The sequence below is a fragment of the Pelecanus crispus genome, chromosome 12 (genome assembly GCF_030463565.1).
Source record: "Pelecanus crispus isolate bPelCri1 chromosome 12, bPelCri1.pri, whole genome shotgun sequence".
NCBI lineage: Eukaryota > Metazoa > Chordata > Aves > Pelecaniformes > Pelecanidae > Pelecanus > Pelecanus crispus.
The window spans coordinates 26,522,798-26,663,288 of record NC_134654.1 but is presented as its reverse complement, the minus strand read 5'-3'; the positions used below and the strand labels follow the sequence as shown (position 1 = coordinate 26,663,288).

The 140,491-nt window shown below is 47.5% G+C and overlaps 3 protein-coding genes across 3 annotated transcripts; all 3 read left to right on the top strand.

Annotated features, from left to right (window-relative positions):
• Positions 1–27,619: 27,619 nt before the first annotated feature.
• On the top strand, positions 27,620–60,578 carry ABCA5 (ATP binding cassette subfamily A member 5). The gene is made up of 40 exons (XM_075720245.1): positions 27,620–27,659; positions 30,321–30,435; positions 31,757–31,878; positions 32,782–32,986; positions 34,120–34,278; positions 34,498–34,595; positions 35,218–35,447; positions 36,948–37,089; positions 37,824–38,012; positions 38,427–38,574; positions 39,372–39,540; positions 41,140–41,198; positions 41,754–41,864; positions 42,359–42,534; positions 42,979–43,098; positions 44,086–44,224; positions 44,403–44,493; positions 44,990–45,129; positions 46,620–46,739; positions 47,761–47,962; positions 48,199–48,368; positions 49,199–49,332; positions 50,261–50,398; positions 51,631–51,744; positions 52,108–52,278; positions 53,221–53,334; positions 53,590–53,727; positions 54,221–54,295; positions 54,850–54,941; positions 55,468–55,594; positions 55,690–55,807; positions 55,913–56,004; positions 56,162–56,337; positions 56,849–56,924; positions 57,009–57,103; positions 57,508–57,627; positions 57,829–57,978; positions 58,970–59,049; positions 59,307–59,362; positions 60,072–60,578. Exons 3-40 carry the CDS (start codon positions 31,774–31,776, stop codon positions 60,177–60,179), a joined length of 4,947 nt encoding a protein of 1,648 aa, XP_075576360.1. The 5' UTR covers positions 27,620–27,659; positions 30,321–30,435; positions 31,757–31,773; the 3' UTR covers positions 60,180–60,578.
• A 5,117-nt stretch (positions 60,579–65,695) lies between these two features.
• Positions 65,696–92,902, top strand: LOC104032202 (ATP-binding cassette sub-family A member 9). The gene is made up of 39 exons (XM_009484462.2): positions 65,696–65,810; positions 68,758–68,870; positions 69,400–69,610; positions 69,845–70,003; positions 70,960–71,060; positions 71,431–71,657; positions 72,485–72,623; positions 73,148–73,333; positions 73,913–74,045; positions 74,722–74,893; positions 75,655–75,713; positions 76,699–76,809; positions 77,409–77,584; positions 77,915–78,034; positions 78,376–78,514; positions 79,056–79,146; positions 79,742–79,881; positions 80,354–80,473; positions 81,040–81,199; positions 81,499–81,665; positions 82,102–82,229; positions 82,662–82,799; positions 83,331–83,444; positions 83,869–84,039; positions 84,202–84,315; positions 84,486–84,596; positions 85,663–85,731; positions 86,289–86,380; positions 87,371–87,491; positions 87,834–87,948; positions 88,211–88,302; positions 89,075–89,253; positions 89,753–89,828; positions 90,568–90,662; positions 91,748–91,867; positions 92,149–92,289; positions 92,460–92,539; positions 92,632–92,687; positions 92,813–92,902. The coding sequence occupies exons 1-39, from the start codon at positions 65,696–65,698 to the stop codon at positions 92,900–92,902; spliced, it is 4,941 nt and encodes a 1,646-aa protein (XP_009482737.2).
• A 2,400-nt stretch (positions 92,903–95,302) lies between these two features.
• LOC104032201 (ATP-binding cassette sub-family A member 10) lies at positions 95,303–119,134 on the top strand. Its single transcript, XM_009484461.2, has 39 exons — positions 95,303–95,335; positions 97,505–97,614; positions 98,012–98,222; positions 99,174–99,332; positions 99,570–99,670; positions 100,489–100,715; positions 101,048–101,186; positions 101,560–101,745; positions 102,672–102,819; positions 103,330–103,501; positions 104,171–104,229; positions 104,637–104,747; positions 104,840–105,015; positions 105,374–105,493; positions 105,857–105,995; positions 106,130–106,220; positions 106,509–106,648; positions 107,274–107,393; positions 107,568–107,763; positions 108,513–108,679; positions 109,413–109,540; positions 109,906–110,043; positions 110,591–110,704; positions 110,995–111,165; positions 111,529–111,639; positions 112,283–112,411; positions 113,254–113,322; positions 113,774–113,865; positions 114,280–114,400; positions 114,755–114,872; positions 115,332–115,423; positions 115,799–115,977; positions 116,573–116,648; positions 116,928–117,022; positions 117,467–117,586; positions 117,818–117,958; positions 118,218–118,297; positions 118,377–118,432; positions 119,036–119,134. The coding sequence occupies exons 2-39, from the start codon at positions 97,513–97,515 to the stop codon at positions 119,132–119,134; spliced, it is 4,893 nt and encodes a 1,630-aa protein (XP_009482736.2). The 5' UTR covers positions 95,303–95,335; positions 97,505–97,512.
• Positions 119,135–140,491: the final 21,357 nt, after the last annotated feature.

The following is a 140,491-nucleotide window of genomic DNA, read 5'->3' as shown; positions in this document are numbered from 1 at the left end:
AAAACAACAGTATCTAGAGCATTGCCTTTCTTCTTTAATAGGCTACTCTGTCAGCCCCGTGCTTGTTAAAGAGAGAAAAATCTGTGGGCATGCAGCGAAGGTCAATCTTGTGGTTTTTGAAAACATTTAATTAGTACGGTTAAGTACTGAGGTCTGCTTGGGAGTGAGCTTCTGCATTAACCATCAGCATCTTTCAGAGAAGCAAACCTGCAAGAGGGGACTGCGGGTTACGTCTACATCTCCACGTCCAAAACTTCACTGGTGGTCAAGCTTAGGATGAAAACTGTTGCAGCTTCCCTGTCCTGTTGCTAGCTCCAAAACCCGCGTGGGGTTTGGAAATCGGGCTCGGATCTCTGCACATCGCTAACAGCACAGAGTCGCAGCTGGACAGATCCTGGCCTTCCTGTGCAGGGGCTGGGGCGACCCGTTGCACCTTCAGGGACCCATCAGGGCTGCCAGAAGCCTTGTGCTGTGGCTTGTGCTTCTGCTGAGGCATTTTTGCTAAGTGCTGAGGCTCAGTGCTTAAACAAATCTACTTAAGACGGAGCTTTGCCCAAAGGGGTTTTGGCATTTTGATGATAGCATGTAAAGCCCCTGCCTTTTCCTTCATGATGCATCTAACTGGCAGAAGGGGGACAGCTGTTCTCAGCTCCTACGGATGTTTCGCTCCTTGAATAAAACTACAATAAATGTCCCGTATCTGTGCTTTAATCCCTGGGCAGCAGCAGGCATAAATGCCACGATCGCAGGCTGACAGTTCCTTTTTAAAAGGCCACAGCATCAGCTGTTTGAAAGAAGAAATCAATTCCAGTCCTTTCAAAGCCAAATTTGGGTTTTATTTCTTCATACTTTTGCAGCATCGGAGACCCTAATTGCAGGCAATGAAAGCAGCCCTAGGAAGAAAGGGCTGTGTTGAAATCAAAGCTGGAAAAGCGTGCCTCTAAATGGGTGCCGCTTGCCAGCGCCGGAGAAGCACCCCGGGAACAAGGAGCTGGTGCCAAGGGCAGCGCTAGGCGCTGCACAAACCCTCCGCGCAGAGCTGGTGCCAAAAGGACCTTCTCATCTCCTGTGCCCTGGTTTTTGAGTGAACGCTTCACCTCCGACGTGCAGGTACTTGTGCGAGCGTGCAAGTCTAGCGGGCTCGTACTGGGGCTCCCGTGTGTGCGAGATGCTGAGAGCTGGTGAGAGCAGACACAACGGAGCAAGTCCAGGGAAAGAAACCCACTGATCAATGCTGCGTTTCCCTTTAAAATTTTCTATCTCCTTTCATTTTCGACACTGGCTCTCTGGCAAGGTTTGTCTTTGCCAGGTGGGGACTTCCATTACTTGAGAGCTGTCAGAACAACAAAAGCGTTCTTTGAGGCATTTTCTATATCTGACCTTGAACTACTGCAGAAGCAATAAACGTTCTTAAGAGGAATGATAACATGGAGTGAAGCTGTGATTTTTATGTTGTAACTTGTTGCTTGAGTGTCAAATAAGCCCCGCTGAAAACACGTGAACGAGGAGCTTCAAGATCAGACCCCGCTGCAGGATGAAAATAAGCACAAAAGCATGTTGCCTGGGACTTCGACAGAAGAACAGCCAGATGATGCTCTCAGGCCATTTGGCACTGATAAGCACTGTTTCATCGAGTGCAATTACATATTTTTGTTTAGAAAAAGATTCTCCTTCAAAAGCAGCTACCAAGTCTATGCTGATTCAGCCTTCATTAAAGGCCTCTTACAGCAGACATGGCGAAGCGTTGACTCCTGTACTTGTTTTCTATTGCTGCCTTATCTTTGGCATCTCATCTGCAATTTCTGCTGGTTTGGGGTGGGTTCTCCCCACCCCCAATGGCTTTTACTGAGTGCAGTAAAAGTGGATGCTGCCTGGGCTTCAGTTCTTCTAATAATTTTTGATCTGCTTAGGTGCAGGCTAGGAAAATCTAGCCTCGATTATAAAATTGCAAGCTAAGTAGGCTAACAAAACAGCAACAGCAAGAAACTGGATCAGCTCTGCTCAGTGAAGTTTTCCTGCTCAAATGGGGGGGTGGAATGCTTTCTCTTTGCAATCTTTCTTACCAATATGAAACTCTATCTCGGCTGCAGAGGCTGCTCCCTCCCGCTGTTTGCACAAAGCTCCTTGGGCTTCACCGCGCTCAGCTTTTTGCGGCAGCCTAATAAACCATGGCCATTGCTCCTACAGCAACTGTGGGGGGAAAGCAGCCTGAGCAGCTCCTGCCCCAAACCGCTCTCCTGATGGCACTCGGATGCTGCTCTCACCATGCTCGTGCAAATCCAGACCTTTACTCGACTATGGGATGCAAATCCAGAGCGATGCTCAGCTGCAGCTTTGCTAGCACCAGCAGACCAAGACGCACAAGTGGCTCCTTGGAGCTTCCATAAAGGGTGTTCAGCATCTGTTTGCGACATCTCCAAAGTAAGGATGACTCAGAAGTTCTTTAGCACCCCAGAGACTTTCATGGTGGGATGAACCCTCTGAAACATCAACTGGGTGTTTGGAATGTCTAGCTTAAAAGGAAGGCTAGCTTTAATTTTGGCTTTGAGACAAAAGCAAGCCCTACAAGCAAGAGTCTCAGGCTTCCCTTCTCCAAATTGCTTTTTACTGAGCCAGGATTATTGAGCAGAAGACGCTTTTTCCATTCACACTTGTCAACATGCAGAAAATTGTGGATTTGGAAGACAAAAGCAAAGGAAAAAAAAAAAAAAACAAACCTCAACAAAACTTTTCGCACAGTGAGTAGATATGGAAATTGCACTGAATGGCCTTCACCACTCTGCCACCACAGAGCACAATATCTAACGTGGCACAGCTCCAGGGTCCTAGATCTGCTTTCCTGCTAACGTTGCTCTAGCTGATAATGCTAATCTCTTAAACTATTCCCAGACAGGCCCTAAGGAAGGGAGCTAAGTAACTCTACAGGTAATGAAACTTTTTCTTTAATTATAGCTCTGGCCATGTCTAAAATTAAAAGAACAGTCCTGCAATTTATCTGGCCACCGGAGACTGACTCAACATTTTATATAATGACGCTGCTGGTGACCACGCTGCCAGCTCATACAATGCGCCCATCGTCCCCCAAAACGTGAGTGACCTCAGTGAGGGACACCCGTGTGCTCTGGTTTTTACCCCGTTCCCTTTCTCGGAATTACTTGTGCCACCCGCTGCCATGGGGAAGCTGGGCGCTGCCCGCGGGTGCTTCAGCTCCCTGGGAGATGCAGGGCTTTGCCGTCGGAGCGGGAGGAGACCTGTGGGCAGGCCGAGCATTAGAAATGCAAGTTCATGGGGTGAAGGCAGGGAAGCCCATGGGAAAAGCTTGGGAATCGTGGCCATGCCCAGTGATCAGGGTAACGGGCACCGCGGTCCTCCCAAGCGCGTTCGCAGAGGAGGGCTGCAAGTGTGTTCCCGCTCCCGTGCTACCAAAGCTCCCATGCTCTTTTTCTTTTTCCTTCTTTTGCCAATTTTAAAAAGGGATCGGAGCTTGTTTCAGATGCGTTGTTTTTAAATCCTTTTCTGAGAGGCTACTACAGGTGTTACGGCTCTTTTCAGCAAGAGAAAATGGCCAAGTGACACCAAATGCATGTATTGTTTGGGGGGGGAAAAAAAGCAACTTTTTAGTCATCTTGTGTATTTGCAACTGCAGTACACAGAATTTGCAAATCTGCCATGTGACTTTGAAGGTAATTGTGTTCCATTAATGCCAATACTCTTGGAGGAATGAAGTGTCTCATCTCTCTAAATTACTCCTGTGGTTTTAATTGAGTATCATTTGCCTCACCTTAGCAGCTTCTGGATGTGTCATGGGAGGGAATTCACCCCAAAGGAAGCTCCATTTTTTCTTTTGGTGACTAAAGTAACAAAGGAGCAATGCTCACTGCGGTAGTGAGAAACCTAAACATTTTTCAGCTGTGAGGAGAAAACCGATCTTTGCTCCCTTTTCCCTGCAACTTATCACTTTTATTGCTATAATTACTTCTATAGTTTGAGCTTTCAAATGGTTGTGTCCTCCCGCCCCTGCCGAGCAGCCCGCTGAGCACCGGGGAGCTGCTGCCCTGACCGGCACCTTGCCGGCTGTCACGCCGTGTCGGGACATGGGGACAGGGCACCCTGCAAATGCACTCCGGTTTCTGCACCCCCGGCGTCGCTGCCCGGGGCGGAGGGGGCGAGCGCTCCTTCCCTGCGCAGCGCAGCAGCGTGGCAAGCGAATGCCTCCCGGCTGCGATGCAGAGGGAGCAAAACGCAGCAACCGGAGGGGCTCAGCTGCGTAGAGCAGCGATTTGGCTGCTGTCAGACATCATTTCTAGCCTAATGCTTTCTACCCCAGGTAGTTGGTTTTCTTTTTTTTTTCCCCATGCTGGTTAATTCCTCCAGCACTGCATTGCATGAAACTTTTAAACCTCTTTATAAATGTCTGACCCCTCTTAACCCAAAGCAAGTACACGGGCACCTCCGTCACAAAAGCGGCGCAGCGGAGCGGGCGGCGCATGCAACAGGGTGAACGAGTAATTCGACATGGTATCCTGAAAAAAATTAAAAATAAATCAGCAACTTGAACGGAAACTGGCCGTGTTTTGCTGCTAGACTAGGCTTTGCAAGGCTTGCACCTCGCTGACCCTGCCACGGCTTTGCTCGCCGGGCTCTCGCCAAGCCTGCCCTTGCCAAGTGCCTGTGTCATGGGAGTGTGTTCACGGCAAGAAGCTGAGGTGGTGCTGACGAGGCAAGCTGCACATTGCACAACCAACGGGAGCCTCACGCTGCTTACAGGTTAATTTTATACTAGCAAAAGCCTGCCACCTACCTAGGATTTAAAAAAAAAAAAAAAAGCTACAATTTAGGCTTTACATCTGTTCCACTGAGACTTCTAGGTGGGGGGAAAAAAAAAAAAAAAGAGCATTTTACATAAAATGTAGTGTTTTGAATAGGTGCAGGGCCTTTGGTCAAAGTCCATAGGGTACGCGTTCAGCCAGCATCACGTGGGACGTGGTTCTCGTAATCTCGGTATCCCTTTTCAGCTAGAGCACAAAAAATTGTATTTGCAACGACCAAGTCAAAGAATTAGAGCAACGGACAGCAATCTTGAGTTAAATGTAGCTCAATTCAATATCCTATTTATGAATTTGTGCTCTAATGGGAACTGTTTCCCCTTCCTTTTTCTTATTTGAATGGAGAAATTGCGTATTTGCAGGTTGCTTCTCTGATGTAGGCTTCGCGAGTGAATAATTCCCCCATGACAATGAATTTGGAAGACTCTTGAATGTATCTGCTGTCACCAGAGTTCAGATTTATAGCCTCAAACTGTGTTTAGCTTGTAATTAATATGGACTTCCGCATTTTTTTTTTCTCTTCCAGAATAATATCCTATTAGTCATGACAGCCAAATGTGCCACATTTAGGCACCGATTCAACTTCTTCTGAACTACCATCCAGTCCCACTTGTCCGGAGCGGACCCCTCTCTGAAGGTGAGGAGCGGACTGCAGGGACCTGTGCTTGGGGAAAAAAAAAATCTTATTTTCTACAGATTGCTCCGTCCGACTAAAAATACCGCTTCGCAACTTAAAAGCGGCAATGAAGGTAGACACGAGCACGGGGTGAAACGCAGGAGTTTGCAGCCGGTGGCTTTCCGACTTGATCTGTATTTTGTTGACCGCAAAGTCTTACGGAGTCCGTCAGGGCACAGCTAACGCGGCTGAACGCTTGCAAGCGCGATGCTGGAAGCATCTGCTGGTTTTTGCGGTGGAAAGGGCCGGAATGAAACCGTTGCTTCCAAACTCCAGGGACGGTTTTATCTTCTGCAGCCCGTGCTACGGTCGGGCAGAAAGCAGATCACCTCCGCTTCTTCGCGGGGCACGGGCAGCGTCCGAGGAGCGGTTCTGCCCCCTTAACTAGGTGAGATTCCTTGCTGGGAATAAGTCTTATTGGAGAATAACCCTCCCAATCTCTGTCCCCCTGACAGGCAGCATTAAAAAGAATTAATCTCTGGCAAATTCTCACACCACCTCTGGAAATGATTCAGAGCAGGGAGAGGGCTCCAGAGCCCCGCAGCCGGCTGAAGCTCTACGCAGTATTTTAGAAAGCTGACGAGGAACCTCCCGTGCAACACGTGAAAGCTGATCCTGAAATGCAGATTATGCCCTCCCTTAATTCATCCTGAAGAGCGATACCTCTGGTGCAAACCCCGGAGCCGAAACCCCTTCCTGAGCAAAACTCCAGCCTGAACAGCTGAACTTGGAAAAGTTATCTGTGTCAGGAATTCAAGCTTCGACACTCGTATTGCAGAGCGTGAGATGGACGGAAAATGGATTCAAGAATGATGCCATTCATTGAGATCGTGTTTTGTGGGTTGGCTACTTGCATTTTCCCATTCTCCCGGTACTGAGGCGGCCGGCCGAGGCCAGCGCTGGCGAGCGTGGGGGCCAGGCGCACCCCGGGAGGGTGGGCTGCAGGGCCACCACCACGGGCCCCTGCCCGTCACCGGCTCCGCGGGGTCAGGCTTTCCCACCCCAGGCTTTTGGGGGATCCCCGGGAAGCGGCTGCTCCCCTACCCAGCCCCTGCCCCTCCACGGGACCCTCCTGCGAGCGGCAGCGTGCCCTGGGTATCATTTGAGTCAATTTTGCATTATCAAACTTCCTTGGCTCTTTCTATTGGAAACTTTTACAATCCTCTGCTTGGCTGGAAAAGATGACTGCAGCAAACCCAAATTAGGAATAAATTATACAACAACTTTACATTTTTCTTACAAAGGAAAACTGTGTGGCAAGAGCTGTGAAAGCACCTCCTTCCTATGTCCTCCCGGCGAGGCTCGTAGTAGAAGGCCACCGACTTCACAGATGTCTTTTTTTTAAAACGACAACAACAAAAAAAAGCCCCGGTCCCAGTTTGGGAACTGCTCTCCCACCGGCCCATGCACTGCCTCTCACCCCCCCAGCTCCCCAATACGTGCGAGGGCTGCAAAATGCAAGCAGAGGCAAGCTGCAGTTATCAAATGCGAACATTTAAAAGCAGCTCCCAAAAAAGCTGCATCTGTGTGGCCAGGCGCTGACATATGTGCATCTATTTTCACAATGAATGGCCGGAGCAACTCCCCCTTAAAACATCTCAGCCTGGTCTTGCAGGGACTATTTATTGCATTCCCACAGCATTTTTTTTTTTTTTTTTTTTTTTTGCAATATTAAATTCTTCACCTCCTCCCACCCCCCCCACCTCTTGCAGGACACAAGGCAGAGCCACTCCGGAATAATCAGCGAGTTAAAAAGCAAAGCTCAAGCTTTCCCCACCGCGCTGGCAAAAAAAAAAAAAAGATTAAAAAAAAAAAAAAAATCACTGTTGTCCCCTACCCCAATAGACCCCTCCCGCTCCATCCGAAGCGCTGAGCCCCTGCTCCTAAATGCTAAATAAAGCAGCCCTTCTGCATGCTCTCAGCGATCCGGCGTTGCAAAGCACCCGGCTGCCTCGGACCAAAAGTTACCAAATATTAAGGGGGGGGGGGGGGGGGGGGAGAAATCGGTGGAAAATGATCTCAGTCCTGGCACAAGAACAATACTTTCCCATGGAAACATAGGTATATATTTAATTCCTGGTAACTCCACTCAAGTTTCACCTTTCATCTCCTCCACGGACTTCTTGCAAAGTTTTCATTCCGTTTGGCACTTGAAATTAGCTGCAATTCGCACGCCTCGTGCCCATTTTGCATGCATATATACAGCAGCGAACGCATCTGCTCTTCAACACCCTTTATCGGTCCTGACTGTGCAAAAGGCAAAAAGGGCTCAGTAATCCCCGCAGAAGAATTCAAATAACGTCAACGCACAGCTGAACTGCAAGCCCTGCCTTACAGGAACTGTGTGTGTGAGTGTGTGTGTGGCTGCAAAAAGGCACATACTAAACAGGAAATGCAACTGAGCGCCAGTGAAAGCCTCAAACTTCAAAATGCAATTGCATCCCGAAAAAATGCATGCATGCACTCAGAAATGCATGCACGGCTTTTTGCATATTTGCAACGAACAGAAGTAGGAGCCTTACCTCTCGACTGAGACATTTTCCCCTTTGCTTTGATGGGGGAGGGGAAGCACAAAAGACTTTGCCTTGCCTCTCTTCTGGAGCTAGTTTTGCAACAAAGATGCAAACTGCAAGCGCTCAATCTTCATGCAACTGGAGTTTTCCTGGCGCGCTGCAGCAGCTCTCCTTGCAGCGGGGGGAGGGGGGGGGCGCGTGCAATTGCACACTTTGCAGGGCGGCTTGCAGAGCGGGGGGGTTTCCTTCCCCCCCCCCCTGCTTGCAGTGCTGGGGAAGGCTCTGCTGCACCTACATGATGGGCCAGGGCTGGCAGCTGAGCGCTCCAAACTTGGAGCTGGGCGCGCAGTGCGCAGGCGCGCTGCCCACGGCCGCGCGCGCGGCCGCCTGGGGGCTGTAGTCCCGCCGCTTCCTGCAGGGGGCGGGCGCGGCGCGGCGCGAGCCCCGCCGGAGCCTGCGCGGGGGGGGGCGGGGAAAGGGGGGAGCCCGCGGAGTTTGCGCGGGGGAAGGGGGGGGAGGTGGGAGCCTGCGGAGGCTGCGCGGGGGAAGGGGGGGGAGATGGGAGCCTGCGGAGTTTGCGCGGGGGAAGGGGGGGGAGATGGGAGCCCGCGGAGTTTGCGCGGGGAAGGGGGGAGGCGGGAGCCCGCGGAGTTTGCGCGGGGAAAGGGGGGGGGGAAGTGGGAGCCCGCGGAGTTTGCGCGGGGAAGGGGGGAGGCGGGAGCCCGCGGAGTTTGCGCGGGGAAAGGGGGGGGGAAGTGGGAGCCCGCGGAGTTTGCGCGGGGAAGGGGGGAGGCGGGAGCCCGCGGAGTTTGCGCGGGGAAAAGGGGGAGGTGGGAGCCTGCGCGGGGAAAGGGGGAGCCTGCGGAGTTTGCGCGGGGAAAGGGGGGAGGTGGGAGCCCGCGGAGTTTGCGCGGGGGAAGGGGGGGGAGGTGGGAGCCCGCGGAGTTTGCGCGGGGGAAGGGGGGGGGGAGGTGGGAGCCCGCGGAGTTTGCGCGGGGGAAGGGGGGGGAGGCGGGAGCCCGCGGAGTTTGCGCGGGGGAAGGGGGGGAGGCGGGAGCCCGCGGAGGCTGCGCGGGGGAAGGGGGGGGAGGTGGGAGCCCGCGGAGTTTGCGCGGGGGAAGGGGGGGGGGAGGTGGGAGCCCGCGGAGTTTGCGCGGGGAAGGGGGGAGGCGGGAGCCCGCGGAGTTTGCGCGGGGAAAAGGGGGAGGTGGGAGCCTGCGCGGGGAAAGGGGGAGCCTGCGGAGTTTGCGCGGGGAAAGGGGGGAGGTGGGAGCCCGCGGAGTTTGCGCGGGGAAAAGGGGGGGGGGGGATGGGAGCCTGCGGAGTTTGCGCGGGGAAACGGGGGGGGAGATGGGAGCCCGCGGAGTTTGCGCGGGGAAAAGGGGGGGGGGAGATGGGAGCCTGCGGAGGCTGCGCGGGGAAACGGGGGGGAGAGGTGGGAGCCCGCGGAGTTTGCGCGGGGGAAACGGGGGGGAGATGGGAGCCTGCGGAGTTTGCGCGGGGAAAGGGGGGAGGTGGGAGCCCGCGGAGTTTGCGCGGGGAAGGGGGGAGGCGGGAGCCCGCGGAGTTTGCGCGGGGAAGGGGGGGAAGTGGGAGCCCGCGGAGGCTGCGCGGGGAAAGGAGGGAGATGGGAGCCTGCGGAGTTTGCGCGGGGAAAGGGGGGAGGTGGGAGCCTGCGCGGGGAAAGGGGGAGCCCGCGGAGTTTGCGCGGGGAGGGAGGGGAGGGGAGCCCCCGGAGGCTGTGCGGGGAGGGGGGCGCGGAGGCTGCGCGGGGGGCGTGGGAGCCCGCGGAGGCTGCGCAGGGGGGAGGGAGGGAGAGAGGGGAGGGGGGTCCGCGGAGTTTGCGCGGGGAGCGGGGGGGGAAGCCCGCGGAGGCTGCGCGGGGAAGGGGGAGGGAGAGAAGGGAGGGGACTGGAGTCCGCGGAGCTTGCGCGGGGGGGGGGGGGGGTGATGTCCGCGGAGTTTGCGCGCGGAGGGAGGAGAGGGAGCCCACCGAGACTGTGCGGGGGGGGTGGGAGGTGGGGGTCCGCGGAGCTTGCGCGGGGGGGGGGGGGGGGGGGGGATGATGTCCGCGGGGTTTGCGCGGGGCGGGGGGGGGGGGGGGTGCACAAGGGCGTGCAAACAGCGAGAGCGCCGGGGGTGCAGGTGTTCCCGGCGCTGCGCACGTGCGGTTTTGGGGTGCAGTGCGCGGCGGTGCCCCGGCTTGGCGGTGGCTCACCTTTTTATTTATTTTTCCTTTTTTTCCCCCAAAAAAACTGCGGTGGCTGCGAGGGAGCAGACCCCTGCCTGCGCTCCTTCCTGCACCCTGCACCCCTGCCTGCGCCCCTGCCTGCACCCTGCCTGCGCCCCTGCCTGCACCCTGCACCCCCCCTGCCTGCGCCCCCCTGCCTGCGCCCCTTCCTGCACCCCGCACCCCCTTCCTGCGCCTTGCATCCCTTCCTGCACCCCCCTGCCTGCACCCTTCCTGCACCCTTCCTGCACCCTGCCTGCACCCTTCCTGCACCCCTGCCTGCACCCCCCTTCCTGCGCCCCTTCCTGCACCCCCCACCTGCACCCCCTTCCTGCGCCCCGCACCCCTTTCCTGCGCCCCTTCCTGCACCCCGCCTGCACCCCCCCGCCTGCACCCCCCTGCCTGCGCCCCGTGCAGCTCCTGGGTGCGCCGGGCGCGGTGCGGGAGGGGGCTGCGGGGTGCAGGGGGCACCCGCCCAGCGCGGCCCCGGCCCCGGCGGGACCCCAGGGCTCCGTGGGCACCCGGGAAAGATTCGGGGTCCTGGGCCGCGGCCGGAGGCGAGCGTGGCGGGGCGGCCACGGCACCGCGGGAGCGTGGAAGCGTTGCCTGCGGGGGTCCTCATGGCGGGGAAGCAAAAACGAGCGAGATCCGGGTGGGAAAACACGGTGGGAAGAGGGAAAAAGCCGCGCTCTGTTTCATCTCCGTTGGGTTTAGATCTTAAGGATCCCTCGGAGAGGAACCGGTCGCGTTTGCGCTCGGTTGACGCCGCGGGTGTTACGCGTTCTGCGTCGCGCGGCGGTGCCACGGCTCTTCGACGCCTTATATTAACATTAACAATTTCTTCATCTTTTTTTTTTTTTCCCTTTTCCCCTCGCAGGCAGGGCAGAAGAAATGAGTTTATTCCAAGTCGGAAACCCACTATTTTCCGAGGTGGTCGGCTCGGCCCCCGCGGGCTCACGGCGGTTTCCCGTACGAAGAGCCGTGGGGACGCGCGCGGTGACGTCCCCCGCCACGGCGATGCTGCCCGGCTCGCAAACGCAGCCGGAACGCTGGAGCGCGGCAGATGGGTGCCCCCTTCCGCACCCAGGACCCCCGCTTTGGGAAAAACCTCGAAGGAAAAGAAGAAGCTAGGCCTTCCCAAAGCAGCGCTTTGCGTGAAATAAATGGTTCGGTATAGGAACGCTGGAAGAATTAAATAAAAAAAAAAAAAAAATTAAGCGCTGGGAAACGCGCGCTTTAAAAACGTTTACAGCTAAGTTAGCGCCACGGCTGTTTGTGTACACCCCGGTGAAATATCGATGCCGAAGGTATAAAATCCGCTGGAAAAGTTGCACGGAGAGCGCGTCCGGGATTGGAAGCGGCGCTGCCGCTTCTGGCGTCCTTTCTCCTTGGGCTGGAAAACGTCCGGTGCAGGCGGTTTGTGGTGGGCTGGGTAGCGCTAGGTTAATGGTTGGGCTGGGTCATCTTAAAGGGATTTTCCGACCCCGACGATGCGACGGGTTTTATACGGCGTCCTCGCGCCGCTCGTTGCCCCGCCGAGCTTGCGCCGGGCTGGCGTTGCTCCGGATTTTGCCGTTTGCAGCTGCCAGGGCCGGCATCCGAGGGAGGCTGTAAGCCGCCGTTCGGGATCTGGTTGTGTAGCTTTTCCATGTCCGGCGGGATCGTTTGGGGTGAGGGAAGTACGCTGCTCTACGTGGTCCTTCCTGCCAAGCGTGCAGCTAGGGCGAATCCGTACAGCCGAGCAATAAATCCCCAAAATGAAAGGGTTACGGTGGAAATGCTGACAAGCCCTTAACCAGCACGTTACAAGTGGCAGCGTTACAAGTCGGTAGCTTTAAGCTAAATTAGCGGCGCGGGCAGCCTTCGAGGATTGCCGTGGCGTGCCGGCCGCGGCCCGGAGGCCCCGTCTCGCTAAAGATGTGCAGCGAGGCTGTGGCTTTTAATTCGCTTTTAATCTTTCTAACAAACTTTTGCCGGTCTAATTTGCGCGCAGGTGCAAAATGAGGGATGCTCCTTTGGTTTTGCATGAAGTTTCAGGAGGACCGTCGGAGGGGCATCTGTCGGGTGAGGACAAGAGCCCGGTTGTTTTCAGGCATTTTTTTCCTTTAGGGGATGGAGTCCTTGTTCGCGGTTTCCCGGCGCGCTGGCCATGTCCCTTGCTGTGTCCCGGGTGCCATCGGGTGCTCCGGGACGTCCCTGTTGCGTGCAGGAGCTGGGACAGCCCAGTAAAAAAAAAAAAAAAGCGTTGCGCTGCTGGCACCCAGCAAGCAGCACAACGTCAATTTTTGTTGGTTTTTGATGTTTTCCCTATTCCCCCTCCCCAAAGGCGTGCAGGGATCTGGGAACCTGCTGCAGCGCTGCCTGCCTCGGAATTGGGGCACCCTGCTACAGCGCCCTGCTACCGCCGAGGGGAATTTTCTCCTGGCTTTCAGGAGTTTGGGCTGAGCCTGGGACCGGAGGCTCGTCCGTCCGTCGCGCTGCCCAGCGGTTCGTGCACGGAGGGCTGGCGGGTCGCGGCAGGCTGCGGTGCGGCCAGGGCGAGGGCTGCAGCTTTCGCCGGCGCCCGCGGGACGCCCTGCCCTGCCCGAGCCGAGCGCGGAGGTCGGTGGCTGAGCCGGTGCCCGCGCGAGCGGGCTTGCACGGGCAGTGCGTCGCGTCGCGGTGCCGCGCACGGGTCACCGGCAGCTTTGAGTGCGGCGGTACCCAAAGACTCGATTATCTCTATTGCTCACGATTGCTCCAGCACAGCGCCCAGCCTTTAAGCTCCGTGTTTAGTTTCCCCTTGGCAGATCTTTTTACTTTTAAAGTCAAAATTCTGCAGACGATGTGACCAGATCCCTCGGTAGGATTCACCCTCCTCCTGTCCGGTAACGGGCTCAAGTCCCCTCTCTGCTGTTCGAACCATCTTCTCCGGCCAGCGGCGCTTCCAAGCTGCAGAAAAGGCCATTTGTCTTCTGAGGACTTGCTAAATAATTTTTTAAACTTGTGTCCTGGTTTCAGCTGGGATGGAGTTAATTTTCTTCCCAGTAGCAGGCACAGCGCTGTGGTTTGGATTTAGGATGAGAAGAACGTTGATAACACGCTGATGGTTTAGTTGTTGCTCAGCACTGCTTATGCCAGGCAAGGACTTTGCAGCTTCCCATGTTCTGCCGGGTGCACAAGGAGCTGGGAGGGGGCACAGCCAGGAGAGTTGATCCCAACTGCCCCAAGGGCCATTCCATACCATACGGCGTCATGGGCAGTATAGAAACTGGGGGGGTTGGCTGGGGAGCAGCGATCGCTGCTCGGGAACTGGCTGGGCATCGGTCGGCGGGTGGTGAGCAATTGCATTGGGCATCACTTGCTTTGGATATTATTCTTGTTATTATATTGTTACTATTATCATTACTATTTTACTTTATTTCAATGATTAAACTGTTCTTCTCTCAGCCCAGGAGTGTTTCTCACTCTCACTCCTCCGATTCTCTCCCCCATCCCAGCGGGGCAGGGGCAGCGAGCGATGGCTGCGTGGTGCTGAGCTGCTGCTGGGGCTGAACCACGACAACTTGAGTTGCCGGTTTTGTTTACAGTAAACCGCTTTGATTTGCCGCGCCGCAATTAGTTCACGAGAGCAGATGCTGAAGCAGAACAGAAAAATCTCTGCGGGGCGATGCGCAGAGGAACCAGCGAGCCTGTGTCTCCCAACGCATGTAGGTAAATTCCCTAGGGACGTTACTTTAATCATCTTGTGGCAGTAAGCAGTGCCATGCCCTGCGCATCCCTGTGCAAGGACTTTTTAGGAACTAAATTATCAAGTTAGGAGCGGCCGTGAAATTCAGCAGTGTTGCAGAGTGCCTGGGGAGAGAGCAGCTCCGAGGGAAGGGGGAATCCGTAGGGCTGAACGAAGAGATCTCATTTCTACGTCTGGCCATAACTGTTTCTCCAGTTCTTCCTGTCTGTATAAAGTCATTTGAATTTGATACGTGTTATGGTTTGTTTATTCCTCCTTCGAGCTTGCTCCCTCATTGCTAAGAAACGAATTTGCTGCAGAGAAATTGGATAAACACGCTGCGGTTTCAGGGACACTATTGAAAAATCTCCCCTCCACATTTGTAAACAGGAGATTTGCGCCGAAACACGTATTTGTTTTAGACACGGCTTCATTTCCACCGTTGGCTTTGATCGGGGCGCTTGGAAGGCGAGCCGTGTCATGTGGCAGCTTTGTCCAGTAAAAATACAATTAGAGGCTTCGGTTTCAGTGTTTGCGTGAACGATCGCTTGTGGATAATCTAGAGGCCAAAAATTAATCCCGGCGCTCTGTCCGCAAACGATGGCGAGCTGGAGCGGTGCAGCTTCTCAGAATCGTCCTGCTTCGCTCTTGCATGAGCGTTGTCAGAGGGTTTTTTTATGTATTTCAATTTCTTACACCTCGGTGGGGAGGGATATGTTTTCCCCTGGTTCACATCCCTTCGCTAAGAACTGCTTAGAAAATTCAGATGCTGCTCTTGTGTGGTTTATAACAGTTATAAGCATAGATGGTGTGAAACAGAAGCGAAACTGGTGTCCAAAACACCTCTGGTAGATCCAAAACACCTTTGGTACACCACGTACATCCTTGAACACGAAGACCAGGTTCGTGGGCTCAAAATCACGGTTTTCCCGGCGTGTCGCGCGGTGTGAAGGTGCCGTAGCTATTGCTCTGAAGCTGTTGTGTGTTTTGGATGACAACCCTGTGCAGGGACGGACGGAAGTCATGGTGCCTGGCAAGTGGGATCTTCCAAAAGCAATACACTTGGCAAAGGAAAGCAAGCGGAGCAGAGGAGCTAGGTCAGCCAGCTTCCATGGAGCGGGAGATGGGACGGGCTCCAGCAGCACCTCTGCAGAAGGACCCAGTGGCTATTCCAGTTTCCTTTGGTTCCGCTTCACGTTTTTGTTGGATTATCAGCTTCCAGCCATCGCCTCCCTTCATGGGAATGGGAGCTGTGGAGAAGGAAGGATACGGCGGGGCAAGCGCAGGGAGGGTTTGGCTTGGTTTGTCCTGTGAGAGCGCGTAGCGATGGCTTTTAGAGACAACAAGCAAGACAATGATTTTTTTTTTTTAAGTGTGATCTTCTTGGACAGTATCCCATGAAATTTCCCATCATTTTTTAGCTGAGGTAGCAGTCAGCCCCCGTAGAGAAGCAGAGGTGATTGCACGGGGACAGGCGAATGCCAGCCATTTCCCCAATGCTCCCGGCGTGCGGTGGTCTCGCACCACCAAGCTGAAAATGAAAAATAGCGGGAATAAGCGCACTAAGGGCTCTGCCTGCTACGGGGCAGGCAGGCAAGGCGGGGCTCTTTGCTACAGAAGATGAAGAAACCTGTAGGAAGTTCTCCAAGACAAAAGGAAGCAGCTGGGAAAAGGGATGCTTCCAAGGGGATGCCTGGGGAAGGAGCTTGAAGAAAAGCCAAAGCAAACAGCGGGTGCAGGTGCTGAGCAGGAGAATACGGCTCGAGGAGAGAGCAGGTGAGGAGCGATGAGCCGTCCTGAGCATGAGCCGCTTACGGGAGCAGAGACCACTGCTCTTCACCGGCCTGAATGGTGCCGAGCGATATCCTGCATTCCGTTGTTCCCCGGTTTAAAGGGAATCGCCGCCTGCGAGCCTTTAAAGCCAAACACGGTCCCTGAGAGCTCAGCCACGTTTTACCTTTTGTCTGAATTTCCTCCGTCTCCTTCTCCTCAAGCGTTTTCTCTCGCAGCCGTTAGTTCGGAGCACGTTTTTCCACCTCACATCCCGAGTAGGTGGATGAAAAGCCCAGGGGGACGTTGCAGTTGGCAGAAGTTAAACAAACGGCGCTGCCCCGCTGCACGCGGGGTGGGATAACTGGCAAAGTCTCTCTTTTGCGGCTTTAGCCAGATAGCTGGGGAATTCAGAGAGGAGAAAATGACCCAAGAAGTACACGCAGCTCATAAAAGCGGCAGAGGCCAATAAAAAAAACCTTCTCACAACTTAGTAACCTGAGTAATAATAAGGTCTTAGAGCCAGCAGGGTAATGATGGGTTGAGCACGCTCTTTCCAGGAGGGGCGAGGGTGATGCTAGCGGCTGTTAACCTAAAGAAGAGGGACAGAGATGGAGGTGGAGAGCCTTGACATGCAAGAGCCAGATAGGATTTTTTAATTTTTTTTCAGCAAACAAGAGGCTAACGCACAGATGAACTAAAGCAGCCCCATACCTCTGGAAATCATTTACTTGGGGGCTAGGGGAAAAGGTGTTTTTATATGGCGTACGTTACATTGCATGTCCCTCCTTCTGAGACTTGCAGTCATGCTCTTGCTGATGTTTTTGTCCCTTGTAAAAAAGCCTGAAATTTTACCAAATGCAGTTTACGTGGTCACCTTTTTGCTGCGTTGCTGTACATGCCCATGCTCGAGACATGCCCTAGCTGGCATGGTGGAAGCAGAGCTAAGCGTTGTGGCTGCTTTTTCCTTGGCTGCTGGTGTGGGTTTTGATGCTACAAATATTGCTTGCTTTTTTGCTGTTTGGATTTCCTCCTATCTGTACTCCCTGCGTATATATATAATGTATATATAGGTTCTCTGTTTACTTTGATGAAGTAATGGACCCAAATGCACCCTCTGGGCACGGTGTGAGCACTTAGTTCAGTCTTCAGTCCCAGACCTTTTGTGCTTTGCTGGATTTGCGGCGCTGGTTCTGGGTCCTTCCCCCGCCGCCGTGTGCATCCCCAGCCTGACGCCGTGCCGCAGGCTCCGTGCTCGCAGCCCTGCGACCGCTCAGCCCTGCCGGGGGGGAGTTGGATGCTTAAATACCTTTTGGGGTCACATCCACCCCCTTCAGTCTCCGTGGCGGTCAAGTGTGCAGGTCGCTCGCCGGGCATCGTTTGAATGCCCAGCGGTGCAGGTTGGCTTCATCTTGAGGCCAGGAGCAGCAAAGCAAATCCAGGCTCTCCTAAATTCTGCCCACCCAGCAATATCTGAGCCTTTTCATAAGGCTGGCTAAAGCACCGCACCCCCCGCGCCGAGAGCATTTTAAATCATAGAGTCACGGAGGTTGGAAAAGGCCTTTAAGATCATCAAATGAGCCCGTCGAGGTTCCTTTAATATCAGGGTGACTTTCAGCTGCTTTCAAGGGCAGCCAGCCCCTCTTCGGGGAATGGTTCTCCCTCCGTCCCGGGCAGGCAGAGGTGGGGACAGGACGGCGACGAGCGGGAGCTGGAGCCAGCAGCCCCGCGGCAGCGCCCGGTGACAGCGGCAGGGTTGCTTTTAGAATCATCGAATCGTTTAGGTTGGAAAAGCCCTTTAAGATCATCCAGTCCAACCATTAACCTAACACTACCAAGTCTACTCTAAGCCAATCAAGGGTAGACTAGACTAAACCATGTCCCCAAGTGCCACATCTCCCCGTTTTTTGAACACTTCCAGGGATGGGGACTCCACCACCTCTCTGGGCAGCCTGTTCCAATTCTTGACCACCCTTTCCGTAAAGAAATTTTTCCTAATTTCCAACCTAAACCTCCCCTGGCGCAGCGTAAGCCCGGGTGTAGATGTAGGCACAACCTTCGGCCCGGTGGAGGACGGTCCCTGCGAGTCACCTGCCCCGCATCCCTCGCGCCCTGGCTTACATAGCCATTTAGGTTGGGTTGGTTCTTTTTTTTCCCCACCCTGTGGCACTGCTCTGTACTTTAGACTTTGTTTCTCACTGTTTTTCCCCGACTCCTTCATTCCACCGATTTGATTTTTTTTTTTTTTTTTTTCAGCCGAATGAGTTGCAGGCTCATTCAACAACACAATTAAGGGCTCAACCATAAACCTCTCGTCGCTCTGGATTCCCCCCTCCCCGGGATGCAGAGCCGTGTCTGCAGATGCTCCAGCGCGGGGGCTTTCTCCGGGAGCACGGCTGCAGCGGGGGTCCCGTGTCCCGTGGGGAGCTGAGCATCGGGGGGGTCCGAGGGCTTCCTGCGGGCTCCTCGCTGCCAGCCTAGAGCTGCTGTAAGCTCCCCGGGGTAGGGACGGTCTTTATCACCCGGTGCATACAACCACCACCACGCGAGTGTTTTTGCCAGGGTGGTTTATTAAACCTTTATTATATTTCTGTAGCTCCCTGGGTAATGCGATCTGGAGTTACCTACTGGAGCCGGTTTTCTTTGTGAATACATCTGAAGAGTTTGTCGGAAGCCTGCGGTAGTCTTTTGCGCTCCCATTTAACGTGCTACAAATTTGGATGGCTCGGGGTAAACATCGGCATCGGGGGGGCTTGGGCAGGCGCCGAAGGTGGAGGAGAGCCCCGTGTTGCTTTGCGGGGGGCTTCGCCTCTGCACAGCAGCTCTGTCGGCAAAGCCCTGCCTCGGGTGATTTTTTTGGGGTAGGGATGCAACGCTACGCAATGTCCCAGCCAGCCTGGGGTATGGTAGGGGACCACCTGGAAACTCCCAGTGTGGAGGGTGCAAGGCAAGGAGAAGCCCAAATATTCAGGGCTAGAAGCTGACGCCTTACGGGCAGCCAGGGAGAGGAAAGAGGAGGAGGAATCCACTGCAAAAATGTTCTCAAACATGGTTGAATGAGGTTGAGCAGCTCCAAAAGTGAGATTCTGAGAAAAGCAGTGCTAAATAAGGACAGGTAGCGGCTTCTGTCTGAAGGGATATTTTTATTGGGCCGGCAGCAGGAAGCATAATTTTCTTTAAATGACATGTATATCTAGAGTATGCTGTAACACAAAGCCAGCCAGCGCGGCGCTTTTTTAAAGAGGGAAATTATATTTCATAATCCGTACAGCAAAATACCCTGGGAAGGGAACACAGCTGGTGGTGGGCAAGTGTTTCACAGCCGCTGGATGCTGCCACACGTGACGGCAGCGCTGATGAAAAATTTGTTTTCTGCCATGTCCCCATCAGCGACGGGGCACATTTACCCTCTCCGTACCGTGCCGATTTAAAATAGGCGTTTTGGTTCTTTTTTTCTACAGACACGAGGTATCATTCATGGCCAGGATGAATATATGTTTGTACTGACGTGGCTGTAATTACAGTATTCTCCACGCATTGCGTACGTTGTGTATATTGTCCTTGTACCTCTGGCACTGCTGCTGTTAAGCGTCTGTTGATGCTTCAGTTAGAAAAGTTGGGGTTTTTTCGGAGGTTTCTAACTTCCCATAAAAGTCAATTCTGGGCTGAAACTCTCCGTGCCAACTCTTAGGCCAAGATTGAAATTTCTTTTATGAATATTTTATTTTGAGCCAGCTCGAATGTTGTTATAGAAAGTGGATAAGGGCGCAGAGTAAAATTTGTCTCACATGCGATGAGCAAACCTGACTTCGGAAGAACTTGCATTTTGCATAACTATTTCTAGAGGTGCAAAACGCTGCCGTTCTCAGCAGCGGTTTTAACCCCTTGTCTTTCTACGCAGGCATAAGTGGCTATTGGCGTTGGTCTGTGCTTGATAATCCTGCCTGCTCTTTGAGTATCAGGCAAGTTTTTGGTGGCAACGAGCTCGTGGCTTTGGCAGTGGCAGAGCAGCCTTCTCTGCTGGGTGCAGCTGCAGCCTTTGGGCAGTTAATGCTGAAGGAAGTTGGGTTTTTGCACGGTTTATTTTAGTCTCCTTCTAGCTCACAGAAGGAGACAGGCCTCTAAATTAGGTGTTCTGCATTACTGTCGATGGGCTTCCCTGGCAGAGGATCTGGGCTCTAGCGTTAGACGATGCAAATGCGTCGTCTATATACAGGTTTATTGATGCAAACGTATCATTTCCAGTAAATGTGGAGTGTATCTCCTCTTTAAAGCCTCTTCTCTCTTCTTATAAGCCATGGCCTCTGCTCCGGAGGGTGGAATAATTGCTTACAGACAAGACTACCTGATTTCTGAGAATGAGTTTAACCACTGGTGGCGACTTGTCTGATTAATTAAACCTAAAAAAAACCGCCCAGCCAACCTGGTGTTTTTTAAAAGCTTTATTTTGTTTTGATCTGGATGAAACCCCAGCAGGCGAGGCGAGCTGGGAAGCAGCAGCAGCGGTTCCTGCTTGCTTTGTGCTGCGCCGGGTACCCCTGATGCTCCTAATGATGGACCGTGGCTGCGCGCTGCTCGCAGCCGGACAAAACTCACCGGAATGAAAACAGGCACAAGAACGTTACTGTGGTTTCGTTCTCCCCGCCTGAGCTCTGCTGAAGTGCTGGACACCTGGAGACCCAAATAGAAGCGGGGCACAATGAGGAACTTGGGTTTTCGCCTGTAATTTGGTTCTGCCCTGCACAGTCTCCAAGAACGATCCCTCGAAGAAAGAAGAGTTCAAAAAACAGGTAGACGTGGCATTTGGGACATGGTTTAGTGGGCATGGGGGTGTTGGGTTGATGGTTGGACTGATGATCTTAGAGGTCCTTTCCAACCGTAATGATTCCTAGTTTTTACTTTGATTAAAAAATAATCCAGCCACCAAGCCAGGAAACATGAAATTGCTACTCTGCCCTTAACTGGTTTAGTGGTGGACTTGGTAGCGTTGGGTTAATGGTTGGACTGGATGATCTGAAAAGGCTTTTCCAACCTAAACAATTCGATGATTCTATTCTATGATTCTTCAACGCAGAGCCTCCGCAGCGAGAAGGCAGGCTGCTGGCACGAGGCAGAAAATCTGGTGCTTACGCTCGGCTTCAACAGGATCGTGGCCTCGGAGGATTTGCAGGCGCTGGTTTGGGTGCAGGAGGAGCCCTGTGTCGGGTGAGAACATCTGTGCCCTCTGACGGCGTGACCGGAACATCTATGATTTACAGTATAAAAGCTGTTTCTTTTTTTATTTCCGCTTTCTGGAAAGCGAAGGTACTCTTAGATGCAGAGTAGGGAGGAAGGAAGAGCGTGCCAAGGACACGCAGCGCAAGTAGCCCTTAGGTTGCGGTCGCTCGGTCTCCCGTGCGACAGCGACGTCTCCGAGGTCAGGAGAGCATCTGCAAGCAGAGAAAAGGCACAACCAGCGCGCGAGCCAGCTGTTTGCAGCAGAAAAATGGATCTAAACAGTAAAAAGAAATGGCCAGGAGCGGGACTCGAGGCAGTTAATAAGCAGATGGTAAATCCAAAGGAAAATGTAAAATATTTTGGTTTTATTTGTATTTGAATCTGAACAATTTATGTGGCTGGCCTCTGGTTCTCAAAGGGCTCTGCAAAGCTTTGATGAAAAGAGAAACAGTGAAAGAGCAGCTGCTTACCTGAAGCTTCTGCATCGTTGGACAAAACCATTTCAGCATTCCTGGGCTTTTTGCAAACTCCCTGCTGAGCAGCAAGAGCCGTCGGAGCGGGCGCACTTTCCAGCTGCAACATAAGAGCCGTAGGGGACAGAAGGGCCACCTCCACCAAACTGAAACTGGAGAATAATGCTCCAGCTCTGGCCGTTTCTTTGTTACCTCCATACTGAACTCGTTCTCCCCTCTCAACACAGCACAAGAAAGGATGGGCAGAACCTCTGATATTTGATTGCAAGAAATGGAGCCGGCTCTGATGTAGGCATCTGCCTCTTGCTCTGTTCCACGTCCAGCGTAGGAGCTTTTGCACGGTCCCTTCACCGGCAGGATGAGCAGGGATGCTACCAAAGAATTTGCAATTTTAATGTGCTTTTTTTTTTTTTTTTTTTTTTTTTACATTAAAGGCTGAGTCACCACCTACTTAAAGAAAGGAAATTCGGTTACTTCGTGTTTCCTTTCTGAAGCACGATAGATTAGTGCACAAACTGCCCTCTCCATAATATCCTGTGCACTGAATTCCTTAGGTGAGCGCCTGCGCACAACTTTCTTTTTGAAGGATGTCCTTACGGAAGCATTTCTTTGAAAAAGAAAGTGGAAGAAATGGCCGTCCACAGTCTGGCAGGGAAGAAGCGCCTTTCTGCACGTGCCGCTGTGGCTTCAGAGCTCCCGATGAGATGCAGGGAGTCCATCAGCCCAAAGGGATGAGAGCTGGGAAAAATTCCCACTGCTTCGGCATGAGCCGTCAGTCATCTGGGTACAAAAAAACAAACTGGAGGCTTGCTAGCATAAGCACCAGCAAAATACGGAGTTCAAATGTTCAAGATTTCTTTGAAGTTTCGAATTCTATATTCCAAACTCAAGCTCTGCTTAGCTGCCTACGCGGAGCAGAAAGAGCGTGCGAAGGAGAGCTGGGGAGCCGGGACAAGGCTGGCACCAGCGTTGCCTCCATACGCGTCGGGTGCCTGGAAACCCAAGAGACCGCTGGCGCGACGACACGACGCTGGGGCTGCCCTACGGCTGAGGGACATCTTGGGCCACCTGGAACCAAAGTCCCCAGCCCGCATCGCCGGCAGCCACTCCGGGCTGGTTGGACTGGGACCGTCACATCACCGCATTGATCTCCAAGTACCCCGTTTTCCCCCTGTTTTTAAGAGAGTTTCAACTCAGACTTAATGTTCCTGCGTGCTTTGTTATTTTACCTTTTGTCATCAAACTCAGGTAACTTAGTGTGAGCCACAACTTTCAACCACCGCGTGTTTATGCTGAACTCCGGAGCAGCTGGGAGAAACATCCCAAACTTCCAAATAAATGTGTGAACGTTGCAGTGTGTGTTGCCGGGTGCCCGGCTGGTTTGTTACTGGCGTTGATGCTGATGGAGAGAGCCCCGCAGCAGCCGTGGAAGCCTCACCATTGTCAGCAGAAAACAGTTTCCGTAAAGAAAATCGGATCGCCTGTACCTACCAAACCTTCGTTCAACCGTTCACGCAGCGTTGTTGCATGCGGTGCCGCTACCTCGGTGGAGTTGCTTAGATCTTTATTCCAGTTAAAGACATGAAATTGCTCTTTTGTCTTCCAAGTTCTTTGCTCAGAAGTGTTAAGTTGGAGAGGTTGCTGGTGCCCACTGCTTGTGATAAGCAGCGCCCATCCCCACCTCAGCCGCAGACTCCTTTTGGCCTTGAACAAATTGCAGCGCCCTTGGCTTTTCGTATCTATAAATGGAGATTACGTTTAAGGCACCTGAGCGTACGGGGCTGCTGTAAAAATTAATTAGGTAATGGTTTTAGTGTGCTTTGAAGATGAAAAGCGTTGCAGTGCGTTAGGTGATACTCTCCGGAGGTTCTCTCCCCGTTGGGCGGGTTGGTTTTGACTCCCGTGCTGGTGCTGCCGCGCGTGTGCTCGGTGGCTCTGCGGCCGGTACCACGGGCGTCTCACCCATCTGAGAGGAAAATGTGGTTTAGGTGATGTTCTCTCCCCATACGACACAGCGCAAAGGTTTGGAGCGCCCGCCTGCGGAACCGCTCCCATGCTCCGTGCAGACCGTTCGCGCCTCCGTGCTCCGAGCTGTGCTAGGGCGGGTGATTGCCGCAGCGCCCAAGCTCTGAGCTCTGCCCTGGAAGGACAGGGCTGGCGGTGAGCGGAGGCGTGCGCCTGTTGAGGAGAGGTGCTTGTGCTAAAATACCCGCCACTGCAAGGAGCCCAACACTTTGCAGGCAGAACGTGAATATGAGTAGTTGAAACTCTTGAAGTATAAACAAAGACCACAACAAACATCAAAGTGACCAGAAGAATTCAGCCCCAGGCGGGCTTTTATTCTATTTAATGCTCGATGGATGAGGATAAGATGTTTTGGTTTTTTTTTTTTTACTGAAGCTCAAGTTATGCCATTGTATTTACTCAGTATTTACTAGGCAAAACTAAAGGGCATTATTTAATTAGAGTACTTGTATCTAATGCTCTTTGTTAAGTTGGAAACTAATGAAGAAGAGAAAGTTTCCAGTTAAAGCAAGCCTTTCTGACGGCTTTTTCGTTTTTCCCTAAAGGAAGTGCTAGCATAAAGATCGTGTGGGATTTGATCATTTTCTGTACGTGAGGAATCCAAAGAAGCCTGGACCCCAATGCTGCTGGGCCGCGCTGCTCTCGGGGGACACTTGGTGGAAGCAGCTTCCTCCCCAAAACCTCCTCCCCAGGACCTCCCTCCTCCCCAAGACCTCCTCCCCAGGACCTCCCTCCTCCCCAAGACCTCCTCCCCAGGACCTCCCTCCTCCCCAGGACCTCCCTCCTCCCCAAGACCTCCTCCCCAAGACCTCCCTCCTCCCCAAGACCTTCTCCCCAGGACCTCCCTCCTCCCCAAGACCTCCTCCCCAAGACCTCCTCCCCAGGACCTCCCTCCTCCCCAGGACCTCCTCCCCAGGACCTCCCTCCTCCCCAAGACCTCCTCCCCAGGACCTCCCTCCTCCCCAAGACCTCCTCCCCAAGACCTCCTCCCCAGGACCTCCCTCCTCCCCAGGACCTCCTCCCCAGGACCTCCCTCCTCCCCAAGACCTCCTCCCCAGGACCTCCCTCCTCCCCAGGACCTCCTCCCCAGGACCTCCCTCCTCCCCAAGACCTCCTCCCCAGGACCTCCCTCCTCCCCAGGACCTCCTCCCCAGGACCTCCCTCCTCCCCAAGACCTCCTCCCCAGGACCTCCCTCCTCCCCAGGACCTCCCTCCTCCCCAGGACCTCCTCCCCAAGACCTTCTCCCCAAGACCTCCCTCCTCCCCAAGACCTTCTCACCAGGACCTCCCTCCTCCCCAAGACCTCCTCCCCAAGACCTCCCTCCTCCCCAGGACCTCCCTCCTCCCCAAGACCTCCTCCCCAGGACCTCCCTCCTCCCCAAGACCTGCTCCCCAAGACCTCCCTCCTCCCCAGGACCTCCTCCTCAAGACCTTCTCCCCAGGACCTCCCTCCTCCCCAAGACCTCCTCCCCAGGACCTCCCTCCTCCCCAGGACCTCCTCCCCAGGACCTCCCTCCTCCCCAAGACCTCCTCCCCAGGACCTCCCTCCTCCCCAGGACCTCCCTCCTCCCCAGGACCTCCTCCCCAAGACCTTCTCCCCAAGACCTCCCTCCTCCCCAAGACCTTCTCACCAGGACCTCCCTCCTCCCCAAGACCTCCTCCCCAAGACCTCCCTCCTCCCCAGGACCTCCCTCCTCCCCAGGACCTCCCTCCTCCCCAAGACCTCCTCCCCAGGACCTCCCTCCTCCCCAAGACCTGCTCCCCAAGACCTCCCTCCTCCCCAGGACCTCCTCCTCAAGACCTTCTCCCCAGGACCTCCCTCCTCCCCAAGACCTCCTCCCCAGGACCTCCCTCCTCCCCAGGACCTCCCTCCTCCCCAAGACCTCCTCCCCAAGACCTTCTCCCCAGGACCTCCCTCCTCCCCAAGACCTCCTCCCCAAGACCTTCTCCCCAAGACCTCCCTCCTCCCCAAGACCTCCCTCCTCCCCAAGACCTTCTCCCCAGGACCTCCCTCCTCCCCAGGACCTCCCTCCTCCCCAAGACCTCCTCTCCAAAACCTCTTCCCCAAAACCTCCCTCCTCCCCAAAACCTCCTCCCCAAAACCTCGCCGTGCCAGCCCTTGGGATTTTGCTGCTCTGGGGCTGCAGCGAGGGGTGCCGGTGCCTAACGAGGGCCCTGGGACCAGGGCAGGGGCTTGAGCCCTGGCTATTCCCAGTCATCGCTGCAGGTGAAGGTGTGAGTGCAACAGCTTCTGCGTGGCCGTGATACCTACTCGTGTACCCCGTGCTTTCCACTCGGTGCCGTGCTTTGAGCCCCCTTTTTTTCTTCCCAGATGAGGACGCAGCCTCCTGATCTCAGTTTCCCAAGTGAAAACGTTGAGTCCCTGCTCTCGTTACAGAGCTGCGCTTCAGCGCAGGCGTGCACGCTGCTCATGCGGCTCCTCAGGTGCGCAAAACCAGCTCGGGGAAGGCTTTTCAAACACCGCCCCGTCAAACTGCCGCGCTCCTCTGCAGGAAGCCGCGCGGTCGGTCCTCGGCGGAGCTCAAGGAGCCGCACGGTTTCTTCGGAGCGGCGCGGTTTCTTCCCGAGCGCGCTCGCAGCGTCTCTGCTGCAGGGCTCCCGATGCTCGGTGACGCCTCTGGATTTCATTTTCAGCTCAGCCTTTCCCGGCAACTTGCGGGAGGCATTGAGAAAAACGAGCACGTCGGATTGCGCTCGCGGGGCCGGGAACGGGATAATTAAGATCGCGGTGTTTCTGATCGCGTTCCACTTGTCAGCAAAAGGCCGGTCGTGGGCTAAGGCGAAGGGCTTGTCCGGAGGGTGCCGGGAGCGCTCGGTGGGAAGCATCGCTCCCCGTCGAGCTGCTGAGGTAGGGGAGCAGCCCCCGTAAACGACGGGAATGCAGCGTTTGCATTCCAGGCGGCGTTTTCGACGCTTTTAATTCTATTCCGAGGAAGGCAATAAAATCCCCGCGACCTTGCGGCCGCAGGTGGGAACCGGCAGCACGGGGTGTGCGGAGGCGGCTCCCACCCGACCATAAACCCCCGGGGTGTATTTGCAACCCCTCTTCTCCCTGGGAGGTGGGGGGGGGGGGTCCCCGGGATCTGGGGAGGTGGGTGGGGGTCTCCCTGCGATTGGGGGGGTCCCCGGGATTTGGGGAGGTGGGTGGGGGTGTCCCCGGGATTTGGGGGGGGGGTCCCCGGGATTTGGGGAGGTGGGTGGGGGTGTCCCCGGGATTTGGGGGGGGGTCCCCGGGATTTTGGGAGGTGGGTGGGGGTGTCCCCGGGATTTGGGGGGGGGGTGTCCTGGGATTTGGGGGGGGTCCTGGGATTGGGGGGGCAGGTGTCCCCGGGACTGGGGCGGGTCCCAGGATTTTGGGTGGGGGGTGTCCCCGGGATTTGGGTGGGGGCCCGGGATTGGGGGGGGTGTCCCCAGGACTACGGGGGGTGTCCCTGGGATTTGGGTGGGGGTGTCCCGGGATTGGGGGGGGTGGGTGGGTGGTGTCCCCGGGATTTGGGGGGGGTGTTCCGGGATTGGGGGGGGGGGTGTCCCCGGGATTTGGGGGGGGTGTTCCGGGATTGGGGGGGGGTGTCCCGGGATTGGGGGAGGTGGGTGGGGGGTGTCCCGGGATTGGGGGGGGTGTCCCCGGGATTTGGGGGGGGGGGGTGTCCCCGGGATTGGGGGGGGTGTCCCGGGATTGCGGGGGTGTCCCCGGGATTTGGGGAGGTGGGTGGGGGGTGTCCCGGGATTGAGGGGGTGTCCCCGGGATTTGGGGGGCGGTGCCCCGGGATTGCGGGGGTGTCCCCGGGATTTGGGGGGGGGGGGGGTCCCCGGTGCTGCGGCCCCGCCCGGGCCCGGCTGCTCTGGGGGGGCGGTGGGCAGCCCCGCTCCGCCCCGGGCCGGTGCTGGGGGCGGTGGGGCCCGGCCGCTCGCCCTGCGGGAAGCGGAGCGGGGCCGGGGCCGGTGGGGGCCGGGGCCGGTGGGGGCCGGGGCCGGTGGGGGCCGGGGCCGGTGGGGGCCGGGGCGGGGGCTCCCCCGGCCGCTCGCCGCTGCGGATGGAGGCGCAGGCCCGCCCCCCCCCGAGGTGTAGAACGGGAAGGGGAAGGGAAGGAGAGGAAGAGGAGGGGTTTGCTGTACCTGCGGGCGCGTCACGGCCCTGGAGCGGGCGCGGGGCGTTCTGTCGCGATGGCTGTTGGCGTGTCGTGGCTGGGCGCGAGACGGTGAGGAACCGGCGTTTGAAGGGGCTGGGGCGGGGGCAAGGAAAAAAATTTAAAAATTTAAAAAAGGGAGGGATGGAAACGCGAAGGGGTCCCGTGGGATCCTTCCCCCCCCCCCCCCCCCCGCCCCCTCCCCGCGCCGCGGTCAGCGCCCGGCGGGGTCCCCGCAGCGGGGGGTGCGGGAGGCGGCCCGGTACGGCACGGCTCGGCTCGGCCTGGCCCGGCACGGCTCGGCTGGGCTCGGCACGACTCGGCTCCGCTCGGCTCGGCTGGGCTCGGCCCGGCACGGCACAGCGCGGTGCGGTACGGCCCAGCTGGGCCCGGCTCGGCCCGGTACGGCCCGGCTCGGCTGGGCTCGGCCCTGCTCGGCCCGGTACGGCCCGGCCGGGCCCGGGGTCGTTCCCTGCCCTGCCGTTCCAGCCGCCCGAGCCGGGCCGGGCTCCGCAGGCCCTGGGCTCCGTGGCGCTCGCCCGGCTCGGCCCGGCCCGGCCCGGCCCGGCCCTGTGGGGTTCGGACGGGAGGGCGTTGCGGGCCGGCCTGCACAACGCCGGCATAAAGCATCCGGCTTAAATAATTCAGGAGCGGTGCAAAGCACCTCCGCGTTTCCTGAGGTATCGCCTAGGCTAGTGTCTTCTCGCAGCGAGATCAATAATCTTATTTTTTTATCTTTCTGCAGGTGTTGTTCACTGATAAATTGGGTTTTTTTCCCTCAAGCCGCAGCTTGAGGCTCCCTGGGGGAGCTGATGCTCCCCCTCCAATTTTTATGGTTTTTTTTTTTTTAAGCTTACAACCCAAGGGAAGCGTGAGCTGCCGCGCTAAACGGCAGGAGCTGAGCCCCGCAGCCATCGCCGGGGCGATGCTGGGAAGCGGGGGAAGCCGTCCCCGGTGCCCTCTGACGGGTGCCCCCCAAGAAGCGCTGGCGTCTCCCACGCGGAATTCAGGCGCAAAGCCGGCGATTGCACTGAGCTGGCTTTGATTGAGGTGCCCGCAGGTCGCGGTTCGGCCGCTTCTCCTTTCGCTACGAGAGCAGGAGGAAGTGGCTGAATTGCGGGGGAGTCTCGCAGGTTAAGAGTGTTTTCATTTTGTCCGGTCTTATTCAAATAAATGTCTCGGCGGCTTGGTTTTCTGTTCAGCCTACGCGTTCGTTTTCTTCATCTGGAGTTTCTAGGAGGGTTTGGGTTTTTTTGTTGTGGGTTTGTTTTTTTTTTTTTTCCCCGGATACAATTTTGCACCGTTCAAGTGCTACTTCATCCGGATTCTTAATTGCGTGCGATGTAGCTTCATCGGCTTACGTGGAGGTGGCAGGTGTAATATCAAGAAATTAATTAACGTTCTTAAAGCAACCCTTCCTCCAGCCCCGGCGATACAAACTGAAGCACGGCAGTGTTCCCGTGAAGATGTGGAAGTGTTGCTCTTTGCTTGGGTCTTTTTAATAACTGGATGGAAAATAATTAAAGGAACCGGAACCGGCGTTGGTGATGGAATGTGATTAAATCAGCTTTGCCAGCTGCCTGGATTTCGATGGAATAGTGGAGTGTGGCTGAGGGAAGGGGTTGCCGCTTCCGTGCGGCTGGGCGGCATTCGGCAGGGCCCTCGGTGCAGCTTCTCCTCTTGCAAGCGCTCTTGAAATCTGCTCCTGAAAGCAAACGCTGGAAGCCCAAGCGCTTAACAGGGCTCGCTGTGAGCAGAGGGGAGAAGCACGGTATTTTTTCTGACCTGTAAGCAATAGATCTTGCTGCTCTCTGCTGCATAATCTGCTGCTCCTGATTCTTTTTAAAACGCTCTGCTGCCATTTTGAAGCATTTCTTGCTTGAGAATACCCAGAGGAGTTGTGTGCATTTTTTTCCTGCAAGAATTAGTTATTAGCGTAGGTTGATGTTTAAGCATTTTGTGGTTTTGCTTCCTTGTAATGAAAGGGGAAAAAAAAAAAAAAAAGGTCGGTTTGTTTTTGGAGTAGATCCAGCGGGCTTTTATGGGAAGCACTGCGGGCTCTAGGGGGGATCCGCTCCCGAGGCGTCGCGCTGGGCGACGCGCAGCTTTGCCTGCCGCGGCTCCCCGTGCCGCGGGCGCCTGCCAGGGCTCGGGGACCCCGACGCCCGGCGAAGGAAGCCCCGGGCAATGGGTTCGGTTGCTTGTGGCCGCCTTTTTCCGCCTATCTTCCCTCTTGCGCTCGGAGCAACGCGGGCTGCGGTGGAGCTGCCCGCCTCTGAGCAGTTTGTGCAGTTGACGTTCTTCAAGCTCGGCTCGTGGCCGCCGTGCTGACATCCGAGCAACCTCGTGTGTTTCTTTAGTTAGATGATGTTTGTACTCCCAAAATAGATTTCCATATTAAAATACAGCTGGGGAAGGAAGCTCGAGCCATGTGTTGTCTAGCAGATACAGGAGAAACTAGGTCCCGCCGCAGAGCTGCTCTGAATGTGCAGTCTCCAAAAACATCAGTCCGCTTTTTGAGTAAGCGGTGGGAACCGTAATCCCTGGGATACAGATAAATTCTTAAATTCTGCACTGTGTTTTGGCCGACACGTTGAGAAACGACTCAGTTGTTGCCCTGCTGCGGGTGGGACTTGCGGCCGGAGCAGCCGGGGAGCTGGACGGGGCGGTGGCGTGCCGACCCGCGCCAGTTCTCGTGCTGGCTCTGCTCACGCTCGTATTTCAACTTCGCAGGTGAGGAAACGGAGAGAGATGTAGATTGACCGGTGACTCCGAACCTCAGGCAGCAAAGCGGTGGCAAAACTGGGGATAGAAAGCTGGTGGTTCCCCAGCCTGTCGTCCTCACCAGGTACGTCCTGATGGAACGGGATGCTGTCTCCTGGAAGAGCATTTTCAATTTCCTTTAGATTTTTTTTTTTTTTCCAAAAGATTATCTGTGCTGTGCAGCTGGCCTAATGAAAAGGTAAAAAATAATGCAAGGGAAAATAAGTAGCGTTGGGTCTGTTCCCGAACGAAAAGGAGCTAATCACAGTAAATTGAACAGTTTGCCTGGGGTGAGATGGCTCTGGTTTTCGGATGCGTGGGGCTGGCTGGCTGCCCTGAGCTCACGCGATGGACACTGGGATTGTGCTCCGAGGTAAATACTTCGGTTTGTAAGTTATATGTAGCAAAATGAAAATAAGGCCAGGTTAGCTCCAGTCTTAGGAGCTCGCATAGAGCTGGTCCTGGCTTTGGGGGGATGCTCAGACGGCGTCCCGAGCCCTCTCCCAGCCAGTTCCCCCAGCGCTCTCCTTCCGAATGGGTACGGCCAATTATTTCCGAATGGGCACTGCCGACCTCTGAATGGGCACTGCCGATTATTTCCGAATGAGTACTTGCCGTGGTTCAGCCCCAGCCCCAGCTCAGCCCCACGCAGCCATCGCTCGCTGCCCCTGCCCCGCTGGGATGGGGGAGAGAATCGGAGGAGTGAGAGTGAGAAACACTCCTGGGCTGAGAGAAGAACAGTTTAATCATTGAAATAAAGTAAAAGAATAATGATAATAATAACAATATAATAGTGATAATAATAATAATATCCAAAGCAAGTGATGCCCAATGCAATTGCTCACCACCCGCCGACCGATGCCCAGCCAGTTCCCAGCAGCGATCGCTGCTCCCCAGCCAACCCCCCCCCAGTTTCCATACTGCCCATGACGCCGTATGGGATGGAATGGCCCTTGGGGCAGTTTGGGTCAGCTGGCCTGGCTGTGCCCCCTCCCAGCTCCTTGTGCCCCTGGCAGAGCATGGGAAGCTGCAAAGTCCTTGCCTGGCATAAGCAGTGCTGAGCAACAACTAAACCATCAGCGTGTTATCAGCGTTCTTCTCATCCTAAATCCAAACCACAGCGCTGTGCCTGCTACTGGGAAGAAAATTAACTCTATCCCAGCCGAAACCAGGACAGTACTACCAATTTCTGCATGAGTACTACCAATTTCTTCACGTAACGGGCATCTAGCATATGTATTGAAAGGCATTTAAGATACATTTTCCATTTTCAATTTTTCGTATATGAAAATATAAAAATACGAGGTACTGAATGCTGCAGCTGCCTGGCTTTTGCTTTTTAAATTATTTTGTCATTTAATACAGATTTGGGTTTTATTTCTTTTGTTTTGTTCTTTTTTCTTCAGCAAACTAGGCTTGAAAAATGGCACCAGCTACTCCAAGAGAAGCAGGAGTATGGAGACAAACCAGAGCTCTCTTATTCAAGAACTGTCTTATTAAGTGTAGGACTAAAAAAAGCAGCGTTCAGGTAAGCGGGGTGCTTGCTTACTGCTGCCTTCGTGTCTGCAGCTGTTCTGCGTTTACGTGGCTGACGGAACGGGATGCTGTGTCCTGGAAGAGCATTTTCAATTTCCTTTAGAATTTTTTTTTTTTTTCCAAAAGATTATCTGTGCTCTGCAGCTGGCCTAATGAAAAGGTAAAAAATAATGCAAGGGAAAATAAGTAGTGTTGGGTCCATTACGTGGCAATGCTCACTTTTATTATAACGTTTCTGAAGCTTCAAGGTCTGCTCTCAATTTTGCGTCGAAATAGGCTTTTTCAGATTTCAGATTTTTCAGATTTCAGATTTTGTGATCTTTCGGTTGAAGATGTATCCTAACATGTAAGGCATGATCCAGAAAATACCCTTGAATTAATATTGCAATCTTAGCGCACTTTTTAAAAACGTTTGCACCCGTAACTGAGCAGCAGAGCGGGATTAGACCTCTCCAAAAGACTTTTGTCTTTTCTAACATCTTAGCCCTGTGCCGAGGTGATGTGTATGAGACTTGAAGGTGAATTTGGAGGTGAAGGAGAGAGCAAGGAGAGTTGAGATGCGTGGCTAGGCTGCTGTAACGGTTCATGGTTTGTGTTCTGCCGCTTTCCGAGTAGCGTCAGTCTGGTGCCATTTGAAGCACGTAGAATTATCCCTTTGTACCTTAAAATGCTTCTTAGGCTACCAATGCATGCGATTAAAACCCCGCTTCGGTGCCAGAGAAGGATTTGGCATTAAAACTACTGTTGCATTGAAAACATGCGGGGACCTTTACAGTCAAGTAATTAAACTCACAGTCCCTCCTTTTAGCTTCGTATAACCAAGGTAAACTTTTGGAAACTCTGGTTTCTACAGCTGCTCTTCGAAGTTTTTGTATTTCTTTCTTTCTCTGTCCAGGAGGTCCTTTTCCCACTCTTCTTCTTGTTTTGGCTAATTCTGATGAGCATGATGCACCCGCACAGGAAATACGGCGAGGTCGCCAACACCAACCTCGGCCCTCTGGATACCTCCATGCTGGTGAATTTTGTCATCGGATACACGCCGCCGACCCGAACGGCACGAGAAATCATGAAGAAAGTGGCTTTTGATAACTTCGAAGATGGTATGCAGAACCTAAGCATTTTATTTCCCTCAGCATATCTCATGCCGTGGCTTGTGTTTGAAGAGGGAGCTCATTGTTGCGGCTGCTGATAGGAAAAAAAGCATTTCTTCTCCATCGCAGATACAGAACAGCCTGTGAAGGCGGGTTTTTTTTTTTTTTTTTTGCTTGCTTGGCAAATGTTCTGGCACTGCCATCTCAAAGTGGTTGGCATTCTCCTGTTGCGGCCAACAAGTGGTATGTGGCTGCAGGAAAGCTTTTCGGAGGACCCAAATGCAAAGTACAGAAAGCCCCTGAAGAGCTCTAGGGCTAATTAGCACTTGTCCTGTGACACCCTGGGCCAAATTCAGGAGATGATACTGTCCTGCAGATATACTAGGTCACATTTTCTATGCTGTTCTTACTATCAAAATGACATTTCAATTTTTTTTTTTTTTTAAATGACGATTCCCATTAACACTGTGTCACCTTTTGAAAGCAATTTTTCTTTTTTTTTTTTTTTTTTAAAGTGCTTTGCCTGCACAGCTGCCACATCTAGTGGGAACTTACCTCTCCAAAACCACTCTGATGTATTTTTAGTTTGGTATCTTTGATTCTCTTCCTTGTGGTCCGCATGCTTCAAAGGTACCGTGGAGAAACAGCCCAGCTCGAGATCTGCGTTTTCCTTACGGGTGCCCTCAGCTGCTTGGAGCAAACGGTTCCGCTTCCCGCCTTCCCAGCCCATCTTCCTCCTGTCCTCTGCTGAAGTCAGTGGCAAAATACCACGTTTTCACATATTTAGCCCTCTGCACTGATTTAATCTGCCCTTCTTGAAAAGCGCTGGGGCTGGAGAATAAACTCTTGAGTAGCTGGCAGAGGATTGGGGCACAGAAACTCTTGGAGCAGCAAAAAATGGGGGGAAAAAAGTGAAGACTCAGGGGTAAATTTGAATTACCCACTCTGCTAGTGAGTGACACTCCTGCAGGTTTCTGTTCAGGAAATTAATTCCTTTAGTAGTACAAAAATACAACCCTATATGTATCCAAAGCCAAATAAATTGATGATTACCATGAGACTTCTTTAAAACAGCGTTGCACGGTTTTTCTGCCCGCTGTGCTGATACCTAAGTCAACATGATAATTTCTTCTGTCTCGCAGGCATCATCACAGAGGAGTATTTAAGCGAAGAGGAGCTGCAAGAGGCCAGTGCTTTTAAGCCCTCAAACTTCGTGGGTGTAGTGTTCACCGATGCCATGTCCTACCAGCTGAGGTTCCCCGATTCGGTCGCTATGTCTTCCATTTATACGGAATCGAGAGGTAAATCTGCAAGCTCTTCTATGTACTCTGTAAGGGGATAGACTGAAAAACCAGACCCTCTTTTTTCCTTTTTGGCCTGATGTTGCGTATATTGGGTTTTGGAAGCTTTTTTCTACCACTTCGGAGGGATGGCCTCAAGCTGCATCGTCTTTACGTTGGGGATAGGACGGCCGTAACTCCGGCTTTTTGCATTTTAAAATGCCCTGCTTTTTTCTGCAGCCAGCTGCTCCAACCTGCGGAAAGGATGTGAATCGGTAACGTACTGGAGCTCGGGATTTACGGCCCTGCAAGCCTGCATCGATGCTGCAATTATACAGGTAACTCCGAACGCGTAGCACAAGACCAAGGAGGCTGAAATCCGTGGGCTGCCTTGGCTCGGAGTGGTTTGGTGGTGTTGTCTTAATTACGTAAAATGCCATATCAAAAATTAGCTTGAATCCGACGAGCGGGCAGAATATTTCACGTGCGTTTTGCCGTATTCCGTACAGAAGCGTTCTTGCCCAGCTGAATAATGCAGACGTTTGTCTTCATTTCGTGTCCAAATGAGCCCGAACCGTACATCGCAGCCGCCATCAAAACGCGAAGGCTTGACAGCGCTCACCCCAAAATATTATTTAAGATGCTGCAGCAAAAGGGGCTGCAAAATTTCCCGTGCTATTTTATTGTCGGTATTTGTCAGCAGTGCCCTTTTCCCTATTTCTCTCCCGTCATGCTGCTCCCAGTGAGAGCGAGTCTCATCTTTTTCGGCGATAGGAACGGCGCAATTGTTCATTTTCTCTCCAGGTGTTCAGATGTTCCCCAGTTGCCGTGCTTTGGGACTGGGATTGGGGGCCAGCAGGGTTTGGGGGTCTGCGGATCCCTCGCTGGCAGGGGGCTGGCGGGATGGGGCTGTAACGCCCGCACCGACGCAGGAATAACTCCTCCTTCTCTTCCTTTCAGCTGAAGACTAATCAGTCGGTGTGGGAACAACTCGAATTGACGAGAGCCGTAGTCATGGGAGAGGATGCAGTGGTGGAAATAGATAATTTTCCTCGTGCGATCATTTTAATTTACCTAGTGATCGCTTTCTCACCGTTTGGGTATTATTTGGCAATTCACATCGTGGCAGAAAAGGAGAGGAAGTTGAAGGAATTCTTAAAAATATTGGGACTTCACGACACTGCCTTTTGGTACGTGGCTGTTTGGTATAACCCGTTCTTTGTAAAAGAAATACAAAATATATAAAGAAATGTAAAAAAAAAAAAGAAAAAACCCGCTTTCTAGGAAAACTTCTCTATCCCACCCTCCAGTTTTTTGATTGTTTTCGGTCTGATTAACTGAAAACAGCCTAAAAGAGAGGTACTCTGTAAAATCTAACATAGAGATACTTGCCGTATCATGAAAATAGGAATATTTTAATAAGTAAATGCCACAGTAATACTCCTGCATTTATGCATATAATGTTACGCCAGACTTAGAGGGGTTAAATGTGATGAAGTGTGAGATTTTTATGTGGTTTGTTTTTTATTGTTTTTAAATATTTTCAGCGCAGTACGTCCTTTTCTGGAGGCTCAACAGGTAACGTGTAGTCTCTCTCCAGAGTTTATCAGCAGCATTTCCGTGACACATAATTAAATGAATCTCACTCTGTAATTTTAATGTGACAGAGCAGTTTAAGCAACAGGTTTGAATTTGTTTCCTCACCACGATGGAAATTGTTCTATGCAATATAATGTTGGGTTTTTTTTTTTTTTCCCAAATGAGAGGATGTACTAATTTGAAATCATTGATCGTTGCAGAGATAAAAGCGGGTTTAGCTTTGCTCTTCGCCACAGCGGCCGACAGCATTTTAGCATCTTTCCCTGCTGCACCATAACAGCCAGCTGGGATTCTCTGGGTTATTTTTTGTTTTTCCTGGTTGCTTTCGTTTTATTTCTGCACCCAAGCTCTTCCCTGGCAGGCAGTTCCGTTTGTCTGCGGCACGTCCTTGGTGACAAATCTTATTTAGCTGAGTCCTTCACGCGCAGCGTTGGTCCGCCATCCCCACTTATCCCATCAGCACTGAGCATCTCTGGTCTGGAGAAAATTGTTTTTACTTATCCCAGTGTGAAATGGCAGCGATCTGCAAAGCCACGCTGGTAACGCAGCTTTGATCGGCCGCTGAATAGAACTCAGAAACTTGCTTCTGAGGAAGATGTGTCATTTTTTACTACTTGTACGCAAACCGCCCGTGTTGCCTGAGGCCAGAATTGCTCACGGACTTGCATCTCTGCTTTTAAAAAGAAAAGGATTTTATTACCCTGCCCAGCTACTGGAATGACTAGTGTATTAAATTTTAAATAGAATTTCTTGAATTATTAAAACCTGCTACTCAGTTACCCTCTTTTGGTTATGCTAGGGAATTAATTATGCAAGTTTAAAAAAAAAACAAAAATCATGAATCATCTAATTGTGTATCTTTTTCATGCCGTGGGTATTGATGTGTGTGCTCTAATGCCTCGAACAATTACAGGGATGTTTACAAGAGCTCTTTTTGTCTGGGGGCTCTTGTTTTGTTGCGAGCTTGTCCTTTGGTGCAGCTGTCTGGAATATTAAAGAATGGTAGTTTTAGCTATTTTTGTGTATGAATAATTCAGGCTGGGAATTCGTTGACTGGTTTCTGTTCTTTTTTTCCCCCTTTTTGCTCCTAGGCTTTCTTGGGTGCTGCTCTACATGAGCCTGATTTTTGTCATGTCCATTCTGATGGCGGTGATTGCGACGGCCTCTTCCCTCTTTCCTCAGAGCAGCGCCTTTGTGATATTTCTCCTTTTTTTCCTGTATGGACTCTCTTCAGTAAGTATTCCTGGTCTCGTTAAATTTGGCCATCCCATCCCTGTGGGTTTTTTTTTTTCCCTTCCCACCTGATCTTGTTCTCTCCACTGAAGCATTTGGAACAAATGTAGCTTCTGCAGGACCAGGCGGTGGTGGGTATCTTCCCTGGCCCCATCCCCTTCCCTGGGTCCGCTCTGGTGTGGGATGTTGGCTGGGTCTCGACCATCACTATGAGAAATATCTTTGCTTACTGAAATATCTGAGTTTGTAATCACGTGTCTTTGAACTGAAAACACCATCTGTACAGCACCGTTCAACGTCCAAAACCATGCCCTCTTCTAAACATTTGCTCTTACTATACAGTGTCATGTTAAAACCCTAATTAAAGGTCAGAGAATTAACTTATACAGCAAATTGCTTGTCCGAGTTCATAAGCAACCAGTGTGGAAATAGTTATTTGTTTACCGTCTGTCACTTATGGACGGTGTACTAACCAGGGTGTATATGCACGCCTGGCCATACAGCTCCTTATTTTTCTTTTGTAATTTTTTTTCTGTGCTCTTGTCACCGGACATCTTTGGGAAATCTGTCCCTCCCGATAGTCTGTTTGTAAGGGAAGTGTGGGATGTGGGTGATGGCTGTAGTGACTATTATCAGAGGCAGAATTGAAGCTATGGTCTTTCTACTTCAGTTCTTCTATACCTTGTATTATTATTTTTTTAATATAGTACCCTTTTTTTTTAATCTGTCCTTAGGTTTTCTTTGCACTTATGCTGACACCTCTATTTAAAAAGTCAAAGCACGTGGGTATAGTGGAGTTCCTGGCGACGCTGGCTTTTGGTTTTGTGGGCCTTAATATTGTCCTGCTGGAAGATTTCCCCAAGTCTTTCGTGTGGATCCTCAGCCCCTTATGTCAGTGCAGCTTCTTGATCGGTGTCGCGCAGGTAAAAAACCTTCTACTCCTCCGACTGCAGCCTCATCGTGCTCCTTTGTCTTGCATCGTTTTCAGATAGGTAGTGATGTAGATGTTCTTAAATTTTTTTTTTCCATAAAGTGATGATGGTGGGGAAAAATGCTTATTTTAATAGCTTCCCATGGCAATATAATAACAAGTAAAATACAGTGCACCATCAAGCGACTGTTAGGTTAATGGTTGGACTGGATGATCTTAAAGGGCTTTTCCAACCTAAACGATTCGATGATTCTGTGGTGTTGTGTTCGTTGCTGTGATCTCAGTCACTTTTTCATTATATTTTTTTTTTTTTCCTGTTGCTAAGTTTTGCACCGTGCTGTCACATCTTTCCAGGCTGGTGCAGTGCCGGCGTGTAACACCTCCATTGGTCTGTGTTTGTTGGCAGGTCATGCATCTAGAAGATTATGAAGATGGTGCAACGTTTTCAAATCTAAATCACGGTCCTTACCCACTCTTTATCTCTCTTATATTATTGGTGCTGGATAGCATATTTTATCTGCTGGTTGCTGTCTACCTGGATCAGGTTATCCCAGGTATGTTCATGAGAAAAACTGAACTGAACTGTGCTAGCGTCTCCGATTCCTGAAGTCCTGAGCCCCCCAGGTTGACGCGGGCGGTGCGGCTGGTGGCATTCCTGACTTCATTTCAACTGTGGAGAAAGGAGATGCTGCTCTTTACAGATATATTTTACGCTGTGACTCAGAATGCTTTCAGCTGAAATAATTTGTATTCTATTAAAGCTGGGAGATGTGAGGAGGGGTGTTAGCATGTTTAGAATTGATGGCCTTTAGGTACGCCAGCTAAACTTAGTTTCCCTCTTTCTAAAGGAAAGGCTTCCTTACTGGGTTAACTAGCGCCTCAGCCTTTGCAATTTGCTCTTACAGCATTGAACATTAAAGGCTACTCTGCCTGTTCCAGGCCTTTCCCTGTGACGGCTGTAGTTGAACACGAAACGTAGAATAAAGTTGTTAATCTTGCGACTGATGCCTGGTTAAGCCCTTCAGCTCCCTTTGCCTCTGATCTCTTTGGCTTTGTATTGCCTGTGTTCAAGTCACTGTTCTTTCAGCACTGGGGATTTCTCTTGCAGGGAAAGAGATTTGCACATATATTTAAATACTTAGCAAAACAGGAACCTGCTAGCAGCGTTGATGGGAACCGTGGCTTAAATGCAGATAATGTAAATTTGACAGTGGAGGTGTGGGCTGGCTCCTAGCAGGGTAAAAGCAGAACTTGTAGCAGGATAGCTCATGGCTTTTGTAGCTACAGCCCAAAAGCTGAGGAGTATCTGCAGTTACTGTTAAGAAATTGTCTTTTTCCCTTTACTATCCAGGGGAGTTTGGACTACGCCGCGCGCCATTTTTCTTTATGAAGCCCTCGTTTTGGTCAAAGCACAGAAAAAATTACAAGGAGTTGTATGAGAGCAGCGTCAATGGCAGTTTGAGTTTCAGTGAGATAGTTGAACCTGTGTCTTCCGAATTTCAGGGGAAAGAGGCCATCAGGTACGATTCCTGCCCTGTCCTACATGCGATTTAGCAAACCTGCGTCCCTGACGTTTAATGTGCCATTTGAAAATCGCTCTTGTTTCTCCAATCGTTGGATTCAAATAGCATATGGTATGCATTGCGGAGAGTCCTCCACACACACAGAGCATGGCTAGTTTCCACTTTCAAAGAAGCCCCATCATCAACGACATGGATGCTCTCCAAGGATAAATCACTGGGCTTAAAGAAAGGGCTTGTTTGTGGATTGTGTTCCTTCAGTTGGAGTCCTCTCAAAACCGGACGGTTTTCCATTCCCTCAGTTTCACTGAGGCCACGAGAGGCGTAAGCAGTTGCAGATGTTGAAACGCCTACTCTTCTGGGAGGGTTTGGTTTCTGGTAACACACATTTGAGGAGGAAAAGCTGGATTCTAGGTTTGCATGAAGGCTGTTGTGTCCTCTGTAGACCAGAGAACTTCGTGGTGGTTTTACCCAGCTGCCTTATGTAAGAGGGTAAAACAAAACTGCAAAATAGATGTGCATGCTCTCATCTTTCACGTTGCGTTTTGTGTTACCTGTTGCCTTGCACCAGGACTGTCATGTATTTTTAGTGTGTCCGAGATATTATTTTCAGTATCTTCCTTTTAGCCCTTGTTTCCATCATTTTCCACTGGCATCGCCAGATGCGAGTTGAGGAACCTTGTGTCTTCGCTCCTTCTGGTTGGCTCCGCTAGTCTCAAATAAATATTTGAGCCGAGTGACCAGAACAAGTCTTCTGTTTTCCATGCTATCCATGTCTCTTTGGGCATCTGCCGTAGGTTGGAGGGTCCAGTTTTAATCCTGATGTTCACATGAGAACATTGTGGCTGGTTTTGCATTATTCATCCGCCCTGGACTCTTTCCATAGCATCCCTTGACCAGCTCGCCATCATTTTCGCGCTCTCTTGTCATTTTTACATGTACAGGTTTTGTTTACTTTCGTACCCCGTTCTCCTCCCCACCGTTCACACCTGTAATCCACTCCCCATCCCCATTTTCAGGGCAGCTAGGCTTCCAAAACCCGCCCTTCATATGGCGCCTTCAGATAAACTAGTTGTTTTATTCATTTTGAAAAACAGTGGGGCTGGAAGGCAGGTTTTTAGCTTTCTCGGCGACAAAGATACCTGCTTTCTTTTGCCTAACTTTGATCAAGAGCTGTCACTTGTCACTTTGTCACATCTTTGGAGTCTAGAGTGCTAATACCTGTTTTCCATATCCTGTCTGTTGAGTCTTCTGTTGTATTGTGAAATTATTGGAGAGTAGCTGTGTCTTTTTGTAGCTTAGGAAACCTCCGGTGCATTGTTCTACTGTGTGAAAGCAACACAGATTTGAAATAATGCAGTCTGTCCTCATAGGAGATACCTTAGAAGGTGACGAGAAGAAGCTTTCTGATAGCAGGGTGGAGATGGACTAAGTTCTGTCACAAGATACCCTGTCCCTTGACTCACCTCGATGGGTCTTTAACGTGTCTAGTACCACTTCAGCATGGTTGTCGTGTTGGGACTGTTGCCGAGTGTCGGTCATTCAAAATGACATATAAAGATCCTAAAATAGTTTATAAAATGACGTGTCTTCTTTCAGAATCAGCTGTGTTCAGAAAACATTCAGGAAAAAGGGGGAAACTGTGGAGGCTCTCAGAAGTAAGAACATTTTAGCTTTTTAGCTGCTTATCAGATGCAGAGGAGCAATAGCTGAATTGTTGAGTGCTCTTTTGTGTTTCAGTTTGGGCTTTTTGGTTTCTTTTAGTGGGGTGGGACCTTGGAGCATGAATGCCAGATGTGCTTGTGTGTGTCTCCTCTCACCGCTTTGGCAGTAGTCTTGTTTAAAATGGTACCCCAAAATGGATGATGGAGCCCTTCCATCACTAAAGAAAGCCTGACATCGTCCTGTTACTCCTCCTCTGCCCGTGTCGTTAGCGATACCAACTTCCCTGCCCCATCTTCCTGATCTTTTCATCTCGTTTCCCCGTGTGGCTTTTAAACGTGGCCACCCCGCAGCCCGTGCGGGGACTGTCCCAGCCCCAGCGGTCCCCTGCCGTGCTGGCGTGTGGAGGTAAGGCGTCCCTTTGAACAGAGAGTAAATGCATACCCCATATGTCAGTATTTGAATTTACCTCTGCGGTAGGAGCCGGCGCCAGGTGCCGCGAGCGCATCGCTAACGTCTCCTCTTTCTCTTGCGCCTGCCTCGGGGACCAGATTTATCCTTCGACATCTACGAAGGTCAAATCACGGCTCTGCTCGGGCACAGCGGGACCGGGAAGACAACGCTGATGAACATCCTTTGCGGGCTGTGTCCACCGACGGACGGTGAGCTTCTCCGGTGTTAGGAGACTTTGAGTACCCTGCTTTTGAAAACCAAAGCTGTTAACCTTTATGGTTATTTCAGCACGCGCCAAATTTTTCTCTGGATAATGTCTGGAAGAGTCCACTTTAGATTCATGTTGGACTTGGTAATGTTAGGTTAATGTTAGGTTAATGGTTGGACTGGGTGATCTTAAAGGTCTTTTCCAACCTAAACGATTCTATGATTCGATGATCTTAAAGGTCTTTGCCAACCTAAATGATTCTATGATCTTAAAGGTCTTTTCCAACCTAAACAATTCTATGATTCGATGATCTTAAAGGTCTTTGCCAACCTAAACAATTCTATGATTCGATGATCTTAAAGGTCTTTGCCAACCTAAATGATTCTATGATTCTATTCCATGATTCTCTGTCCATGTTGTCCTGCTCTCTGGCTGTAAAAGACCTCCTGGCTGATTGCTCCTGGCTTTTTTTTTTTTTTTTTTTTTTTTGTTTAGGGTTTGTCTCTGTCTATGGGCACAAAGTTTCTGAAATCGATGAAATGCTTGAAGTGCGCCAAATAGCAGGTGTGTGCCCCCAGTCCGACATACACTTTGATATATTAACTGTGGAGGAGAATCTCTCCATATTTGCTGCAATTAAAGGAATCCCGCAGAATGATTTGATACAAGAGGTAAGTCAGCTGGGCACAACTACTGTCTTATATGTTCATTTTTAAGCTGTAGGGCAAAATAGCCTCATATTGTACAGATATTTCCTTAAGACGAGTTTGCAGGGGAATATGACTTGACAGTAGAACAGACAAGGAGGCAGAGGACAGACAGACGTTTTTACAAAAGGTGTTAAATTTTTCTAGGAAACTAAAATGCTCATGAAACATTTTAAATCCTAGCATTTGTGTTCAAGAATAGACACCTTTTAACTTCTTCAGGTTTGCTGGAGCTTCAGACCCTGCTGTGGGTGTACAGGTTTGTTAGCAGGGTGCGCAGTTCAGATACAGAATGCACTGTGAATTAGGAACAGTTTAGTTGAATGTTAATTGTTAATAATCTGGTTTAAAAAAAAAAAAAAGTATAGCTTTTTTTTAAACAAGAAGTGCGTTTCTTATGTTTTAAAGGTGCAGAAGGTGTTGTTGGATTTGGATATGCAGCCTATCAGAGACAACCAAGCTAAAAAATTAAGTGGTGGGCAGAAGAGGCGGCTGTCGGTGGGAGTTGCTGTTCTCGGGAACCCAAAGGTGAGTGCGATGGAGGCGTTCCCAGCTTGGTGCCACTAATAGGCCTAAGGGCTGATGTCTCTTGTCAAAACCGACTAATGCATGAAATAATATGTAAGACGCAGAAATTATTGCTGTGAGCAACTATCACTTCCCCCGCCGCCCCGCCACCATTTGCGGTTTAAACAATTCAAATCACTTCAATAGCTCAGCTGGTCTGCTTGAGGATGCCGATGGCTTAGGTAATGGCAGCAGCTCTGGATTTGATCTCTCTGTGAACTAAAGAGCGTGACAAGTTTTATGTCGTTCCCCAGCAGTGACACTGGCAGAGACTTTCCTCACAAAGCCGTCCAGGCGCTCGGAGCCGGGACGGAGCCAGAGAGCTCTTTTGTGTTACAGATCTATTATTTCGGGCCTGTAAGAATGGGGACTGCTTTTAGATCTGTACTTAAAAGGGATGTGTGTGACAGTTCACTGGGATTTTAAAAGCACGTGTGTATATTCAACCATCCCTTAAGAGAAGGAGCGAATCCACAGCTAAACGCAATTGTATTAGAAACAGAATAAAGCAGACTGTGGCGTTAACTTACGATATGATTTTTCCATTTGTCACAACAGGAGATGAATTTATTCAAAGCATAGTGAAGACAGAAATAATCCAGCCACCAAGCCAGGAAACATGAAATTACTACCCTGCTCTTAATTGGTTTAGTGGTGGACTTGGTAGTGTTAGGTTAATGGTTGGACTGGATGATCTTAAAGGTCTTTTCCAACCTAAACGATTTGATAATGGTTGGACTGGATGATCTTAAAGGTATTTTCCAACCTAAATGATTCTATGATTTTATGACAGCTGCCTTGCTTACTCTAGGATGTTTCCTGTATGTTTTAGAGGACTATCTAGCAGGCTGCAAACAAAAAGCCTTGTATCTGTTAGGGGGGATTTCCTGAGGTCAACACCTTGCACGTGGATATGACTTGGCAAACGCTTTTTGGTTTTGCACAAAGGTTTTACTGCTGGATGAGCCGACTGCGGGTATGGATCCGTGTTCGCGGCACATCGTCTGGAACCTCCTGAAAAACAGAAAAGCGAATCGTGTGACCGTTTTCAGTACCCACTTCATGGACGAGGCAGATATCCTCGCCGGTGAGTCCTGCCTCAGTCCCCCGGGTACCGCCACGGGTACCCAGTCCCTGAGTGACAGTCACGTTATAGAGCAAAAAGTGATGCTTCTCTAACTGTGGTATATGCCTTTATTTGAAATGTGTAGCTGGTTTTTGGAGTAAATTGACAGTCCTCTGATTTTTTTTTTTTTTGTTTCTAGATCGTAAAGCTGTGATTTCTCAAGGGATGTTGAAATGCCTTGGATCTTCCCTCTTTCTCAAAAGCAAATGGGGAATTGGCTACCGTTTGAGGTATTCTTTTTGTGTGATACCTGTTATGTGACATTGTGTATCTTTTTTATTGTTTTCTGTTGAAATCTGTAAGATAGCACCCCCTGCTCCCCAAAAAGATCCTTTTATCATCTTTATACTGTGTTCAAAAAACGGGCAGAGGTGGCACTTTGGGATGTGGCTTAGTGGGCACGGTGGTGTTGGGTTGACGGTTGGACTGATGATCTTAGAGATCCTTTCCAACCTTAATGATTCCTAGTTTTCACTTTCATTAAGAAATAATCCAGCCACCAAGCCAGGAAACATGGAATTATTACTCTCCCCTTAACTGGTTTAGTGGTGGACTTGGTAGCGTTAGGTTAATGGTTGGACTGGATGATCTGAAAGGGCTTTTCCAACCTCAACGATTCGATGATTCTATGAATGTTTGGTGCTCGGCTGGCTGCTAGTTCTGATGCAGGCGTAAGCAGAAGAGCAAGCTTTAAAAAACCCAGTTTCTTGTTGTGCATTTTTGTAGTATGCACATCGACGCGTATTGCAACACGGAAGCTACAACCTCGCTGATAAGACAGCACATACCTGCAGCCAGCCTGATCCAAGAGAACGACGAGCAGCTCGTGTACACCCTGCCGCTCAAGGACATGGACAAGTTCGCAGGTATTGATGTTTTTCTCGTGCTGCAGGGTTGAACGGCTGCGGAAGAGGAATCCAGCGAGCGTGGCTGTAGCCTGCAGTTCTTGTTAAATTGACGCTTCTGCATTTATGTGGTTTTATTCATTATTTGGCTGCTACTCAGTCAGCGAGGCCTTTCTCAGGCCAGCGAGGACCTCATCGCCTCCTCCAAGGGGGCTGTGGGATGGTACGAGCGATGTGGGTACCCGACGGCAAGCGCCGGGGAGATGCCTTTAGCAGAAGGGTGAAGAGATTCTTCTGACCAAGAGTCCCCTCGTCCTGCAGAAATATCATCTTACTGCAGAGCGTTTTAATGAGCAGGGCTGGCCTCCGGCGGGAAGCCAGAAAACCCCGAGTCCTACAATAACCTATCCCCCTTGCTGCGAGCCGCAAAGAGCAGCTGTGTCACTGCCTTAAAATTCACTGGTGAGAGGGAGCGTGGAACAGATGTCTTGGTTTCACTAGATGGCAGCAATTATCTGATCAGTCCTACACAGGGCTCCTTGTTCATCTCCCAGGAGAAAATGGAAGAAACAGCGTGTCCTTTGCGCTGTGTGGAAAGCTAAGGGAGAATCGATACTGATGTGAATGTGGCTCGTATTTCATAAATGCTTTTTTTCCCCCTTGCCTTTTACCAGTTAATAATTTATTAGCTTTACCTTCAGCAGCCACTGCACGTACTTTTGAAAAACAGGCATCCTCAATTCCCTTGAACTATTTTAAGGAGAAGCTGAGGTTAGGAATATGCCTCAGCCACCGGGGCAGAAGAAATCGCAGAGATCTGATGAGCCTCGCTGGGTATCTGACCGCTCTTCATTTTATGCATTTGCATTTCCCTTCAATGTGAGCTCGGCTCTGACGCTCCTCATTTTGTCAAGTCCCTCACTTCATAGGACTGCCAAGAGCCCAACAGCGTTTTTTATCCCAAAGTGCTAATAAGTGCTCTCACTCTGAACATCATTTTGGTCTTCAAGCTATGCATGCCGTCCAGAATCTCCTGCTCAGTTAAGCTGGCTTTACAGATCTGGCTATTTATATACATAAGACTACCGAGGAATGTTTTATTTGTGAAATCTCTTTGTGCCTGGGCAGGGATTTAGGTAGGATGAGCTGTCCTGCGGTCCCTGTGCGTGGTATTTCCAGGAGAGGGGCTCTCGCAGCAGCCAGGAGGCAGCTCTGAGCCCAGGAGCTTTAGGATGCTGAGGTGGTTTGCATACGGCTTTGGGAAAACACACCGCATTTCCCACACCTGACTGCAGAGGCTGGAGTTCTGTGCTAAAAGGAGCTTCTCCCAACCTCACTTCTCAAGCCATGACCTGCATCTTCATAATTAAGCAACCATATTTACACGTTACCTGCTTTCTACAGTACCATGCAGAGGGTTTCAGGGATGGCTCCGATGGGCTTGAAGATCTCTTGGGAAGACGGTGTAACCCTGTTTCAGAGCAACCAGTGTGTTTCACTTCTGTCTCTAGGCTTGTTTTCCGACCTCGACACTCATTCCCATTTGGGCGTTATCACCTACGGCGTTTCCATGACGACGCTGGAGGATGTCTATCTGAAGCTGGAAGTTGAGGCAGAGATCGACCAAGCAGGTGGGATGGACCGTGGCTGTTCTCCTGTTTTCCCTCATACTGGATTTAGTCTTAATTAGTGTAGAATTGTCCGTGCCACATCACTGCCAGGAGTTTTGCTATGGAGGTAAGAATAAAAAATCCTCTCGCAGAGTGCTGCGTCCAGCGGCATGGGGCTCCTTCGGTCTCACGGCATTCCAGGCTTTTGAAATATTTAACATGAAAAACATGCAAAAGCAGTGAGTTGGGTGGGGAGTGATTCTAGGAGGATCCAGGGGAAAAGCTTTTTACCAGCTGTCTCTGCAGTAATTAATTTTTCATCCAGTGTACTTACATCTAACTTCTTTGCTTTACAGTTGCACTTTTTATGGCTAGCTTTTTAAAATATGCTTTATTTTCCTAATGGAGCTTACTTTCAAGAAATTGTAAATGCACAGTATAAAATTTCTTTCCAGCCTTCTGCGTGAACAGTAATATTGGTAGCCTGCGCTTAAGGCTGAAATAGCTGAACTTGGCTTTCTTCCCCTCCTTTAAATTAACTTCCAATTCAAATGAAAAGTTGGGACTGCTTAATATTACTCCAGAATTAATCAGTTCTTCTTTTGATGTCAACTTGGAATGGTTTAAGCCGCCTTAATCTTTCTAGGGCTTTCTTTGTGATACAGACTAGAAAACTATCCTGCTCTGCAAAGCTTTTGCATGGGTGTAAGAGGGTTTAGCAGCTGAATATGCTGGTACTGAATAATACAGGTGCAAACCTAGTCTAATGGTATGAAACTGGGGCAAGTCACACGTTTTAAGTGGCAGAAATTTGTGTCATCTGCCTTAAGGGTCTTGCTGTGTGGGCGATTCAGGGCTTTGGGGTAGATTGGTGTCATTGAGCTTGAGGTTAAGTTGAGAGATGGGGATGAGATGAGATGGTTTCTCCAGCAGCAAGGGGAAGGAATTGATGGCCACCCAGCTTTCTCCAGCCCTACCATTTCAAACCGCGTAGCTTTGACGGAGCATCACATTTGTAGAGTTTTACTCTCTTCTTTTTCAGATTATAGCGTGTTCAATTCCCAGCAAGTGCAGGATGAAATGGATACAAAATCCTTTGATGATATGGAGCAGAGCCTCCTGATGCTCTTGGAGACGAAGGCATCGGGAGTGAGCACTACAGCCCTCTGGAAGAAGCAGGTTTCCACCATAGCAAAAGTTCACTTCCTTAGTCTCAAGCGGGAAAATAAATGCGTGAGAGTTATGTAAGTATTGGGGCTTTCTCACTTATATACAAAATTCTCAAAACCTGTTTGAATGATACCAGAGAAACGGCAGGATGCGATTAATTTTTTCCCATAGTTACATTTCAACAATAACAAGTATTACTGTTGAGTACGTGCTTTTTCGGGGCAAGGGAGGTGTTGTTTTAATAACATGCAAATAAACTGGGTTGGCTTGCGCTGAATTTTAATAAAACCGAAACTTTTATTTCTTTCAGGTTGTTGCTTTTTCTCATTTTTCTTGTAGTTCAGATTTTACTGTTTTTCATACACCACATCATCAAAAATTCTGTAGCTGCTATCAAACTTTCCCCAGATTTGTACTTGCTGAAGCCCGGAGAGGACTATCACAAGTACAGGAGTAGTCTCCTGCTGCAGAACTCCACAGGTAGGAGGGCAGAGATGCTCTGCGGGCATAGCTCCTGGCTCCACCTCTCTCTTTAAACGTGGCATCTCACGTGGTGGGGAAAGATGGTGTGTGCTACTTTGGGGGTTTGGAACAAACTTTTTCCTTGAAATGAACCCGAATGAAGAGTTTCCAAGTACGCAGAGATGGTAGAGAGTGAGTATCCTTTTGTGCCATAGGGTTTGGTTCAGAGATCTTCCTCCTCCTCCTGCGTCTGGTAGCCTTGTGCGCGCTATGTCGTAAGATGACCCGTGTGAAGGAACTGGCCAGAGAGACATTTAGATACAACGGCATTAAAATCCTGCTACAAAGCATTTTGGAAAATTCCATTTTGTTTCAGCTTAGGATGTTTTAAAAGTGCGTAGCAGCGATCCAGGCAATAGAAACGAGCATCTGTTTGAGCTATCAGGAATTTGTACTTAATACAACTTAATTTCTCTGGCTGCTGTATCAAAGTGCCGCTGGCGGCGTGCTCTCTTAGCTAATTCTCTTTTCAGCTGAAACTTTGAGCATCCTGATAACGCTCATTGGCGCCTCCGCTCCCTCACTGCTGCATTGGACTTGCACCAGTTAATTGGAGAATAGAACCAAAAAATTTTCTTGAATGCTTTGGAGGCTGTCAAGTGGGAAGCCAAAATAAAAACATTCATGTTGTTCAAAATAGCAGAGGTCTCTTTTTGGCGGTCGTGTGTAAGGAAACAGTGATCTTTCATCAGAGGGTTGTATCAGTGGGAAAATGCATCAGTAATTTTGTGTAAAAGACTCCCAAGATGGTGATGAGTAATCATGTTGTTTTCTCTGTCTTACACCAGAATCGGATATCGATGACATTGTCCGCTCTCTTGGGAGCATGAACATACTCTTGGAGATGTTCAATGACACTGATTACGTCTCGGTCGCACCTCACAGCGCGGCTTTAAACGTGTTTGACCTCGAATCCCGACAGGTAGGGTGGACAGACTGGCTCCGTTGTATCCCAAAGAGCAGACAAGCAGCTGGTTAGGGGCTGGTTTTGTTGCGTTCTTTCCTGAAAGGCACATCTTGAGTCATATAATCAAAGAATACTATATACTATTGCTTATACAAGGGCCTGCAAAGAGGACTTGTATTAACAGGATGGAAATATTATCAAAATAAACGTTCTTCCATAGTGATAATTATGGTAGGCTAATAAAACTTCCATCCCCCTTTCTTCCCCACAAGGATACAAAAAGCCAAGAGAAATATTGTAGTTCACAAGAGACCTGGCATAGGAATTTATTTTTTTACTGGCTGAATTATACAATTTGACAGAAGTATAATTCCGTGGTGCTCTCATGTGAAAAGAAAAATGAGTTTCTTGGATTGTAAGTATTCATTTCAGTATGGTCACTGAAGGAATGTCAGAAAGATTTGAACATTGGGGTCATATTTAATCTCCAACAAAGGAACTGCTTTGCAATATGCCAGCTCTGTCTCTCGTTCCCATTTTTATTCATTGCAAACTGTTAATATTAGTGTGACAGTGCGGCCCTTAGCTAATGTAAATTTTTGCCTGTCTGTTTTTTAAATGCATTAGCAAGAACATACGAGTGCAGGTCATTGTGTGTTTTCAGACTGTAATTGTCTGGAGCATCATTTGTCATAGCGTCACGGTTGCATAAAACGTTCTGGGATTTTATTCCAAATAATTTATTCTCTATGAGCATGACTCTTTTCCTGAATTAGGTTACGTGTTACGACCACCCTAAGCAGCCCAGAGCTCCCTGCAAAGCAGACTCTGTTAGGAAAAGATTTTTCCCAGTGTTCGGGTTTAATTAAGCCCATAGGAGAGCCCTCTCAGGATATTACCCTTCATGCAGAAGAATTAATAGAACAAACACTTTCCTTTCCAGAACTATGTTTTTACAGTCATATTCAACAGTACCATGGTGCACTCCCTGCCGGTTTTGATGAATATTGTCAGCAATCTACTTCTGCGCAATTTAAACGTGACGGAGAGCATTGAAATCTGGAGCAACCCCTTCGTTCAGGTGAGCAGCGCCCATGGCTGCCGCGGGGGCTGCGTGGCAAAACCCACCCTTAAGCGCACGGCGGGTGGCAAAGCGTCCCTGGGGTGAGAGGGGGAGTGCAAAAACGTGCCGTAAGTGGAGGGAGAAGTTGGTGGGGACTCTCTGCAGCACCAAGGGCTACGCTCTGCACAGCACCATCGGGAAGGATTGGGTCCCAACGCCCAGAGCCCATGGAGCGAGTCCTTGGTGCTGCGGACCTTTGCAGAATTGAGGAGGGCTCGAGACGTGCCGGGATTTTGTTCTGCGGCTTGTGGAAGCGGAGGAAAAAGGGGTTTGGAAAGAGGATGTCCTGTTGGGAGTTTGTTATGGTGTCGTGGTTCGGCCCCAGCAGCAGCTCAGCACCACGCAGCCATCGCTCGCTGCCCCTGCCCCGGTGGGATGGGGGAGAGAATTGGAGGAGTGAGAGTGAGAAACACTCCTGGGCTGAGAGAAGAACAGTTTAATCATTGAAATAAAGTAAAATAGTAATGATAATAGTAACAATATAATAATAACAATAATAATATCCAAAGCAAGTGATGCCCAATGCAATTGCTCACCACCCACTGACCGATGCCCAGCCAGTTCCCGAGCAGCGATCGCTGCTCCCCGGCCAACCCCCCCCAGTTTCTATACTGCCCATGACGCCGTATGGTATGGAATGGCCCTTGGGGCAGTTTGGGTCAGCTGGCCTGGCTGTGCCCCCTCCCAGCTTCTTGTGCCCCTGGCAGAGCATGGGAAGCTGCAAAGTCCTTGCCTGGCATAAGCAGTGCTGAGCAACAACTAAACCATCAGCGTGTTATCAACATTCTTCTCATCCTAAATCCAAACCACAGCGCTGTGCCTGCTACTAGGAAGAAAATTAACTCTATCCCAGCCGCAACCAGGACGTATGGGTTTGTTAGAGGTTGCTTGCGGTTCTCGGAGGCTGAATGCGGGGATGCGGGAGCTCTGCTGCCTCCTGTGCAGGGCTGGGCTGGCCTTTCGGAGAGGAGGGGACCCGCTGCAGGACATGAACGCCATAGGAGTTTATTAGACACTCTTATAAATACTCCAAAAACTTCTGTAGCTATTTTTCGTCACGCTGCGGCTGAGATAATAGACGGAGATACACAGAATGTATGCTTTAGCATTTACAGTGATGTTGCAATTGCAAATGCATTTTTTTTGGTCACGCACATTCTGGTATTGAAGAAATCTGATTTATATTTCAGAATCTTCCAGACACGATTTTCAGACTGGAGATCTATTTTGAAGCTGTGTTACTGGGAATCATTATTACTGGGATGCCACCCTATTTTGCCATGGACAATGCAGAAAACCATAAGGTAAACTCCCAGATGTGGATTCATAGACTGCACAAGAACTTAAAAACCTTGGGATTTGGGGAAAACCTTAAGAGGTGTTTTAAATAGCATCTTTTGCCATGAGAGGCGGTATGGACGTGACTGCTCTTTGCTGCCTGGGGTAAAGCAGGTTCGGGAAAAGCCCTTTTGCTTTCCGTGGAAATGCTTTTTACTTCTTTGGCAGCTAAAATCAGCAGTAACTGGGCAACACGGTGGTGCCACACCAGTGTAAAAGCAGTGTGTTAGAGGGAAAAACAAGATCCCTCTCTCACACCAAGGCAGATTAACGTAGTGTTAATTTTAAGTAACATTTAATTAACACTGCGTTTTCTTTTCCTGTTGCAGATTAAAGCGTACACGCAGCTGAAGATAGCGGGGCTTTATCCCTCCGCGTACTGGACCGGGCAAGCCGTTGTTGACCTCCCGCTGTTCTTCTCCATCCTTGTCCTGATGATAGGCAGCCTCTTTGCCTTTCACTACGGTGTTTATTTCTACGTTGGCAAGTTCCTCGCTGTGGTGAGTGCAGTGGGGACCGGCGCACACGTGGGGATGTGAGAGCATTGGTTACGTTATTCTCCACAAGTGTTTATTTTTATTAGATGGCTCAGCAGACTTTTTCCATTGGATATACGTGGAAAATGCCGAATTAAGGCTGCTGGTGTGGAGGCAGCAGTCAGGCTGCACCAAAGGCAAAGTAGTACTATTTTTCGTGGGTAAAAATACTCAAATTTTGGAGTTTCATTCAGAACTGGAGTAAAACGGAGCTTTAAAATGCCAGGATCTTCCAAGGAAATGCTTCTTCGCCCTGCTCGCTCGGTCTGCTTCGCGCTCTTTGCTGCCGATGGGGAATTGCTCCATTTGCATGGGTGTGCTGCTAATGACAAGGTTACAGTGACTTTGAGCGCAGACCAGCTCCACAATGAATTGCAGCATATGATTAAATAGAAGAGACTACAAGTCTTCACGTCTTTTATATTCAGAGTGGGCTTCCTTGAGATACTGGCTGTAATTGAGAAGAATCAGATTTTCCGAGCTGCTTTCCCAGAAGCTCCGAGTTAATCAGGCTTGGGATGTGACCGTTGCGCTGCTGGGCTATTTTTCTACCGGTGCATCTACCCTTGTTTTAATTTCTGCGAAAATGCTAAGGCTGAAGGGCTGAACATTCCTGATATGTGCCAAAATCCTCAGGTCAACATTTATGAGAGCCTGTGTTATAAAAAAAATGGGAAATAGTTTAAAGGAAACTGAGTGAGTGAGGTTCCTGCCTATCCATAGACTCTTGGATATGTGTCTTTAATAGTATATGCTCTATGTGCCAAGGTGGCAAAATATTCAAACTGAGTGACAAAGATGAATCCAGAGTTATGTAGCTCACTAATTCCAGTCGATACTTACACAAAAAATTCACCCCTGGGTTCTTGCTGTACATGTCCTGAGAAACCTTCCCTGTCTTTGCAGATTTTTTGCCTGATTGGTTATGTCCCGTCAGTCGTGCTCTTCACTTACGTGGTCTCCTTCACGTTTAAAAAAGTCCAAAATACGAAAGAATTTTGGTCATTTATATTTTCAGTGGTGAGTAACTTTACCTTCAGTTCAGTTAGCTGGGAGGATTGGTTATCTCCAAAGCCACAACAGGCTTCCCAGTTATTTTATTTAACTGTGTCCTTAATGCACAAGTAATTTGAAACATTTACCAGTGTCTCTGTATTACTGCCATATCCTAAATGATAAAAGCTTTAAAAAAAAGTGCCTCAAATTAGATAACTTATGCTTAGAGAGTCTGAACTGAATGAAAATGGACTTTTTTTTCCCTTTTCTTTTGTATAGACAGCCTTGCTCTGTACGGTTGTCACTGAAGTGGCCTTTTTTCTGGACTATTACCTGGTAACCACCATCCTGCATTACGTCTTCTCCATCTTCATTCCTATTTATCCCCTTATTGGCTGTCTGATTTGTTTTATAAAGGTAAGGGGCCACAGGAGACCCTCTCCAGAGCATTTGTAGCCAGCTGGGTTGGGTGGGTGTCTTTAATGATGAGACAGCAGCTGGCTGCCCACTGGTGCAGTGTCATCCAGAGCCATTTAACGCCTGCAGAATAGCAGCTGCTGGGGAAGAGTCACCTTTTTTTTCTGTAAGCAAAGTGTCGCAGTTTTAAAATGAGGAAAGAAACAAGTCTTCCATTAAATATCTAAAGGAAAACCATGCGTTTCTCAGGCTGCGGACTGGGCAAAGCCGGTGATGGGTGGTGGGTTAGTTGGATGTCAGTGGCTTTAAACCAGGAGCAGCTCCAGGGACTTTGATGGAAATTTATTGGTGTTGGACTCATGCAAGCAGGGACTCTGCAGAGGGCCTTGAGCAACGTAACTTAAATGGCTAATTTGAGATTAAAGCGCGATATAGAATATGCAGTCTCTGATAGGTGATTATTAACCTGAACGTATTTTTTTTGCATTGTCAGGTCTCATGGAAAGGCAAGCGAAAGGACGGAGGATACTACGACCCCTGGGACCGGCTCCTGGTAGCAGTTATAGCTGTAAGCGTGGTTATTTGATTATTTGCCGTATTTGCTGTAGAGAATTGCTAACTCCTGCTGGGAGGCCCCTTCTGTTCAGGCATCTTTGTTAATAAAAATTGGATCTAATGTTCAGCATCGCTGGAGCCTGCAGCTTTGCAACCTGTTGCAGCACGAACAGTATCAGTAAAAGCTGCTGCGCCCACCAGCTCAACATCTGCTGCTTCAGTAGTCTTACTAACGGTGCCGATAGTAATCCTGATTATTATGGGAGTCTGCGCTGATGGAACAAGAACTCCAGAGCAGGGAGAGTCCCTTCTCTCTCCAAAACCCAAATAATTGCCGCTAGATCTAAGCAGACTCTGGTTGTGCGTCCTCAGCGTCGACCCACTGAGCAGCATCTAAGGATACATTTCATCTTCTTGGAAACATCTGCACTTCTGCGGTGGTGAAGAGCTGGTGCTTCTTGTCACTCATCGCACTGGTGGGGTCACCTATAGGGTCACCTGTAGGGTCACCAGCCTTGGAGGGCTGGCAGTGCTCCGAGTAACCAGAACTGTATTTATCCGTTTTAGCCCTATTTGCAGTGTGTCATGTGGCTCTTGCTGCTGCGATATTTCGAGCTGAAGAATGGAGGGAGGACAGTTAGAGAGGATCCGTTTTTCAGGTATGTCTGTTGAATAGACTTTTAAAAAGTAATAGTCCAAAGAAGCCATTTTTAGAAGTGATGCTGGTAATTAAACTGGAGTATGCAGTGTGTAGCTATGGGGGATATTGCAGAAAATAAAATACCTGTGGTTATATCCCATCCCAAGTGTCTAAAGAATTTGTTCTCCTAACTTTAGTTGTCTGAAGTTCAGTCAATAAAGTGCAGAAGTAGGTTTTTCACTTCCTTTTAAGTTATGCCAGTGCAAAATCAGGAGTTTTGTAAGGAAGTCCCCTATATAAAAACAGGGGAACTTCCTTTCCCGTTGCATGGCGAGAGATGCCATACCCCAACAGAGAGCTCAGCATACAGATGACAAAGCTGCAGTCATTGACAGCTCTTTCTGCTCTTTTGGAGCTTCTCGGATGTGCTGCCTGAATGTGTTCCTCCTGGGTTTGGCAAACACAAATTGCTTTCCGCATCAAAGCGGCGAGCAAATCTCAACTGAATGCGGAGCAGCGGCATCATGTTGCTCTCTTCCCCTTAGAAAATGTTTTACAAAAGCCAAAACCTGGAAGTTCCCAGACGTCCCGCATGATGAGAACGAAGATGAAGACGTGAAGGCGGAGAGGCTGCGAGTCCAGGAAATCCTGAGTAGCCCCAAAAGCGAGGAGGTAATGCCGTGCGCCCATGGGCACTACCCAAAACCCAAATTCAGACGTTTCCCAGAGCTGCTGGGATCTGCAGCCACTTCTCTCTTCTCTACTAGATGCCAGCAATCCTGGTCAGCAGCTTGCACAAAGAGTTTGATGAAAGAAAGGAATTTCTTCTGGGGAGAAAAATAAAGAAGGTGGCAACAAAACATGTTTCTCTCTGTGTAAAAAAAGGTTGGAGTTCAGTTGCTTGCTGTTGAGCTGGTTTCTTTACAAAAACAACTGTTGAATCCCTTCGTCTGACCTCACGGGCAATGTTTTGTGTCGTCCTTTCTTTAGGAGAAATACTGGGTTTGTTAGGACCCAACGGAGCTGGGAAAAGCACGTTAATTAATATGCTCGTTGGAGAGATTGAGCCAACCAGCGGGCAGGTACATTACATGCTACAAACTAAATAGAAAATGAATCTATATTTAATTTTTTTTATTATTATTGCAAGCATTCCCAAGTGTTTTTTGCTAAAACTTTGCAGAAACAGTTCTGAAACTTGTATAGACCTTACTCAATAATATTATATTTTCCTTGCAGGTTCTGATGGGAGATTATTCTTTTGGTCCGAGCAGCAAAGAGGACTCGGTGAAATTTGTGGGGTACTGTCCTCAAACGAATCCGCTTTGGCCGGATATTACATTGCAGGAACACTTTGAAATTTATGGCGCTATCAAAGGAATGAGTCAGTCTGATGTTAAGGAAGTCATAAAACGGTAAGTAGTTTATTATAGAAATGTTTAAGGTTTAGCTATATTTTTTTCTTAGCCTTTTTTTTTTTTCGCTTTTCCTAATGCAGCCATTCTTTCATTTAAGTTTGATTGGATCTTTTCAGCAAATTCAGCAAGTGTGAATTTGTAGGTTAGGAGATACAGATTCAGCCACACAAAATTCAACTGGTATTTGTATTTTTTTTTGTTTGTTTCAAAGTTACAAAGTGCTAACGATGACCTTTGCAGAGGCTGCAAGGACGGGGAGTCCAGGGCTTGGAGCTGTTGCTAGGTTGTCACCCTGGGCTCCTCTAGGACACGGGGCGGGTGGTTTTATATGGAAGCGCCCAGCTCCAGTGCTGCGTATTGCTCTGCTTTTCTTATACTTTATATACAAGTATATGCAAGTATTTGTAACTGAGCTCTTCCAATGAGACTGTTTGCATAGTGTGTGATGAGGGGGAAGCCGAACCAGCACCCTCTCAGCTTTTGATATGTGGTCCTCCCGCTTCCGCAGCATCGCGAGTGCCCTGGATTTGAAAGACCACCTGCAGAAGACCACGAAGAAGCTGGGCGTCGGGCTGAAACGCAAGGTACGGGGGAGCTTTTTGAGCTGCCGCGTTGGGTGTCTCCAGCAGCCGTTGTGTCCTGACCCTTTCCCTTTGCCTTCCTCCCAGCTGTGCTTTGCCCTGAGTATGCTGGGCAACCCACGGGTCACGCTCTTGGATGAACCGTCGACCGGGATGGATCCAAAAGCCAAGCAGCACATGTGGTGAGTGCCGCCGGGCCTATGTTTGCCACAGGCTCGATTCTCTTCGGGGGTTTGTCCGATTTTATGTGTGCGTTACCCCTCTTAACGCTAGGGAGAGCCATAGACAACGCTGCCTTAGTGCCAGGTGCACTTCATCTGTCTCCTCTTCCAGAACATCTTGGAGATTAAAAGCTTGAAAGTCCAAAGAAATCTTTAAAATAATTTAAGGAGTATGAAGGTTGAGTCATCTTTGTGAAAAAAATGAGATGTTAATTGTTGCTGTGGGAGTAGTATTGGTCCATAAAATAAAGGGTTTGTGTTTGACCATCACAGTCCTCTTGTCCTACTAACCCAGGATTTACTGTTACGTGCCAAATGTTTTAAATGTTCTATTCAGAGATTTTTTTTTTTGTTATGTTTTGTAGGCGGGCAATTCGAGCAGCATTTAAGAATAAGGAGAGAGCAGCTATCCTGACCACTCACTACATGGAAGAGGCGGATGCTGTCTGTGACCGCGTGGCCATCCTGGTGTCCGGGCAGCTGAGGTACCACCGGAGCCTTCCCCTGCGGGCAGGATAGGACAGATGTCAACTAGAATATATTTCTTTGAAAATATAGATAGACGTTTTTTCTGCATCTTTAATTTGGAGCAGAATTAAACTGCTAAAAGGGTCTGTTAGAAGTCAGGCTGCTTTTTGAGTGTGGTGTAACATGTACAACTCTTATTTTCTCTCTGCAATTGGTAGATGTATAGGTACTGTCCAACACCTGAAGAGTAAGTTTGGCAGAGGATACTTCCTGGAAATGAAATTAAAAGAAACAGCAGATGTACAGCAGGTGGAGTATCTGCAGAGCCAGATTTTGCACATCTTCCCAAATGCGAGTCATCAGGAAAGGTAAACTTTTAACAAATACGCAGAAAACATTGCTATTAATACAAGCCCCTGATTTCTCAGCAGCTCCTTGACACCAAGTAAGGAATGCCACAATACAAAAATTCACAAAAAATACTTACGCGTGGCTTAAAAAAAAGAGGAAGCATTTTGCAGGCCAGCAAAAGCTGCCAGGGTGGTGGCTGTGAGCCCTGTGTGCAGATGTTCGGCACGGAGGAAGCAAAACTTGATTTCTGCGTAGCTGTTGGTTGGAGGCTTCCTCCTTGCTTGGGCTCCCCCCGCCAGGAAACGGGGGTAAAATCTGAGTCACTGAGTCACTGGCCCTTACCTAGAAATGCTTGAACGTTTTCTGGGGGTGGACCTCAAAGTTTGAGGGTGGGTTGGTTGGACTTTCCCCAACAGCTTTGAATTTCTGCCATATGAACTCAAGGGTCTGGCTTGGTGACCACTGATGAGACTCTCCAAAAAGGGCACTGGAGGCATCACGTAAGGAGCGTTCCTCAGTGCAGGAGGTTTGAAGGAGAGTTTATTTTTCAGAAGCAGATGGGTGGGGTAGAGCAGCTCCCTGTTCTGGAGCCTGGGTTGCAGGAACCGCTGGATGATGCAAAGTCCCGAGAGATCCTGTGACCTCCCTCCGAGTTCATTTGAAAGGCAAAACCTCATCACTTTGGGAGTCCCGGGCAGCAATTTTTCTTTCATGAGTTTATAGGCAGAATAGAAATGGTTGAATCTTAGCTGAAGAGCATATAAATCATAGAGCGGTCTCAGGTGGGTCTCAGCTGATGCAGCTGGACCTGGATCTCTGAGGCGGATTACAGACCAGCTGGTCTCCTGGAGCTGCATCGTTCCTGTTGTCGTGTATGATGATGGCTACTAGTCAAACTGCCTGGAGTAGCCTTCGGAAAATGAGTTTAAATCCATTCACTTGGCTATTAATATTTTTGCTTTGAGTAATTTTACCTGAAGCTCAATTTGCTTTGTTTCTTTGTTCCAGTTTTGCTTCTATTTTGGCGTATAAAATTCCTAAAGAAGATGTACAGTCGCTTTCACATTCTTTTTCCAAGCTGGAAGAAGGTAATTAAAGCACTTGCCACGCATCGCATACAGAAATCATTTTGTCTCCCATAACTGACAGATTTGCCATGCAGTGGCACTTCTGCATTTCTGTTCCAAACTTGTTTAATTTATTTTTTTCTGTTACTGTTGTTGTCCCCTACTCTGTTTCTTGTGAAATCAAGAGTAAGCACTTGTACCAGCTTAAAATGCTTTGAATCCAGCTGTGTCAGATAGTGAAGTATCCCTAAATATGCTCTCATTAATTCTTTCACCAGTAAAACACGCCTTTAACATCGAGGAGTACAGCTTTTCTCAGGCAACACTGGAACAGGTATGTTAAAGCAAATTATATTTCGTTGGAAATAAACCCTGCCAGGCAAAGGTGTTGCAGTGGTTTTTGACAGGGTTTTTGGAGGTGTGCGGGGTGGATTCCCTTTGCCCCTGCCGTACAGGAGTCGTGCATCCAGTCTGGACAAGTCGTAGCGGTGGAGGGGCAGGCAGGTTGTCCCCCATGCCCGGCTTTCAGGCAGCTGGGGCCGCTTTGCTGTTGCCTGTTTGGGCATTTTTGGGGAAGTCAGGTCCCCTTTCCCAAAGTGAATTGGGACTGTCAGTTCCCTTGCTCTCTTTATTCCCATGTTCTTTCTTTTTAAAATAAGACACACCGACTGCGGTGACTGGAGCAACGTAAATTTGTGACATGAGTGGAAGTGCCACTATGACTTAGTCAAAAGATGGGCATTGCTGTTCATTTCTGAAAGGAGGGCAAAGCTGAGGCTTATTATTGCTTATTCTGGATTAGTTATTGCTGACGATAAATGTTCTTCAGCATGTATTTGGTTCAACTTCCTTTTCATTGTGCTCTTGAAACGAGGCAGGGAGGGTAAGAGCAAGGAGAAAAAACCCAAAATACCAAAAACATCCTACTCGGAGATGAAGCAATACATTCCATATCTGTGAGATTTTTACCATGAATTCTGCTTGTGACCAAGAAAGTTCCTACAAGGAGCATGGCATGTTCACATCCTTTCTGTCTGTTCCAGGTTTTTGTGGAGCTTGCTAAAGAGCAGGAGGAGGAGGACAGCAGCTTTGGCACCCTGAACAGCACGCTGTGGTGGGAGAGGACGCAGGAAGACCGAGTCGTTTTCTGAGCTCCTTACGGTCCAGATCTGCTCGGCAGCTCGTGCGTTGTGCAAGCGATGATCCTCTGCGCGCAGGCTGGGGCCGTGTGCGTGGAAAACGTCGGAGCTGGGATGGACAAGGAAGATGGTATTTGGAAGCACCGAGCGCGTTCCACCATCCTGGCCTTAGGGATAACGCCGCGATAGCGGTGGAAGCGGTGAGCATCCCAACCTTCTTCCCCTCGCTGTTTCCTGGTTTGCGTTGAGTGAGAAGACACTGCCACGATGGTCGCTCATCTCCTGGTGTTGGTTGCTTGTGCAGGAGCACCCGCCTGACTTCCTTGGCCGCGCTGCGCCAGCAACAGAGCTGAGGTCGTGCTGTCCTTACTGGAAAGCATGCATTTGAGCAAACCCAGTTGCCACTGGAGCATCCTGCCCCGCGGGACCCGCTCGCTGGTTCTCAGGGTCTTGCCGTGCCCCGTGCCCTCGGTTGGGCATTGCTGCCTGCCCGACGAGGTGCTGTGCAGACACGTGTCCCTGCAGCGTCCTGCTCCCCCGCCGGCTGATCCGTCCCTGCTTACGCTTAGGACATGCACCTGCTTAGACGAGAGGGGAAAATCCACTCCGAAGTAATGACATTCACTGCAAGGAGGGTCCTGAGTTACACTGCGAGCTTAGCTTGGTATCCAACCAATGTGAAAATGTTCATTTACAGCTGTAATGCGGCGCTTGTTGACACTTATATTCCTTTCTACTGCAAGTTGGCAGACGTGGCTCACTCACGCTGCCAGTCTGGGTGGCACTGATGTTTGTAATGCATGCACTGTAGGGTTAAAGGGGGTGTACAGAAGTGGATGCTTTCTTTCCCCCGCTTGGTAAAAGTACAAAGACATAACTGCGTAGTTACGGGATTTGCAGAGATGTGAGTATTTCTCGTCTTCATTAAAAACAGTCTTAATTCTTTTGTTGGGTGTAACGACGTGTATCCTGCCAGCTGTTTTTAGAGGCAGTCCTTTTAAGATGTTTTTTCATTTTTCTTGACAGTGAATTCATAAGTACATGCAACAGCACGTCCTAATCCGTCTTTGTTGGGATAGCAGAAATGCAGTAGCATGCTCAGCACAGGAACGTTTGCTTTGTCCTGGCCTGGCAATTTTTCATTCACCTTCGTAAACCGAAAAAAATAAGATCCAAATTCACAACCTCATGAGTAGGAATGGTGCCTTTGGTTTGCATAGAAGCACTAAGAGGAGCGGAATATGTGATCCTTTATCCTAAGATATGACAGATGTACATTGAAAGTATTTTTTTGTTTTTTTCTACACAAAGCTAGCATCACTTTTTTAATTTTATAATGTGAAATTAAAAGATTGCTAACAGTTCATTGTGTTCTGCAGTGAACAAATATAGAGATACATTTATATCGAATCATTGGCTTCATAAGTCATATCGATTATATATCTTCACATTAAAGTTAGAAAATACCTTTGTTTTTCTTGCAAAAACTCAAAAAACTGTGGGTTAAGGTGGCGTTCTGTGTCCCAACTGTTTGTAATTATCAGGCAATAATGTACGTTATTGGTCTGATAATGGTTTATCATCACATTGAGCTAAAATCTGTTTTCATTACTTTCTTAGTCTACTATGGGGAGATGTTGAACTCTTTCATGTAGAACTTCTGCTTCCTCTTTTGTACCCGTAGATTGCATATAAACGTCCAGATTTTGGTTTGTAGTTAAAATTTGAGCCCAACTCTCCTGTGCTGGAAACGAAACACAGGTAAAGATTGCGGCACCAGCCTCTAAACGGCGGCTCCAGTAGCAACCTTTCTAGGGCTGAAGCTTCCCTGTAAGAAAAGAAAAATGACCAAAATTCAGCTCTTTCATTTTTGCAGCCTTTTATTTAGCCCCTGGGAACCCCCAGCCCGTGGCTCCCAGCTGCGTCCCTGCTGCTGGCCAGTATCTCGGAGCATTTTCCTGTGTTTGGAGCAAAGGTGGGACCCAGAATTTTGTCTCGCGATGCTTTCCCACGTCTGTACATACAAGCTAAGTGCGTCTTCTCCAAATCCCACATTTCTTACTTCCATCTCTTTTTGTAAATGGTTTTTCAGCTGAGTGTCGTCTGCACATCTGTCCAGCAACGTACAGCACGCTCTTTCCTCGTGAACTGAATGAAAGCACGGTTGTGACCTGTTAGCCTTGATGTCTTAATTTTATTCTTTAACTTATAGTCAGAGTTAATAGTCTGTAAAGTAGTTCGATACTGTCTGGAGGACATCACCCTATTTCAAAGTGTTTCTTATTTTCTAAATGTTTCGAATGGATCATAGGAAAGCCTTCATTAGCGTCCCAATTTGCTCCGTTTGGTACTGTTCTCGTTTACCCTGGAGTAACCCAGCTGATGGTGGCACTGTCTTTATGCAGCCACACGTACGAAGAATTTGGCTCGTGAAGTTAACTGCATGTTTGGGTGGGATTTTTTTTGGCGTGCTGACGCCACGTGTCAATGTGGCGTAAGATGCCCCCCCCAAACCATCGCTGTAATCAGAATATATTGTAACCAGCAGCCTTTCGGAGTGTCGTATGATGTCTACAGCTGCCAGAATAGGGAAAAACACGTGCAAAATTAAACCAGAAAATCCCCTGGAAACATGCGAGCTTTATTCCTGCAATTTGAAGTCCCTTTGTTCAGCTGTTACCAGTGCCATGCCAAATCCCAGCCATGCAATGCTCACACCCAGTTGGTGCTCTAGGGGATAAAATGGAGCCGGGGCAGCCGGAGTCGGGCTGACTGTGGGACTTGGGGCAAATCAATTCCGTTTGTGTCACCGTGCCCAGCTATAATGGTTCGAGTTACCTTGCAGGGTTGTTGTGAGAAATAGTTAGCTCGTATAGCCAAAATTTAGGAGATGCGTATACTTGGTGGTGTTATTATAAGGTTCTATTTTTCTATGGAGCAATTTAATGTGTCTGATTTTGTTTACATTACCAAGAAAAGCCCTTATTTAAAAATATCTCTGTATAGCGAGTCCGCTACGTAGCCAACATGCAGTACGCTGTTAGCGGAAACAGGTCGCGGGTGTAAAGGCGGCGCGTTTGTAACGCTCCTCCCGATGCGGCCATCGGGCACTTCGAACCGTCTGCAGTTTATTTTGTACACCTGCCTTTCTTTCACCACTTTACTAATACAGCAAAGTCGAGTTTTTTTTCCTTTTCCAGCAGAAAGTACTACCAAAATAAAGATGGATTGCATTGTTAGACGCTCGTGTGGCTCCTGCCTGTGTTTTGCTGTGCTAGAAAGGGCACGCAGGTGAGAGGGGGCTTGGGCAGAGCATGGGGGGCCCCGGCTTTTGGCACGGCTGGGGGTGTCACCCTGAAGTAATTACCTGTTTTTAACTGAATTCAGGGAATTGCAGTGTGGCAACACTTGGGATTTTGACCACCCGCAGTTGCATCAAGTTTTGCAGCCAGATTAATTCAGCCCAACTCGGGGCTAGAAGTGACCCCGCGGCAGCCGCGCGTTCCTGGCGCGCTGCGTCATGCATCTGCAGGGATGAATCATGTTCGTCCGCTTGAAAATTAATCCCACTGAAAAAAAAAAAAAAAAAAACCACCCTCATTTTTCTGGTTGGATCCGTGCCCAAGGCGAACTCACTGGGTGGCTGGATGGGTGCTTGCTCCGGCATGATGGGCGGCGAAACGCTGCTGGTGAGAGGTTTGGCTGAAGCTGGAGCACGAAACCATGGTCTGCGGGGATGAAGAACGCTGCCTGCTCCTCGGCTGCCGTGTGGGACCGCCAGCTCCGGGCATGACCCGCTGCCGAGGAGGAGGAGGAGGAGGAGGAGGAGGAGGAGGAGGAGGAGGAGGTGGTCCACCTCCAGCCCTGCGGGTCAGCTAAGGACATAGCAAAATGGAAGGGGTTTGTGCCTCAGTCTCCCCGGACCCTTCAGTGGGGAGGAAAATAACCCCAAAGAAATTTAATCTGAACTTGCTGAAGGTTCCCAGGTTTTCATACTAGTTCTTTAAAAGTGTATTAAGGACAACATGCCCTTTATTTTTTTTTTTAAAGCTGTAAAATTAATCCATTCCCTTGTAACGCTTCCTTCAAGAGACCTTCAGAAAGTCCCTAATTTAACGTGCTGAATTTCTCCTTGATAAGAGTGTCCTGGAGCTTTCAGTTCTCCTTTTTCCTGAAATGCATTGCTTCGAGTGTCCCCCGGGAGGATGCTGGCTCCGTGCTCGGCCCTTCTCCACCCCCTGGTAGATGTAAGGGCTGATCCGACGCTGAACCTGAGTCTCCTCCTCAGAAATCCCATGGAGCAACTGCTTGGGGATTTAATTAATGATATTTTGAGATGCTACGTGCTCTCTAGCTGCTTGTCAGTGAAGCCCTAATGGGTTGCCTTGGACTGGGGTCCCACTTCAGCGGCAGAGCCGGGAGCAGCACCCGGTACCTGGGATGGGAAACCCCAAGGAGTGCTCGGAGCAGGTGTCGGCTTTACGTTAAAATGCATTTTCTGCAGATAACGTGGAGGCGTGCCAGGGCTCCGCGCTGCGCCAGGTACTGCCAGCACACTATGCGCAGGGTATGTGCCAGAAACGTATTTTTTTTTAGTGAAGTGCATCTCAGCTGTGGTTTTTTTTGCGGTTACGAGTAGCCTTCCCCATTTCTCGCTTGTTGCCCAATGGGAAGTGATGCAGGCCAACGCTCTGCTCCTCTCCTAAAGGAGCTCATTCCTTGAAAATGAGTAAATTGGCAGCTGCAGAAGAGCTATGGCCTTTTGTTAAGCAACAACAGGACGGCTTTTGTGCTTTTAGTCAGCTCTCTAAATCAGATACAGAGTCCTCAAGCTGTTGAAATTCCAGGACAGTCAAATTCCTTTAACTACTTGAACTGTCGTGTGGCTGTGCACCCTTCCAACTCATTTGGATTTCCTGGCTTATCTGATTTCCTCACCTCCCTGTTTTGAATGCAGATCCATTGGAAACCTTTTTTTTTTAAAAAAAAAAAAAAAACTAACAAGTTCCATCCTGATTCCAGCTGTGTGACAGCTGCTGGAAAAGCAATTAAAAGGAGTGGAAACTAAAAAAAAAAAAACCCTATTAAAAGCAAAGGGGAAAAGAGAAACAAGAAATAAAAATCCCATTGGTCCTCGGACGCAGGATTCACCTCTGCAGAGGAAGGAGAGCTTGCTGACTCAGGCTGTGAGCAAGATGGGGAGAAGGCAGTGAAGTTTTCCCTCCAGCGAAGCTCGGGCAGGGCCGAGGTTGCTTTGCCACCGATCGGGAGCTTGCGTTCGCCCCGTCTCGGGGCACGCAGCTCTCCTGCTGCGCCTCTCCCCCGGACTCGTCAGCCTGGTAGAAACATGCTCTTAGATTGCACACGATGCACGTGTCCTATTAAATACTGCGAAATGTAGCGTTGGTATCTGCAAGCCCTAGGCCAGCTGGTTGTAGGCATTGCTCCCCGGCTGGGTTGTTGCTCCAGCAGCGCTGAGAGCGTTTGCACCGCTGGGACCGGACTCTGACGTCAGGCTGGAGAGGGGCATGGCCATCGGGCTGTGCTACAGCGTTGAACCCTCTCCAGGACTGCAAAGGGACGAAGAGCCCAGACATCTCCGAGCTGGAGGAGGCATATTTCTAATGGAAAACACATTATCAGGTAAGGAGTTTCATATTTCTCTTTTGTTAAGGGAAAAATTATACCTAGGGCGTTTTCATGCAGGGGTTCTGTTTGGTGATTAATTTTTTTTCTTATTATTTTAATACGGTGTTATGCTGAATGCATGAGAGCTGTACTTGCCAGCTCTGTTCTCTGACAAACATTAAGCTTTGCATCAAAATGTTTAAGAGGCAGAGCAAAAATATTCTGCTTTTCTGGATGCACATGGACTTTGATTCTTGCAGCTGATGGACTTTGGGTCTAGGAGAAGAGCCACAGGTTGAGCGCTGGGTGCTCCCAGCTAACGATTCCTCCCTTCACTCCCCCTCCGCCAGCCTTGCCATCGCCAATAGACGCTTCTAAAAATGTGGACCCCCAAATCTCACTTCTCTGTATGAATTAAAGCGTTGAACTCTGATACAAGGCAGGCTTAGAGCTGTTTTTCCTCAAGTTGAGAGTAGGGAAAAAAAACCTGTTTCAAAACCCGTGCGTTAGAGCGGGGTCAGTACAAACCTGTCTCGTGTTTATCAGGAGGTCAAGACAGGGCTGCGCAGGGGCCAGCGCGGTTTTTTGTGTTTGCGATAACTGGCACGCAGGAGGGCATGGAGCGAGCGCGGTCTCCTCTGCACTCCCCACGTGCGGGGATTAATCAGTGGCTCTCGGAAAGCCGGCGGCTCCTCCGGGAAGCACAAGGTGTATCGCACGTTGTGCGCTCTGCAGCCAGCATCGAGAGGTTCCTGCCGATACTCCCGAAGAGCAACTTGCTTTTCAGAGTTAGTCACGATACGCTTTTGTCCTGGTTTCGGCTGGGATGGAGTTAATTTTCTTCCTAGTAGCAGGCACAGTGCTGTGGTTTGGATTTAGGATGAGAAGAACGCTAATAACACGCTGATGGTTTAGTTGTCGCTCAGCACTGCTTATGCCAGGCAAGGACTTTTCAGCTTCCCATGCTCTGCCAGGGGCACAAGAAGCTGGGAGGGGGCACAGCCAGGATGATCCCAACTGCCCCAAGGGCCATTCCATACCATACGGCGTCATGGGCAGTATAGAAACTGGGGGGGTTGGCCGGGGAGCAGCGATCGCTGCTGGGAACTGGCTGGGCATCGGTCGGCGGGTGGTGAGCAATTGCATTGGGCATCACTTGCTTTGGATATTATTATTGTTATTATCATTATTATATTGTTATTATTATCATTACTATTTACTTTATTTCAATGATTAAACTGTTCTTATCTCAGCCCAGGAGTGTTTCAGGCAGCATCATTTGTTTAACTTTCTGGGTTCATGTTTCAGCTTCCAGGGGTACTTGCTTCTTGCTCCAAAGGCAAAAATAAGATTAAAACTGATAGAACATTAGTTGGAATTTTGAAAAAAGTTTTAGATTTGCTCCATCTTTTTTTTTTTTTTTAATGGTTTGTTACGACTGCAGAGATTCAGTGCCGTTTTTACAAGACCATCATGTTTTCCGTGTTATCCAAATACTCCAGCGTGAACCTTTGTTTACTGCCCCAACATCCCGGGCTGGGCTGCTGCTTTCAGTTCACGATGACTGAAATCCAGACCTAGGCAAAAAAAAAATAGCACTTCCTAGAAATCCCTTCCTAATTGCCTTTAACCTTCATTGGAGCCTGCGGTGGGGAAGCACGGGAGAAAGCTCCAGGCAGGGAAAGCAGAGCACCGAGCAGATAAGCCTGGTGCTAACAGTCAGAGGGTAAACGGGGATTCTGGATCCATCGCCCCTGGAGTATGCAAATATTTAATTCTTCCAAAAACAAACAATGAAGGGAACAGAGTAGTAGAACCGTTTATTAACTCCAGCTGCCCAATCCGCAAAATCAGGAAACGATGTCCAAGGGGAAAAGAGCACAATGTATTTGAGGTTGCTTTGATTTTTTGTTTCAGCCTTTTTAAAGGATTAAAATACAAAAACATGTTCTGAGGTTCCCTCCCCTGCTCTCCTTCTGGGAAGGAAGGTCGTGAAACCAGTCACTCTGAAATCGCTCTTGTTCGTGCGCCGGGTATTTGCTGCTTGGCCACGTGATCAAAATTGGAGCTGAAATAAATATAAAACCCCCCCATAAATACTCCCTGCTCAGTATTAAGGAGGCTATAAAGAAGCACAGTGGTGCTTTAATGCTACCCTGCTCTAGCTATACTAGAGTTATAATTCATTATTTTAGCATCGGGGTGAAAACACGACAAATTGGTATCTTACCAGCCTGCACCTATTTTAGGCTACTTCTAGCACCTATCCTCCTCCAGGGTGGCAGCCGCCTTCCCGCTGCCGGTGATGCGGGGAGAAGGCGTGTATGTAATGGGGATGTTTTAGGGTCTGGTTACAATACCTAGAGCAGATGAGCGGTGGTTTGCCAGCAAACTGCATGTCTACGGCGAGACATGAATTCACTGCAGGGAATGCAGGATCTGAGGCTCAGCTGTACGTGCGACGTAAACCAGAGCTACTGCGCTCGGGAGCTGGACTTGGCAATGCTGCTGCAGAGCATGTATGTTTGAAGTGTTTTGAATAGCTGCGTAAAAAAAGAAAATTTCAATTTATACCTTCTTCCCTCTATGTGGCATTTAATCCTCTCGCATCTTTAGTACAGGACAGACTGGCTTTTATGTCGTTAATTTTATGTAGATGAAGAATCAAACTATAGCCAGTTCAGTGCCTCTTTCTGCAAAGCCTCTTTGGGATGAAGAAGGATGAATCCATGCACGTGGAAGAGGCAGCTGAGTCCAACCCAGCCCTCTGTTCTCTTCCGTGATCTTGGACTATTTCCTTCGAACTTCTCCTTGGTTGTCCAAATTGTAAAATGGAGAAAAGCTCTTAACCTTTGGCATGTTACCGGCTTCCTCTGAAACGGCGTTTACCCGAGTAAATAACTCCCAGTGATCTGGGATGATATCTAAATGATAAATGATATTGTTTTCTTTCTCATCCTAGCTGGGAAAATGCAAGGGATATTCAAGAGAGCCTCAAGAGTATTTCAGCAAACCCGTGCTCTCTTATGGAAAAATATTCTTCTGGTGTGGAGGATGAAGACAGAAAGTTTTCAGGCAAGTATTGGTTCTTCCAGAGGGAAGTTAGGATTTCCACTACGAAGTATTTTTGCATTGCATTGTTTTTTTAATAGGTGATATATGAGAAGCCTCAGCTGGTAATGTGGTTCTCTGGAAAATGTCAGCAGTTGCATTTCTTCCGGTCACACTACAGTATCTCAGCATAATAAGGGCTTGTTGCAAAGCTGGTTTGTTGCTTGTGGTTGTTGATCCCATTTCTGCACTGTCCAGAAGAACACAATGTCCAATTCACAATTACTGGTGTAAAATCATCGGCAGACCTTGTTGGCTCTGGTACTAAGAAAATATGTTTTTCACTTGGGACATTCCTCATGTTTTCCAATTATTACACCTGTGACATAGCTCTTCCTCCTTTACAGAAAGAAGGCATTCACAGCCGGAGGTGCTGGACTGTGCAGCCAGATCAGTGCTGGATGAGAAAGGTCCTTGAAGACACTTTCCATACCACCCAACCTCCCAGTCACTGTCCTGCCACTCACCTTCACATTTCCTTCCTTTCACCTAGGAATGGATTACGTCGTTGGTTTTTCTCTTAATAATACAAACATCAACGAATATGATATTCCATCACCCATGGCAAGAAATCCCTTACAACTTCCTCGGACGATTAGATGATCCTGCCTTTAACGCTACGGGAGTCACCCTCGCGTACACACCTGTGACAAACACCACCAGGCGAATAATGAGCAAAGTGGCTTCGGATTCGGCAATGAGGGGTAATGCTGCTCTTAAATCCTTGTAGCTGCAGTGCCTGAACCCACCCCAATACGTGTGGGCACTTTGGTTTTCATTGTGGTGGGGGGAGAAAAGGACTTGGACAACACAAATTTTGAGGATACAAATTGTGGCCAGTGCACATTTTCATGTTGTTGTATGCTTAATCAAAGTTTGAGCTGTCATGGTTTTATTCTTTTTTTTCTTTCTTTCTTTTTTTCTTTTTTTAATGGCAGGTGTAATAATAGAAGAGGTGGAAAACGAGAAAAAACTGGAAAAAAGAGGAACTTTGGAGGAAGATGTTATTGGTGTTGTTTTTAAGGATGACTTCTCCTACCGTCTCAGATTTCAAAGCTACAGTGTGGTATCTCCAAGCGATGCCTTTGAACACATCGGTAACAAAATAAATCAAAGCAGAGAACTTAATTTTACATTAAAAAATGCTTAGATGGATCTCTGTGCTGCCATGCCACTAAGAAGGGGTCAAGGCTGTATATGCTAAATGCTTCAAGAAAGATATTAATTAGAATTTGAAGTTTTGTTCACTCAGAAGGAAACAAATGTCAAGGAAAAAATTTTTAAGAACACATACACATTATCCACAGTCCTTGTTGTCCCTCTCCCTTCTGTCTTACCGTGTGAAATCACACCCTGAAAATGAGCATCGTGTATGCACTAATGTACTTCTAACATATAGTGCATGGACTTATATTTAATATATTAAAACATAAGCCTACACACACATTTCTCCACATACCTTCTTCTTTAAACAAATACACCCCTATTTACTGACTAAAAGTAGTAATCTATCCAAAACAAAAAGTAAGATTATTATCAGACAAAAAATCAACTGAGTTCATCAGTTGATGGGAAAAAAAAAAAAAAAGTATTTTGCTAAGAACTGGTCTTGGAAAATGGAGATGATGGCGAGGCTCTTTATTCTGTCTACACAAGTCAGTAGTTCTTTGCAGTTGTGACCGCAGCTCGTGTGCTCTGGAATTCCCAGAGGTGCTCCTCTCCTGCCCGCGGCATTGGGCACGTTTACGGCTGCTGGACTTTGAGCCTGGGCGCCTGCCAAAACAGGAGAGCTGAGCGTGGCCAGCTCTGCTGCGCTGTGACGACAGGGTTGATGCCACATCAGGTGGCCCATGGATCCAAAGCCACCAACCCCCAATACCACATTAGTCTTGGAGACAAATAGCTGCTCTAGGAAAAAGGCTGACTAAAACTAAATCTTGATTTCCTCTCTTGAGTCAAATACATTTTCAATGTCTCACATGTACATAAGCATACATATACACTTATATATGGAAATATATAGATCAAATTCATTTTTTTTTCTTTCCCACAGATACCTGCTCTGATTTTTCATCAAGTCACTGCAAAGTCCCTTTGTACTGGTATGCAGGTTTCCTATCACTGCAGTCCAGCATTGATGCAGCAGTCATAGAAGTAAGTGTGATCATGATGGAAAATATTTCCTATTCTTTCCGGAGTTATCCATAAACTTAAACAACCAACCAACCAACAAAAAAAAAACCCCAAAAAACCCAGTTCATTTTCTGTGGTCATTAATTTTTTAAATACATAGTGTGATTCAAAAGTTAAAAGAATGATAGATCATTCTCGTGCTTCAAGGCAGCATTAGTGCTTATTGCAAGGCAATATAAAAGGATATTAAATATTGAGGTTATTTGCCACTTATAAATGTAACATTGGTATTGACAAACTAATAATTTTAATGCTTACGGAAACCTGTTTGTCCTGATGTTGTCTGTTTCATTACAGAAAATCAAAGTAATGGCTAATTTCTTTTCTTTAGATGAAAACAAACCATTCTGTCTGGGAAGAGATGAAATCAATTAGCGGCGTTCGTCTGAGATCACCCTTGATCAAACCCGTATATAAACTGGGTTATATTTGGTTCATCATTTACATTATATTGTGCTTCTCCCCATATATGTACTTTTTATCAGTGAAAGTTATGAGAGAGAAAAAGAAGCTCAAGGTATTAATGAAAGCAATGGGTTTGCAAGATATCGCGTTCTGGTAAGTCTCATAGAAATAAACTGTGTAATTACAGAAATTATATTATCGTATGTATATAGGATGTATACTAGCTTGCAGGAAAGATACGGGTCTGGTACCACCGCTCGGCTGAGAAGCAGTAATTCCCCCGACCCCGGCAGCAGTCATCGGCCATTGCCTAACCCTACGGCTGGGCTCTCTGAAGCCAAGTCTGGCATGTTGTTGGCACAAAAGCTTTGCTGCTTTTATCTGTAACGCACCGTTTGCTGGAGGACCTTGGTTTCCAAGCACATTGCTCTGATGCAGGATTTCTTTTGTTGTTTGTTATACTTTGCTCTGCTCTCCTCCCCAAAAAAGGAGAGAGAGCACTCTTCGTGTAGCAGAGATACGTGTTCTTGGTGTTCAAGGTTCTTGGTGTTGAGGTGTTGCTTGCCTCCAGGAAATGGGTGGGTACACACAGAGAACACAAAAGGTGAAGAAGCAACAAATTTTGGAGAAAACTGCAAATGATGAAGCACAGGGGGACACAGGGTCTATCAAAACAGGCTTCCAAGGCCTTCTGAGCATGCGCATTTCATATCGTTAGGAAAAGCGTAAGAACAAGCGTTGCTGGCTGCAGAGCCTGGGCTTAGATGCCCTGTGGCTCTTTGCTGGCCTTGTTGCATCTACAGAGATTTGCGTTGGTGCGAGAGAGAGATATTTGCACCTTTCCAGTCCGGAAACTGTAAATGAAAGTGTATTTGGGAATTAAGAAGTATTTGAATTAAAAAGAGTGTGTCTTGTGCTGGTCAGGTAATGACATGTGCTGTCATGTACAGAGGCAAGACTAACTGTGCCTTCATTTGTAGGTTATCCTGGAGCTTGCTGTACACCGTTTACGTTGCAATAACGTCAAGTCTGCTGACACTGATCACGATTACAGAAGTCATCCACAGTCACAGCTTTTTTGAAATATATTTTTTTTATTTCTTTTATGGCATAGCATCTGTAAGTCTGCTTTTGCGTTCTTAAATGATGCATGATTTTTTCCATTTCCTAGTCAAAACATTTAAAACTCAAAGACTACAGAGTACTCCAGGGCTGGGCGTTATATGAGAAAGTAACAAAAACTTCTCCACTACTGGGATTTATTGTTATAATTTATTATAATATATCACTCCTATTACATTTTGGGAGATTCTGACTTGAAATGAGAGTAAAGAGAGGTGCTAACACCAGCATTAATGGGAAGGCTGATGCTGTGTGCCCCTGGGGCCAGGGATTCCTCCTTGCATCCAGCCTCCTCGGGAGGCCGAGAGGGATCTGATCTGTCTGCCCCTATAGACCTGCCCTAAATATCAGAGTTGTCTGCTAAATGACACAGGCCTTGCAATGTGCTGTGTGCGTCTGTAGGGAACAATTGAAATTCAGTGGGGTCTCTAATGTTGCTTGTTGGATTTTCGTTTTGTTTTTTTTTTCCTTAATCGCCAGCAGAAATGCATCCCGATACTTACTGCTTTTCTCTGCTGCAGATTCACTTCTGTTTTCTGCTCAGCTCATTGTTAAAGCAGCCAAATATTGCCACTTTCGTGGGATTTGTCCTTCACATCGTCTTTGGATTGCTGGGCTTTTTGACATTGTTTGAACAACTACCACTGTCTTTGGAATGGATTTTTAATCTCTTCAGTCCTTTTGCCTTTACAGCCGGCATCTCAAAGGTATGTTCAAAATAAAGCCAGCACATCATAAAAGTTCAGCCCACAGCAAACATGCTGCAGAATTCTGCCAGATAACAGTAGCTGCCATACATAATTTGCATTGCCATGACCCAGTCATGCCCCTCTGCCCTAGATGCTTTGTGAAAAGAAAACTTGACTCCCAAAAGTACTAATTCGTAACAAATATAGTTAGACTCTCAACTGCATCACAAATTTTACCAGCTCTGTACATACAATAAGTTTTGATGTCTGGAGAATTATTGCAGCAGTGGGATGTGGCTGGTGGGTACCAAGATCTACAAGAACCGTGAGGTGTTGAAGAGCTGCCCCAGCAAATACTGTGCGCATCGCTCTTCTGGTATAGTAACTTCTTCTGCGCAATTTTGAATTCAGCTTACTGAGGCACTTCTGAAACTCGTAGTCATAATGAAGTGTTGCCCTGCTTGGAAACGGTGTCAGGATCACAAGTGGGCATGAGTTTCTGGTAAAAATGGTAGTGATGACACAACAGAGGCTTGCATGTAGTATTTCTGGCTAAAGGAAATGTTGCATCTCACCTGTGCTTTTTTTCGCCCTTAGATGGTAAAACTAGAAAAATATGGACCAGCCTTCGCACCGGCATTGTACCCTTTCTTTAACCTACACATCATACTTACCCTTGACAGTGTCTTGTATTTGCTGTTGGCCATCTACTTTGATAAGGTTTTGCCTGGTAAGTAGGAATGTGAGGGAAAGAATACAAATTTCCTTGCGTTTTGCTTCTATAATCCTCTCCCCTCACAGGGGGGAAGGTGCCAAAGAAGGAATGGGATAGAGCTGAGAAAGCTGTCATCTACATGGAGCAACAAAAAAGGTGTCCTGGTAGTGAGCTGGTCAGGTTGTGGAATGGCATCTTAACAGCAACGAGCCATGCCACGTTATGTGAGGGGCAGAAAACTGCATTTGCTGCATTGCTCAGGAAAAAATGGTTGGGAAGAATCCTGTTTTCCCAGGAGCTGGGTGCATGTAGCTACCTCATTGGCCCTGCCTCAAAAGCAGACTCCAAAAAATAACGTTAAATCTTTCAGCGAGGCACTGAGATCCTTTACATCTACTCCTGCAGCCCTAACGACTGGATTTAAAGGATGTTGTAGGACTTGACCTAATTTTCCTATAACGTCTTGGCCAAAGAGGCGGTCAGTGAGGTCTTTGCTGTGATTATTCCCCACCTGCATTTACAGATATGGACGAATGGGTAACTTTGCAGAACTTACCAATCCTTTTACGCTGCTGAAAGGCTGTATTTTGCAGCTGTAGAGGAAGAGGTGGCTGGACACGGCATTTACCAAAGTTAAGCTGACATGTAGCAGTTTTTGGTCGATATTTCACCTTCTTTGTTTCTGAATTAGGCAAGTACGGAGTACCATATCCACCTTTGTTCTTCCTGAAACCGTCGTACTGGTTCAAGCCGAGAAAGGGATATGTGGGGGTGCAAGCTGGCAGTGAGAGCAGCCACGATCCCATCCTCAGCAATAACATCGAGCCGATGCCTCCAGGCTTTGATGGGAAGGAAGCAATCAGGTAAAGACTCTTGTAGGCATGAAAAATGTAACGCTACAGGTTATATTTGACTCTAGAGAGCATAGCTGCGTTGCACTGGTGAATGTTAGACTGAGCCATCTAACATATACAGATAAGGCTAATGGCAAATACATGAAAGGGTTTGCTCAGTGTTTCACTCTGCTCCAGAGCTGGATTTGAACATTTATTGGACGTGGTGCATCTTCTGTGCCGGGGACCGACTTGCTGCCCAGCAATTTCCTCTTTGCAGAGCAGCCGCAGTGAGTCTGTTCCCCTCCACCGTCATCTTTAAGAACACGGCTGCTGGAGTGTGCTGCATAAGATACTGTTCTTTACATCCTTAGAGGGCTAGTTTGGCCCATTGCTGTTGCTGCCCATTGCTTATTACTAGAAAACAAATATCAATCTGCTAAAATAATAGCTAGGTCGTCGGTTTTAATTCTAAAACCACATGTTTTCTCATTCCCTAGGGCCTCCCGCTTCATTCACTAAGTGTTCATTGAGTTTGACTTTGCAACCTTTTAAACATCTTTTAGAAAAGTACGTTAGTTAATTCTGCTTTTAAGTGTACAAGAAATGAATTATATGAAGCAATTCCTTCAGACGGAATTACGCTAACCCCTGATGGTAACAAGCAGGACCAGTTTGAGGAGGAGCTTGAGAAATAGTCTTCCAATGGTTTTTAAAGGTTACTTTGAGGCAGAGGGAACATGCCAAAATTGTGAGATTCGACAGTAATGGCTTGCTTACCTTTTCTTTAGACTAAACAGTATTAAAAAAATATACAAGAAGAAGGACAAGAGAACCGAAGCTTTAAGGGGTAAGAGAGGTTTTGAATTCCTTTAATTTCATTGTTTACTAGATATGAACCCAAACTGTTTTGAAATCTACTGGATGTACTTAATTCTGCCTCCAGCACTGTTCAAATGCATTATGCAATGGTTGTTTCTGCTGGGGTAAATTACTGGCAATTTTCTACCAGGTTGTTATCTTCCTGTTCACTCCAGGAAAATTACTATTTATTTTTTGCAACAGCAGAAGTTGTCTTAAAAGCTGTGGGTTTTGCAGCCATGAACCACTATAAAAATCACCTCTCAAACCTCCCTCTAAAAATGTAAACTCTTCTGAGCAAACAAAACTTTTTTTTTTTTTTGGTTGCTGGCTAGATCCAAGTCTGCTGGCGCTGGCTGACCCATGTTCTCCATGCACTTGCACATCTGCCAGCTGCAGGTATGCAAGTAGTTGGCATAGTCATAGCGTAGTCATGGGGTATTTGTTAAATGCCTTTGTTTAATAAGAAGTCCAAGTGATGGTGAAAATATAAATATGGTCTCAAAGGTTTATACTGAGTAAAAAATCAATCCCAAACAACCCACAAAAATACAAAATAAGTTGGTTGTGTTTTTTTTTTTTTTTTAAGGAAATGAGGTAGCAAAATCTGGCTGCTTTGAAATAACTCTTGAAATCTCATGCGTTGGAAAGGCTATGGGTTCTTCTCTTTCTGTGGACTCTCTCTTGAGCCATGTTAAAACAAAGGTTATGAACATCATGGAACACAGAAGTCAAAATTCTTTAAATATTGAAGTTAATACACTTATTCCCTCAGTTCAATCAAGACATGGCTGCAAGTTCCTTACTGAGTTTAGTCCTAACTTCTGAAGGTGCAACCCATGGTTTTGGATCTGTGTTTTTGCCTCTCAGCTTCAACAGAAAGGTCACTCCTTTGCCATACTTGGCAGCAAGCTACAGGTACAAGTCTATTTCTCACAAACTTCCGTCCTAATGTTATCCTATTTCTATCCTAGGTTTGTCCTTAAATATATATGAAGGCCAGATCACTGCATTACTTGGTCACAGTGGATCTGGAAAAACTGCTCTCTTAAATGTGCTCAGTGGATTTTCCAAGCCTTCAGCAGGTAAGGTGATGGACCTGAATGCTGAAGAGGAGAAGCTGTTTGTTTTTTCAAGTGTAAGGGGATAAAGATGCAAAAAACCAAGTTTTTCCTCAGTTACTCAGTCTGGCTCGTTGTCAATGCAGATTGCTCCTTCAACACGAGCTTCACGGATAATGCATCCTTTGTGGATACGCTCATGTGTGCAAGCGTACGCAGATGGTTATTTCTCCATCTGGATGGCCTGATGTTTTCCATGAGCTGCATACCTATAGAAAATATGTTTTCGTTCTTAAGGGAGAGATTTGGTGCTCTGGAATATTTTTGAATGGTACATGGTTTAGTCTAGTCTACCCTTTAATAGGTTTAGTGGGAACTTGGTAATGTTAGGTTAATGGTTGGACTGGATGATCTTAAAGGTCTTTTCCAACCTAAACGATTCTATGATTCTGTAAAGCTTTGGACCACACAAAGGTATTTTACCTTTTTTTTTAAATACTTGAGAAAACACCCACAATGCTGGAATTAATGTCAAAGATATGAACACACAGCAGTCTGCTTTCCCCTTATAACTGGGAAGTTCTGTACAGTATGAAATTTATTTCATTCATGCCTGTCCGCAGGTTCTGCAATGATATACAACTACAAAGTGTCTGAAGTACAGGATATGGAAGGAATTCAGGCAATGGTTGGGATTTGCCCCCAATTTAATTTGCATTTTGAAACCTTAACGGTGAAGGAAAACCTGAGAACTTTCGCACACATCAAGGGGATTCAGCGGAAGGAAGTAGAGCAAGAGGTTGGTGTGTGCTTATCAGTCACTGTCCTCTGTTTTACAGCATCTTGGCCACTTTGAGTCTTCTTTATAAAAGATTTTCACCAGCATCTTGGTCTGTGGAAATGAGAACAATGCTAATTTAGGGGAGAAGTCTTTTTTCAATTCTTTCTTATCCTCATGTCGTAAGTGTTATAGTTCAGATTTGCAGTACTTGTCTCTAAGCAAAGCCATTTAAAGTAGATAACTTTAAAATCTTGAAGCTAGACTTTCCTGTACTGTGTGTAGCCATGTATGAATTAAAATGCGACCAGTGCTTTGGAAATCTGGCTCTTGTCTTTGTCTATTCCCAAGGTGCAGAAAGTTCTCATGATGTTGGACCTCACTGACCTTCAGGATATCCGCGCTGATACTCTGAGTGGGGGACAAAAAAGAAAATTGTCTCTTGGAATTGCAATTTTAGGGAATCCCCAGGTAGGGACCGGTCATATTTACACACACACGATGCATACTGCTTTAGCGCATAGTTTTGCGTTTTGGTTTGACACGCAGACTTTTCCCCTGGCACTCCAAGCCTGCTGACCTACTAATTCACTTGGCTGCTGGAAGGATCGAGGATTCTAGATCAATGAGAACCATATTTTAAATGAAGAGGGTAATAATATTGTAATAGGAGACAGAGCAATAAAAATGTCTGATATTTGAGGATGCATTTTATTCTTTGAGTGAGATCATCAAAAGCATGAAATTAAATGATGTAAACATGGAAATACCAGCTTGGACACATGGAGATCTGATCTTGTTCACCTTTGCAGGTGTTGCTTTTAGACGAGCCGATGGCTGGGTTGGATCCCTGCTCCAGGCACCACGTGTGGAGCCTTCTGAAGGAACGCCAGGCTGGACGCGTGACACTCTTCACGACCCAGTCCATGGAGGAGGCCGACACTCATGCTGGTGAGCCCAGATTTTCACACTGTGGTTGACTATGGTTTGAAAACGAGGGTTTCCCATTGCAGAGCCCACATATGGGTCCTGCCATGATGCAGTCTGTGCTCGCTGGACCCATTTTTGTCTGACGGTGACCACTCAACCTGGGCTGAGCAAAGGCTACAAGTGGGCTGACATGCCCTTCCAAGACCTTGCTCGTGCTCTGCTTCAGGATGAAGCAACTGCATATTATCTGGATGTACCACTAGCAGCACCCACACAAATTAGTGATATTGTCTGAATTAATATCTTTCCTATTTTCTTATTGCTCCTGGTCTGCATAGGAAGTTTTCCACAAGCCTGTAAGAATACATAATTAAAAGATTAACCTTGGTGCTTAGGAGAAAGGCAGCAGTTCAAAAAGAAAAAAACCTTCAGCACTGGCCTGGTTTTACTCCTCTCAACTTCATTATAAAAATGTCTGTTGAGTTCAGAAGGAGCAGAGTGAGGTCAGTCTACTGCACTGTTGTAAATCCCCCCTAAATCCTTTGTATTCATACCTCCTTAGACCGGAAAGCTTTTCTCTCAAACGGGAGATTACAGTGTGTTGGCTCATCTCTGTACTTGAAGAGAAAATGGGGAATTGGCTATCAATTAAGGTAAAGCTTTTTCTTTTTGGTCATCGCTCTTTTTATGAAAAGCTTCTATTTGATGTGTTTTCTTGTAGAGTCTGTGTCTCTATAGAGTTTCTATACAGAGTAATAGAAATCTTGACAATTCATTTTTAAAAAACTTTTGAGGCTGCCAAAAATATCTTGCTTTGGATAGCAAGCTGCTTTTCTTTGGAACCCAATCCTGAAAGCTCTGAGCGTGTAGCTAACATGACTTTGCAACCTCCTTTGCAGCCAAAAGGGGACCAGAGTAAGATGAATTGCAATTTCCACATACTCTGCAGTGCCAGAGTGACGTACAACGGCTTTAATGCAAAGTTGTTTTTCTTTGGATTTTAATTTCTGTGTTCTTGGTTTAGCAGTATTGGCCAGGACCATTATTCTTAACCTCAACTATTTCTCACATGCATGGCAAAACCAGGGGCACTGCAGACGTCTATAAAAATTCCCACTGAAATGCTGCCCGGTTTTGGAGGTTTCCCTACGGCTTGAAGAACGACCGCTGGCTTTGTATTTTAAATGGATAATGCATGCATTTTTTTTCTTCTTCAATATTACAGCAATTGCTTTTTAATACAAACAGGATGCGCATAAATGACCTGTGTGACCCTGAGCTTACATCATCCCTGGTCAGACAGTACATCCCCAATGCCATGCTCAAAGGACAGAAGCAGGGAGAGCTGTGCTATATGCTACCTCTGGAAAACACTGACAGCTTCCCAGGTAAGGAAAGCCTGTCGTTGCATCAGGGTTGTAAAGGGGAACCAAGCGGTAGGAAAAGCAGAAAGCAAAGTTGCTGTGAAGGGAATAACTATATTCCCTTGTCCATATTGCATGGGATTAGGAAGCCCAGAGCTTCATAAACATCAGCCTTAAAGAAAGCCTCTAATGGACATGCTAATATCAATACTGCAGAAGAACAAAAGGAAATCCACCGACTAATCTACAAGCGAAAATCCACTGAGTCTCATCTGGTTTCAGGATGAGATTTCTCCCACCAGGAAGACCCATGGTAATCAAGAAATCTGAATTTTCTGCTTACCACTAAAGAGCACAATAATTGTGCCAGGGCTTTTAAGTTACGGAAATGAATGATGTGCACTCTAGAAAGTACAACGTTAATCATGCCAGTCTGAGTTTCTGCTCAACACTAGCCTTGGTTGCTGGGCTGAGTCTGGTTGTTTCTGTCATGCAGATCTGTTCAGCCATCTCGAGAGCAGTTTGTTGCAGGGGGTTGTTAATTATGAGGTTAGCAGGACAACCCTGGAAGATGTTTTCCTGAAGCTGGAGGGTGAGGAAGCCATTGGTCAAGAAGGTAAAAATATTGGCTCCCATTCGCAAGTGTGGCACAATTAAGGTCCCATATAGATGTACATATGTTTTAATTGAATATCTAATGAGTTTCTGTTAAATGTGAATTTTGGTAGGTTTTGGTAGGTCAAGAGTTGCAGTTGTATTAAGCTTTCCTTCAGTGAAAGATAATCTTTTTGAGGAAGTCTAGATGATTCAGTCTCGGCTTCCCACAGGCTTTTAAGCACATGAATTAAGCACATGATGTTGGAAAGGTATTTGCTTTTGAAGGGTATACTGCCCAGACCAGGAGGTGGGAACAAATATAATAGCCAGAAGGCATTTCACAAGGCCAGTGAAGTTGTTGGATATGTTGCCATACGAGTCGAGGTTCAGCTAGTCTGAATTCACCGATGTAAATTATGTTCTGGGTAAATTATGGCCCCTTTTCTCTGCCCTTCTTTCTTTTCTGGCTAAAAATGAAAGCATTCCTCTATTCAGAGCAGAAGATCCTTGTTGATTGTTTGTGATTAAAATGTGTCCTTTGAACGTTCTTCGTGGATAATGGTATTTCTTGTGGTGAACACGCAGAAGATGGAGACCTTGAGGAGAGGGACCAAAGCCTCCTGGTGTCTTCCGAACAAGGGAGTGCGGCAGTGAGCGGGATGGCGCTCTGGAGGCAGCAAGTGTGTGCCGTGATGAGAGTTCGCTTCTTAAAACTAAAGCACGAAGGAAAGCTTCTCAGGTCCATGTAAGTACGGGGGCTCTCGCCTGCTCTGCAAACCTTGTGCTGGCTTGGTGCTTTCCAAAAGATTTGATTGCTCCCTTGAGTGACTGAGGGAAGGCTTAAATACTGGTGGAGACTTTTGGAAGCTAAGAATTAGGTGGGAAATGCTTAAAAGGTGCAGTAATAAGGACAGTTAGAATTTACCGGTAGAGCTCTGAATTGCTTAAGTTTTAAATTTTTCCTTGCCTTTCTCAACTTAAATCACACAATCAGTTAAAGGTGGAGTTCCCCTGGACTCACTTATGGTCTGTTTTTCCATCTAGATTGCTGTTCTTTGGAATATTTATCCTTCAGATGCTTATGATTCTCATTCTATTTCAACTGTGGGACAGCTCCAGCAACTGGGAAATCACAGCTAGCTCGTATTTTCTTCCCACTGAAGAGAAAATTCGAAATAAGTCGACAAATCTTCTCATCTTCAATGATACAGGTGAAGAAGAACATGTGATGTTGATTCGCTTTCTGCACCACTCTGAGTCCTCTTAGAGTTGATAGACCAACCTTGCCTTACTCTTTCTGTACGTTCCTTTATATATTTGTGGCTTTGGGAAGTGTTTTCTTTTGAGCAAAAGCAAATCCAGTTTTAGGGGTGATAGTGGAGTAGCTGGTATTTAAGAGAATACTGAACCAGGAAAATTAAAAAAAAAAAAAAGCAATAAACTAACATGGATACATTCATTGTGTTTAACCAGTTTTAACTAAAACAGGAAAAAAACAGAGGAAAATATAAGTTTGTTTAGGTTCTGAATGATTTTTTTTTTTTAACATACCTCTGCTTTGCAGATGGGAACTTGTCTGTAAGAAACTGTTTCTATTTAAAGAAACAAGATATAATTATTCTAATTCTGTTCTTGACTTGATTTCAGGATCAGAAATTGGAGATTTCGTTTCTGCTTTGAAGACTCAAAACATAATCCCAGAAATAAGTCTTGAGAAAAACATCACAAGCCTTCCACTACATAATGGAGCTATAAAAATATCCCTGGAAGGCAAGGTGAGTGGTATTTTTTTTTTGTCTTTCATCCTATACGTCAACAGGATTTTCTGAAATGTGCTTATATGAGGCACAGCAAAATACACACACCAGCAAAAGGGAGAATATTTGTTTGACATATTAAATAATATCGGTAGTCCTGGTTGTGGGAAGCCAGGATTATATTTTGGTTCTTTCCAGTGTATGCTTCTTTACAGTGATCTTCAGAGAAAAGCACTAACGCAAGTCTTTTGTGCTTTTCTCCAGAAATTGTTGTCTTTATCGATCATTGTGCTCATGGTACCTGTTAGCACACTTCCAGGTCTCCGCGGTCCCACCAAAACTGTCTGCTTGCCTTTGTCATTGCTTTTCTTTAAACTCCTCGTTGCAGTCAGCTCCTCCTCACACCTCTCACGGGCATAAAGGTAATGTCTTTTGCTCTTACGTCTTCAGAGCTACCGATTCACCGTCATGTGCAGTGCAGAACCCGTCAACTGTTACCCCACGCTTGTGAATATCCTCAGCAACACTTTCCTAAGGCTCTTCAATTCCACTGCGCGCATCCGCGTTTGGAGTAATCCCTTTTACAGTGTGAGTGTCCTGCCTTTCTTGGTGAAAATTAATTGAAATAGCCATCCTGAAGTGATAAAGACTGGATGGGTTGGAAACCTGGTTGGAAGAGCAGCCTCCAAGGGTTCCTGGGGGACATTGCTCAGCAGTCAATACTGGGGCTATTTAATGAGAATTTCTTCTGCAGTGTTTAAGAGCTCTATAGGGTTTCAGTGCCATAAGACATTTAAGCTTGTGCTATGTGGCAATATGGCAGGAATACAACAGTAATACTTGCAAACTCCGCTTTTCTTCAGCGTCCGTTTGGCAAGAATCAGCATCAAAAAGTTGGTCTCTGTCCTCCACAATTTACAGTAATTCCAATACTTTTTGCAGATTTTAAGATGCTAAATGCTTTTTTTAATTGCCTTGTTTTGTGTCCTTAAACAGAAATGACTTACCATTAGTGTTATTGCTCACTTGCTTGTTTAACCATCCTATGAGCATCAAGCTAGCCAGATTTTCCCTGGGCAGCTGTTGATTATTGATGACTTCCAAATTTCTTTTCCGCAGGTACAAAACCCAGAAGTAAAGAGTGACATTTTTTTCACGTGTCTCGGCTACATGCTGATTTTGGCTGCTGGTTTGCCACCTCACTTTGCAGTAAGCAGCATGGAGGATTACAAGGTAAAAAGCATGCACTGAAAGTGGTCTTAGACAAGAATTGAATGCAAATGCAATGTCTCTGGAGAGCAGTTTGCGTGCCGCTTGGCTGGCAGGCATTTCTAGGTAGGATGCTAGAAGAAATAGAGTCACAGGAGTACAACGTTGTACCAAAGCGTGTTACCCTGCATCTCAGGGAATCAGCTTGGGCTCAGAACAATTTGGGTATTAATAAAGATTTTCATGTCAGAAGGATTTTTTTTTTTTCTTTTTAAGAATGATGTGTTTTTAAAGAACAGTAAAACTAAGAAAGAATTGAAAGTGCTTGGAAGGGAGAGGGAGACTCAGCCAGGGAAGGGAGAAGCAAGGGTAATGGAGAAGGAAGAGGAGCAGGAATGACGTTTTGGGCTCTGCTGAATCACGTCCCATTCCCTATTTGCTTTTGCAGCTCCAGGCTCGTGCCCAGCTGCGGCTCGCAGGGCTCTACCCCTCAGCATACTGGTGCGGGCAGGCGCTGGTGGACGTCCCGCTTTTCTGGACCCTGGTGTGCCTCATGTTTGGGGTCTTGCTGCTCTTCAACCGCATCTGCCCCTTGCAGGCCAGCACCATGCTGCCCCTGGTGAGCTCTTTGCGTGCGGGAAAATGGGCAGACACAACCCCCCCTCCCTCATTTCACAGTGAGTTTTGGCATTAAGTATTTTAATCGAAAGGGGCTGCTCTAGGCAGGTTTCCAAATACCCCCATCCATCTCCTAGTCACTGACATCACTCTGTCTCTCTAGATCATTTGCCTCATTGGTTATGGAGTATCTCTTGTCCTCCTCGTCTATTTAATTGCCTTTAAATTTCGCATGGGACGAAGCAATCGTTACATTTGGTCTTTCATCTTCATTCTGGTAAGTGAAGTGAATCTTCACTCTGAAGTGTTTGATTTACACATCTTGCCACTTGAGGTTTCACTTCAAATATACTGATATTCAGCAGAAAAACCAAAATCAGTGACAAATAGCCTATTTTTTAGCAACAACACATTAATACTGGAAATACTTTTTCTGCTTCATTCCAGGTGAATTTCACTCTCTATATGCTCAGTGAGCTACACGATGCACTTTACTTCACCTTCTCTGCTTTGATTCCTGTGTATCCACTGCTGGGCTGGTTGATCTTCTCTTCACCAGTAAGTAAACATGTCCTACTAAATTCAATAATGATCCTAATGGTGCAAACTGGAAAAGCAAGAGGCACTTTCCAAATTCTCTGTCTCAAAGTGCCAACTGTCAGAAAGACAAAGACTAAGAAAGGACAACAGGAGAAGAAAAGGTCCAGACTGGGGAGTGAGAGAAGGGACCAAGATGCTGGAACATGTCCAAAGAAGAGCAGAAAAGCTGGGGAAGGGTCTGGAGCACAAGTCTTGTGAGGAGCAGCTGAGGGAACTGGGGTTGTTTAGCCTGGAGGAAAGGAAGCTGAGGGGGAGACCTTATCGATCTCTGCAGCTGCCTCAAAGGAGGGTGCAGTGAGGTGGGTGTTGGCCTCTTCTCCCAAGTAACAAGCGATGGGACGAGAGGAAATGGGCTCAAGTTGCACCAAGGGGAGGTTTAGATTGGATATTATGAAAAATTTCTTCACCAAAAGGGTGGTCAAGCATTGGAACAGGCTGCGCAGGGAAGTAGTTGAGTCCCCATCCCTGGAGGTATTTAAAAGATGTGTTAGATGTGGTGCTTAGGGACATGGTTTAGTGGTGGACTTGGCAGTGTGAGGTTAATGGTTGGACTCAATCATCTTAAAGGTCTTTTCCAACGTAAATGATTCTATGATTCTAAGATTTGACTTGTTCACCCTTTGTTTGATGGGGATATTTTTGGGTTTTTTAGTCACAAAAAGCTGTTAAAATGACTGTATTTTGGCAGCCAGTGTAGCATGGGAGGGGAAGGTGGTGGAGTGGGAAGAGCTGGAGGGATGCAGTGAGCTCACAGAAGGTGGTGAAAGGACTGGGAAGAGAGAGGCAATGATGGAAAAAGTCAATCTAACCTGGCTGATTTGAGGCACCTCTGAATTAGCTGTAGCCAAGGAAGCTGCAGCTCTTTGAGGCAGTATGAAACCAAAAAATAAGTACAGATGAAAGCTCCTTAATCCCATCCTGCAGAAAAGCTCAGCATCCCTACATCCCACACTTGCTCTGATTCGGCGTTGAGGCATTCCATGATAAGGAATTTTTCTAATTGACTGATATTTTTTTCTTGTAGCGTTTCTCATTGTTTTACAGTACCGATCTTCTTGAGTCATGGAATTACATCTTCGTAGCTGTCTTTGCAGTAAGGAGCAATTTGATGACGGTTGTTTTGGAAAGAATGACTGTTCTAATGTGATGGACTTGCACTGGGCTTGTATAACTCTTCCCATAAATAAAGCATGGGTTATGTGGCCAAAGTTTCACACTAAATGTCGGCAGGGGAGATACATCCAAGAAATCACAGGCTTGTGTCTCATGTGACCCCTGGATGCTGTACCGTATGTGGGAAAATGGTGGGGGGATTAAATGAAGCTCACATATAGGGCAGAGATATTATTAATCAACTAATCAGTCTAATGCTGCTTCTACAAAAGAAAGATGTGATCTCTGATCCTGTAGGATGTCTGTTGGGGTGAAGGTTATCTGAGCTAAAACTGCAGTATGAAGTCAAGGCTTTTGCAAATGATCTCCATATGAGATGGAGATGTATGCAAAGCATCAGTTTAACTTCTTCCCCTTTTGGACCTTTTCAATAGCTGAAGTAAATGAGATATGTACCTGCATGCCCTTATCATTAAAATTAATTGAGTGTGTTGTTACCTTGTCTCCATACAAACCTAATTCCTTATTGCTTTTTAGCCTTACATCCATTGTGCGATTTTTGCTTTTCTCCTGCGCTGTTTGGAGATGAGATATGGAGAAGCAGTTACGAGACTTGATCCTATCTTCAGGTGTGTCCCGGGCAGCGGGGTGCCAGGGTGCCTTGCAAGGCACGGTTATCCCGGTCTGCAGGGTGGGCTTGGTGTTGCACAGCCAGGCAAGACCCTCCTGGCTCACCCCTGACAGCAGGAATGAACTTTAAAACATTTTGCAAAGTCTGGATAATGCTCACATTTTTAGTTTCAACCAGTTTATCTGGAAGGGGAGGAACCTGACAGTGAAGGGAGGGATTTTTTTATTCCTTTGGGTCATTACAGTTTCCGACTTTATTGGAGTTTCCCTGAATATGTCTGGAGGCAATTTCCCACCCAGTGTGTTGCAATAGAAGGTCAGTTGAACTTGTCCTAGACAGAATAAAAAAAAATGTGATTTAAGCTTTTTTTTTTATTAAGCTTCTTAGCTGAGGTTTCAGGACATTTCACTACCACCTGGCTAAATTAATAGTTACAAATTTAAATCCAACATTTCAGCTCCTTTTCAAATGTGTCAGTATTGCTTTCTGCAGGATGGAGACTTACCCTAAAGCTTCATCAGGATGGGGTCGTCCGCTACCTGCTCTCTGCTTATCTGTCGCCAGCAGCATGCGACTGACTACCTAAGTCACGTGGGAGAAGATCTGTAAAAAACATTAAATTGTCAAACATTAACAAATGTGACTGAGCTAGGAGTTAGCTGCCCAAATAGCTTTGAAAACCTGCCCCATGTATTTTAATTCTCCTTGAACAGATCATTGGTGCGTGTTGAGCAGAGGACCAGTCAGTATTTCGTGATGAAAGAAAAGCTAAAGCTGCCCTTTATTTTCTCATGCATGCCAGTGGGATTTTTTTTTTTCCCCCCCCCGTGAATAAATATTTGAGCAAACACTGTCTGTGGAACAGCTCCCTGAATTCCAATAAATTTTGCAGGGCGCTGCATTGGCGCTGCCCTGGGAACAAACTTGTAAAACCAAGCCTTTTTGGAAGTGATTCCCGGTGACACCATCTCTCCTCCTCCGCTCGTAGGATCCAGCAGAGGAGAGCAGTCGCCCGCCAGAACAGAGATCACCCTGGGGAAGAGTGCCCAGAAGTCCAGGCGGAGAGGGAGAGGGTGAGGAGTGCGATGGCCTCCCTGCAGCAGGAGGAGGTGAAACCAGCCTTCCGGCTTGTTTTCTTTTCCATTCTCCATCTTCGGGTCTGTCTCTGCTTTCTCAGCTCATGCACTTACTATTTACCGGTCTCCCGATGTCCAAGTGCACATCCCACCATCCAGCCCACGGTCCCCCTGGCAGCAGAGGGAGTTTAGCTGGCACTCAATTTTTATTACAATTCTTGGTTTTTTTCCTTTTCTTTTCCTGTTGCTCTCTTTCCTGGATTTTTAATTTAGAAATTTTCTCTGTAAAGAGTCATACTTAATGGTAAGAACAGATGAATTGTCTCATGGGACAAGAGGAGAGTTTTTATTTCCCACGTCATCTCTTCACAGGAGTCGGTTATCGTTGTCAACAGTTTGCGCAAGGAATATGAAGACAAGAAAGCCTGTTCCATCTTTAAGAAAAAGAAGAAAGTTGCTGTCAAAAACCTCTCTTTTAGTGTTAAAAAAGGTTCAAGTATTTTGCTGCACCCCCTATAAATGATGAAAATCTAATGTGAACGTGACATTTGGAGACCGTATTTTTGTTAGAAATTTCTTGTGTGTAACCAGACCCAATGCACCTGCAGTCCTGCGTTCATGGTTTTCATTTATTGGGATAAGTTCATGAACAATCCTTTCTCCTACTGTACTTTTAGAGATTGCCTAGCACACAGGGAAGAAGGTCTTATTAACAATAATTATTGTTAACAGTTCTTGCATATTTGTTCCAGGAGAAGTATTAGGTCTGTTAGGACCCAATGGAGCTGGAAAAAGCACAACTATAAACATGATTTCTGGAGACATAATGGTGACTGCCGGGGAGGTAGGCGATTCCTTTGGAACTTTTGGGGGTTGATCTTAATGCCTTTATAAATGAAGGATGTGATAAGGCAAGCTGGCAACACAGCCCTTAAGTCAGGGAATTTATGTACATGCAACCCTGGGTATTTAGAGAAGTAAGAAGAAAGTGTGGCTTTACTCAAAGCACATTCTAGTTTTCATCAAAATCAATGTTACGGATTACAGGGTTTGAGCTGCACAAAATCTTCGGTGCACATTTGAAACCCATCATGAAATTTCACAAGTTTTGTAAGAAATGTTGACATCTTAAAAGAAAAAAAAAACCCAAAAATAACATGCTTCATAAACATGCTTCATAAACAGCCTTGCAAAACCAGGAAATTGAAAACGAATGTGAACAGGGTTGGGTTAGTAACAATCCATCACTTAATTATGTGCAGGATGATTAATGACATGTGCTGGGGGAGGGGAAATACCATTGCTGTTGCAGATTTGGGACTGAATGTTTGAAATAGAAAAGTTTTACTAGGAAAAGATAGTCTCATGCTGGTACTATTACCCGAAGTTTTATGGTAGTAAACACTGTTTGGTTTTGTGAAAACGCTGTCCTGGATTCAGGTGAGGAGAAGGCATGGTAGATGGAGAGGATCGCTCCAGTGATGCTGGACTTCCTTTCCCATGTGCTAATGAGGTTCCTCACAACACAGGAGAAAACATTACCGCGTTTCCAAGAGGTTGGTTGATTCACCCCAGAATCACACCCTACACCTAGGGCGGCCTCTGTCTTTGTGCAGGTGCTGCTCAAGGGCCGCGATGCAGCTGCCTCCTCGCCGGGGCAGGGCAGCCCGGGGCGCCTGGGCTGCTGCCCGCAGCAGGACCCGCTCTGGCCAGACCTCACGGTGCACCAGCATCTGGAGGTGTACGCTGCCGTGAGGGGGATGAGGAAAGAAGATGCGGCTGTTATCATCAGCCGGTACGAAGCCAAATGATTTTTGCTTTCGGTTCTTCCCTCTCTCCAGAGGTAGAGGACAGGGAAAGGTTTCTCTGCTAACAAACCTGGCTAGCGCAAATAAGAGACAGCACCTTCAGTGCATCTTTACCTTGGAGAAACAGGGCCTCCTTCTGAGATCTGCTTCAGTAGATCCGCTACTTTATATTCTTCTTGAGCCCTTGTCTATGAAGATTTTCACCCTAATTTATCTAGAAAACTTCAGAAAACATTTAAATGTGCTCCAGTTCGTGGCCAGTTACGTTAGTAACTCGCTTCTCTCATTAGCTGCACTTACTGTCCTGAGTTTCTGCAAAAATTCCTTAATTCACCATCTGAGTTAGGAATAAAATCACCAAGTAACCCAAGGTGATGCATATCAGCCAAAAAAATTATGTCAGTCTCTAGTTCCTCAGTACCCCTGACCACGGTGTTAGCAGACAGGGATGGTCATTTCAGTATTTTTCCTTTCCATTCCCCACAGCACAACAAAGGCCTTGGATCTCCAGAAGCATTTAAAAACCCCAGCTGGGAGGTTGTCTGCTGGAGAAGCCAGAAAGGTATGTGTTAGATTTGTGTTTGCTACTTGAGCAAATCCTTCTCTTTCTTCCTTGAACTTGGTGCACAGGAAACCTTCCTTCAAGCTCAACGATGCCTTGGGTTCCTTGTCCTGGTGTCAGTGAGAGCAGAATATAGTCCTTGATGTTGTAAAAGTTTTCTTTTTTTGTTTCACAAAGTAGAAATTTTCTTCTTGGAGTGAAGCCTAAAATTTTAGTTGAATAAAAATTTCTGGAAATTCAGTGTGCTCATGAAAGACCATTATGGTTTCAAACACAGAAGCACATACAGCAGAGTGGGATCCTGGCATGATTTGTTTTCATCAATAGCTTTTGAATTCAGCCTGGCAGGATTCCCCCTCTCCTCTTTCCCCACTCTCCCACATTGTCTGTTTAATAAATGCTAACTACAAATTGGATTTACAAGGTAATCACCTCTTTATGCCCCATCGTGTGCATCTGCCAGTAAATGGGATGGAAAACCACTTTCAGATCTTTGGCAGGCTTGGGAGTTTTGGGGAAAGCTGATTTTCGGAGGTTAAAATGTTAACTAAGAACACCTGAGGTGGGCTTTTTTGTTGGTTCTTTTTTTTTTTAATCCTTGTTCCTCCTGCTTTTTTGGAATCAAGAGCTTCAGCTTCTAAAAGACTCACAGGGATTAAGATGCAGCAGGACAACTTGCCAGTTTTGCAGGTAAAGGAAAAGCAGACCTGACCTGACCTCGGTGTCTTTCCCATTTCAGCTGTGTTTTGCACTGAGCATCCTGGGAGATCCGACGGTAATGCTTTGGGATGAGCCGTCAGTGGGCATGGACCTGAAAGGGCAGCACCGCATGTGGTGAGCAGCCCCGTTTTAGCAGAACTGAGAAGTGTATAGCAGATTTAACAGGGTGGGTCTTACCCTCACAATTCACTCTCTACAACTACCTCAAAGGAGGGTGCAGTGAGGGGGGTGTTGGGCTCTTCTCCCAAGTAACAAGCGATAGGACAAGAGGAAATGGGCTCAAGCTGCGCCAGGGGAGGGAGGTTTAGATTGGATATTAGGAAAAATTTCTTCACGGAAAAGGTGGTCAAGCATTGGAACAGGCTGGCCAGAGAGGTGGTGGAGTCCCCATCCCTGGAAGTGTTCAAAAAACGGGTAGACGTGGCACTTTGGGACATGGTTTAGTGGGCATGGTGGTGTTGGGTTGATGGTTGGACTGATGATCTTAGAGGTCCTTTCCAACCTTAATGATTCCTAGTTTTTACTTTCATTAAAAATAATCCAGCCACCAAGCCAGGAAACATGAAATTGCTACTCTCCCCTTAACTGGTTTAGTGGTGGACTTGGTAGTGTTGGGTTAATGGTTGGACTGGATGATCTTAAACAGCTTTTCCAACCTAAACGATTTAATTGTAGTAACCATTGGGCAAGCAAAGAGGTTCTGCCTTGGTGGCAGAGTGCACCTGTATTTTCCCTTTTTCCTAATGCACAGGAGATTGGGTGCCACTCGCTAAAATCCTTACTGAGCAGGCAGTAAGTCCTTGCTAACCATCACATTTAATCTTAAGGGTAATGCACCTCAAAATATCTGAGCAGACTCCAGCTGAATCCATGCATTTGGTACAAAAGACAAAAATTCCTCAGAGCATGAGAAAAAAGTATAGGTAGTCCTTCCTTTTCATCACTCAGCCCTAGTGCTTGCTCTGGCTTTTCATCAACAGTTTACATTGAAAGTGTAAAATTTGGAGGGATGCTGACGTGACAAATTGCAACATAGCATTGGCATCCATGTCATCTTTGAGCAAGATAACTGAAGTCTTTTAAATAGTCATCCACTTTCTTATAATTTTATCATTTCGGTTGCTTTTTGGGAGGGAGGCATAAACCAGGAGATTTTCTTTGGCTATTCCAGGGAAGTAACTGCCATCCCTCTGTTCCAGGAAAGTGATTCAGACCGCCATGAAAGGCAAGGAGCGGGCAGCCATCCTCAGCACGCAGTACCTGGAGGAGGCAGAGGCCATGTGCGACCGGGTGGCCATCCTGGTGTCGGGGCAGCTACGGTGGGCACCAGGGTCACTTCGCTCACCGGGATGCCACCTGGTTTTTAGTCTGGGAGGTTTTTTTGAATATGTTTGTTTGTTCTTTCCTCTTAATCTAGTAGAAAATGTTGGTTATGGTTTGTCCCAAGTGTGTAACAAGCATAGTTCTGTGAGGGGGAAGGTTGTTTCAGCAGCACAGTATAAACAGATGATGAATAAGAGGACGTACACTTCCTGCTCATATCCAATGATTGCTTTATTTGCTGCTTATGATGATTTGAGCAGTTTTCCCTCCTCTGCAGGTACATCGGTTCCCTTCAGGATCTGAAAAGTAAGTTTGGCACAAGTTACCACCTAGAAGTCAAAATGACGGACACGGGGCAAAATGATGCTCTCCACGCCGAAATTCTGCGCCTCTTCCCGCACGCGGCTCGGCAAGAAAGGTCACTACCCCGTGGGCTGCACACCCAGCCTGGACTTGTGCTGGGATGCTCTGTTGCTCCTACTGACCTTGGTCAATAATTTATCTAGGAGTACAGTAGCCCTACAAGCACCCCTAAGCCTTGGTGCTCGGTCACAAAATTATGAATTCGTTTTTTAATTACTTTTTCAGGACTTCTTCCTTGCTCTTCTACAAGATGCCAATGGAAGATGCACTACCTCTGTCCCAGTCTTTCTCCAAGCTAGAAGCAGGTAAAAGGAAACAATCAATTAAGTATGAAGATCGCTTTCAAATTGCTCATATGCATTTGATTTTTAAGGATGCCTTTTCCATCCCTCCGCAGCTAAACAGAATTTCAGGCTTGAGGAGTACAGCTTGTCATTGCACACTTTGCAACAGGTATGTTGATGTAGGAGTTACAGGTTAGAAACTGCCTGTATAAACGGAAGAAATAGCCTGTGACCAGCATAAATACTGTCACTCCTTGGCAATAACGGGGTCGTTTCTGCTGCGGCGCGTTGCAGGTGTTTATAGACCTCACCCAGGACCTGGAGGAGCATGACCTGGATGCGGTGTCTGACAGGGCTGTGGAGCAGAGACCGCTTCACCCCTGAGCCCTTGGAGCCACAAAGGAAAATATTCAGCGTATTTCATCAGTATTACTGATATGTGTGATCGGATGCAGCCCTAGGACTTGGTTACCTGTGTCACATCACATACAGCCTTGTAGGTTTTCTGCCTCACAAAGAAAAAAAGAATTATTATTTTAATAAATAAAGCCTTTATCTGCCTGCCGTTCGTCTGTACCCCTGCTCAGACGGACTCATGAAGATTCGCTGTGCTGAGGAATAACCCTGCTGGGAGGAATTGCGGGTCCCAAGGCAGCAAGGCAGGCACCGCAGCTGCACGGGGGGGGCTCGGTGGTCGGAGAGAATCATGTGCAAACTTGGAGGAGGCTCGGAAACCCTCACTCATCCATGGCAGGAGCACACCAGAGCTTTGGCTCGCTCAGTCCTGAGAAGAGTCCTTCCGGCTGGCGTCACGCAGCCAGCGAGGGTGGTGCTTTCTGGTGGAGGGGTGCGGGGCTATGTTTTGACCCAAAAATCTGCTGTCACTGTGTGTTCCAGCTCAGCCACCTTGGCCCACCTCTGGTCCCCACCACTGGGGACACAGGGAGAGGAAAGGACGCAGCAATCCCTGGAAAAGTTTAATGAAAACTGGCAGCTCTTAGATTGCCATCTTTCAAAAAAATAATTATTTTCTGGAGTCAAAATAAGATGTGTTTTGACTTAAAGTAAAGCTGGAGCAGGACAGTAGGTTGAACAGGTCTTCTGGCCACCGCACGTGTGTCTGACTTGCTTTGGTGGTCGGGAAGATGGGGTGGGCTCCTCGCTAGCACCCATCCTCTGTGGGTGCTTGGGAGGGATGGGGGCACTGGTGGGGAGGTGGGGGCAGGCGCCAGCATCCTGACCCTGTCTGAGCAGATCAGCATCTCTTCTTGGGTACCCTCCTGCCAGGGATAGCTTTAAATAATAAATTTTAAAAATTAAATAAAATAGGAACTCCCTACCAGGTGTTTCCCCTGGTGCCCCATCACCCTGTTCCCCAGCACCCCCCGCCTCTGGGAAAGGTTGGGCTGGGCACCCACTGGAGGACAGGGGCAGTGCCATCCCATGGGACGAACACAGCAGCCAGACCCTCGCCCACGCCGGGAGCATCCCTGGTTCACGTGGGTGGTGCTGGCGATGCAGGTCCCGATGATGCAGGTACAGATGATGCGGGTGTGGTATGGGCAATGCAGGCAGGGATGCGGGCAGGCAGGGATGCGGGCAAGCAGGTACCAGCAGGTGGCTGCCGTGGCTCAGGGATGGGCTGCTCCTGCCAGGAAAAGCCCCCAAAGCAGCCACCCCACACAGCCAGAGTGCTGCTTTCCACACAGATCTCCAAACATCAGTGCCTCCATCAAGGAGGTAGCCAGGGAGGTGTCTTTGCTTGAGATTCACTGTCTGGGACCTGGCATATGCACTTCTCTGCTCAACTTTTTTATTTTTTTTTTTTCCCTTTGCGAGGAGGGGCTGAAAGGGGAGGACAAGGTTTGTATACCTAGGAGAGGTACTGGGGACACATCTTAATTCTCTGTCCTGACATTATGCCTCTGGAGTCTGCCTCGCTCTGAAACATCTGAATGTTATTTAAACGTTAGGGGTGGGGTTTTTTTCTGCTAGGCAGAGCAAAGGGAAGCAGATCCAGCTCCTCCATGTTTGCAAGCCCAGCCTCTGTCCCAGTCGGTTGCTTGTCCCTTCCATGGTCGGTTCCTCATCCTTGCTGCGGTGGGTGACGGAGGGGCAGGTGTGCTCCGCAGCTGTGCTCTCAGCCTGGGGATGAAATCAAACCCATTCCCTTTAGAAGCACGGGGTTAGTCAAGAGAAGTTTATTTTAGTGTTTACAACGTTTTGTAATCAGAACTGCTGTTCCTATCCAGGAGGCAGTGCTCCGCTGTTCTTCCTACACTGGGCCTGGTGGCACGGAAACAGTTTGCCAACCCAACCTTTGCCACTCGGAGATGAGCGAGAGTCACCGCTCGCTCCTCCGCCTTCAGCAGCCTGCCGTAATATTTCTGTTGACTTCAGCCTCTTTTGCTGCACTAAGAAACGTAACGGAGTTTGCCAGAGAAATGATTTTTGTGTGGTTTGTTGTTGGGCTCATTTTTCTCCTCTTGGCCAAGACTCAAGAATTTCCCGAGTAACTTTTCAGAGAATCTGCTCCAGCAACTCAACAACAATACGCTCTGTTTGCTTTTTATAACATAAATAAATCTGAAGATCTGCCAAGGAGGGAGGGGGGAGGAAGCCAGGGAAAAGCGAAGTGATAGTGTGAGGAATGCCTTTTGGCAGAAGTGCCTGAGTGAAAAAAAGGGTGCGTGGACAAAGGAGCAGAGAGCCACTGGGACAACCGGCAAGTCCATCCCAAGGCGACTGAGCATCTCTGCTTTTACAGGCATGCTGCAAAGGACGAGCTCTGGATTCCTTTCAAACCTTCCTCTTAAGGTAAGGCTTAAACGTTCTTCCTAAAACAAATAAAAAAGGTTATTTAAGAGGTATGAAAACACCCAGTGATTACTAACACCATTAATAATACTGGGTGAGAGTAAGAATGCGTAGGTGGGACACTGGGCATCTTTCTAACAGGCTGAGTTAAGCTTGTGACTAAGCGTAGTGACTATTTAAAGGCGGTGGAGTCTTTTTAACCTTACTTTGATACGTAATAACACACGAACAGAGCTCAGTTTACAGCAGAGGTGTATTTCCAGTGTTTCTCCATGCTAAGAGGATGGGGTACGTTCAGCTCAGCTCAGTATTTTAAGTAATCGAGCACATATGGGGAGCAGATTTCTTTCCCTACACACAGTGTAAGCTAAAGATTGAATTTAAAAAGTCTTCTGTCCATCTTACGCTCTTAAATATTCCCCCTGGAATACTGAAGGAGCAATGAGATCAGTTCTGTTGTTTCCCCCAACTGCTCAAACTCTGCAGCAGCGTGCCTGGGGGTCAGGCAGCATTGAGGGGTGATGGGGAGGGGGTACACATGGGACACCCACGATGGGTACCTGGTGCACCAGCTCTCCATCCCACCGGGGAACTCCTGGGTGTGAAGCTGAAACTCCAGCGATGTGTCAGCTTGTCAAGGTTACTCTGTGTGACTATTAAAATGAAGGACAAACAGGAAACCTGCTTTAGCTGTGACTCAAATCCTCTTTCTGCTGTGGAAATACATACGAGTGATACACGCCGTCTTACACCTTGCATCTGTTAGGTGAAAAAGTGACAAAGCAATAACTTCACAGTCTCCTCAAGGAAGGCTAGAGATCAGTAGCACAGGCTAAATTCAAATTTTTATACGCCTGGATTTAGTGAGATCATCTGTAAGAGGAAAAATCTATTTAGAGAGTGATGGAAACGTCCCTGCCCCATCCTCCCGCCGTGCCGTGCCAGTGCATGTGTTTGCAGCGTGTACCTGGGGAAGACCATTTGTTGCAGCTGCTTTGCCAGCATTTTGGTGCCTGCTGCCTCGTTACGGTGGAGACGCGCCTCTCCTGTGGGCTGAATATAAATATCTGGAAGAAGATAAACTCCGTCTTGCCTGTCAGCACCGTGAGGCATCATTCCCCAAAGGGAACAAGACAGTGTAAAACCTCCTTCTGTATGACAGGAAGGTTTGAAAGGATTAGGTCTATAAACGTTCTGATATTTCTACCTGAGACTTCACTTAGAGAAGATCAAGATCTTGTCTGAAAGCATATTTTAGCTACATATGTGACAGCAGAGCAGTTCGGCTATCTGAGTGCAATCCTTCTGCATTTGGATACTTAGTCCTTTTGCTCATTGGAGTTATTAATTATTATTTTACCAACGTTAATATGGACATATCTCATCTGCAAAAGTTACTCTGACAGCTTGCTTTATGCCTACTTCTTTACATTTCCACCACCAGCGTTAATCCAGGCAACAAATCCTTGGTTTGCTTTGACCATATCTTTATAAGGATGCTGCCACGTCTTTTGGAATAACACACAAATGCGTGCTTGTGGCTGTTTCTCTCTCATTTCCCATTAATATCCCTGACAATGACAGGTCTCCAGATGCACTTCCAAGAATTTGTTCTCTCATAGCTCCGAGTTGCCTTCAATCAGCGCTGCTTTCCGTATGAACTCAGCTCACACCGCAGCCAGGAGTTGCTCAACACCTCTTGGTGTGAAGCCTATAGCACATTAAAATTACATGCGAAAAGATTTTGGTGATTTTAGTTGACCATGCTGTTGTCGTTATTTCTTAGATATTAAGGTCACCCAAGCCAATTAGGTCATGTAGTCTGATCTTCCCTTTTTTATTTCATAAATAACTCCTCCCAGCCTCACCATGCTGCAGCACAGAAGTGTGAAATTCTGGTTATAGTCGGTGTGTTACGGCTGAACTGCAAAGATTGGGAGTGTGTTGGGGACGATGAGGTCTCTTGGTCCCTCGCTGCTAGAAGCTGCGCTGCAGGGCTGGCTTGTGCTCAGCACAGGAGGTCCGAGTTGCTTCAGCTCGCTCTCTTGCAGTAAAAAGGGAAAGAAAGTATTCCTGCGCACATGTGCAAGGACTGTGCAAATAGAAGCAGTTACTGCTGTTCTACCTTTTGTGGTATTTGAAAGTAATTTTTTTAAAAAATGCTTGTAGGTTCTAAGATGAAGACGCTTCAGAGAAATACAAGTGTATTCCAGCAAACTAAAATTCTTTTGTGGAAAAATGTACTTATCAAGTGGAGGATGAAAATGCAGAGCTTTCAGGTAAGCTAAAAAAAAAAAAAGAAAAGAAAAGAAGTGAGAAAATAATTACTGAAGGGTGGCCAATCCCTGCCTGCCCCTATCTCTCAATTTCATTTTGCAAAGTTGAACATTAAAGAACATTGGAAAAGCACTGACTAGGATTGAACACTTTACAAGACTTTATTTTTTTAACTGACAATATTTCTGTCTCTTATGTGATGCATGAGAGCGCAGATGAGCTCTCCGAGCAGAGTGATTTACTGAGGTGACGTGCACAATGCAAAGACCTTGTTAGTTAACCCACAGCTACAAAACCGGTGTGACTGAGTGCCTCTTCTTTACATTCTAAGCCCACGGAGAATATGCTCTTACACCGTTATATTATTAAACTCTCTTCTCCGCTCTCCCCCTTACCCAGGAGTGGATGCTGTCTCTGCTCTTTCTGCCGCTGATGTTCATAGTGTGCACGTTCATGGTGCACACCCAGTACCCCGAAGTGCCTTACGTCTACCTTGGGCAGCTGGATGACCCTGCCTATGATGCCACGGGGGTCATCATCGCCTTTACACCCATCACGGTGACCACAAGGCAGATAATGAATAAAGTGGCCTTGAACTCTGTAATGACAGGTACATTTTGCCTTTTAAATGTTTAGCTTTGTCGTTATTTAACCTATTACACATTATGTTTTAGTGGTTCTCTGGTATCTTCGGTCAGCAGAGAAAATTCACCCCAAATCCTCCATTCTCACAACTATTTCTTCTGTAGTGTTTAAATGACTAGTGAGGTCACTGTGTGCTTCTGAGCCGTAAAGCTCTGCCTTTGAAGGACTGTCGTGGTTCGGCCCCAGCAGCAGCTCAGCACCACGCAGCCGCTTGCTCGCTGCCCCTGCCCCGGTGGGATGGGGGAGAGAATCGGAGGAGTGAGAGTGAGAAACACTCCTGGGCTGAGAGAAGAACAGTTTAATAATTGAAATAAAGTAAAATAGTAATGATAATAGTAACAATATAATAACAAGAATAATATCCAAAGCAAGTGATGGACAATGCAATTGCTCACCACCCGCTGACCGATGCCCAGCCAGTTCCCAGCAGCGATCGCTGCTCCCCGGCCAACCCCCCCAGTTTCTATACTGCCCATGACGCCGTATGGTATGGAATAGCCCTTGGGCCAGTTGGGATCAACTCTCCTGGCTGTGCCCCCTCCCAGCTTCTTGTGCCCCTGGCAGAGCATGGGAAGCTGAAAAGTCCTTGCCTGGCATAAGCAGTGCTGAGCAACAACTAAACCATCAGTGTGTTATCAGCGTTCTTCTCATCCTAACTCCAAACCACAGCACTGTGCCTGCTACTGGGAAGAAAATTAACTCTATCCCAGCTGACACCAGGACAGAAAATAATACTATTAAGACACATTGGTTCATTCTTTGAGGTTCGCTTCCCAACTGGTAAAGTATGAAGTATTTCAGCCAGGAGAACTGGAAAAGAGGAGTTGCAATGCTAAAAAAGCAGAATACCCAGTGCCTGTGCGCACATTTCCAGACCTGCAGAAGCTCACTGCAATATTTTTCTTACAAACTACAGGTATAAAACTAGAGGCACTGGACAACGAGAGAGCCCTGGAGGAAGCCTGGATTTCAAATAATGGAATTATAGGGGTTGTATTTAAAGACAACTTCTCCTATCACCTCAGGTTTCCTACGGGGAATGTGGCTATTCCAAATGACAACTTTGGATACATAGGTAATACAAAATGAGATTTTATGGGTGGGTGATTGCCTGGCATGGCTAAGCATCACTTCGTTGGAATAATCTATATATCTTAAATAATAAATTGTTAAATTCTTTCGTCAGTGGGCTGCTCTCCATTTGAAGAGTTTCCCGTAGTGCATATGCATGCTTGTCATCAGCTTTTGTAGTGAAAACCAATTACGTTTCACTGCTCTTGCCTGTGATGCCCTTAACCTTTCATCCTTGCAGATAACTGTTACAATTTCTCATCGCGGTACTGTTACAGCCCAAGGTATTGGTACAAAGGCTTCCTGTCCCTGCAGTCCAGCATCGATGCTGCTATTATAGAGGTAAATAGAATTTATGAACTGATGTTGGTGTCCTTTTATTTTAAACCTGGTCCAGGAAAAACAAATTGTTCTGTGACAATAGCAAGAGATGGTCTTGTCAGAAAATTCTGCAGAAAAACAAATATTTTAAAATGCTCAGCTGTCTGAGTATTTTTGGCAGCGACAGTGAGAACTTGAATGCAATAGGCAGTTCCTGCAGAAAATGATGGCTTTCAATTGAATGTTGAAGATTTGTTCTAATTTTTGTTTCTCTTAAAAATGGCAGTTTCTCTTAAAAGCTGGGAACCAAGTGTAATACCACTGCTTCATTTAGAGTATTTCTCAGATTCCAAGGAAAAGGCAATTCTTGCAGGAGACTGGGGTGTTATGAATGTCTGCTGGATGCCTTGGTTTCAAAGTAGGCCTGTCTGTCATTTCTTGTCCTTCCTTTCCAAATTGTTCCTCAAAAATATACTGGGGTAGGGGTCATTCCACCTGGCTGTGCACCTCCAGCTGTCCAGGCTGCTTTCGTTCCTGGGGAGAGAAACAGGACCTTGGGGAGCATGAATCATTTGTGTGTCTGTACCCTTACCTTTGGATGAGCTGAAGGATTTATCTCTCTCAATAGACAAGGAAGGGAGTCTAGCTGAGGTGCAGACACGCAAGTGAGTCAGAGGAGCCCTTCCCATAGGGCTTTATTGCATTACTCGTTGATGTTTTCTATAAAGCTGCAGTGAAAAGTAAATCTAGGGATGATGAATCAGATGGTTCCTTATATAAATACATCTCACTGTAGAAAATAAACTAAATACTGAGATGTTGACCTTGAATTCCTTTAGGTGGTGGCAAATCATTCTGTTTGGGAAGAAATGAAATCAATTGCTGGTGTCCGTATGAAGTCCCGGAGTGTCATCCCCTCAATTACATTGGAGTACAGTTACTTCATGATTACTATCGTGATGTGTTTCTCTCCGTTCATGTATTTCTTATCGATGAATGTTGTAAGAGAAAAGAAGAAGGTCAAAGTATTGATGAAGACGATGGGGCTGCAGGATATTGCATTTTGGTGAGTTGTTCTTAAACTGAAGTATCTGTTTCAAAAAATCAGTATATTCCTGGGCACTTGCACCATCAGTTAGTAAGTTAAATGAGTTCACAAGTTTTCTCCAGTACTCTAGGGACAAATCAGAAAGGTTGAGCATGGCAGCAGTGTATTCTTCTTCCTTGGGTATTTCCTCCCAAGGTGGGTCATGCTCTCTGTTCTACAGAGGATGTGAATGAGTTGACCCTGGGAAATACTTAATAGTTTAATTTAAAATGGTTCTGCCATGCCAATGAAGTTGTAACAACAGTTCTTAATTAAAAAAAACCCCTCTAATGCCACCTTTACATCTTCAGGCTCTCCTGGAGTCTGCTGTATGCTATTTACGTGATGGTCCTCTCCTGCGCGCTGACAGCTCTCGCGGTGAGGGAAGCTTTCTACCTCAGCAGCTTCCCTGCGATCTTACTGCTGTTTTTCCTGTATGGCCTAGGATGTGTAAGTCAGGTTTTAAAGCCAAATTTTCTCACCGCATGATTTATTACTGTGTTGATGAGCCCAAGCATTACTCCTGAGCCTTCTGCACGGTGCTCAGGACGGCATCCTTTGTGTGGTCGTCCTAACTGAAATAGCTGAGTGGGTGCTCTGACTCAGCAGCAGTCATCTGAATTACAGCCTGAAGGTCTGGCCGGCAGTAGGCTGGCTACAAAAGACCTGATTTGAAACTCAGATCAACCCACTAAGAAGGATTTTAGTGTATTTTATTACACGGGCCCAGCTCACCAGAGATCTGTTTGCCTGGCAAATGGAAGTGCTGCTGTTAAAGATGCTTATTTCCTTCAGTGATTGAAGGAAACTTCTGTTCTTACAGATCCACCTGGCTTTCATGCTCTGCTCCCTCTTAAGGACCTCCAAACTTGCCGGCTCCATGGGGTTCCTCATCACCTTTCTCTTTGGATGCCTGAGCCTTGCAGTGCTGATAGAAAATCTTCCAGAACCATTGACGTGGTTTCTCGGTCTCTTCTGTCCTTTTGCCTTTAATGCTGGCATTGCAAAGGTATGGGGCATCATCTCTGCAGCTGAACCTTCCCAGTAGCTTCCTGTCCAGGGCCCTCTTGGTGGGGACAGGGTACATTTTGTCACAGACAGTGGCAATAGAAGACCCTGCTGTACTTTGCTGATAGAGAAAGGCACAGGAAGTCATAGTCCTCATTTCAAAAGACCAGCTTTTCCACATCTGTAAAATCTTCAGGTACTTTTCATTCATATTCATGTCCTGTTTTGAAACGTCCATGCGAGCTGAGCTGCTGTTGGGCAGCAAAGAGGGGCTCCAATGCCCCCATCCTGTTCCCCTATTTAAAAAGGCGATGAATGCAGAGAAAACCACAGCCCCCGTCACAAATAATCTGCCATTGTGCACTTCTGTAGCATCCACATGAACCCGAGGAAGCCCCAGTGGGCTCATCGCCGCACACAACAGCACCATTATCCTCCAGGGCTGGACCTGGAGCTGACGCAGGGCCAGACGGGAGTTGATGCAGGGACATCAGCTCTTCGCTGCCCCGTCGTTCCCCCCTTGCTGCAGCAACTCTTCCTGGCAACAGAGACTGTGTAAATGCAATTCAAGTTTGCTGCTGCAGCCATCCTTCCTCTGTCCCCACTTTGGGTAATTCTGTGCAGTTTCCCAGTTTTCCATCAGTCATATCTCCATAGCTCTGAGCAATGCTTTCTAGCTCCAGTTATTTAATATTTGATTTCCTGATATATAAAAAAAAAATCTGCCTAGGAGAGGAGATTTCTGCACTGGCAGAAAAAGAAACTGAGTTTACTGCTAATTCACCATATGGTTAAATCAATTGTTATGTAAAATTATGTAAAATTATATGAGAGTTCTGGGTTAATTAAGTCAATTGCATCCATGGTTCAATGGCATGTGCATAGTTTTCCAGCCTGAAAATTATTCTTCTTTGCCCTTTATTTCAGGTTTTCCATTTAGAAAAATACGGAATGGGTTTCTCTTTTTCTAACCTTATGGAGGAATCATACTTTTTATTTTCAACTTACATTATGCTGGTCTTTGACTCAGTCTTGTACATGCTGTTAGCTATGTATTTCGACAAAGTTCTGCCAGGTAGGTACAATTTATGCTTATGATCATACTTTCTTCTTTTATACCTTTGATTTATACAGATTGCATGTAATAGCTCCTGAAGGAAATGATGGCTGGTCCATTCTCTGAGTCAACCAAAATAGCTTTTGGACTAAAAGAATGTATTATATTGCTGAATGACTTTTCTGCCCCTGAAACACACTGGTAATTCCCAAATCAAAGACAACAAATTATTTAGCATTTTTTCTTTCTAATTATACTGCTGTTGAACTGTTTATGAGAAAATAGTGTAATAATGTGTGGGACAATATTTTAATGCACTAAGTAAAATATTGAATTCATTAGATATAGCCCTGAAGCCAACCTTCTTGTCTCATCTACCGCAGCTCCAAACCTCTTTTTTTAACTGGACAAAGTATCAATTCTGAGGCAGCCAAGTACTTATTAGAACCTCCTAAATGTTTAGTCTAGGGTGATGTCTTGGTTGTGGCTTTGGTTAATGACAGGTCATCATATTTGCTCTCCTGTCAGGCAAATACGGCATCCCAGATCCCCCTTTTTTCTGCCTGAAGCCCTCGTACTGGGTGCGGAGCAGGAGAGGTTCCACCATGGAGATGCCCAGAACTGCAGTGAGCCCCGAGGAGCTCCTCAGTGATGACATAGAGCCAGTGCCCCCCGAATTCATGGGGAAGGAGGCCATCAGGTGAAGAAAGAAGGAATTGCTCTTCATGCTTTTTGAGTTGTATAGCTTGGGTTTAATGCTCTCACAGACCACCGCTTCTGCCATCAGCTTTGTCTTGACTTATCCAGGCAGTTTTCGTGCTCATGAGGTTAGAATCATAGAATCATAGAATTGTTTAGGTTGGAAAAGACCTTTAAGATCATTCAGTCCAACCATTAACCTAACATTACCAAGTTCTTGCAAAACACGTCATTTCACAGAGACAGATTAGAGATAAAATGCAGATGAGAGGAATAGATAATTCAGGCTGGTCACTAATGGTGAAATTTGTATAAATTCAGATGAAAAAAAGAACTTTTTTTTTTTTTTTTTGCTGTGGACCTTGTTAAATGTCCATTAGGGACAACAAGGAGAATGCGGAGGGCAGCCCATTGTAAAACAGCCATCTGTTCCAAGGGGCTTGATCTTGTCTTTGCAAGGCTTGGTGCTCCGGTATTGCGTGCCAGGTAGTGATGTTCACGCCTATGTACAGGCATGAACCCTGCTGAATCTCAGGGTTGGTTCCCAGTGCCTCTTATTTTTCATGCCTTTTCTGTGATTTTAAATTGAGGCCCATAAGAATGAAAAAGGGAACCAGGGAAATGTATTTACAGGAATCCTGAAATAATACCCTCCTTACCTTCCTTTTAGACTCAACAATGTTAAGAAAGCATATAAAAAGAAGGACAAGAAGACAGAAGCTTTAAGAGGTATGAAAGCTGTGATATTGATTCCTGTTAAAGATGAGGAAAACCAGTTGTGCAAACATTTCAGTCAGAGAAATAAAACAACGCTTGCATTGCTTGAAAATTTATGTAAAATACTAATTGATGCGACTGATTATGATTTTGTTCAGTTTTTACTGATTTTTCATTTTTAATAGACTAAAGAGAAAAAAGATCTTTTTCTGTTGTTGTATTTCTGTGTTTTCTGCTAAATACAGAGCAGCTTCTTATGTCTCTACTTAAAGGTTTGCAGAACTTTGCCCCACATTGCTTAATGCACTTTTGGCTAATTATTGCTACTTAGTTCCTATACTTCTTGACTTGTCTTGCCTTTGACAATGAGGCAAGTCAAACCTCATTTCTTCCCTAACTTGATGTTGTTTTCATTCTAGGTTTGTCTTTAAATATTTACGAGGATCAGATCACTGCCTTACTTGGCCACAGTGGGGCTGGAAAGACAACACTGTTAAACGTGCTCAGTGGACTCACTTTGCCTTCTGAAGGTAGGATGGCAAATGGTGGGACTGGGGGAGCTTGATTCAAAAGCTGTAAAGACCACTTTCTTCCACCTCGTCACGTTTATTCCTGTAAACAGGCTCTGCAACCATATACAACTACAAACTCTCTGAAATAGGAGATAGGGAAGAGATTAGAGAGATGATTGGCATTTGCCCACAATTCAACATACAGTTTGAAGTCTTAACGGTGAAAGAAAACTTGAAAACTTGTGCAGAAATCAAGGGCATCAAGTCCAAAGAGGTAGAGCGAGAGGTAAGCGTGTGCTCCCCTGAAACGCATCACTGCGCAGCAATGTGTGTCTGTAAGCAAACCCCACTGGCTCGAAGGGTCCACCTGGCCGTGGCTTCTGAAAATCAAAGCTGGTGTCGAGCTTTGACCAGGTTAGTAGGCAAGCTTGTGGGTTTGATGCAACCACAGCGATTCCTCTGCTCAACCCAAGGAGATGAGGGGATGTAGCAGCCCCTATAGTGGCTGCTCCTGCTCGTAGTGGTAGACCTCAGTAGAATGCTCTTAGAAACTGTGCTTTCAGTCCCAGCCAGATCTGCTTCATGGCTAATAAAGGATGGAAGGACAACTGGTGCTGAGAATGGACATCCTTGTGCTGTTCTAGGTGCAAAACATTTTGGAACTGCTGGATATCAGTAACATTCAAGACACAAAAGCTGAGAAACTGAGTGGTGGGCAAAAACGGAAGTTATCCATTGGAATAGCCATGCTTGGAAACCCCCAGGTAAAGCAGCAGGCACGGCTCTAATATAGGGAATATTCAGGTCCAACATAACTAAAACCTTATGCATACACTTGACTACAAGTTCGTGCATGATTTCAGACCTCTTTAAAGCACTCATAATTATTAAAATTAATAAATTTAATAATTTCATTTTGTTAAATTCATAACCCATTTTGCTAGTCTAGTTTTAAAGCAGATAGATAGTTCCCCAACCTCTGCACAGTTCCCAGAATAGCTGCCCCTGCGTAAAGGGTGGCCTGGGTTTCTTGCCTTCAGAACCTGAGGCTTTCAAGGGAACACCAAACCCAAAAGATGTTCAATTTCTCCGGCAATGAGGAATGTCCAATTTCATCCTTCCTGCAGGTTTTGTTCCTGGATGAACCGACGGCTGGGTTGGATCCCCTTTCCAGGCACCAGGTGTGGAGCCTCCTCAAGGAGCACAGAGCTGGACGGGTGATCCTGTTCAGCACCCAGTTCATGGATGAGGCCGATATCCTCGCAGGTAAGCACAGGCTCAGCCTGTAACATCTCTGCAGAATAACCCTGGAGCAGAAAGCCCATGTGAGGTTCAGTTGCAAAAAAAGTTTTGGACGACTGCTCTACAGTATGAACTCATTTGGCTTTTTCTTTCTTTAGACCGCAAGGCTTTTATCTCACATGGGAGGCTGAAGTGTGTCGGTTCTTCTCTGTTCTTGAAGAAAAAATGGGGGATTGGCTATCAATTAAGGTATCTACTTCAGCCCCAACAACTGGGATCTGGGAACATGCATGTACAAGGACCCACCAGAATGACATCAAGAGGGAAACTGTAGAGCAGATGTTGTCAAAACAAGAATATTAACTGAATTAATATTCAGTTAAATTAACTGAAGCAGCACTTTACTCCAGATTAAGGAATGAATGAAGTATGCCAGAGGGTTTTTTTTATGCATCCTAGCAAATACAATGGTGGTTGTTGTTTGGTTTGGGGTTTTTTTCCCCAAAGCTAAGCATCTGTTTTCTTTCAACTGAACAGGATCCATGTCAGTGAGTCTTGTGACTTAGAGAACGTGACATCTCTGGTTAAACAGTACATCCCCAATGTCATATTCTCAGGACACAGTCAGTATGAGCTGAGATATAAACTGCCATTAGAAAACGTGAATAAATTCCCAGGTAATGTATATTAAAATAATTGAGAATTGTCCGTAGAGAAAAACTAATCACAAATGTGGGGAAAGAGAAATGAAGAGGGAGGTTTTCTACAGGAATCACATAAGGACTTTAGAACTGTGGCATTTTGGTTTTTCCCTCACAATTTTAGCATCCATACATTTAAGATCAAAATGTACAGCAAATGCTTTTCTACGGTTTGTAACAAAAAACCTAGCAGGCTAAACTGGGCTACATGTGTTACTGAGAGTATATTTTTCCCTCTGTTAAAAGAGAAGATAGTGACAAGAGCAAATTCCATACAGCCAGTACCGCTCCATAGCTGCTGTGGCACCAGGCAGACCCTCCCTCACCGTGTCCATCACATTCAGTCTAAGAGTCCCACAGCCCTGCTGCCTCGGAGCATGCAGAATTGCAAATGCTGGTGCTAAGTAGAAAAACATCTTCAATGAGCTATGGAACTGGCAGTTTTGTGTTCCTACAGATCCTTTGCATCCTGGCAGCTTCCTGCTTTACCATTTTCCTTGTGACTGGAGATGCTCCAGTCAGGTTGACTCAGCTGAACCAAAGTCTGGTCCGGAGATACATGCTTATGTTTGAAACCGCGTGTATTATCTCTGTCCTGCAGATCTGTTCAGTGGCCTCGACAGCTGCTCCGACCAGGGAATTATCAATTACGGAGTTAGCATGACAAGTCTGGAGGATGTCTTCCTGAGACTGGAGGATGAAGCCACAGTGAATCAAGAAGGTACAATCATGGCTGCAAATACGCAATCCGTAGCCGAAGAGAACGGCTACTTTGCAATAACCCCTGGACATGCCTCCAACAGCTGATTATGAGGTGGCTCGTAATTCTTCACACATTACATACAGCGTAGAAGCTGGTCTCAAACACAAATGTCATGTGGAAAACTCTCTGCAGATGAGTGCGTCCCTGGGGAGGAGTGGGCAGAAGCAGGACCGCGGTGCCCTGACGAGACAGAGCCAGCCTCCCTGCTGCTCTCGGACGCCGGGAAGGCAGCAGTCAGCGGCTTGGCTCTCTGGAGGCAGCAGGTCTCTGCCATGGCATGGGTGCACTTCTTAAAGCTTAAGAGTTCGGTGAAAAACCTGCGGTCAATGTAAGTACCAAAGTTATTCTCTCTTGCAGGCCTAGAACTGGACACAATCACAGCAGGGGGACAATATTCACACCCTTGTTTCAATGAGCGTTTGGATTAATTGATATCAGATCTTGGCTATGAATGATCTTGGTAATCTGCACTCAGAGAGGAGAGCTTCTTCCCTTCCAGTGCCAGTAATAGAAAATCTCCCTTTGTGCATTTTCATTTCTATACTGAGTAATTTATGCAAGGGAAACCCATTTTCTTTCTGAAGAAAACAATCATTTAGAAACACTTTTACTTCAGATGAAGGAGGAAGTTTCAAAATAAACTAGTGTGTACAGAGAGAGGAGGAAAAAATACTACTTTCAGACTTCCTCTTTCATTTTTTTTAAACTTCTCTCATGTTGCCAGTGTCTGAACTCATTTGGCCCCATTGGTCTTCAATCTGGCATGCTGGCATTTCCTGGTGGGGCACAAGAAACAGAAGGGAGATGCTGATTTATGAAAAACTTGTATCTTAAGGAAGTCTGAAAGGCATTTCATGGCCTTAAAAAGTTGAGCACTCCAGATCTGAAGTCCTCTCCCTGCTAAATTTTAAGGGCCTGTGTGAATGATCAAGGTTTGAGACTTCTGAAAATAAAATTGCCTGACATTTTTAACAGAAGCATTGCGTAACCTGAATGTAGTATACCATTCCCAATACACAAACGTGTTCTGCTGAAGATCTGTTTTCAGAGTGTTTATTCATCTCTCTCTTAATGTAGTTTGCTGCTCTATGTGGTTTTTCTGCTTCCTCTGGTTTTGCAACTGTCCCTGGTTGCTGCCTGGCAGAGTGTGAGTGTTTGGGAGCTCTCATCTGCACGGTACTTCTTGCCCCTGGGGAAGAGGGATCACTCGGAGACAACCAGCCTCCTGGTCTACAACAACACTGGTGAGGGGAACGAGCCTTTCCTCATCCTTTCCTATTCTGGGGCTTCTTGCTGTTGCAAAGGAAAATAAGTTGTAGGATGGAGGGGATCCAAGGGATAATGAAGGTTTTAGTGACAGAAGAGCATGAAAATAGTCTTTTTTAAGGAGTTGTGAATGAAGCCTACTTTGGCTTCAGCAGCTGTTGAGATCCTGATGCAATGATGTGAAAAGGGGTATCATAGCACATGGGATTAGAAGGGACCCAGTTCTTTCCCTGCCCCAAATCCAGATCTCTATCCAAACAATTTCTGCATTTTCAGAGTGCAGGACCCTCAAACCAGGCACCATTCTCCAGTAAGGGCTCACTAATGCTGAGTCAAATTAACAGTCTACTTCCAGAGTTTTACCTTCAACATTCCTATGAGTGGATGTTATTTGATGTTATTTTGCCAGAGTATGATACTGTTGGCTTCATCAGACTGTCAGCAAGGAAAATACGTTTTGTAGCAACTCACCAAAGGCAGGAAAAAAAATGACAATACAAGATTCAGTCAATGAGACTGAAATCCATTAAGTTCACAGAAATGAATGTGCAATGATCCACCACATATGTGCTGTCTGATGTCCACAGTTATTAGACTTTCTCTGTTTTTGTTTGGTGTTTATGGATTTAAAAAAAAAAAAACCAAACCCCAAACCATCAAAGACTCTCTTGTTCAGCATTATGATTCCTCTGCTTTTGGCTTTCACACCAGGTGCAGACATTGAAGACTTTATCCACATGCTCGAGAGCCAAGATCTCACAGTGGAAATAACAAGCGAGGAAAATATCACAGAGGAGCTAAAACACAATGGGGCTATAAAAGTGTCTCGTAAAGGCCAGGTGATTATTTTTGTTCTCTTCCTTCTGTTTCTTCCCAACAATTGAATAATTAAGCAAAATGCCTCCATCAGCATGTGGGAGGTCCTATTGGGTAAGGCCCAGAGATACAAAGATTTTGAAGTGTTTTAATCAGTAAACTACATGCTAGAGGAGACCTTATCTCCCTCATCATCCACCTCAAACTTTTCATTTTTGTAGCACAGCTATACAGACTTCCAATACCTAGTAATCTGTTTTTTAGCAAAAAAAGCTTAGGCAAAATGAATTATTTCAGTCCTGAATTCTCGTGGCATCCTCTCTTTCTGCTGCTTCCCTGCAGATGAGAAAAGCCAAGACTTTTCATCTTGTTTTCTTGCTCTTTGAAGAGCTACAGGTTTACCTTGTTATGCCACGTGGAGGCCGTCAACTGCTTCCCAGTTCTTGTAAACGTCATTAGCAACGCTCTGCTGAGAGCCCTCAATTCCACCGTGCACATTCGGATCTGGAGTCATCCATTTTTCTCTGTAAGTGTCAGAACCGGGCAGCCAGAAGGTGTCAGAAAACAGTTCTTAAATCTGCTTAAGGTTTCAGAGAGTAATCAGATTTCAATGGGAAGCCATGTGGGGCTGTCTGTACCTGCAGACCCACCTTCCTTGGTGGTGGCTCTGGAATCATCATGTTTGACTTCAGGAAAACTGAAGATAATTCTTGCCTTGTGGGTCTCAAGGGGTGCTGAACAGAGAGGGTGGCTGGGAGGGTTTCTTCAGGAAGTTCCTTATTCTCTACATCGCGTTATTCAAGCTGTGGCCCATCAATTGACAGAAGAGATAGTTCACCACAAGTCCGGGACGGAGGAGTGGGACCTGCGCCACCCATCTCTCCTCACCAGTGGCAACCACTTGGCAGGGCTATGGTTTGGGGAAAACCTTCCTCCTGCCAATATTTGGTTTCAAATCCCACTTTGTGTTCATACTGCCCTGTACTTCATGAGAAATGCAGTAAGATGAATTGTGGCATCTAGCCATTACATTGTGGATGTTTTCTACAAAGGCTTTGTTCTTCTGTTTTCAGATAGATGATCCAGAATTCTGGGATTATTTTGTTTCTTTTTACCTCATTTATGCGTTGTTGTTATTCCCTGGTTTTCCTCCTCACTTTGCAATGGGCTACATGCAGGATTATAAGGTAAATTATTTGAAATGGAGCAGATTTGGGGTGGGCAGAAGGGATTACAACTGCATTGCCACAGGGACGTTTGAATATGATGGACAGCTTGAGGTGTTCTTCTCTGTATTGCCATGAGCAGCTTTGCAGCCAGCACAAAATGCTGAGACAGAAAGAGGTGGAATTTTACCCCAGTATCACAATGGTAACAGCTTTTTGTTAGCTTTTTGTTTCCTGGAGCCATTCCCATGGGTGCAGCTGGCCAACCAGGCACCGACAATAACCTGGCCCTTTGCATTGTGCCTTCCCAGGTGGGAGCTCGTGCACAGCTGCAGATCTCAGGGCTCTTTCCCTCGGCGTACTGGTGCGGCCAGGCACTGGTGGACATCCCGCTGTGCTGGCTCCTTCTCTTCTCGATGTTTGGGCTTCAGTTCGCAATGAGCAACAACATTTCCGGGAACATTGTCAGCCTCTTCTTGCTGGTACGTCCCATTCTGGTGATTGCTGGTTCACTAGGGAGGGACTGGGGTAATATATTGAGCATGTGTAGGGGTAGCTGAGACACCGTGGGTGCGGACAGTGTTGGCACACCTCTGGGTCCCCAGATGCTTACTGACCTTCTCCTTGTTTTACCACCTATCATTTGGGTTTCCCCAGCTGGAAATAAAAGGCAATAAATCTTGCCTTAATATACTCCTTTACACTTAGCAGTAAGATTGTGGTAATTTCTGAATACCCTGATCTTAACGTATGATTGTTTAAACTGAACCACATTGCTATATATAGGTTTCTGGTTGTTTAGATCACTCTATTTTCTCCAATTAAAGCCCGTTTTTTTTCTGTAGGTTATGGGTACTTTTGGCTATGGAATTTCTATCGTTCTCTTCATCTACTTGATCTCCTTCATCTTTCGCAAAGGATGGAACTGTGATTTTTGGTCTTTTATCCTGATAGTGGTAAGCATATGGTCTAGATAATGTGCTGCAGGTTTACAGAAATGTATTTTGAGATCTTAAGGATGAAGTAGAGGTCAAAACACCAAGTATAGATGTAGAACATAAATACAGGCATGTGTTTTATAGCAGTCAATTCTATATTAAATTCATGTCACCATGTTCTGTTCCCACAATCCTGCTGTGGCACGGGGAAATGCTTGGATCCACCCTGACCTGGTGCAGGAATGGAGGAAAAAAAGTTCTTTTATCGCTCTGTTCAACACCTCACATCCAAGAGATATAAAGTGTTGAGACATGAGCCATCAGGTTAGACACAGATGGCCCGAGCCTGACCTGGAAGGAGACAGGTTGTTTGGCATGAACTGGGATGGGAAAGAACAGGACGGGATCCTGTGCTTCACTCTTCTGCCCGAAGCAGCCCTGTGTCTGGAAAGAAGTTTCCCAGCAGACCCAAACCAACAGCCTACCATCAAGCAGGAATGGCTGAGGACCTCCTGAACCCTCAGCGTTTCTTGTCTTTATATTTCTTGTTCATTTTTAGAAGTTCACAGGGAATTGAAAAGGTAGACCCACACAATTTTTAAGACCAGTGAAAAGTGTAACCCTTCCCATCAGCTATGTTACCTTCTTGTTTTATTTTTAGGTATGCTTTGTTTCTTATATCGTCAGCAGAATCATGGATTTCTTAATCAGTCCTAGAGTCTCCCTCTATGTTGTGTCTCTCTTGATTCCCATGTACCCACTGCTGGGTGTAACGATCAACTGCCTGCGGGTAAGTTGTGCTGCTGGGTGAGGAGGGGCACCCCACCATAAAACACAACTCTGTGTCCTTGTGAGCAAAGTCTGGTAGTAACCACACGCTGCATTCTGGGAAAGCTCATTAGTTTCTTCTAATAGGTGGGATTTTCCAAATGCCCAGAGTGCATCGTTAGACAACCATTTCAGATCAGATCTAATTTTTGCAGCTGTTCATTATGGCTAGGGGCTACTTCTCACGCAGTTGAGCTGTGACTGCAGATTAGGTGAGCACTCTTAATTCTTTCCACACAGAGTCAAGCAACTTGGCTTGAACAATCATAAGAGAAAATCTGAAGTAAGGCATCTGACTTTGCATGAAAACTGAGTGAGAATTAAGAATACTCACAAGATGCTTTACTCCATGTCAGCTGAGGGTGGTCGTGGAAAGTCAACTAAGAATTTAACAAAACCCTCCAGCTACGTGCAAGACCATTTATGAGCCATAAGTGACTTAAGAGTGAAGTCCAAATAGAAGACACTCCTCCTCCCTCCTGTCCCACTCACCTCCACCTCTTCTCTGCTGGGACCCCAAAGGAGAGGAGACCAGATGTTTTCCTGTGATAGGCCATTACCCCCAAAAGGAGAGTCTGATACATGTACTGAGTGCCGTGACATTTTGTGATGTAGGACTGGGATGCCCGAAGTCAAACATCTGTATTTGTTCATCTGTATGGTGAATATTTTGGGTAAATCAGAAGTTTTTGTACATTTTCAAAATACTTGTTGTTTGCTTTAACCCTTCCAAAATTAGTCAGTATTATACTAAAGAATTACAGGTCTTCATTGCGGTTTTTTTTTTTTTTGTTATTCTTACAGATTTTTATAACAGATGGTGAGATATTTGTTGTGACTCCAAGGGATGATGTACTAATAGCTGTCTTTGCAGTAAGAAAACATTTAAGATTACTTTTATTTAGGAATGTGTGTCTCCTAAACCCCATCCTCAATTATGAGGAAGCAGGCAAGAACCCTGAGCTCATTTCATGCAGGAGTTGGAGCTCAGTGGGTCTGGATGACAGATTACCTCCCTGTGCAAAAATAACCTCACTCCTTTGAAATGGGGAAGGGAAAATGAAATAAGCCCAGATCACTTAATGCTGCCCTGTTATTTTATGAATTGTGTTTTTCTTCTACCTTTGCTATTTTCTGCAGCATTGGTAAGTGACAGTAGAGTTCACAGCCTTCAGGATTGCCCTGAATTTAGATGTTAATGGACTTTATTTTCTCATACTGTGTTTTTCCCCCACATATTTTATAATACTGCCACCATCTTCTCAGTTTCAGCCATAGTAGGATGGAAGGCAAGGATGTTAATGGGGCAACCTCTTTTTTTCAGCCTTATATCCATTCTGTGGGTTTCATTTTTCTTCTTCGATATTTGGAGATAAAATATGGAAGACCAGTTCTGAGAAAGGACCCAATATTTAGGTTTGTATAAACACACATGCACCACGGGCACACATGAGATCTAAACTCCTACCGCCCTGCTTTTCCTTGAAGTCAACATTTTGATCAGATTTCATTGCCTTTGTGTCCCTATTTTTAAATACTATTTTTTAATACTGGTTATTTTTTTATAACGAAAGTAGCCCCTTAAATACTGCAGTGTTATGATAAAACAGATCTCAAGCTTGTTAGTACTTCCAGTCAGTGTTGCCTGTGCTGGCTTGCTTTGTACAACACAGAAAGATTTTAGATTAAATAAATAAATAAACAAATAAATAATAAAACCCCACAGAGACATTGAACCAGAGGGACATTCACTCTTGGTCTATCCAAAATGCATTGGTGGAGAACAAGGGTAAAGAACAAAATGCTAAGAGGTATCTGGTGGGTTTGTAGGATTTCCCCAAGAAGAGAAAGCAGCCACCAGCACCCTGAGGAGGTCGAAGAGGAAGATGAAGATGTTAAAGCTGAAAGAGTAGCAGTGAGAAATGCCATAGCGGCTCGGAGTCAGGAGGAGGTACGACTAAGTGTTGTTCTTCTCATTTTATTTTATACCAGTAAGAAGCCCACTGGTAAAAAACAAACCACCAATTATCAATAAGTGCAAGTCAGTGGTCCAGCTGTACTATTCTCACTGGGAAAATCACAGTCCCAAACGTACAGTGTGGGTCCCATCAGGGTAGAGAAGAAAGCTGTTAAGAGGAACGTGGACAATAAAGTGTCCTGTTGTACCTCATATTCTCAGTGAGCTATAAAACAAATTCAAAGATCTTTAGAAGGTTTTCTGCCTTTTTTAATGGAAAAATATTACTGAAGGACTAATGCTATCCAATATAATAGACTAATCTTTCTTCTCCCTCCTCGCTTTCAGAAATCAGTCATTATTGTCAGCAATCTGTGCAAAGAATTTAAAATAAAGCAAAGTGGTTCCGTTTTTAAGAAGAAGAAGAAAATGGCTACCAAAAATGTTTCCTTCTGTGTTAAAAGAGGTGAGAACGGAAACTGTTCTCCTAGACCTGTTTTGGACCACTGATCATACCCAGAGAGTTAATTCTCTGCAGATTCTCAGTTATCTGAGCACGGACATAGAGGTCAAATCTATTTGCTTTGTGGTTAAGGCATGTTCAGTCTGTGGTTGATGAACAACGTGATGTGGATGCATCCTATTAGTTACCTTTGACTCTCCGTTTTCTAAAATAATGTAGCCCCTTCTCTCCAGGATCTGCTTCAGCAGTGGCTTCCAAGTGACCTGGGAGCAATGCTCAGACTCGCAGCATCAGTTAGAGTTGAAACGTTACGGGCTCTCGGAGCATACATTTATACTATTTACTTTTATATGATCTTTGATATTAGCATGCTCTCTTTTATACTTTTTCTTTTATGGGACTGTGCCTGATACATTTGTTGAACAGGGAGTATTACTAAGAAATTACATGTATTGATTCCAGGAGAAGTATTAGGACTTCTGGGCCCCAATGGAGCTGGTAAAAGCACAGCTATCAAAATGATCACTGGCGAGATGACGCTGACTGCTGGGCAGGTAGGAGGCACCTGGAGAAAAGGGATAGATCCATGACAAAAGTGCAAGTGTAAGCCTTGTACCTAGGCTGAGCTATAAATTTTTTCAAAGCATCATTAGGGATCAAGTTTTTAACTGAATGCATCGTGCTATTAAATTAAATAATGTATTAATAAAAAATATTGTGAGCTACTTCTAACTTTGACAAGCAGTTGCATCTACCCTAACTGGCCATGTTTATATTTTAAAACCATGTAAATGAGGGTTGAAAAATCACTCCCTTGCTCTTGGGTTTCCTCGCCTAAATCCCTAAGAAGCCCATAGTCTTCCTCTGAACCATACCCTTGTATCTGGGCAAGGCTACGTGACAGCAAAATGATCAGCCTGGTTGTGCAGGTGCTGATGAAGAGGGGCGATGGGGTGACCTCCCACCTCCAGGACCACGCGCCCGCCATCCTGGGGTACTGCCCGCAGGAGGAGCCACTCTGGCCAGACCTCACCGTGCACGAGCACCTGCGGGTCTACGCGGCCGTGAAAGGGGTGTGCAAGGGGGATGTGGCTGCTGCCATCAACCGGTATGGATGGAGGGTGTTTCCAGGGGTTTGTCAATGTTTTATCCTCTAGTCCTAGGGTATGGGGAGGGGACCAGAAAGTCAAAATTCACTGTAAGCCAGAGGCAGCCTTGAAAGAAACTCAGGAAATGGAACTGCAAAAGGGATTTTGTGCTAAATGCCGTGATTAAGCGAGTGGGTTAAGAAAAGCTCCAATTTGCCTAAGTGCATTTAGCGGGGATAAATTTACCACTAATGTCCTTTTAAGTATGTTATCTTTAGGAAGCATTTCTAAAATCTCTGATGTTACAGTTTGGCACTACAAGAAAGGGTGCTTAAGTACTGCCTGCTCAGCTGACACTGGCAAGGTGGAATGGATTTATAATGCTGTTGGCACTAATGATGGGTTTAGAAAAGGGCTTGTGGCTTATTCAGCACACTTTGCTTCAAATATTCACTTACATTTTAATAACACAATAAATGTTTAATGCAAACAAGCAGGTCTCAAGAACAAAGGGAAGAAAGATCCTTTTTCTTATCATTTTGGGAATTCTTGATAAAAGTATTGAGTTGGGAATAACAAAAATGTTCTTTTTTCACTTGTTCCCTTTCCCCACAGAATAGTGAATGCCTTGCAGCTTCAAGACTATTTAAAAAAAAAATCCAGAAAATTATCTGCTGGGATAACCAGAAAGGTGTGTTTTGTTTCACCTGTAATAAGCACTGCAATGCTTATAGCACAAATCAAAAATCCCCTCCGTGAGTGGAGGGACCTGCCTGTGCTTAGAGCTACCCAGGAGAGCATCGTGTTGTCTCCTGTCACGGGTTGGTGGAAATTAGCCTCTTCCAAAACCACATTTCCTGTAAATCAGAACCTGGATTCCCATAAATGAAGCAATGCTGTCCACAGCTCTTTGTAGACAGAGTGCCAGCAGCTGCAAAAGGTTTGACTTAAACCCCTTTCCCTGTTGTAGCTGTGCTTCGCAGTGTGCATGCTGGGCAACCCTGCGGTCCTGCTCCTGGACGAGCCGTCAACTGGCATGGACCCCAATGGGCAGCACTGTGTCTGGTGAGTAGGACCTCAGGCGCTGTGCCACCACGGTGGTAAAGGGGTTGGAAGCCAAGAATAGATGCCTAAGGTTAGGTGAAGAGTGTTTTTCCCCATCATGTGTCAATGGTTTTATTGGAAACTCCATTTTCCTGGCTGTCTCTAGCTAAAGCATGAGCAAAGAGAGAGAAAAAACATTTTACCTTCATCCTTGTTGCAGACTTTAGGACAGTCATATATGGGATTTGGAAGAATCCGTAAATGGACCTGAGTCAAAATATTTCTCTTTGTCATTATTTCAAAGTATTACCACATGCACATCAGTCTAAAGTTGCTGTATGTAGTGTTTACACTTGGTTTAGGAGAGAGGCATTTGGAGGGACAAAGGTATAAGAAAAAGTGTCTGATATTCCTAGGGAGTGTCAGCCTTTTTTTTTGTTTTTTCTCTCCCGCTCTGGTCCTCAGGAAAATGATTCGTGCCGCCCTGAAAACCAAGAAGACCGGAGCCATTCTGACGACGCACTACATGGAGGAGGCAGAGGCAGTGTGCGACCGCGTGGCCATCATGGTGTCCGGGCAGCTACGGTGGGCAGCAGCACAGCCAGCACATGGCTGAGCTGGAAATGCTTCCTGGCCCCTCTTCGGTCCATGCAGCGACAGGGCTTCTCCTCCAGCCTCACCTACCTGAGCCCATCATCATGGGCTTTATGAAGTGCTCCCCTTGGGCTCGCCAGCAGCACAGTTTGGGAAGGAGCAGATGGTGGGGCATCAGTGGGTTCACACTGACATCTCTTTCTTTTCCTCCCTCCCCTGCAGGTGCATTGGCTCCGTTCAGTACCTGAAGAACAAGTTTGGCAAAGGCTACCTACTGGAAATTAAGGTTAAGGACCCAGAGCACACCGATCTTCTCCATGCTGAGGTTTTGAGGATTTTCCCAAGTGCAGCCCGCCAGGAGCGGTAACTATAAAATACGGGATGAACAGTGGCTCCAACACTACCTCATCCCTAAAAATGTGCCCAGTGTGATGGCCAGACACAGGATCTCAGCTGGAGAGAGGCGTAAACAGCTCAGAGTCTCTATGTGGGAATCTGATTCGATAATGTCACCACAACCAACCCTGCTGCAAAACATCCATACATCCATAGTGTGACATAAAGTTTTGATCCCAGAACCTCAATACACAGCAAGAATTACCTTTTCTTCTTTTTCTTCAAGGTTCCCCTCTTTGCTAGTCTACAAGGTCCCAATGGAAGATGCACTGCCCCTGTCTCAGTCTTTCTCCAAGCTAGAGAAAGGTAAGAACAAAACAAGATGACTTTTTTGAAAAGGTGGAACACAGACTGCTAATTTCCAACTCTTTCCATGTCTCCACAGCCAAACGAAACTTCAGCCTTGAGGATTACAGCTTCTCTTCAAATACTTTGGCTCAGGCATGTGATTTCAAGCCTAGACATGCTATAAAGGCATGAGCAGGAACGAAAGCCACAGCGAGACCTGGGCCAGCGCAGTGGCAGAAGGCTGCTCCACCAAAAAACTGCCTGGGGGTGGTAGGCGAGGGTTTTTCTGGGAAAAACCGGGAAAGTGGTGAGGAATGTTTGGGTTTTTTCACTGCTGGGATTTAGCATGGTGGGAACAATCCTAGGCAAAGTGTTGCTGCATGACTCCACTCACCCGAGACAGGCACACAGCACATCCAAGGGATGGATGTCCTTGGTAGATGCCCATGCCCAGCCTCCATGGTTGCTCCTGAAGCAGGTTATTGCTGCTTGTACAAGGCTGGTGGCACAGATGAGGAATGTTTATGTCACTGGTGGGTAAAACCTACTCTACAGATGTACCTACAGGCAGCCAGTGCCTCTCAGCAGGTTTTACCAGAGAGCACAGGAGTCTCAGCTACTGCGTATGTGCTCTCCACATAAAGTCACCTGGCGTACCTTTCATAGGGCTTGCAGAGCTGTCCCTCCTGCAAAGGAGCATCACAGTGTCTAGTGGATGTCAGAGAAATAATCGGAGATTTATCTTGCCCATTTCAGGTGTTTTTGGAACTCTGCCGAGAGCAGGAAAAGGATAATTTTGATCTGACTTTGGATGGGACTTTCGAATGGAAACGACTTCAGCAGGAGGACTGTTAAACATCTAAGATGCTCATTTACGCGTTACTCGGTATTAACCTAACTGATGTGATACTGCACGTATTTACTACCATTATCAGCGTACCATGAGAAGGAGGAACAGGCTCTGCCTTTCCAGCAAGCATCAGCTGAGGGCTCCTCTCCGATGCAGAAGACATTTCGTCTCGACTCTGCAGGTGTCCACACTGACCTCTACCCCAAGTTGCATTTCCAATGGCTGGCTGATGAAATAGTGCCTGCACTGGTGACAGCTCTTGTCAAGCAGAGCAGCTTGCAGCGGAGGGACAGAAAGGTTTGCCGAAAGAAGGGGCATAACCCATCTCTGAGGGTCAAGGCTCTGCTTTGCTTGGTGGATCTGGGTGCGTTAGGGAATCTGGACACGCTGCCAAACTGCCTGGCTGCTCTCCCACCAATGTGTGGGACTATTTGCCTACAACGTGTTTAAATACGTCTTATTGAAATTTGTACTCTATTTTTATACCCTCCCAATAAATGTCTCTATAGAAACCACGGTTACACCCTCACATGTCATCATCGCTGTAGACCATCAGGAACAGCTCAGACTCCTTCCCCTGGGGATGGAGGTGGCTGCAGAGGACCCAGGGCTGCTGGCCAGGCAGTTGTAGTCCCTCGTGTTTACTATCTCTGGCAGCCTGGCTCGGCGAGCGTGCTCACCCCTGCCCTCCCTCCACGCTGAGGCGAGTGGTTGTCACTCCTCCCTCTGGAAACCAGCCTGGGGTGTTCAGCCTGGAGAAGAAAAGGCTCTGGGGAAGCCTCATTGCAGCCTTTCAGTACTTAAAGGGGACCTATGAGAAAGAAGGGGACAACTTTTTAGCAGGGCCTGTTGAAATAAGACAAGAGGTAATGGGTTTAGATTAAAAGAGGGTAGATTTAGACTGACTATAAGGAAGAAATTTTTTATGATGAGGGTTTGCCTCAGAGAGGTTGCCCAGAGAGGTGGTAGATGCCCCATCCCTGGAAACATTCCAGGTCCAGTTGGACGGGGCTCTGAGCACCCTGGGCTGGTTAAAGCTGTCCCTTCTCACTGCAGGGGTTGGGCTAAGTGGCCTTTAAAGGTCCCTTCCAACCCAAACTATCCTATGATTCTATGATTTTCCTCCTGACAACTCAGGCACACGTCATCCCTGTGCCCAGCTCATTTGCAAAGGTTAAACCTCTCACAGAAAACATGAAGTCCAATTCTCTTTATATAATCTGCAGCGGTGGCTGTGTTTCAATCGCTGCTTGTGTACGCTCCCCATTCAGCTTCAAAACATATTTTGGCAGTTGGAGGACACATGTTTAGAGAGATAATGATAATTTCCCTCCTGGTGGCACAACAGCTCCGTTTCTACTCCCCTCTCCTGGGAAACAGCTAAGAGAAATCACCGAACATTTCGGTCACCTCTTCATACGCTCAGCTCCGGGAAATGGGAACTCAGTGAAAGGAAAGAGTTTTATTTCGTGCCCTGGGGATATCAGTGGCAGTGGAGAGCTCAAGCTGCGAGCCTCCTGATATAATGGTAGTTTATATGATCCATTCCTGTTGGGTTTCTTTTCATCAGCATTTCATGGTTTGCAGCTCTGGAGATGCTGCTGGTGAGAGGTGCCCCTCTGCTGCGGTGGCTGCTGGTTTGAGTGGACTTGCAAAACACACCGGCCTCCCTCTCCTCTGCCCTCCATATCTCTGCTCTTACGCACAGACCCTTGTTTCTTTAACTGGGAAATCTCTTTTCTACCACACAGCGCAAGGGGACCGGGCCCCTTTGGAGGTCTTTGAATGATGTAAAGATGCAAACAGTAATAACAGCCCCGGCAAACAAGTGCTGTCCCAGAGAGAGCATCTCTGGGAGCTGAGGAGGGGAAGAGGAGTGTGCTGGGATACAGGGAAGACAAGAATGCAGACAGCAGGACTGAGGTGTGAAATCTTGTGGCAATTGCATTTCCTTCTCCGGGGTGAAGAGCATCTCCTGCCTCGGTTGTTCCTTCCAACACCTCTTGCATAGTTGTTTCTTCTAAGTAACTACCAGCAGCACACTTCACCCTCTGCTGCCACAGGTTTGACAGATTATTTTCCATGATATTTGGAGCTTTCCATTGTAGGGGAAGATGAAGCAAGCAGAGCTGGCTCCGTCATCTCCTGCACAAGGAGGAGAAGGAAAAAGACCCACAGAGAGTCCCCCCAAAGGCGGGCTGGTTGGAGCTGGGGCTTTGCATCAGCCCAGAGAGTAGGGGGACAGGGCTCATGACAATGCCAGCACACAGCTGAGGTTTCCAGGTCCTGGCCCATGGCCAGTGCTTGGAGAAAGGGGTTCTGTCACCAGCACAAAGCAGAGCTGAGCTGGCAAGAGGGAACGAACAAAAGTTCTCAAAAAGTTCACGAGGACTTAACTTTTCCGTTGGAAAAAAAAAAAAAAAAAAAAAAGAACAAGAGGGAGATTTCCTGGAAATGAACCGGCTTCTTAAATATTCCCTTCAGAGGTCGCCTCCACCTCTCTCCTTTCCCCTGCCCTGAGTTGAAGGGCTGCAGGGGAAAGTCATCCCCCAGCAGCTAAAATTGCCCTACCTGGTCTTTGAGTGCAAGGGCTGACAGCAGCCTGGTGGGAAGCACCATGCTCCAGCACGCAAACCAGCTCCAAAACTGGTCTAACATTTTGGTTATTCTCCTTGTTTTCCAGCACAGACCAAGCCCTCCATGCACACGGTGTCTTTGCTGGTAAACCTGACCCAGAGCGTGTTGGCCATGCTGCAGGGTGCATCCATTGTCCCAGCACAAAGTGGGTGAGGCAGTTCCCTGCTGTGGATGCCGCACGTTCCCCGCAGTAACTCATGCAATAGTCTTATTAACAGGAAGATTCTTATTTATTCGATTTAATAATGCCCTCTTTATGCAGCAAAGCGACAAAGCGCACAAAGGGCCATTCACCACCAGCCGCCTCCAGCTCTGGTCCCCAAGCACTGTGCCCTAAACAGGCATCCTGGAACAAAGAGCAGCCCGTGCCTTCCACAATAGGTGAGAAAAATGGTGCCAGCCAGTATTTTTTCAGTGCTGGGGAGCAAGGCACCTGCGTGCTCACGGTTTGGGAGCTGGGGGACAGCATTTCACCCAGCAAGGTTTTGGGGAGAAGAGGGGTATTTGAAAAGTGTCTGGACAGGAATGACAGGGCTTTCGAGGTCTCCTCGTCCTCTCGCAGCTGTGATGGAGATAGGAACGTTGTCTAGTTCAAAAGCTGGTTAAGCAACTCCCCTTAAGTGCAAGTAAGTGACAACAGCAAAAAGTGATATTTCTGAGAATTTCAAGGCACTTCACAAAAAGCAGTGATGCAAGCTTCAAAACAGCTATGAGACAAACTTCTGCAGAGCAGGAGGAGGGTAAAGCTGAGTGATGTTAAGCAAAGGGCTGGTGTCCTGCAGGAAGCCCATAGCAGGGCTGCCCACGGTGGCCTGCAAGATGGTGTCCTGCCTGCAGACACCCCACGGGGTAATGGCAACATACCCCAGCCCTGTGCAGCTCCTCGCAGCCCCTCCTGTGTCCCCCCTTCACAGCATCAGTGCCACAGCCATGCGTGCTTTCTCCCGGGCGGGCACCTCCAGATCCCGTAGCTCAACTGAACAAAACCCATGCTTTCTTCAGAGCAACCCAGGGGGAAAAAAACCCAGGAGACAGGATCAGCATCAAACAGGAAGTTATTTGTGTCTGCTGTGGAAGGAAAGACGCCATGAACACGCAGTCTCCCATGCCGCGAGGGCAGCGAGCATCTCCAGCCGGGCAGACGCCACGCTCCGGCTGGCAGACCCGCAAGAGGCTTTATCACGGTGAGCACAGCCCATTCCCTTGCAACACAACTGGCCACACGTGGCTGTCCCAGAGCAGAGCCAGATGTTCCTCAAGAAGAAATGAGGCAAGGCAGATGTTGGCAACCTCGACGGCACGGGAGTCCAATTCTCTTTTTCCATTCACTTGAGACAGAGGAGGAAATCAGTGTTGGATTACATCTTGGCATGTGAACTGTGGAGGGGGTGAACAGGGTGTATCAGGTCCTCAGCTAATGCGAACCAGCGTACGCTCTCCAGTTTGCAGCACGTGAGTACCAGGATGTCGTAACAAGCACCTCTCAGAGTATTTAATTTTTAAGGCATTTCAGCTTGAATTACTATGCACATGAAAGCTGAGAAGATGATTTTTCTCTTGCATTGGTATTCCTTAATTCTACTCAACACCTCAAAACCCTTTTGAGACTCTCAGATCAAAATATTCTCTAATCCTTCAGCAGCAGATGGATAAAATATCAGGCAGAAGACTATGTGTGGCTATGACAGCAGCCAAACCCAACAAAATATTTACTTCAAAGCAGGCAGAAGGATAGCTTGTCCAGCTGGAAAAAAGCAGGAAACGTTTTTTAAAAGAGTGGAAAAGAGCGACAGAGAAGGAGATGATTGTGTAAGTCATGATGTTTCAATTAGATCATGCCTGAATGATAACAGAAGTTCATGAACTTATGTTCTAGGCAAAATGGAGGTATCTGGCTTGTCCCTGTGCATCTTCGTCCTGGCACAGACATCAGATGGTGTTTTATGGACAGCTGAGAAAGGACATGGGCTGTGCAACAGCTGAACTAGAAACTCACCTGTGTGCCTGTGGTCATGGTGGATGCCACCAGCGTGGGGACCGAATACGTCCCTCCTGCAGGGTCTTATGCTTTTCTGAATGAATTTTGGCTATTTGAAAATATCAGAAGTCGTCTAGTCCAGTAATTAATGTCCCTGGAGAGGTCTTGGGTCAGGTCAGAGATGGTTGATGGATGTCGGTGGGAGCCCAGATGCCAAAGGCAAATCCTTCCCATGGATTTTGGGCATGCTGGAACAGGTCCTTCTGTGTCATTGTGGCAGTAAAATATCATGGTTTTGCTGGAAGAATTGTCACTGTCATCTACCATCTTCTCTCTCCCAGGTAAATGGATGCAGTTATAGGAATCTATAATGCCTATAAATAATCAAGTCTCTTGCAGGTGGCCACACCAGCCTGACCCTGGCTTTAAGCAACTTTCTCCTTTGCAACAGTCTCCTTGCTCCGCGTCCCACAGCCTTGAGAGCCAAGAGCCAGCCCAGCCATCAGCTCCTCCAACCACAAAACCTGCCGAGATGGCCTAAGACATCTTCTTTCTCATCCAGATGTGTGAAGGAAGCTATCTTTTCTCACCATCACCTGCCCCAGACCCTGGTGAGATCCCAGCCTCCAACAACCACATATCAGGTTCAGGAGGTCTCCACAGAGGTAATAGGTAGCAGCGATTCCCTGCCATGAAGGGAGGTAGCACTGTCAGGATTGAGTTGTAAATTGTCTATTTTAGGTTTCTTCAGCTATTTAAGTACTGTGTCTACAGATGGACTAAGAGGTAAGGTCTGCACTGAGCTGCACTGGAAATATTCCCTATGTTCCCAGTGCCAGCAAACATTTATTATCTGACTTTAAAGCAAGTGTCATAGGATGAGAGGAGGATTTGAGGTAGCACTCAGCCTCACCTTAGGCAGCAGAGGACATCTACTTCCTGGCGCTGGCTGCTGGCATGGACCACAGCTTCCTCCACCCACGCACCCTGGTTTTCTTTGGCCTCACTGTGAGAAATTCATTTCATGTTCTAAATGCAAATCCTCTAAAGGGTTTTCAGGATGCTAAGTAGGAATTCAGAAAGAACAACAAAAAGAAACAAGATTCCTTTTTTTTTTTTTGCTTTAATTTGAAAAATAACTGGCCTTCAAACCGCTATGGTTTTTTTTCCCTCTCAGGATAGGACAGAAGACTCCTGCCAACATTATGTAGCAGGGCTATACCGCATTTCACATGGGGATTTGTAATTGCCTCTCACAAGGGACTGAAAAGCGAGAAATGGGCTCCGGTGAGCAAACGATTGCACAACATCTTCTGCATCTGATTTCTTGCATTTGCAGAACATCTATCTACAGTCCTGGGGCTTTCCTGGAAGACTGGCTGTAGCAGTTACAGGGACTCTCTGAGTGGGAGGGACAGAGAGCAGCAGCTCCATGTCCCCCCATATGCCCTCCATGGGGATGTCCTGCGCTGACTCTTCCAGCCTGAGATCGGAGAGCATGGCATGAAGTTAGCTGCATCCATACTGTGAAAGCTAAAAGTTGAGCTGGCTTTAAAAAGCACCTGGACAAATTAATGCAAGGAAAAGCCACGCATGGGGAGCTGCTAAAACCCCTCAGGGCTTGGGGATCTGTGAGCCAGGGAGCAGTCAGGGAAGCGGCAGCAGCTGCTCGCCCTGCCCTTGCTCTCCTACGCTCAAAGGACCCCAACAAGGGGCCAAAGGAGATGCTTGGTCCCTGTACTCCTGGGACCCCATTAAGTCACTGTTGACTCTTTCAGTTAACTTTTAACATGTAAATTCAAGAAGGGTAAATGGAAAATTGGGAGAGAAGGAACTCCTTTTCTGGGAAAAGTCACCTTTTTTTTGGTTAAAAACTGGGCATGGGCTAAGTGGTGTAGTATACGGTTTACCAACAATAGCAATGGATTTCAAAATGACCCGTTCAAGTGAAATATAGACTATAATTTTCTTAAAGTGCAATGTTTCTAGCAGAAATGCTGTAGGTCAGTGTTTCATTGAAAGCAAATCTTCCTTCTGGTCTGCAATGGCTGATCTCTTGATTCTACATACTCTGGTCTGCCTTTGTTAGAAAGGGAAAATTGCCAGTGTTTAGAAAAAAATACCGGTTTGCCATTTCCAGCTGTATCACCTCAGACACAGGTGCCTAGAGAGCGTTCCCATGAGTGAAGATGGGCTAAACATGCGCTGTGGGGAAAATGCATGTAATCCTGATTTAATCCCTTCTGGAAATCTGCAGATGGAGACCTGCAGGTGGGAGGCTCCGGGGCCCCAAACTTTTCCTTGCTCAGCCACGGAGACCTGCAGACATTGCACTGCAGCTGGGTCTGCTTTTGCAGGAAAAAACCTGTGCAAGCTGCTGACTGTTAATACGATATAAGGCATAAATGGTGTGTCCTTAAGGAAGGTACTGACAGATGGGATAGCAGAGCGGTGAAGGAGGGCACCAGACAGAGGAGCAGGAGTCAGTGGAGGCTCTGCTCATGCGGAAAGTCCATGGGGACACAAGGCAGTGGATGTCCCGACAGCTGCATGTTTTCGGGGGAGGGGGGGGAAATGTGTTCAATTTTTCCCTTCTGTCCAAAAAAAATGTGCGTTTTACGATTTTTTTTTTTTTTCCCATGTGACAGGCTTTTGCACAATGGGTTTCCGAGAAAGAAGATGCGAGATGTTTCTTCTCTTTCCTGGAACTGCCCTAATAAATGACTTCGCTCCCTTTCGGGGGTGTGCGGCGGCTCGGCGGGGCGCAGCCCGCCCGGCCCGGGGTGCGCTCCCCGGAGCATCCCCATTCGTGCTGTGCCACCTCCTGGCGACACCGCAGCGGTGCACGGCTGGGTCTGCTCCTCAACACCCCGCAAAACATCCCCGCCTTCCCCAGCAACCAGGCAGCGGCAGGTTTGCATCTGCAGGATTTTTTTTTTTTTTCTTTTTTGGCCACCCAGTTATCCTGCTCCCATCTCTTAAGGTGCTGGACCAGCCAAGGGGGACTAAGGCCAGCTGTGCCCCCGCTCCCTCTCCATCACAGTGCCCCGCAGCATCCCTCGCCCTCTGTGCCCGTGCAGGGTGAGTTTAGCTCTGGCATCGAGGTCACCCTTCGCTGGCACTTTGCAGGCTGAGGGAGGTCGGACAGGAGGGTGTCGGTGGGACTGAGCCCCCCATGCTGCTGTGCACGAAGGGAGGCGAGCACAGGGGTGTGTGGGGTCGGCGTGAGCCGAAGTCCTGGAGCAAAATCCAAAGTCCTTGTGTGAGCAAAATACCTGCTGGAACCACAGGAACCTCAGCCTGAGAAAGGGCTACGTAAAGGCAAATAACATTCAAGATTGTTCCAGTGACCTGCCAGGGGACACTCCTGACCCAGCATGTTGCTCAGGGCAGTCGGGCAGAGAGAACATCCCAGCCTGCCTGTTTCAGGATGGCTTTTTCACTCAAGTACTTCCCTAACCCCAAAGGAGTATGGCTCCCACCATGTATTGCTGTATTAGAGAGTCTATCTCGCTCTCTACAACTACTTGAAAGGAGGTTGTAGTGAGGTGGGTGTTGGTCTCTTCTCCCAAGTAACAAGTGATAGGACGAGAGGAAAGGGCCTCAAGCTGTGCCAGGGGAGGTTTAGGTTGGATATTAGGAAAAATTTCTTCATGGAAAGAGTGGTCAAGCATTGGAACAGGCTGGCCAGAGAGGTGGTGGAGTCACCATCCCTGGAGGGGTTAAAAAAACGGGCAGAGGTGGCACTTTGGGATGTGGTTTAGTGGGCATGGGGGTGTTGGGTTGATGGTTGGACTGATGATCTTAGAGATCCTTTCCAACCTTAATGATTCCTAGTTTTTACTTTCATTAAAAAATAATCCAGCCACCAAGCCAGGAAGCATGAAATTAATTGTGACTCTCCCCTTAACTGGTTTAGTGGCGGACTTGGTAATGTTAGGTTAATGGTTGGACTGGATGATCTTAAAGGTCTTTTCCAACCTAAACAATTCAATGATTCTATGACAGCTTTAATGAGAAATAAGGGCAGTGAAGAACTGAATCATGCACAGCCTGGAAGAGATTTAGGACTCCTGTGCAAGACCAACTCATATCTTAATTCCCAGCCAGGAGCTGGCCCCTCATCCCAGGGCCATGGGTTGTGAGCAGCAGCAAGGGAGGAGCACTCACCGCATGGGACCACAGACTCCAGAGGCAGAAACGCCGGAGGTGAAGAGGATTGCAAAGGTTTGGGCTGAATCTGTGAGCAACTCCTCAGGTAATGCTGTATCACTTTAAAAAAAAAAGTGCTGCTCAGTTCCTCCCTTCTTAGGGAAAAATTATAACAACAGCAGAATCTTTCATCAGCATATTTCCAATTTTCTGTGCAAGGCATCCATCAAAGGAAAGCCCCTCCCGGCAGGGAGACCCCCGGCCACTGGGAAAGGGGCTGAGCCCCCCAGACCCGGCTGCTCTGTGCTGAAGGTGGCACCGCTGCCTCTCTTACGAGCGAGAGCCTTGTTCTGCAGCTCTGCTCTCTCGAAGTCCAAGGGCTTTGGATGCACACGGAGGATTTGCAGATGGGAGAAGGAGGTCAAAAAGCTGGACCGCAGATGCTGCAGACGTGGCTGGTGTCCACAGGAATGCAGCAGCCACCACTAGCAGGGATGTTCACTTCAACATGTCCGCGGTGAACCTCCCCGAGGAGGTTTCGTTTGTTCAGTATGTGCACAGACCTCGCCAGCAGCACCGGACCCGCTCTGAGTTTAAGGGGAGATGGAGCCCAAGGACCCCCCTCTGCCAGGGGGGTCTCAGTACCAAGTATATCAACTTGATACAGAGGGAAGAGAGAGAAGTAAACGGGTATTATTCTAATATATTCCTCTTCTCTCCATGTCAGCTCTATGTGCCAGCCTCGTTGCACTACTGATGTGATGCAAAGGTATCCCAGCATTTTCCTCTGCAGTTTGGGATTATAGCTATCTGCAACCTTTAGTCTCTGCTCAGCCGAGGAGAGTGTTTCTGGTCACTTGGGCATTAATGCTGCTAAATCAGACTCTCATTTTTTTGAGTCATAAAACTCTGCCTGGTCCCATGCTGACTTCAGCAGCCATAAATCTGTGCCCCATTTTTCCTCCGAGGGGCTGAGGATGCCCTCGATTCAGGGCAAGAAGGAGCAGTTAATTGGTACGAATGAAATAACAAGTGTGGGCACAGATCCGAAACCAGGATTTATTTAGGAAGATTTTTCTGGCTATTATCTACTTAGGAACAGAGGATTTGTCAGAACAGATCAGAGCATTTTCATCACATCTGGCATCCTGGATGTAGCAGAGACAGTGAGAGGATGTATTAGTGGAAAAACTCTATCCAGCCTCTCCCAGAAGTGCAGGTACAGGGTTCAACGTTGTCGGGAAGGGGAGCAAAGGCAACGCCGTGGGTAGAAGCAGAACTGGCTGCAGATGTCTACTCCCCGTGAGACTGGAGCCAGCAAAGGCAGCTTCAGCCTGACGCAAGCCTTGGCTCGAGCTGACCCAGCTGAAGTGGAGGTGATGCTCCGCTCTTGCAGGCAGGCTGGGCGAGAGCTAGCCTTGGGCTACAGCATGTTAAAGCAAAACCCAAATGAGTTTCCAACTCAGCCCCAACGCAGGCCACATCCAGCTGGCTCGGCCGACAGGATCCATCAGTCCCCTGCGTCACATCTGACTGCTGGGAGACGGGCAGCACAAAATCCCCAGGCTCCACTAAGAAATACACTTTCTGCTATTCGCACTGACGTTCCAGTAACAATAACATCATCTGAAACATCAAGCGCTTAGGAAATGTTTGGTTTTTGCAAAGTGGGGTAGGAGCAGCTAGGAAAACAAGCCCCCTTTTTAAAAAGAAAATATTCCCTTGTCAACAAGAAAAAAAAAAAAAAACCAATGTGTGTGTATCCAAAGGAAAGAGCCCTGGGAAATGCCCTTTCCCATGCCCGACGGCAGGGCTGCTGGGGCTCTGGCAGGACAGCGGAGACGACCGTGGCGGAGGGTGGGAGCCGTGGTGGGGTGTGGGAGCACTGGGGCTGCGGTGGCCCTAGCCGCCTGAGCCCAGTTCTTCACTGTTGTTCTTATTTATAAATAGAAAGGCAGTTAGTTATTATTAGAGCTTGTTGAGTGGGTCTGGAGGAACTGCAGAAAACCCTTCCAAATGAGCTGCTTTCCAGTTCAGGCAAAGTTCCTGGGGTCATGTCTGGAGAAGAACGTCACTAGGGCCACCTTGAGCCTTGGAGACAGGTCTGGGCTGGTCCAAGCATGAAGGGCTTCACCTTTGCACTGGGTCATGGTGCTCCCAGCGTGGCTGGGGTTGGTGCAGTGGCACCCTAAGGGCGGTCTGTCCTCACCCTACTCTTGTGCGCCTGTGTTTCCCATTCCTATGATAACAAGGCAGGGCATCAGCAGAGAAACTTGCCTTGGGCCTTTTATATCCAGCACCTTCCCCAGGATCTTGGAGGACACAGCCAGCTCCTGCATCGTCACACCACCCCGACGTGCATAAAGAAGCTGTTCCCCACACCGGCTAGGTGCCACAAGGAGACCTTTTCATCACATCTTCAAGCTGCCCCAAGACCTCCGTGGGCTCCTGGATGGGAACAGAAAGAGTAAGATGCGCACCTGGAAAACCCAGAAGGTGGGTCAGTTCTCTTGGCTCCGGCAGAAGACACAACATCAGGTGCGTTAGGGTGGCTTTTGTGTGTGTCCCCCACGTTGCCCTCACGGCCGGTCCCTGCCACCCTCCTCCAAACCTCTCCTAGAGAGCAGCAGGCAGGCTGTGCCTGGGGGCTCTCAGCCACAAGATGACTTTTTGGCCATTTCTCCTTAAGTCATGAAGGACAAGATATTTCAATAGCATTTAGCTCCTGAAAGATGTGTCTAGGCACATCACAGGCTATCTTGTCTAAGCTGCTCTGTACCCCCTAATTGTAGAGGTCCTGCTTTTAAATCTTATTTTTCTTGCCTGTCTCTCTGTTGGAAACCACATTTTTCTTTTATCTGTACATTATGCCTTCTAAAATCTGTCCCTAAATCTACAAAAATGCACTCAGTAATGCACAGAGATGCAGGACTGACAGCATTTCATTAGTGACTGTCCTTTACAGAGCCAGCAGTGTCAGAGGAAAAGAAAAACAACACACACATGATCAATATTTTTTAAAATAGGATTGGAAAGCAACACATGAGAAGCATCTGTCTGGTTTTAATTTCAAATGAAAAAATATGGCTATTAATATATGGCAATGCTGCTCTACCATAAGAACAAAGTGTAGATAAAACCTGCAAGCTTAATGAGGCTCAGGAAAAATAAAATTTGAAAGCAAATCTTTGAAAATCTCTAGGTAATCTCTGTTCTATTCATCATGCTTTGGCAATCAGAAAGTAAAACCAGGCTTAGCATAATGAAGAAAATCAAACAGGCTTTTTTTTTCCCCCTGCTGCTCTAAAATCACAGAAGAATATAGTCATGGAAAAAAAAAAAGGAAAAAAAAAAAAGGAGGAACTTCTGCCCTCCTGCCAGCGCACAGGGAATCTAATTGCAAAGGTTTCTTCCTGCATGTCTGAGTAGACTATGTGAGACTGGAATTTTTTAATCACAATATTTAAGCTCTCCTTGGTGACACAGAACTAATGCAGTGGCCCTCTCTTGATCTGCCAGAGACGTGAAGGTAACAACATTTGATAACTGAGTCACAAGCTGAGAATGTGCAAAAGCCAAAAAAAAAAATTACTTCCCTTGACATCTCTGCCTGGCCAGCTCGGCAGCGTGGCCCCGGCCCCGGCCAGGCTGGGGAGATGCTGAGGACAGTGGTGGAAAATACGGCTGAGGGGCCTTTGCCTGAGTTTTTTGGGGTGTGAAGTGCCTTGATGACTGCTGGCCCCTGAATCTCCTAGGCATTGGAGGGGAATCGTGCCATGTGCCCCTGGAGCTGTTATGTGACAGCCTGGCCAAGCACTGTCCCCCCCTCCCCAGCCAAGCATTTTTGGGGTAGACGTGTGAAGCCCAAGGCACCATACCCGGCTGCTGCCAGGACTCATGCTGAGTGCTGCTCCACAGCACTGGTTATCTCTGAGTCTCTTGGCTCAGTGGCAGGGGCCATGAACACAGCAAGGAAGCTGATATTTGGGAATTAGGTCTCCAAAAGCCGCAGATGGTATCGCTGGACTCGGCGATGGATGCTCCCCATCATGACGCCGCTGCTTCTGCAGAGCTGGAGGTGGCCCGGACGGGGCATGAGATGTCTGTGGTCCCTGCAGACTTGAAAGTGGTGGCTCCCAAACATTTCCACTAGCAGCCCCATTTCCTGGGGCACCCCAGATCTTAGCAGGAAAGTCTTGTTTGCAATTGATTTTCTGTTGGGCTGGTAGTCCCAGCCCAGCTGCTGGGTCCCCGCATGGCATTGCAACCCCCTCTTTAGAGGCCATTTCTCTGAGGGTATTTTATCTCTCTGCAGAGCCACATAGAAAGCCACCCAGAAGTCTTTAAACTACCTCGCCTGCTACTGACAGCACCAATTTCAGAGCAGGAGGCCGTAGCATCACCATAATGTGTCCAAAACATCTTCAAAACAGCGGGCTTGGCTTATGTGTCCCTTCTCAGCTCCTCCAGCTGTAGTTTCCCTGTGGAGCACAATCACAGTCCAGCTCTCTTCCCTCCCAGTGCTACAAAACTGGGCTGTTTCACACCTTCCACGTCTTCTTGCCTATCTAATTGGGGCTGTGTGGGGATCCTTCAGCTAACGGTTCATTGGAAAGCAATTTTAGATCCTTGGGTGAACGATTAAATATATAGTCAATGCATTATTCCGGTACAAACTGTGTCTGTTGCTATGGACAAGGAACACATGCGGGGCCATTTGGAGGTAATAGGAGTTGCTTTTATCTCCTATTCCCTTTGGCGGTGGCCACAATTATTGTGCTTTGAAATCACTCCTTTTGCAGACAATTAGGAGGAGGGAGGAATTCTCAGCCATTAGTCATTCTAAAACACATACGAGCATAAAGATAATTACACCTTCTTGAGCTCGCTGCAATGAGATTGGACATGTGCAACTCACATATATTCATATTTTCTCTCCAGAGCCAACGCTACTAAGTATTTCTTTTTCAGCAGTGCTGAGTGCTTGGTGCTGTAAAATGGGCATTTGAATGTTGTCTCTCTTCCCAAAGGTGCTATAAGGATGAGAACTGCAATGAGCATAAGCATTTTAAGGCTGTGCAGGCAGTGTTATAGGGCTCTTCCATTACTGCCCTTAATTCTGCTGGAAGATGGGTGTAAAAAGAAATAAATAAGTAATGATCCAAAGCAAACAGTTCCAGGCAGAAGCTTGGCTGGTTGGGGCTTTCTGCCTCCCTAGGCTCATGCCCTTGGGTAGGACAACAGTAATGAGTAGCTTGGGTTGTCAGGGGGAAACAGGGCCGTATTTAGACTGCCAGAGCTCGGTGTCCAGCTAGCTTCATGAAGCTATCATGATAACTTCTTACTGTTCTCTTCTCATTACGTAGATACCAAGACAGCACCTCCATGTCTTCGGTGGTGAAGCAATGGAACAGGTTGTCCAGAGAGGTAGTGGAGGCCCCGTCCCTAGAAAAATTCAAGGTCAGGTTGGATGGGGCTCTGAGAAACCTGGTCTGGTTAAAGTTGTCCCTGCTCACTGCAGGAGGTTGGGCTGGATGGCCTCTGAAAGTCCCTTCCAACCCAAAGCATTCTATGATTCTATGATTCTATATTAGAGTGAATGTTCCAAGTCCAGATCTGATGAAGCCACAAAGCTCAGACTTGAGTTTTCCCACAACTACAGGCTTGATCCCTGCAGCCACCTCCAGCTACGAGCAGCAGGAATGAATCACAGCCTCTCTGTCCCTTTCTCACCTCCTCAGGTGCTGCAAGTCTGAGATGCTTTCTTGAACTTGCCTGTAAGTTCTTGTGCTGAAGTTGCCATGTCTGCAGCCAGGACAAACATTGGAGAAGGGGGATTCTCCCCTCATGCTCATGCAACAGCCTCCCTGCCTCCTCTTAGTCTCAATCGCAGCATACATCAGGATGTTAAAGCTTGCCAATAGCAGCAGGTATGAAGAAGTAGCGACCCACGTAGCCTCGCAGTGCTGTGCTCTCTACAGCCCCTGCACTCACCAGGTCAGCCCCCCCCATCACTCCCACCAGCAGTGCCAAAGGGATTTCTCCCAAGACAAGCCTCCAATTTCAACAGAAATGCAGAATTGGAGCCCCGCTAATTGTCATCACACCACACGTTTTTGTCCCCTGTTAGTAAAGAATGAACAAAACCCAAAACTCCTCCCTCCAATGCTGCCCAGTGTTTGCCTCGGACCCCGCTGCTTTTTTAGAAACCAGGTCTAAAAAATTGCATTTTTTAGAAACCAGGTCTAAAAAATGGCATGTAGAAGAACTGCAATGCCTTTCTTTATTTCTTCCTTCTTAAAGACTTTCCTCAGATGAAATCTGCTGAAGTCGTAAGTCACAAGTGGGCTTTTTCAGGCATCAGAGCTATGTTTTCTCCCAAGAGAAGGCTGGTAATCTGGCTGGGACAGATTCTTACGGACTCTCTTTGCCCCTGCGCTGCCGCCGGCACGCAGGCTGCTCCATACATGCACCAAAGGGCAGGGCCAGCTGGCGTCTGCACACAGGAGGAGGGGGCCTGATCGTGTGCACATATCATCCCTAATAATGGAAAAATCTGCAATTGCAGCCAGTAATGACTATTACTGCACTACAAATGCACACAGTGGGAGAGACTCCAGCAGACCCTCCTGAAATTTTTTTGCATGACTAACTCCAGGAGAGAGGAGCCCTTCTGCAAGAGCCAGGGAGGGCTTTTCCACGTGCAGCCAGACTAAAGCAGAACCATATTTTTTCCTCTGTAATGAGACATTTTAACTTCTCTGTGCTGCACCTTGCAAGGAACAAGTCCTTGCAGTGACGGGACTGCAGCATCCTCTGGGATGAGGATGGGACAGTGCCATGGCTGGCCCAGGGCTCAGGAGGTGCTAAGGAAGGAGCTGGGTAACACATCCCTATTCCATTATTTTTGCAGCACAAGGAGATGGCAATGCAGTGAGACCCACCAACGGTGCCTCGCTTGTTCCTCACGTTGTTATTTTGGTTCCCAAACCAAAAACAGGCCACCAGCTGCCACCAGCCCGTCCCACCATGGATGCTGCCAGCAGACGGATGCTGAGCAGTGTGGCACATCCGGCCCCGCTTGTTTACCATGACTTTAATCACCCGCTTCCTAAATCCATTGGAAAAAACACAGCCACAAGTCCAACGCTCCAGCCTTTCTGCTGCCAGACTGACGTCAGAAGCCACAAGAAACAAATGGACAAACTTTGAGGCCACTTGCACCCTGCAGTAAACAGAGAGGGTGAGGATAAAGCAACATCCTGTAAACCCGCCTGGAAAACAAGTCCCAAGTGCCTTTTAACTCTCCACCTTTGCAGATCCCTGAGTTCATGTCATGGTTTGGCTCCCGTCATGTCATGTTTGGCCTCAGCACAGCATCATCATTTGGGGTCTGGGAGGGAGAAGTGCTTGGGCGAGATGGAAAAATAGTCCACAAATGCCACCCCCGCCCCAGCTGGCATTAAGTCAGTCTTGTGCATGGCATTACCTGGAAACTGCTGCTACGATCCTTCAATGTCCACTTCAACCTCTTTGATGAGGTTAGAAGGGGCTGGCCATCCTCTCCTGTCCCTGCAGACATCCACAGCCTCCAGCTTGCTGTCCATCCTGGGTGGGCTGGGACCCACCACCCAGCTCGGAGCCTGGCAGCATCCTTCTGCCACGGGTCCCTTGCAGCATGGACTGCCTCGAGCACCCCGGTGTCCCCAGCTGCAAACACCCTCCTCTTCACCTCTCCCATCTGCTGCCTTCAGCCTCCAGTTTTCACACCCGTTCAATGCTCTGCCTGCGCCAAAGGAGAGCTCATTACCAGCCCAACACATGCCTCCCCTTGGAAACACTCCTAACTCACCGCAGTAACGAAGCACCCGATCCCGGTCTTTTATGGGTATATTTGGACTATTCCCCACTTTCACACTCAGTAAAACCCAGCACAACCCACACGTGACCTCCGTGTTACGTGTGGTAATACACATGTGTTCAGTGCAGGGTCTAATAGGGGCCATATGCAGCATAATTTAGCATTTACCTTCTGGAGCTTCCTCCTGGTTGCAGCAGGATCGGTACCACGCTAAACACAGCTCGGCATGTGGCCAGAGCATCTCCTTGCCTCCCCAACCTGACAGCAAGCGGCACTCTCCCCATGCAGAAGCCCACATGGCCACGGGGCTTCTCTCTCTCTCTCAAAAGCAGGAGGAACGCATCATCTAGCCAAAGAAGATGTAATTCTCCAGCACATGATGGCATGGCGCCAGTTCCCTACTCCAGCCACTCTTCATTAACCAAAGGCAAAGTGCTGCACAGCAGAATATTTCACAGCAAGTTCTCCTTTCCTGGTAGGTGGGGATAGGATCCGATGACTCCACCATCACTGGGTGGGACGTTAAGTTGGGTGTCAACCTCCTCTGCATCGGCCACACACATGGGAGGGATGACACGGGTGGTCCTTGACAGCTCCCAGCACAGGCTGATTGCTGCAGGAGTGAGACCACTGAGGTTTGTGTGCTGACCCAGGGTTATAGAATCATAGAATCATCAAATTGTTTAGGTTGGAAAAGACCTTTAAGATCATCCAGTCCAACCACTAACCTAACATTACCAAGTCCATCACTAAACCAATTAAGGGTAGAATAGCAATTTCATGTTTCCTGGCTTGGCGGCTGGATTATTTATAATGAAAGTAAAAACTAGGAATCATTAAGGTTGGAAAGGACCTCTAAGATCTAACCCCACACCACCTCGAGACTGGTTGCCACAAGGATGCCTCCTTCCAGGGGCAAACTGAGTCTCGACCCCATTCTGTGGACATACATGGATTTAGTCTGAGGTTGGAGCTCTAGAAATTGACTCAAAGAGTCTAATAAAACCATTTTAACATGTGTGTTATTTGTTCGTTTAAGAAACCTCAGGAGAAAGCATGGATAAATTGCTCTTCTGCAGCACGGCTCCAGGTGGAGCACCTCAAAAGGCAGAACAATTCTTGTGAGCTCTGAGCAAGGATGCTGCAGGGACGCTGCTCCCTTGAGGAGCCCCGTGAGTCTGGTAAGGCTGTTAAAGCTGCTCTCCTCCTGCCATCAGCAAGACGCCGTGAACGTCCTGACCTGGCGACCCGCGGGGATGCTGGCTCCATCGCAGCACTGGGACTTTTTCCAGTGACTTCAGTGGGGACCACTGGGGACCAGGGTCCTGACCCAGGCACTCAGAGCACATCACTGAAGCTGTGAAGACACAAAGCTCACCCAGTCTCACATCCCAGGCCAGTGCCCCATCCATTTCAGGATATGTCCCAGGAGGACAAAGTCCTAGAGTACAAGTTTTCCTGGCTTGTTTGCAACTTGTTCTCCCTGAAATAACTACAGGAGCTCCTGGGCCTTGTAGTCAGCAGCTTTTCCCCAGCACAGCACCGGGGAACGTAGCTGAGCCATTGTGTTTTACTTCATGTATTTATTTATTCTTTCTCATTTTGAATGTGCAACATCACAGCCACTGAATTACAGATACTGCCACTAACAATAGCTGGAAAAAGCTTAAGCCATTTACACACACTGAAATGCTAGCTAAATAGAAAAGCTTTTGAAAGTTTTGCAAGACCAGCTTTAAAAACAGGATGTGCAAACCCTTTATTTTGGGATGTGTTTATCCCAGTGATCAGATGTTCCACCCGGGTATCCCTGTCACGGCAATAAAAGCCCTACCAGAATTTAAAATAAAACAAAGCACAAACTTAAAGTTGAGCCCAGGAAAAAAACAAAGGGAATTGCTGTGCTAAAAGGGGAAAAAATGTGCTGCAGATTTCAGTGGCACCCACTTTTCCCAGGAACACCCTTGGGCAGACGCCGGGACGCAGCAACATTCACATCGCCTCCTCCCCTTTTCCGACAGCGGGATGAATTAACTCCACTTCAGGAGCTGCTTTTCAGTGCAAGCAAAAAAAAAAAGAAAACTAACCTTCTGCCACACAGGCAGAATTTGGCGCTGTCATTTCTGCCGAGGAAGGCATCTCCCGTGAAGGAAGAAGAAACGCTGTAATTTGGGGCTGGCGACACAGAAGAGCTGATGCATTCCTCACCGGGACCCGCCTGGCAGGTGCTGAACACAGACACGCTCAACTTAATACCTTGTGCCGCTCGCAATGCGTGCGAGACGCGGCGAAGAGGCGGCTTTATCCCTTGGTATTAAAAATAGCAGCGTGATGGGTTTGGCAGGGGAGCAAAACCGAGCACGGCGAGCAAAGCATGTCAGCGGGACGAGGACAGGTTGCTGTGGTGCGGGACGTGCCACCGGCCACCCGGCCAGTAGCAGAGGGTGGCTGTCCCTGCAAGCCGGTGCCAGGAGCTCCGGCTGGGGGGAGAAAAATGTATTGGGGATAATGCAGAGGAGAAGAAATGAGTTCAGGGTGGGTTTTTAAACACGTTCCAAGACAGCCTCACCTGGAGGCAGTTGTTGGCAGTCTCCTGATGTGGTGGCAGCCCAATTTGTGTAGGGATTTTGCTTCCTTGGAAGCAAAGAGGCAATGTGGGAAGCTCGGCAAAGGGGGGAACTGGCTTGTCCTTTAGCCTTGCGGCAAACGAGGTAAATCACCGGCGCTGCCGCTGGCAACAGACTCAGGGCCTAATGATTTGCTGCTGGTTGAAAGTGATGCTAACAACGTGAGGAATTTTGCTTTATAACATACAGGTTTCAAAGCTGAAGAAATCCTTTAAAAGTTCAGGATAAGCTTTCAGAAAAATACCTCCCACTGCAGGGCAGTCCCATGCCTGTGCGTTCCCAAGCCCCGGCGCACAGACATCCTTGGCCCTCCAGCACCTGGGAAGAGCACGGTGAGTGTGCTGTTATTTTGGATGCTGCCTTCTAATTTTGGGGTACAGCACTTTTGCCCCAGGCACCCCTTTGCCCTCACAGATTTCCCTACTAGACCCCTGAGATCTGCAAAACTGCGGCTGCAAAACAGACTCATAATAACGTCCTCTCCATCTGCCTCTGCGGTTCCACTACTTTGCTGAGCAACCTGTCCGATCTTTTAATCCCTATAGGATGCAAAGGGTCATGCAGACACCAAGAAGCCCTTGGGTTGGGGACTGCTAATACATCTTGCATGGCTCTTCCTTCCATTCTGGGGGTGGGATATTGAAGCAGAGCACGATGCCGTGGCGTACCTGCGGTCAGGCAGGAGGCCCCTGTAAAGCTGGACACGATTCACCGCGTGAGCTCACCGACTGTCAGGCCAGTCTTCTCCTCCATGATCCCCTGATGCTTTCCTGAGAAAATCCTCATTATTTATAGTTCGTCACACTCCGCTCATGAATGCCTCTGCTACATTTGCTCAACAGCCCAAGCAGGCAAAACCTGCAGTGATGCGATCTCTGAAAGCACTGCTTGATTAACACATAGAAAAAAATAAAACCGAGATAAAACTGCCAGTTGCCCACAGAATCAAATTAAATTAGTTCAGCTCAGCCTCCCCCATCTTTCCTTATTGCTCAGGTAATAAAACCACTCACTATACAAATATCTAATTTCAGGTGTATAGGAAAGCAAGTCATTGAGCTAACAGGTTACTTGGGGCAGTGGGAGAGCTCTGCCCAGTGCAGGGCACCGGCTCTCTCATATCGGTAACTGCTATTTGTACGATCCAGAGTGCTAAGCCCTTTATCAAATAAATAAAAGAACAGCTCTCCACCAAGGGATAGGCAACAGGTGTAGACCATGACCTTGCTTGGAGCTGTGGTGGCTCCATGCAACAGCCAAAAATCTTCTCCTTCCCATCCAGCGGGCACGGACCCAGAGTCAAAGCTGGTTTCTCCCCCATCAGTGCACAGCCATCCGCACCCTCCTTCTTCCCCGCTTGCATGCTAAAGAGTCCACCTTGCAGGACTGTTGAGGGTCCAGGGCAGCTGCCAAGGGTTAATGTGCAAAAGATCTTGTATGAACTGGTCTGTTCAATGAGCATCTCTCCCCCAGGTAATGACCAGTGATGAGAATATGCTTTGCTACGGTAATGCTTGCAACGTAACAGCCCACTGAGGAGGCAGCTGGGAGGTGAAGTGAGACAATGCTCCCTCCTCATCTGGATCGCCGTTTCAGCCAAGCTCATCTGCATTAATCTTACACTCATTAAAATCAGTTGTTCTGTTTCTAATTTGATGAGTACTGCCAAGCTCAAGAATTAAAGATTCATGAGCCAATGTCCCTGAAAAAAAAAAACCCGTAAGTTCATCTTAAGCAGCATAGATTTTTAAAACAATCATAACAAATGTCTAGCAGCTCCTTTGTGCTGGAAGCTTTCAGCTCTCATTTCCATGAGGGATAGGAAAATGAACAAAAGCTGAGATTTTTACACAATCGTGTGACTCCAGAGGCTGGTGCTTCCTGGAGGCAGCCTCACAAATTGCATCACTTGTGATGAAAACCATGAGACTGAGCAACACAGGAGGAGCGAGCTCATTTGGTTCCTGCCTCAAAACAAGTGTCGTTGCTGAAGTGATGAAGTCTACCCTGCAGACCCCAGGGCAAGCTGTCCACTGGGTTTTACTGCAGTGAGGTCAGGGGCCTAGAAATGGCATCAGCAGTATTTTTCCAGCCTTGGTCTGGACAG

What these genes read in the sequence shown, in the direction of transcription:
- ABCA5 (XM_075720245.1), top strand. Translation starts at nt 31,774, where the DNA reads ATGGCACCAGCTACTCCAAGAGAAGCAGGAGTATGGAGACAAACCAGA. An exon ending in GTCTGATTTGTTTTATAAAG is followed by an intron (nt 53,728 to 54,220) that starts GTAAGGGGCCAC and finishes TTGCATTGTCAG; the next exon opens with GTCTCATGGAAAGGCAAGCG. An exon ending in TTCTCTCTGTGTAAAAAAAG is followed by an intron (nt 55,808 to 55,912) that starts GTTGGAGTTCAG and finishes TCCTTTCTTTAG; the next exon opens with GAGAAATACTGGGTTTGTTA.
- LOC104032202 (XM_009484462.2), top strand. Translation starts at nt 65,696, where the DNA reads ATGGCCATCGGGCTGTGCTACAGCGTTGAACCCTCTCCAGGACTGCAA. An exon ending in AATGGAAAACACATTATCAG is followed by an intron (nt 65,811 to 68,757) that starts GTAAGGAGTTTC and finishes TTCTCATCCTAG; the next exon opens with CTGGGAAAATGCAAGGGATA. An exon ending in CCAGCACCATGCTGCCCCTG is followed by an intron (nt 84,040 to 84,201) that starts GTGAGCTCTTTG and finishes CTGTCTCTCTAG; the next exon opens with ATCATTTGCCTCATTGGTTA.
- LOC104032201 (XM_009484461.2), top strand. Translation starts at nt 97,513, where the DNA reads ATGAAGACGCTTCAGAGAAATACAAGTGTATTCCAGCAAACTAAAATT. An exon ending in TTAATGCTGGCATTGCAAAG is followed by an intron (nt 101,746 to 102,671) that starts GTATGGGGCATC and finishes CCTTTATTTCAG; the next exon opens with GTTTTCCATTTAGAAAAATA. An exon ending in ACTCACTTTGCCTTCTGAAG is followed by an intron (nt 104,748 to 104,839) that starts GTAGGATGGCAA and finishes TCCTGTAAACAG; the next exon opens with GCTCTGCAACCATATACAAC.